This window comes from Calliphora vicina, chromosome 4 (genome assembly GCF_958450345.1).
Source record: "Calliphora vicina chromosome 4, idCalVici1.1, whole genome shotgun sequence".
Lineage (NCBI taxonomy): Eukaryota > Metazoa > Arthropoda > Insecta > Diptera > Calliphoridae > Calliphora > Calliphora vicina.
Genome location: NC_088783.1, coordinates 110383831 through 110509974, shown reverse-complemented (window position 1 = coordinate 110509974; position 126144 = coordinate 110383831). Strand labels below are relative to the sequence as shown.

Genomic DNA, 126144 nt, shown 5'->3' with positions numbered 1-126144 from the left:
GTGGATGGCAGTAGGTCTTCAACGTCACCCTTACAGGTACCAAGGGTGAATAGTGCAGGGTAACTTCCGACTAATTCCTTAAAGGTACTCCATAATGGGAACCTTAAAGCTGGAAGTGTTCAGTATTACACATCAAAGGTACCTGAAGATCCCGGCATCGGTTAAGTCTGGAGGTTCAACTCCTGCTAGCGCTCTTAAAGGCTTTCAAAAACAGACAATTAAGAAAGCTAGATCTGGGGATGATCAGCCGTCTTCATCAACTAAGAAGATGAAGAAATCTTTGAGCCTGGATGAACATTTTCAGGCAGCAGTCATTGATCGGAATGATCCTGATAGGAAGATCAGTACCGATCTACGACAGGTTGAAGGTAGGATCATAGACCAGATCGCGTTTATAGAGGCAATTCAGAGGATGTATCCTTAAAAGAGGCTGATTGGTCTAAGGGTATCTCAAGATAGTTAATTGTGGCAATAAGAATTCCTTTGAATTATTAAAGGCTTCAACTGGCAAGTTTGCCGAACTTAGTCCAAACTCAAAACTGGAAGTGTTACACACCTCTGAGTTGTCTTTAAGTCAATAGTGACAGTGTGGGTTCCACCTCCTGTAAGACCGATGGAAATCATACTGGCGATACTGGCCAAACATAACGGTAATCTCCCTACAAACCAGTGGAGCTTAGTAACCTGAATGGTGTAAAAGGAGAACAGCGGGAGGGATTTCCTTCAATTCTTGGATGGGGTGAAGGGGATGTCAATTATGGTCTTAAGCTGTGGATAACAGTAGGCCATCAACGTCACCTTCAAATTTACCAAGGGTTAAGAGTGCAGGGTAACTTCCGACTAGTTCCTTAAAGGTACTCCGTAATGCAAACCTTAAAGCTCGAATTGTTCAGAATTACACATCAAAGGTACTAAAGATTCTGGCAGCGGTGAAGTCTGGAGGTTCAACTCCTGCTAGAGCTCTTAAAGGATTCCAAAAGCAGACAATTAAGAGTCAATTCAGAGGATGTTTCCTTCAAAGGTACTGATTGGGATAAGGGTATCTCAAGATAGTTAATTGTGGCAATAAGAATTCCTTTGAATTCTTAAAGGCTTCAAATGGCAAGTTTGCCGAACTTAGTCCAAACTCAAAACTGGAAGTGTTACACGCCTCTGAGTTGCCTTTAAGGTCAATAGTGACAGTGTGGTTTCCACCTACTGTAAGACCTATGGAAACCATACTGGCGATACTGGCCAAACAGAACTGTAATCTCCTTAGCGACCATTGAGAGTTACCTCAATGGTATAAAAGGAGATTACCGGGAGGGATTTCCTTTAATTCTTGGATACGGTGAAGTGGGTTGTTAATTTTGGTCTTGACACCATAGAAGTTGCTAGTGTGCAGATAAATCGTCTCCGCTGTGAGGGAGGGAAATTCTGCAGAATTGGCAAAATTCATCATCCAATCCAAGAAGGACGAGGTCCTAATTCAAGAAGAACCTATCGTGTGCGAAGAGAAAACCAGGAGGGATTTCCTTCAATTCTTGGGGGTTGTCAATTATGGTTTCGGTACTTGAAACATGACAAGATCAAAGAAGTTGCTAGCGTGCAGATAAATTTCCAAGCAGGCGGAAGGAAACTAAGGGATGGACCAAAAAACTTTGCGTTCAATGAATGTTGTTCAATAAGGCCAAGCTCACAGAATTTCAATAAAAATAAAGGAGATCTCAAGAGGGCAAAATGGAATTTATGGTTATCATACTACAAGTCCGTTTACAACGTCAATGAGTTGTCCAGGCTCCGGTGATTTTCATACAATGACCCAAAAGTCGTAGTTTTCCAAAAAATATGTTCATTCATTTCAAACCAATAAATCTATAAAGTGAAATATTGGATTAATTGAATTCGATATACAATAAAATCTAACCCACTTTTAGTTGTAAAATTAACACCAATTATTTTTAGTAAAACTCGTTTTAATACACTTAAACTGATTCCCCTTCCATTTAAAAAAATATTATAAAGACACTTTTCTTTTCATAGTTTTTACTTGCTTTTTATCTTTAAACACAATTTATGGTGGCATACTTTTGATCATAAACAATACCTCTAAGTATACTCAAAATATACTGCCTACTTTAAGGCATTTTCTATTGATTTCTTACAAAAAAAAAAATAAAAAATTACAAACAAACATTTTACTATAATTTACTTTGATTTACTCTTGTTAAAAGAAAAATAATATTTTAAACATCTAAAAGAATTTTATACTGCAGCAAGAAAAAATAAAACAACAATAACAACCCAGCAGTATAACATGTCATTTTGACATATGACATGTCAGTCAGTGCGTTTTAAACATTTTGTTTTTCTCCCTAGCTTAACATACATATTCAGTATTTACAGCTCGCTAAATGTAAAGTAAGGAAAAAATAGCAATATAATCATGAAAATAAAATGAAATAAAAAGAAAAAAAAACTAAAACGAAACCCTCTTGGTTACAGTACAAGAAATTACATTTAATATTTAGCGCATGCTCATCATTGAACATGTGTGGAGAATGGAACTAACTAACAACTAAAGTAATTTAAAGCGAAATATACTTTACAAAAAAAAAACAGCAAAATTCACATTAAATTACAATACATTAAATGGCAAATAACTATTATGAAAAGGCAAAAAAAAAGCAGTAGTAAAATGTAAAAGAAATGAATGAAAGGAAACCCCATATAAATTTGTGTTGAGTAAATAAATTGTGTAATATTTTAATTACAGCAAAAGAAATAAATAAATAAATATTAAAAAGCAAAGAAGAAATTTCAAAGAATGTGATGTTTAATTAAGTGGTAAAGTTATTTGAAATTCAGTTTAATAACTTAATAGAAGTATTATAAAGCAAGAGTATAATATTACAAGAAATTTTAAATTTTCTAATTAACAAAGATTTACATTTACATACATTACTTTTAAATAATTCTAATAAATATATTTGGAAACAAGATATAGTAACTCGTTGCTAAATCCGGAGAATAGGGGAACGAAGTAAATATTGTGATTTATTGTACAGAATTTTGTTAAAATTTTAGAAAAGTATTACCTAGAATTGTAATATGATATAAGAAGCGACTCATTTGAAATTTACTGTTAGATAATGATGACCCCAAGTGCATAAAATGGTTAATTATCAAATTATATTTTTCTGAATATTTTTAAAAATAATATTCTAACTAAATTTCAAACAAGTATTTAGCAATTTTAAAATGCTAAAAGCATTAAAGGATTAATTATGATAAAAAATTTAAAAAAAAAATCTCTTTTCTACACCATTTACAATTGTAATTCAGATGATTCTAATTGTATTTCAGAAATTTAAAACTGAATTTCAGAAATTTAAAACTGAATTTCAGAAATTTCCAATTATACATATTTCAGATTTTTCTAATTGTATTTCAGAATATTCCAATTATATTTCAGTAGATTCCATTTGTATTTCAGAAATTTCTAATTGTATTTCAGAATTTTCCAACTTTATTTCTGAAATTTCCAATTGTATTTCAGACTTTTTAATTTATCTTTTTAAACTTTCTAAATGTATTTCTGAATTTTCAAATTGTTTTTCAGAAATTTCTATTTGGTTCTAGTTCAGATTCTATTTCATGTTCTATTTCAGGTTCTAGTTCAAGTTCAGGTTCCAGTTCAGGTTCTAGTTTAGCTTGTCTTTAAGGTTCTAGTTCAGGGATTTTGAGGATATAGTTCAGTTTCTAGTTCAGGTTCTGGTTCATGTTCTAGTTCAGATTCTAGTTTAGCTTGTACTTCAGGTTCTAGTTCAGATTTTAGTTCAGGTTATTTGAGGTTCTAGTTCAGTTTCTAGTTCAGGTTCTAGTTCGGGTTAACGTTCATGTTCTAGTTCAGGTTTTAGTTCAGGTTCTAGTTCAGATTCAAGTTCTGGTTCTAGTTCAGGTTCAATTTCAGGTTCTAGTTTAGGTTCTAGTTCAGGTTCAGGTTATAGTTTAGCTTGTACTTCAGTTTCTAGTTCAGGTTCAACTTCAGGTTCTAGGTAAGGTTTTAGTTCAGGTTCTAGTTCAGATTTAAGTTCACGTTTTAGAGCAGGTTCTAGTTCAGGTTCTTGTTCAGGTTCTAGTTCAGGTTATAGATTTGTTCTAGTTCGGGTACTAGTTTAGGTTCTAGTATAGCTTGTACTTCAGGTTCTAGTTCATATTCTAGTTCAGGTTCTAGTTCATGACCTAGTTCTGGTTTTTGTTCAAGTTCTTGTTCAGGTTCTTGTTCAAGTTCTTGTTCAGGTTCTTGTTCAGGTTCTTGTTCAGGTTCTTGTCCAGGTTCTTGTTCAGCTTCTTGTTCAGGTTCTTGTTCAGCTTCTAGTTCAGGTTCTTGTTCAAGTTCGGGTTCTAGTTCAGGTTCTAGTTTGAGTTCTAGTTCAAGTTCATCTTCCACTTCAGGTTCTAGTTCAGATTCTAGTTTTCTAGTTCGGGTTCTAGTTCAGGTTCTAGTTCAGGATCTAGTTCAGGTTTTTGTTCATGTTCTTGTTCTTGTTCAGGTTCTTGTTCAAGTTCTTGTTCAAGTTCTTGTTCAGGTTCTTCTTCAAGTTCTTGTTCAGGTTCAGCTCCTTGTTCAGGTTTTTTTTCAGGTTCTAGTTCAGGTTCTAGTTCAAGTTCGGGTTCTAGTTCAGTTTCTAGTTCGAGTTCTAGTTCAAGTTTATCTTCCACTTCAGGTTCTTGTTCAGGTTCTAGTTCAGGTTCTAGTTCAATTTCACCTTCCACTTCAGGTTCTTGTTCTTGTTCAGGTCCTTGTTCAGGTTCCTGTTCAGGTTCTTGTTCAGGTTCTTGTTAAGGTTCTTATTAAGATTCAGGTTCTTGTTCAGGTTCTTGTTCAGGTTCCTGTTCAGGTTCTTGTTCAGGTTCTTGTTCAGGTTCTTGTTCAGATTCTTGTTCAGGTTCTTGTTCAGGTTCTTGTTCAGGTTCTTGTTCAGGTTCAGGTTCTTGTTCAGGTTCAGGTTCTTGTTCAGGTTCTTGTTCTGTTCTAGTTCTGTTCTAGTTCTGTTCTAGTTCTGTTCTAGTTCTGTTCTAGTTCTGTTCTAGTTCTGTTCTAGTTCTGTTCTAGTTCTGTTCTAGTTCTGTTCTAGTTCTGTTCTAGTTCTGTTCTAGTTCTGTTCTAGTTCTGTTCTAGTTCTGTTCTAGTTCTGTTCTAGTTCTGTTCTAGTTCTGTTCTAGTTCTGTTCTAGTTCTGTTCTAGTTCTGTTCTAGTTCTGTTCTAGTTCTGTTCTAGTTCTGTTCTAGTTCTGTTCTAGTTCTGTTCTAGTTCTGTTCTAGTTCTGTTCTAGTTCTGTTCTAGTTCTGTTCTAGTTCTGTTCTAGTTCTGTTCTAGTTCTGTTCTAGTTCTGTTCTAGTTCTGTTCTAGTTCTGTTCTAGTTCTGTTCTAGTTCTGTTCTAGTTCTGTTCTAGTTCTGTTCTAGTTCTGTTCTAGTTCTGTTCTAGTTCTGTTCTAGTTCTGTTCTAGTTCTGTTCTAGTTCTGTTCTAGTTCTGTTCTAGTTCTGTTCTAGTTCTGTTCTAGTTCTGTTCTAGTTCTGTTCTAGTTCTGTTCTAGTTCTGTTCTAGTTCTGTTCTAGTTCTGTTCTAGTTCTGTTCTAGTTCTGTTCTAGTTCTGTTCTAGTTCTGTTCTAGTTCTGTTCTAGTTCTGTTCTAGTTCTGTTCTAGTTCTGTTCTAGTTCTGTTCTAGTTCTGTTCTAGTTCTGTTCTAGTTCTGTTCTAGTTCTGTTCTAGTTCTGTTCTGTTCAAGTTCTGTTCTGTTCTGTTCTAGTTCTGTTCTGTTCTGTTCTGTTCTAGTTCTGTTCTGTTCTAGTTCTGTTCTAGTTCTGTTCTAGTTCTGTTCTAGTTCTGTTCTAGTTCTGTTCTAGTTCTGTTCTAGTTCTGTTCTAGTTCTGTTTTAGTTCTGTTCTAGTTCTGTTCTAGTTCTGTTCTAGTTCTGTTCTAGTTCTGTTCTAGTTCTGTTCTAGTTCTGTTCTAGTTCTGTTCTAGTTCTGTTCTAGTTCTGTTCTAGTTCTGTTCTAGTTCTGTTCTAGTTCTGTTCTAGTTCTGTTCTAGTTCTGTTCTAGTTCTGTTCTAGTTCTGTTCTAGTTCTGTTCTAGTTCTGTTCTAGTTCTGTTCTAGTTCTGTTCTAGTTCTGTTCTAGTTCTGTTCTAGTTCTAGTTCTAGTTCTGTTCTAGTTCTAGTTCTAGTTCTGTTCTGTTCTAGTTCTGTTCTAGTTCTGTTCTAGTTCTGTTCTAGTTCTGTTCTAGTTCTGTTCTAGTTCTGTTCTAGTTCTGTTCTAGTTCTGTTCTAGTTCTGTTCTAGTTCTGTTCTAGTTCTGTTCTAGTTCTGTTCTAGTTCTGTTCTAGTTCTGTTCTAGTTCTGTTCTAGTTCTGTTCTAGTTCTGTTCTAGTTCTGTTCTAGTTCTGTTCTAGTTCTGTTCTAGTTCTGTTCTAGTTCTGTTCTAGTTCTGTTCTAGTTCTGTTCTAGTTCTGTTCTAGTTCTGTTCTAGTTCTGTTCTAGTTCTGTTCTGTTCTAGTTCTGTTCTAGTTCTGTTCTAGTTCTGTTCTAGTTCTGTTCTAGTTCTAGTTCTGTTCTAGTTCTGTTCTAGTTCTGTTCTAGTTCTGTTCTAGTTCTGTTCTAGTTCTGTTCTAGTTCTGTTCTAGTTCTGTTCTAGTTCTGTTCTAGTTCTGTTCTAGTTCTGTTCTAGTTCTGTTCTAGTTCTGTTCTAGTTCTGTTCTAGTTCTGTTCTAGTTCTGTTCTAGTTCTGTTCTAGTTCTGTTCTAGTTCTGTTCTAGTTCTGTTCTAGTTCTGTTCTAGTTCTGTTCTAGTTCTGTTCTAGTTCTGTTCTAGTTCTGTTCTAGTTCTGTTCTAGTTCTGTTCTAGTTCTGTTCTAGTTCTGTTCTAGTTCTGTTCTAGTTCTGTTCTAGTTCTGTTCTAGTTCTGTTCTAGTTCTGTTCTAGTTCTGTTCTAGTTCTGTTCTAGTTCTGTTCTAGTTCTGTTCTAGTTCTGTTCTAGTTCTGTTCTAGTTCTGTTCTAGTTCTGTTCTAGTTCTGTTCTAGTTCTGTTCTAGTTCTGTTCTAGTTCTGTTCTAGTTCTGTTCTAGTTCTGTTCTAGTTCTGTTCTAGTTCTGTTCTAGTTCTGTTCTAGTTCTGTTCTAGTTCTGTTCTAGTTCTGTTCTAGTTCTGTTCTAGTTCTGTTCTAGTTCTGTTCTAGTTCTGTTCTAGTTCTGTTCTAGTTCTGTTCTAGTTCTGTTGAAGTTAAAGGACTGCCTTATAACATCTTTAAGGTTCGAAATCATCCTAAATAAGGACATCACTGAAGATTTGTATCTAATGACCACTCACAATATTTTATCATATTATTACCTCCTTTCATTTCAAACGAATTGAGACCATAAGAAAGAGAGAGCAAAAAGATGTAAAAAAAAATCACACAATAAAATTGTGGGTGTTACAAGGAAGACATACAACAGAAGCAACAAAAAAAAAAGAATAAAAAGAAATCAAGTGCGGTTAATATTTAAGTGTATGCATGAATACAGCCAACGACAAACGAGGAAGGATAACAATTTAAGTATTTGTTAATGACAGCTGAGTGACAAGAAAATTATACATCTTCATTTATAAAGCCAGAGTGTTGTATGATAATAATGAGCTATCATTAAAATATATATATAAGAAAAGCATAAGGGAAGAAAATTTGCAATTTATTAAATTTATTTATGAGTTTATAGATTTTCTATGTAATTTATTTGTAATAAGTTTAATTCATACGACCCCTTTTTTGCTGCAAATAATAATATTAGCATTTCTTGCAAGAATTTGTATGATATTTTATTGCTTTTTGTTAAATGTAGAGGTATGTTTGTATGTATGAATTTCAGTTTTAAGTTTTCGCCAACTATTAAAACACTTGCAGCAATGTACGTCATTTTCACAAAACAATGAATCTACTATACGAAGCGTATAATATTGAAATGTGTAGAAGAACAAAAAAAATAAAAACGCAGCAATAACAAATATGTAGTACCTGGCTGTAGTAGAGAATTCTAAATTTAATAGGGTTTTTTGTTGTTTTCTTTTTTACTAGTTGTTGTCAACGTCAAACTCGTGTGAAACAATAAAATTCAATTAACTTTTCACACAATATAACAACAGAACAACAAAAAAAGGAAAGGAACTTATTACAATTTCTATAGAGCAAAATAAGCTAAAGGGTAAAATAACTGTGTAACAGCAAGAAAAATACTAATTGTGAGTGTAGTTTATGGTTAGGAAGCCTAAAAATATGCAATGGTTTTTGTTAAAGTGTTTTATAAAGAGCAAATAAACAGTAATGGTTATGAGAGAGAGGGAATAAAAAAGGGTTTCATGGAGTTTTCAAACTAAAAAGTTTTTTCAAAGAAAATTAATTTGAATGTAAGGTTAGCTAAGGAAGAAATACCTGTTGAAATGATATAGAAACTCTGTATTAGGTAAGAAAATTCCTGGAAGAAACTCCCCAAAAAAAGTTTTCCTATTAATATATTTTACTTTTAATTCAAGTTAACCATAAAGGTTTAAATAAAGTTATTTTTCCTAGAAATTTCTAGGTTTATAAAGTATTTGTATTGTTTTTCGTAACATAGTTTTAGGAAAACTTTGTCATACTCATGTTTTCTATATTATTTTTGACTTGTTTATATTCTACATAAGGAATTGTATTGATTATAAAGTTAGGAACAAGTTTTATTAGCCAAAAACATGCAATTGTTAGGTTAAGAAATCAATGAAATGAAAATAAAACCCTTAGCTTTTAAAAAATATTATTTTTGAAATATTTTCAGAGTATAAATTCTATAAATTAAAGGGAAATCAATTTTATGATATAAAATTAAAAAAAAAAACTTAGCAATAAGCTCAAGAACACAAAAATAGCAGGTTGGTAAGAGTACTGAACTGGCATTTTCCATACAAATTAAATTTTCCAACTGACAGTTGACCAAATGTCGCTATGTTGTCATCAGGCTTCTTTTTTAACTGCATAGGTACTTAATAGAGATCTCTCTCCTAAACAGCTGTTTACGATAACAAAAGTTTAGTTATTAGTTTCTTTTAAAAATTATACAATTTTCTGTACTACCTCCTAACAAAACTTTAAAAGTTGCTTTATAATATTCAAATCTTTAAAACATGTGTACCATAATTCATCCTCAAACCACTCTAATATTTTCCTAAATCTATACCTACTCCCTCTAACTTTTCAATAGGTTTATTTAAAAACCATAAATTAAAAAATTTAAATATCTATTAACTGTTTCATTTTATATTGTTAGCAACGCCAGCTAGTCTATTACCTAAAACGGAAAAGATTAATTTATTGATAAGATTAGAGAAATGGGTAAATAAAATTGCATCGCGCCATGTTGATTTAAATATTAATTTGTTAAAAAATAAATAATATGTATTATAGGGTAAACAATAACTATCGTAACGTGTGAAAACTTTATAGATAAACTACTAATTAAAAAATAACTTTTAAACTAAAATAAAAAAATCTACCCAAAAATTATAAACCAGTAGAAGTAAAACAGTATTCGCCTATAGCGAATCTTATATAGTTTGATAAAGATTGAAAAGATCTTGTGGTGAAAAAAAGAATTTTGTGTGAAAAAATTGTTTTTTATGTTGTTTTATGATTCGTTCAAAAATTCTTTGAAATGTCTATCATTAGATATCCATATTGTTGATTTCAACACACAGACAAACATTGTTATATCGCATCTGCTGTCTACTAGGATTCCGAATATAGATATTTTATGTGATTGCAAATGAAAAATGTAGAAATTAGAAATCGAGAGGACAAACTTATATAAAGTTTTGTCATGAGTGTCAAGAGATAAAATTATCAGATATACCTAGTAACCATTTATTAGGAGTCGTAATTCAGCTCTGGGTTGAGAAAGTGCTCGCGCGTCATTGCCATAATCGCTTAAGGGTAATCATGTCTTCCCTTTTCGCTGCCTTCGAGGATTGTGAGGCTTTTTGCATTGACCACATGCTTAATTTTTGGTTAAAATAAAATTAATTAATATAAATAAAAATATATTTTGTAATGCAAAACTCGTATTGAAGGACTGGTGGAGTACCAAACAAAAGTCAAATTGGATATATAACTCAAGAGTTTAGCTCAGTATAACGTTATACCCCTCGTGACCAGCCGAATAGTTCTCCCATCCCTTGCGAATGTCAAGAGATAAAATATTAAACTAAACTAACCATTTATTGCAACGTTATAACAAAATTGTTAGTGATTCAGCTCAGACAACTTTGTCCTGTCAACAAACGTCATTAATTGTTATGATAAATATCTGTCAAGTATAGAAAGGAGTAAAATACTTAATATAACAACCCTGGCTTAGTGCAATAACTCAGTTATATACAACCCTGCCAAGACAACCAATAAGAAAAGTAAAATGTAAACAAACGAAGATAATTTTAATTTCCAATTGCTTTAAAGAATAATGCATTTGTCTGTTAGGTCAACGAAATAAATTAAATAAAAACATTTTAAATATTATCGACGACTGCTAAAATTCAATATAATCGAACTAGTATTTTGCAAATAGCAATTGAAACCTAAAATCTACTAAAAGTGGTAATACGCTACAAAAAAAAATATTTAATTTCTCTATTAGGTTCTTATAAAAATAATGTAAATTTTAGCTGTTTAAATAGCAACAAAATATATTCAGCCTGCTTCAAATTTAAAAGAAAAAATAACATCCGACATAGTTCGCTAAATATTTTAGTCAAAATAAAAAGTCTACATCGGTATCAAATTGAAAAAGTTATTTATAATGTATTCCTCCATCAAAATGTAGATTTTTTTGTTAAAATTTTCATAATATTTGATATTTTGTATAAAATGTAATCAAAATCTTCCATATTATTTAAAATAAATGTCCTTGGGGCCAAATATGGCTTAAATTATACTCAACAACAATATTTTTAAAATTATCGAAATAGTTTTATACCAGTAAGGACCAAAGCCTCAAAAATTCATGCACTGGAACATTTTGTTGAAATTTGACTTTAATGCAAATGTAATTATATTTTAAACTTCAAAAACATATGGCTTAAATTTAGGTTTTCTTTTGACTGGAGAATTTTTTCTTTTGTTATAAAGTGTTACACAACTGTAATTCAATTGCTTGACTATAATTGAAAGCTTGAATTACACTTGCTTTCAACTTGAATTCCATTAAAAATTCTTATTGAGATAACTTTGCCAATAAATATTTTTAATGGAATTCAAGTTAATAGCAAGTTTAATTTATGTCTTGAATAATATAATTATTATATTTAAGATTATTTTAGATTTTAATTTGAGATTTTTTTGTTAGAAATGTAAATGAGTTTCATTTTAAACTTAGATTGTTATAAATATCTTATATTAATATATAATTTCTACATATTAAGGCTTTTGTTGCAGAATTTTATTAAAAAAAACTAATTTGTTTAATTATTACTGAAAAAACTAAGCCCTTCCTAAGCTTACTTCCCCTGATTAGAACAAATTTTTACAACAAAAAAAATGTAATTGAAATTTGCATACAAAAAAAAAAATTTTATAACAGTTAATAACCATCAGCAGCCATCTCTGTTGCACTAAGAACAATTACACAAAAAATAAGTGCATAACAGAAATGAAAAGAATTGTTTAAATCATAAAACACAAAACAAATTAACTTTCAATTAAATTTTTAACTTCTCACTAAAAAAAAATTTTCAACTAAACACAAGATCTACTAACAAATTGTAGATAGATTAAAAAAAGACCAACAGAATTTCTTAAGACGCAATAACAGCATAGGAAAAATTTTTTGGTAAAAAACGAACTAACGAAATACAGCAACGCTGGCATAATAAAAAGAAAACCTAGAAACACATTTTATACATAACAAAAAATTAGCTTATAAAATTATTATAAAACAAAAACTCTTTAATTATCTCTAAATATTAACCAATGTCCTTTAAATTTTAAAGAATATTAAACTAATTAATAGATTTTTTTTAAACAATTGTTTCAATTTTCACTTTGTTTCGTTTGCTCGATATATCTCATTTTTCTTCTAGTGTCTTTCTCTTTATTCCTTTTCCTTTCTTCTTTGCTATTGGTGACATACACTTGCTAAAAAAAAACACACAAGTGCCAAAGTCTAATTGCAACAGAGTTGTATTTTTGTTTAAGTTTATAACACATTTTCATTTAAAGCTTTATATAACTATCTCTTTCACTCCTACGAATTCACCTACTTAGTATAGAAATTTTTTTCTTTTCCTACAAAATCATACGTCTCTCTTAAAGCGTTTTTTTTCTTTCACTGTAAAAAATTTTCAAGGATATTTTTTGGCAAAAAAAAAAATTCTTATACATTCAGCATTATTAATTAAATAATTCATAGGATTTACTTAAGCTTTAACGCTCACCCACCAATACCACTTTTTTGCAATGTGTTTTTTATATAAAGACTTATTTTTGTTGTATTTTTGGCAAAAACCTGGCTTTAGATTTCATAATTTCTTTTAGTTTCCATCCGTTTGAAAATTATTTTTTTAACAATTTTTTCACACTTTTTATTACCACCACCGACGTTCAGCACTTTTTTAGTTAAACTTTTATAACAATTGCCTTATTTTACCTTACAACTTTGTCTAAATTCTAGCAATTTTTTTGTTATATTTTTTTTGCTTAATTTCAACACTATTTTTCCATTAAGACTTTTTACACCGTATACAATTTTTTAACTTTACAAATTTTAGCTATAAAAATTTTTTCACTTCTGTAATAAATTTTGTTGCTTCTTCTTCCTGGTTTTGTCAAGTTTTTCTTTTCGTTTTTTTTTATATATTATTCGATTTGTCACTTTAACGTTTGTTCGATTTTTTCTTCGATTTTTCTTTTATTCTACATTCCGTTTTTTTTAGTTTTAATAGCGGCTCTTTGTCTCACACTTTTTTACAGTATTGCTTTCTCACTCTCTTTCGTTGAGAGCTCTCTTTCAGCAATGTATATGTATTTTTTTCCTTTATATACATATACTCATCTATATGTGAAATTTTTTTTGTAGGCAGTAAAAATTGAAAAAAAGGCAGCCATCACCTTCTCGCACGTAGAAAAAAAATCTTTAGAAATTTTTCATTCTGTATGTTTCGTTAGAATAATCTTATTTTTGCGTTTGTGATTGAAAAAATCATTACCGTTTACTTTTTTGTAATCTGCGGGCTGTTGTCGTTTGTAGGCATTAATTAATTTGTTTATTTGTTATTGATTAAGCTTAGAAACACCAAATTTTCTGCAATATTTTATACTGGCGACGAACGATGGACGACGTTGTACAAAAATTATAACTTTTTTTCTTCTTTCCACTACCGCACTGGCACGCATACACTGATAGGATTTGATGTATAGGGTTGCAAAAGTATTTGGTTATAGAGTACTAAATACTGACTATTTTTGTCGGGTACTTGGTAACAAAAAGCAAATACTAAATGTTTTTAGGGGTTTTAGATATCTGTAAAATAGGCAAAATTCTGGAGACAAATATATATAGCTTGTAAAAAAGCTTTTAGCAAAATGATTTCAACAGATATCTTTCTTAATGTATAAAATAAACATTTTTTATTATTGAGTACTCACATGTTTTTTGAGTAATCAAAGTTATCTATATTTTGCATCTCTAGTTTGATGAAATACAGAATTCAGCTGAGCTTTTACCAGTGCTGCCATTTTTTTCCCTTCAAACCCGTTGAATAAAAAAAATCTGTCAAAAATCGCTTGAAAATAGAGATTTTGCGAAATTTGCAAAATTTTTTTTGTTTCTGAGATTTTTTTTTAAACAAAAAACTATTTTTTTTATTTATTTTTTTTTAATCTTGTTGAATTTAATTTGTTTTTATTATTATTATTATTGATTTTTTAAATTCATCTAGAGAAAGAGATGGTTGATTTTTTATTTATGATACGAAAAGCAATATTTTCAAATTCATACAAACCGGTCGGTGATCGAATTCAAAATATGATTTCGATCGATTTCACAATTTTTTTTTAAAATATTATTAATGTTGAGGAGTGAGTAAGTAATAAATAAGTAAGTGTAAATAAGTAAATAAAGTAATATGTCTTTAAAAAATATAAAAAAAGCCTGGGGTTAGTAATTAATTGAATGCGAATATTTATTTTACAGTGAGACAATCTTTTTTGAAATCAAATTTTTTTATAAAAATCAATTATTATTAATTAATATTAAATTAATTAATTCCATTTCAAAATATTAATTACAACATCCAGTAAGAATTAAAAATTTGATTTTTGTTTTTGTTTGTTTGTTATTTTGTAAAAAAGCTTGGTGTGGGTGGGTGTTTGTGATAAATAAAATTAATTAATAATAGTGAGTGGTGAAGGACTTGGAAGGACGACGAGACAGACAGACCTTTCAAATTCAACAACCAACGTAAAAAAAAAACTTTAAAAAAGCACATTGCATACTTTTAGGATGACGAATTTGCAATGACCTTGAAAAATTTGACATAACGGTATTTATTTGTGGTGAATTTAAAAAAAACTCACCACGATTTTTTTATTCACCACTATTTGTTATTCACCACGATTTTTATTCACCACGATTTTTATTCACCACTTTTTTTTCTCACCACAAAAAATAAAAAAAATTTTTTGTATTCCGGGGGAGATTTTTTTCCCCTGCCCGTTTTTTCCCTTCCTTCCTTCCTCCTCCCCCTCCTTCCACTGTCCGTGTCGTCTCTCTCTCTGCTGCTTTGGCGTTGTTGGTTGTTGTCTTCTTCTTTTCGTCACCGTAACTGTGTGCTCTCTGCCGCAGCACCCACCACCACCCACATTGCTTTTCCTAGAAAATCGGGTTCGTGGTTATGCGAACTTAAAAAAAAAGAATATGGGAATTTTTTTGAACAAAAATTTCGTTCGTTTTGTCAACACTAAAAAAGTGCTTCCAAATTTTTTAGTTTGCACAAAACAAACAACACAGAGTTGTTTTTTCTATCTGTTATAATAATAAATAAATAACAAGTGTCAAAATTATATTCACTTGTTTGTACTATGATAAAAAATAGTGGTGAAGGACTTGGAAGGACGACGGACGAGACAGGGAGACAAACAAACAAAAACAACCAACCACCAACCAACCTTTCAAATTCAACAACCAACGTAAAAAAAAACTTTAAAAAAAGCACATTGCATACTTTTAGGATGACGAATTTGCAAATGGACCTTGAAAAATTTGACATAACGGTATTTGTGGTGAATTTAAAAAAACTCACCACGATTTTTATTCACCACACTTTTTTTCTCAACTCACCACGATTTTTTTATTCACCACTATTTGTTATTCACCACGATTTTTATTCACCACTTTTTTTCTCAACTCACCACGATTTTTTTATTCACCACTATTTGTTATTCACCACGATTATTTTATTCACCACTATTTGTTATTCACCACGATTTTTATTCACCACACTTTTTTTCTCAACTCACCACGATTTTTTTATTCACCACTATTTGTTATTCACCACGATTTTTATTCACCACACTTTTTTTTCTCACCACAAAAAAATAAAAAAATCTTGTATGCCGGGCGAGATTTTTTCCCCTGCCCGGTTTTTCCCTTCCTTCCTTCCTCCCCCCCTCCATGCACTCTATTCTCTGTCCGTGTCTCTTCCTCTCTGCTGCTCTTTCTTCTTTCTTCTGTCTCTCTCTGTCACACCGTACTGTGTGGCCGCTCTCTGCCGCAGCATCACTAACACCCACCCACCCCACGTTGCTTTTCCTAGAAAATCGGGTTCGTGGTATTTATGCGAACTTTAAAAAAAAGAATATGGGAATTTTTTTGAACAAAAAAAAATATCGTTCGTTTTGTCAACACTAAAAAAGTGCTGCCAAATTTTTTAGTTTGCACAAACAAACACAGAGTTGTTTTTTTCTATCTGTTAATAACATTTGTCGAAATTTCACTGTTAATTTTTGACATTTTTCAAATTTGACTGGCTAAAAAAATATATGCAGCCGCCGGTGAGCGGCGGCGGTGCGGCTCGTGAAATTTATTTTTTGTTGGCTGCGCTAGCTAGTAAAAATAAAATTTTTAATGAAAAACATCCCCATACCATAATATTGCCACCGCCAAACTTTACAGTCTATTTGTGTACTTTGGATCTAATCTTATTTATTCCCTTTGGTAGAGGTAGTCTTTCTTACAAATGTTATCCCACCACTACCTCTTAAATTGTATTTGGATTCGTCGGAAAAGAGACAGTAAGTAAGTATTCATTCCTGTATCACCAGTTTAAATAATCCCTGGCAAATTGTAGACGAGCAGAACGGTTCTTTTTAGAAATGAGTGGTTTTTTCACAGGACGATAGCAACCAAGACCAGCCTCATTGCGACTAACTGTTCGGGTACTTATTTCTAATTTTAGGCTATTAACAAACAACCTCTCGAGGAGTTATTTTTGGGAATTTCTTGAACTCTCTCGCTATTAAATTATTTATTTATTTTATTTATTTATTTTTAATTATTTTTAATTATTATTATCTTGTCAAGGAGTAGTCTTACGAGGTCCTTCCACCTAAATGTTGAGTTTTTACAGAACCGGTCTCACGAAATTTCTTTATAATTATTATTTTTATTGATATTTTTTTCTTTGTTTTAAAAACCAGCTTTTAAAAATCGTTAATTATTTTTTATTATTTAAGACTTCACAAATTTAACTTTCTTTATTTAGCCATTTCGTTAACTTTGAAAAAAAGCAATTTTATTATTATGAAACTTAGAAAAAGAAATTGTGAAAAATTACCAGAATTTAAAAATAAAATAACTGTAAACAGGATCTACATCGTTCTTTTAAATATTATTTTCGTTTTATTTATTTACTTACACTTCTTTCTTGCAGAAGTTTAAAAGTTTCCATTATTTGTCAGTAGCGAAATAGTGAATATTTTTAATTTTGCAAACTCTAGGATAATTAATTATTAATAATAATAAATAAAATAAATTGATTTTCGTATTTTTTGTCCCTCACTGTGTATAATTAAACTAATTTACATGAGCTACAAAAAGTGCTGCCAAGTTTACACCAAAAATGTTAATAACATTTCTGTCAAATTTTACACAATTGAACATCAATCATCTGTAAAAAAATTCTTATCAAATTATTGTGTAAACACGGTCACAGAGCAAAATAAACTATTTGTATCCAAAAACAACAACAGCAGCAACAACAAACATACCAACCAAATGTTAGCAGATAATAAAAATTTTTGCACAACAAAAACATGACAAATTCCAGTAAATATAAATAAACAAATTTTAAAAGAATCTAACAAAAAAAACTTGAGACAAACAAACCAACTAGCTGATAAATAGATTATTACAAAATTATTAATAAAACGACACGTGTGTAATCAACATTAAACACAATACAACGACATTAATAATAGAGGAAGTTCTATAGAATATAGACAAGATTCAGTAAAAGATAAGCTGTAGTTGGTGATAGTCAGTCTCAGTCGTACAGTGTCTAGAGAATGGGTGAACATTATTTTGAAGGTGTCGAGAAATTAGTGGAAGTGTGGTTTAAGCAACCTCCTTTGGACGATGAGGCTGACTTGAGAAGAATTACCAAAGAAGTGTGGGACAAGAAATTGCAAGCGGTGAAATGTGAAATAATAAGTTTTACCAAAAACAGTGAAGTGGATGCTTATGTTTTAAGTGAGTCTAGCATGTTTGTGTCGAAAAGACGTTGGATTTTGAAAACATGTGGCACAACAACACCCTTGAACTGCTTGAAACCCTTAATGAAACTGGCAGCCGATATGGGTTTCAATGAAATTTCCGATTTCTTTTATTCACGCAAGAATTTTGCCCGGCCAGAATTGCAATTATTGCCGCATCGCATGTTCTGTGAGGAAGTTAAGTTTCTGGATTCTATTTTTGAGGGTGGCCAAACCTATTGTTTGGGACAAATCAATAAGGATTGCTGGTATCTCTATACCTTAAGTCATCCGGAGAGGGAAATTAAGGCAGATCTCTTAGAATTGCCCAAGATCGAGCAAAAACATAATTCGGATGCCGATCAAACTATTGAAATTTTAATGGAGAATCTAGATCCCATGGTAATGAATGTATTTACCAAACTTTGTTGCCAGGATGGCAAAGAGGCTACAGTGAAATCGAAAATCCATGAAATTTTACCCGATATGGAAATCGATGATTTTCTGTTCGAGCCCTGTGGCTATTCCATGAATGGCATTAATCAGCTGGGTGAATACATGACCATACACATAACACCAGAAAAGGAATTCTCCTATGTTAGTTTTGAATCGAATGTGGCTTTGGCCAATTATGCCGAGTTGATACAACGTGTTTTGCGCACATTTTTACCTTCCAAATTCATCATTACCATCTTTGCTAATAAATCTTCCGAGGCTTATGCCACCATGCGTGAACTGGAAAACACCACCTACAGCCAGTGGCAAAGAGCCGATATGCAATGCTGCAATTTTCCCTCGTACAATCTATTGTTTGCCACCTATACTGCTTGTCGTGAAAATGACTGTTAACACTAATATTTAAAATTTGTTATTGTATGTCCTTGATGTTTTTTACTTTTTAAAATTTTAAACGGAAAATTCCTCCAACTCTATATTACTCGATAAAATTTGTTAAAATATTTACTTTTTTTTTAATAATTTAGTTGTTTAATTTGTTTTTAATTAATGTTTAAGTTAATTTTAATTCATTTTAAATAGAAAAAAATGCAATAAAACCGATCAAAACAAAAAACTATGCAGAATAAATGTAACAAAACAAAAAACCAAAAAAACAGAGTTGTTTTTTTTCTACTTTAATATAACTTTTAAATAACATTAGTAAAGCAGTTAATGTTAGTTAACAGGGTTGGAAGAGAGAAATGGCTAAAAAGTTAGTAGATTTTGGAGAAATTTAACAAGTATTAAAAGATTGGCCAATTTATGGCTATTATAAAAAAATGTTTGAACTTAATCACTAGATATTGCAATATCAACCAATATAGGTAAATGAAGTAAAAATATCCATATGTACTCGTGCAATTTAATAACATTTCTTGACGATTTTTTTTAACATTTTGTAGGCACGAGCTGAGAACTTGGGGGGCCATCCCCAATTCTAGCTACGAAATCAAAAATTTACCCAAAAACACCTCAGCACTGATGAAAATATCTCCAATCTTTCTCATGCTATGGAATTATTTCCAAAATAAAAGATTCTAAACCACTGAACTACCCGAGTGACAAATATATCCACCTAGTTTTTTCTCCAGGAAAGTGGAACTGTTTTAACAACAAATAACACAACCAAAATAAAAATATTTTATAATAAAAAGTTAATTTTTTTTTCAAAAAAATTTGTTACTTATTTTTGATTTGAAATAATTGTAGTCATATTTAACTATAACATTAAGTTTTATTTAAAATTCATTAATATTTTATGTTTAAAAATTACACCATAAATAATAAATACAACAACAATTATGTATATGTTTAAAATTAAATGGAACAAAAACTAACTTAAGCTAAAAAATAGTTTTAAATATTTTTCAAATATTTTTTTAAAATTATGCAATATTTTAATAACATAAACTGATAAAGAAACAAATAATGAAATTAAACTTATATTAAACACAGATTTTGAATATTAATTTCAATAAAAATTTTAATAAAATTCATAAGCACCCTTTTTTTAATTAGGAAAGACAAATTACGCTTACAGCATCATGTTTAGAATACTGATAACATATGTATATAATATTATTTAATACGGTATTTGATTTTGATAATACTGTATCATATCGTAGGTGCGTGTACGGAAATTTTGATAAGAGTTACGTATGACGGCCAACATATGAGCAGCAGCCTCGTTGTTGTTTTTCGTGGAAACAAAACGTTGTTTCAGTAAATTTATGGTTTGTCCTCTGAAGCAGGGTAGATGAGTGTCCAACATTAGGGAGACTAAGGAAACAATGGCATCCTGATAGGGTCGTACGGCCAAAAAGGCCTGCACACACAATTCACAGAACCATTTGAAGGCGGGTGCCTCCATTTTGCCACCCATAATCATGACCATTTCATCGGTTAGTTTCATATCGGGTTCGAAGCCTATGTTACCGCCCGGTGAAGATTCGAACATGAAACCAAAATCTGGGGAATTCGTAAAAAAAGTTATTAATTTTTAATTTATTATGGGAAACAAATCAATTTTACCTATATGAATTATATGGCCATCTTTATCTATCATTATATTGCCATTGTGGCGATCCTTGATTTGCAGCAAATAACCAATTAGAGAATAGGCAGCCATTGATTTAACGAAATTGGCACGAGCAGCTTGGAATTCTCTGGAACTTTCATCGCCATATTGATGCAGGAAGTATTCGTAGAGACCGGAATCGGTTTGTCGGCCCAATTGATCGCGAGACTTGGCATTTGGCACACACTCAATGACACCGCACTGAAAAGAGCAAGAAAATATTTAAAACCATGGAAAATTCAAATTTATAGCAGTACTTGTTTACTTACTCCAGGAGCTGTAGCCACCACACGATAGGGAAACAGGAAAAGATCTAAACCAACTTGTTGGAATATGTTTTTGAATATGGTTATCACTTGCAAAGCCAACATATCCTGACGTACATCATCGCCCACCTTGAAAATGGCCGCCTGCCAGGACTCAACACCCAACGTCATTTTGGCATCTTCTTGGGAGTTCTAGAAAATATATTTTTAAATATTAATTATTCTGTCTAGTTTATAACTTTAAATAATTACCGGATTATTGGACACCTCCATGGCTCTGGTTTCCAATTCCGTTATGCCACATCTATACACCCGGAATCTGGCCAAATAGGGAGCCTTGGCTGCACTCTGCATAGGCGTACCACTGTTATAGTCAATATCCAAGACCATGGCCTCCGGATTGGAGGGTAAATAACAACCCGATTGCACTTTAATTCTACTCAAAGCCGCCAAACAGGCATTTTTACGCTCGGGACCTTTGGGATACGAACGTATTTCACCCGATACCGAGGTTATCTTGCCAAAGAAATCAAATTCACGTTCATAAAAACGTTTGGCAGCACCCGAAAAGGATGATATAATATTTAGACTCAAAGCATCCAGGACATCATACAAAAATTGATCTTTATGCAATTGATCCTCATCCATGTACATGTTGGTCTGCATATTCCAGATTAGTTGATGGGCCACAATTTGTGAGCGCTTGGAAATGTTCTTAATGAGCTCGGAGACATAGCCCATGGTGTCGTGTCTTAAGGCCTGTACCAATTGTGGAATGTAAGGTAAAACCGATTCTGCGGGATAGGAATTCAATGTTTTGACTGCGTATTGGGCTGTTAAGGGATGTGAGGGATATTGTCGAGAGAAATACGAAAGAGCTTGAATGGGATTGACGGGAGACCAGGCGAGTATGTACATTAGATCCGGACTTTCTTGTAGTAAATTCTTGGTAGTGGCCAGATATTTAAGGGCCTCGGGTATTTCGCACACTGCTATGGGATCAGCACACACTAAACGTGTTACCTCTTCTTCTATGGATTCGGCATTCTTAATGCGTGAGGGTAGGAAGACTGCCAGGGCGGGATTGTAGGTCCAGGCCAAACGGGCATAATCACGCCAGACATTTACCTTGTAGGGACGATTACGCCATTCGGTAATTTGTTCTTCGCCGGGTATGGCCAAATCAGGCATACTATTGGGATTGTACCAGGTTATTAGAAATTCTATTTCCACCGCCAATAACTCCAAAATCAAATTACGCTTTTTCATATAGTCTTTGTCGTAAGAATCCTTTTGGTAGGGCAAACGTTTGGAACGATTAGATCTCTTGGATAATGTTGAAGTAGAGTGGGGTATGGTATTATACCAGCCACCTCCAGCGCCCGCTATAGAAGAAGATCTACCCATTTCTCCGGTACTTATAAGCGAAGCAGTTTCAGGATTTTTATTCACCGTCAACATGTGATTGGGTGTTGCCGAGGGTATATCATAGTCACCCACTTCCGAGGTCACCAAATGTTTCTTTTCACTGCGCATGGTTTGCCAGAATTTCAGCAATATCAAAATGTCATCTAGTAATTGTTCTTTGCCCTGATTGGGGCAAGTGGGTGGACCGCAGAAATAGTCCAGAGCATTGCTGTAAATGCGTTCACGTAATATATTGCGGGCCAAAGATTTGGGTATAGTATTGCCCTGCAGTAAAGATAAACCACATTGCAGCAACTTAAAACGACAGCCTATGGTGGCCACTTGTCTATTTTGCTTGCTATTCTTGGCTATGGGTAGACAACGGTGCAGTAGCAGGCAAAACATTTCCACTTTATCGCGATTACAATATTTAGCAGTGTCCACCATTTCGGAGAGTAATTGCAGCCAGACGAGATGAGGTGAAATGAGTATGGGTTTGGGCACCAATCTGCAACCTTCATAGGCGGCCAAGGGACTGGTGATTTCCCCCTCCTCCGAAAACAAACCGATTTTCTTTTCAAAAGTGGTCTGCCAGGCAGAGACCATTTCCTGTATAAAGCACAACTCTAAATCTTGGCGAGCAGTCAAAACCCATTGCCAACATTCCACAGCAGTTTCCATGGCGGATTCGGTAAATAGTTCCACTTGGGAGGTGGCTAATTCATTAGAAAATTAAACATTACAGTTAATAAGACCAACATAGGCTAAACGTAGACATTGACATGGACATAGAACTTACCCACAGCATGCAAAAGTTTACGATTTATATCCGAGCATATAATCAAATAGGCCGTAGCTCTCCACAAGGCACCCCGATGTCTAGCATCACTTTTCTCCTTGCAGGCATCCCATACATCCTTGACCAAACGATCAGCCAGGCCAGCCTTCTCCTCCTCACTGAGCACAGACAAAAGGCCCGATATCTCACCAGCATATTTGCTGCGCAAACATAAAACCGACACAAATCTGGGAGTATCCGAGCGTACACAATTGGGTCGCTTACTAATGGAGGGTAAAGCATTGGGATAGAATGAATTCGTACTAACTACAGAATCAAATGCTAAAGCCAAGCCACTATGATGAGCCAATACGTGGGTGGGTATTTGATTGGGATATTCTTGCAAATGAGATTTGGTAGAACGAGGAGCCCATTTCATGGCTTCGTTGACAATGCCCTGGCAACGATCGGCAAAATCCTTCAAACGGCCTTCACGTGCAGGCAAAGAGTCCATCAATTGCAAAGTATAAGGCGTAGAAACAACTCTTAAAGTGGGGGTCTCCTCATTGGGATCCAAAGTCAAGGAAAAGGCCAGCAATTGTAAAATATCCAGCATACACCACAACACACGGCGATTCCACAATAAATGGGGAAATTTATCCACCAATTGTGACAGATATTGATCGGCTACCACTTGTATTTGTTTGTGTATATGATTGAAATACACCAACAGCAAAGTGGCCTGGGATTCCAAAACTTTTTCGCGTATTTCATCACGGGTAAACAAAACATTGCGGAATTTCTCAAAAACTTGATCAGCCACACTGGAATTAAAAATTTTAATAAATTTTGATTTTTTTATGTTAAAAAGAAACCCACCATTTCACACACTGCCATATGCCCGATTTATCCTTTTGCAAAGCCGGATCACACAAATACGTCAGAATCGGCTCCAAACTGGGCTCTTCGGCATTCTCCACACGCAACATTTCCAACCAATAAACACTCAACAAATAGGTGCATTGAGCAAAGGTCAATTTATTAATACAGGCTGATACCTCGGCTGCAGGATGCTCCAGCAACAATAATATTTGACTGCGCAATTCATTCAAACTAACCGAATCACTCTTAATGGCCGAGGTGTAATTCAGCTCACGCATATCGGACTTGTGGGTAGTTTGTGAAATCAATAGTGGCGACTTGGCTGCAATTTGCTGAACTCCCATGTACCACTCGGGTGACCAGAGACGAGCGTTTGTAAAACCCATGACCACACAGTAAACCCAAAAATCTTTGAATAGTTTGTGCAAACGCAAGCGAGGATTTTTTATGGGCGGCAGGCGTCGCAATAGCACAGCAATTACTGGTATTAGCATACCTAAATGACCGGCACTAGAGCTAGCCTTGGGCGCCCCAGGCGTGTTGTCATAGGAACGCTCTCCCTCAAGACCGATTTGTACAAAGAGTTCTAGCAATTTGCCCAACAGTTCTAATTTCTCGTCGTCACCTTGTATATTAGCCGCAATATTACCCAGAGCATTGACTACAGCATCCGAAACACTAAAGAATTGTTTGCGGTGCTCCGGATCCGAGGTATACGCCAGTGAAGCCGATTGTACGGTAACGCGTGAAAACATTTTCATGATCTCATCAAAGACATGCGTCTCACACTGAGAAATGATCATGCAGCCCAATTGATCGACAATTAGGGCGTTTTGTTCGGAGGGGACTTTGCAAAAACGTTGTATGAAAAACTGCAAAATATTTTGGGTAGTTTTGGAGGTGTCCTTCAAAGCTACGGCCACATGACCCAACATCACAATAATATTCAAGCTAACCAAGGTAGATTCTCTGCACAAATAACAATGTTAATAAATAGTTCAGTTTTTTTTTTGCTTATTTATTTAGTTCATAACTCACGATTCATGTTTTTCGGCGGTAAACAAACGATTTGAGACATTCGCCACCAAAGCGGGCACACAAAACTGATCCACTGGCTGGGCTGCTCTCAAAGCAATGCTCAAATTTTCAATGGCAGCATCTCTTAAAGCCTCAAAAGCTGCTTGACCGGTTCTTAAAGGAGCATATTTCTTACTCTCTCCAAATATATCCACCGTGGAGCGGGATTCACTGCTTTGCACCACTATTTTAAAGGGTGTCACTTCTTTCTCCTTTTTCTGCAAAGCCATCAACTGCTGCGAGTGAGCATGTAGTTTGGCCAATATTTGACTGGGATCAACTAGGAAATCTCTTAAGTAAGATATTGATGTATTAGCAATATTGGGAAATTTCTGGGCCAATTTGCCTAGACCTTCTAGGCACACCATTAGCAAAGGCATATGATCCATAACAATCTTGTGGGATAGTTGGGAGTTGAGTTTTTGCGATAGGCGACCACACAACTTGTCGGCCTCTGTAAAGTGGGAGAGCAAGAGGAAAGCAAGTACAAAAGAAATTAATTAAAAATAAAATAGAAATGTAAAAGAATTAATAAAACTGGGAGTTCTGATGTAGGCATAACAAAACATTCCAAATATGATAACAGGGGTAAAAGGGATTTTATACAATGAAAATTGAACAGAAAACAGAAGAGACAAGTTTTGGAACCTTAATGGGTTCTCCAGATAAATAAGGAAGTAATCAAGTATTTGGAAATATTTTTAGATTAAAAGTTTGTTACAATCTATAATGGTAAAAATGTATCAAAGTAATAATTTTAAAGACATTTTACAAATAGATGGAAAAATAAATTGAGACAACATTGATTTAGAAGGAAGACATAAAGAAAAATGTTTCATACCAAATCATTTTTATACGTCAACAATAACTCTTCCAAAAACGCACACGTTTTCGATATGGCTTCTATTATTCCTGGAAAATTCCTTTCGCTTTTTAGGTTTGTAAACAATCATATAACCTTTATACTTTCATACCAAAAACAATTTGCTTCACTTTTTATGTTTTATTGATTAATTTTGATATTCAGGACCTATTATGTGCCTTGGACAGTAGATTTTCTGATCAAAAAACTATATTTGGCAAAACTTCGAATCATAAATCATTCAGATTTTCCCTTAGTAACAAAATGTTGAATTTTTAACATGAAGAACTATAAGACATAAAGATTGTAACTCGGGGTACCAAAATCTGTAATTTAGTTCACCTAATCCCTGACAGAGACCAGTCAGAGACATCATAATATGCAAGTAATTGTATGATATCATTGGGTGAGTAACAATGTTCATTACATGAGGAAGACCGGAGATGAGATTCTTTCATATTACGAGAGATTCGCATTCGACACTTTGATCCCAATCTAGTCTTTCTAAACAGCAGCTCTGATAACTACAGGGTATATCCAACCAGCTTGGTTGTTGTTGTAGCAGCGTCAAAAATTTTACAATATTTAATCAAGGGGGTTCTGCATGTAGATCAAGTCCGAGGAATTGAGCTACTTCAACTGGGTGGGTCCATAAATCCACTGGACGCTGCGATCAAATGGATCCTGCAACTCTGTAGACTCAAACTGTGTGATGATGAAGTTTGGATGACTCCTCCGGTAACATCCCAGAAGGAACTGTTACGTCAACATGACGTTATGTTCGCTGACCTCATTACAACCTCATTCCCACGGCAACAGGTTCAACGTACCGGAATGACCCGAAGATCTTCGGCCATGGGCTGTCAACCCTGCAATATCTAGCTGGGTCGAATAGCTTGGTTACTGCAGAGAGTTTTGTAACAATAGATGATTAAGAAATTGGGGAAAATGAGTTTGAATCAGCCCAATTATGAATAAAAATTCCCCTGAAGTTTTTCCCCTTTTCTCATTTTTCCTATTCAAATTCAATGGGAAAAATCTCCCGGGGAACAAAATCCCACTGAATTTTTTATTCATAATTGGGCTGAATATGAATCCGTTAGAGCATTCCACTCGACTACTAACATTTTTGTGGAGCTTGCTTCTTAAAAGCATGGATCCATGGGAGGGAGAGTGATTTTTCTGCTAAATTTTGAGTAAAAATTAATACAGATTGAATGTTTAATGCAAGAGTGACCGCCAGACAATATATCATCGTCGTAAGTTCCATTTCGGAAAATGGAAGTCGTTCTGGGAAATTGTGTTTCGGAGTCTGTAGCTAATTTGAGAAGTATTCACCAAAAATGGAGCGCAATTTACTCCAAATGAAACAGTTTAGAGTTGGTAGTCTCTAGCACTGTGGTCTTCCAGAAATATAATTTTTAGAGAGATGTTATGTTCTGGATGTACTAAGATCTGGCGAAACATTTTTTTTGGATCATTTCACCACATAATAGTAAGTAATCCAATTAAGAGATCCATGAGATCTTGCTGTAGAGTTGGACCAGGATTTAGAACGTCTTTTAAATCGAACCCAGAATTTATTTTTTGTGATGTATTAAAAACTACTGCGTCTTTAGTTAGTTTATATTCAGGACGAACAACTGCGTGATGTGGCAAGTAAAAATAATACACTTCACGGAATGCAGTTTTATTTCGATATGCTGGAGAGAGTCGAATATTACATTGACCCAGGAAATACCGGTGCCAGACCAATAACCGGCGCAATAACCTCAATTTAAAGAATCCTATATTCAGAAATGTCAATCAAACCCTGCATCCATCTGGCTCCGAAGTTGGAGGAAAAAAGAAAAGAAAAACATAGAGTGGCAAGTAAATAGATCATTTGCTGCCAAGTACGGGCAGTTCGCTGCTCTTAAAGCTGAAAATATCCATCACTGAAAATATCAGATCGAAGAAATAGAAATTGAATTAAAAATAGAGTGGCAACAAAATATATCATCTGTTGCAAAGTAGGGACAGTTCGTTGCTCTTAAAAAGCTGAAAAGATCCTTCACATAAATGAGGATCGCAGAAATAAATATTACAATTACCAAACAAAAATGTTTCCTTTTGGAAGGTAACGAGAATTTTCAAGAAGTCGTTAGAGTATCAAAGCCTTTTGGAATTTTGTAAAATCTTGAAAAAATCACCTGGAAATGATTCAATAACACCATCTATGATTAAAAATCTATCGAATGTGGCAAACATTTTTTTGTCTATATTATTAAATACAATTTCAACACTAGGAGTTTTTCCGATAAATTGGAAAACCAAAGCCTTGACCATATCAACTTCGTATAGACCTACCTATTAACTCACTTCCTTGTCTATCGAAGCCATTCGAAAATATTATTACAAAATTCCATTATCAACTTATATTTAACTGACTGTAACAGCTGCTTGCAACATTAATCATGTTTATAAACATTTCTATCAGTAGAAACAAGGCGAATTTATACAAGATGAAGTCAGTCAAACAGCTGATAATTTTTTTTTCGCTTTTTGGTTCTAACAACTGTCAAAGCTTATTAACAAAATATTTATTGTTTACATAAATAAGTAAAGCCCTCACTATTCAATTATCTACACTATATTAAGTTTAAATACTTATTTGTTTAATTATTCATTTTGGTTTTTTGACATTTGTTAAGACCAATCGTTGTTTTTGTAGAACTGACACCACCTTGTATGAATTCGCCTTGAGAAGAAACTTCTACTTATCAACAATGTTGCTAACACGCTGTTATTAACATTGTGGTATGACAACATTAACTGTAAACATTTTAGTATTTCCGTTAGATTATTCATGAGACTTCTAAAAGAAGGCGCTGGGTATTTAAATAGTAACATCGAGTTGTGAGAGTGTCAGTGTATCGTAGGCCCTGTTAGAGTTAACATTAACTGTATTACCAGTGTATTCTTGTAAATGATAAAGTGGGGTTTTTTAAGTTAAACACATAAAAAGTTTAAATTTTTAAACTACTGATCGCTTTTATTTGCAACTAAAAGAATACGCTTCATTTAAAGAAAATAAACCACCATTTTTAAAAGGTAAAAACGTTACAATTTACTCCAAAGGTGTTACAAGAAATTTTAATTTACAAAAAATTTAATATTTATCTATTTGCTGATGATACCGCTATTATTACTCGCACCTAACTCCTAGTATCTAGTCAATTATATAGCTATCTCAGATGTGGTTCTCAGATATGATTGAAGAACTGGAGAATACGATTGCGATTGTTACGTTAAACATGTTACGTTCGCATTAAAGATGGAAAATTGACCAACTGTCACACTCGGTAGTCACTTAGATAAATGACTTACTTCACGTCTTCATATAGAAACAAAAAACTTTATATCATTCCAAAATCCTCTAGCCTTCACTGGTTAATCAGTGACTAATCAAAATAATGCCTTGACTATAAAGTCATGCTGTACAAAACAGTTTAAAAAACCAATCTGGACATATGGAATCCAATTAAGGGGCAGTTGCAATAGTGATCTTACACAGAGGGCCCTATTGAAAATATTTTAGGTCAATGACAGGTGGAACCATCACAGCTACTTCTAAGTACCATTAATTATGTTTAAGTTCATGAAAGTATGTACGTGAAAACTACATTTTAAAACCAAAAGCCAACCGAACCCACTTGCAAGACTTCTGACGCAGAGCCTAATCCATATAAATTGACATAAATAACTAAAAAAAATCAAAAAAAAAAAATGTCGTTAATTTTAAAATAAAATCCGTCAAATCTGGCAGCTATGGTTCCACATAGTCGTATTATTGCTTTTCATGTGTTGTTATGGTATACACACAACACTGGCAAAGGTCTTGTGTTTGTTTCTCATGTGTGAGGAGAGGTGGTGTATAGTAATTTTGTATTTACAGTGTTGTAGTGGTGCAGAATGCCGTAATTTCTATCTAAGTAGTGATGTAACATTCGAATACTTTTAAAGTACTCGACATTGAACTACTCAACGAGGAAAATAATACATTTACATACTAAACTTCTGTTTTAACATAGTTTTATAATCTTCACCATCTAGAGAAGGGTTTGTCATTACGTTAGTAATTTCCACAATATAATTTTCCGACCCTATAAAGTATATAAGTATATTATGGATCCTTATAGATAGCGGAGTCGATTAAGACATGTCCGTCTGTCTGTCCGTTTATTGAAATCCACTTTCTGAAGCCCCCAAATAGCATACATACACGATTCATACATCAATATCTCCGGAATTCTTCCGACTCGGTTGCTATTTAAAATCGAGAAAATCGGTCTACAAATGGCTGAGATATAAGGAAAAAACTGGACAAACTGCATTTTATTACCTATTTTGGACCTATATCTGGATTATTAAGTCATTAATATAGACAATATGGATATCTAATGATAGATATTTCAAAGACCTTTGCAACGACGTAGACCATATGGACCTACAATGGGTGAAAATCGGAAAAAATATTTTTAAACCCGAATTTTTTTTTTCACCAAAAGTTTTTTTTTCGATAAATATTAAAAAAAAAATTGAAAAAAACTAAAAAAAAATTTTAAATTTTTTTTAAATAATCCAATCCGGAGATCATTGTTTGGCCAATGCGTACTCAATATAAATTGAATACTATTGAGTATTCGAATACTTAATACATTTACTACATCACTAGTGTAAACGTAAGGCAGCAAACAAAATAGATTAGAAATATTGTAAATGAAAAAGGTTTGTTTGTGCTAGTCAAATGTTATAGTAGGATTATTATCACTATTGTATTTATTAAACATTTTAGTGGTTCCAAAAATGTTTAACTACTTTAGCGATGCTGAAGAAGCTTCAACCTCGAGGCAAGCTAAGAAACGTAGACGTATGTATGAAAATCACCAACAAATTTTACAATTTTAAAACTTATTTTATTTTTAAGTTGCTATAGATGAGCCGCCTATAACTTTAGCTTCTATTGCAGACTCGGACGAACATGAAATTAGCATAATAGAGCCTGAAATGATAAAACTAGAGGTCACTTATCCTGTTGACTGTAAAGCAAGTGATGAAACTAACTTATTACAGTCCAAAATAATAACAGTGGAGGTTAATGGTAATAAAAGGCTTAAGTTACAAACAAAATATTTACTAATACAGCAATAATTTCATTTTCAGAATTTGCCAAATTCAAAAAAGAAATGAGCGAGATGTTTTCACAAATTTCCAGCGACATAAAAAGCCTCAAGAGAAGCTTTACCTATGAGATAAAGAAATTGGAGGAAAAAATGGAATTTTATTTCAACAATGAAACAAATAATGCCACCTCATTATCCGATCTTAAATATTTTTTAAATCTTAATGAGCCTTTGAAAGATTTAGCATCATTTCAGGAGTTTGAACAAAAACTCAATACACAAAAAGAGTTTCTGGAAGCTTTGGTAGGTAGTTCAACTAAAAATTTTATTTCTTAATGATTAATATTTCATTTCTTTTCATAAGCGTGAGGTATTAGCCTATAAAGTTCGCACCAAATCTTTAACAGAGGCCATAAATAATTTTCTTTCGCTTTTAATGGATCCCCAGCTGCAAGTAAGATTTAGTGCTTGTGGTAAAATAAATAGAGGTGTGGTTAAGGAGAACTTTAGTTGCACCACAACTTACAATGAATTTAAAGGTATTTGTTTTTTAATTATTCAGCTTCTTTAGGTAATTTTTATTTTTGTTTTTCATAGATTATCTTTTAATACAGTTTCCATTAGAAACTGAAGCTAATATTTTATCGAAAACTAGCCGATGGTTTGCCAATTCCAAAGACAGATATGTGGGACGTAAGAGTAAAAATAGTTGAATCCTGACTATTTTATATTTATTGTAGTTTTTAAGTTACTTTAAAAGCCTTTAATAAAATGTAAATAGAATAAAAACAAGCAAAGATTAAAAAAAAAAACAAGTAAGAGAGCTATATTCGGCTGTGCCGAATCTTATATACCCTTCACCAAATTGTACTTCTAAATACAAATTTTAAATATTTTTAGGTAAACAACATTTTTTTCCAAAGTTGTTTTTTTAATTTTTTGGAAAAAAAATTTTTCGAATTGTTATTTTACATTTTTTTAAATTATAAAATTTTTTATTTTAAATTTAAATTTTTTTTTAAATTTTAAAAAAAAATGTTTTGTTTTTTAATTTTTTTTTTGGTGAAAAAAATTCGGGTTAAAAAATATTTTTTCCGATTTTGACCCATTGTAGATCCAACTTACTATGGTCTTATATAATACGTCGTTGCAAAGGTCTTTGAAATATCTATCATTAGATATCCATATTGTCTATATAATGACTTAGTAATCCAGATATAGGTCAAAAATCGAGGATGTCCTGGTTTTTTCCTTATATCTCAGCCATTTGTGAACCGATTTTCTCGATTTTAAATAGCGACCGAGCCGGAAGAATTTCGGAGATATTGATGTATGAATTGTATGTAATGAATGAGTATGTAAGTTATTTGGGGGCTTCGGAAAGTTGATTTCAACACACAGACGGACATGGCTATATCGATTCCGCTATCTATAACGATCCAAAATATATATACTTTATGGGGTCGCAAATGAAAAATGTGGAAATTACAAACGGAATGACAAACTTATATATACACTTGCCACTCATGGTGAAGGGTATAAAAACAAGTAAGAGAGCTATATTCGGCTGTGCCGAATCTTATATACCCTTTACCAAATTATACTTCAAAATACAAATTTTAAATATTTTTAGGTAAACAAAATTTTTTTTTCCAAAGTTGTTTTTTTAATTTTTTTTTCGAATTGTTATTTAAAATATTTCTTTTTAAATTTTAAAATTTTTTAAATTTTAAAATATTTTTTTTTAAATATCAAAATTTTTTAAATTTTAAATTTTTTTTTAAATTTGAAAAAATTTTTTTTGTATTTTAATTTTTTTTTTGTGAAAAAAATTCGGGTTAAAAAATATTTTTGACCCATCATAGGTCCAACTTACTATGGTCCTTTATACGTCGTTGCAAAGGTCTTTGAAATATCTATCATTAGATATCCATATTGTCTATATTAATGACTTAGTAATCCAGATATAGGTCAAAAATAGGTAAAAAATCGAGGTTGTCCTGGTTTTTTCCTTTTATTTCAGCCATTTGTTGACCGCTTTTCTCGATTTTAAATAGCAACTGAGCCGGAGAATTCCAGATATATTGATGTATGAATCGTGTATGTAGGTTATTTGGGGGCTTCGGAAAGTTGATTTCAACAGACAGATGGACGGACATGGGTTAATCGACTCCGCTATCTATATCGATCCAAAGGTGAAGGTTATAAAAAATCAGTAACCTCGAATTGTCTTTACTTTTTATATGCACAACTACTTATTTGTGAATTCAACTTTGAACTTCTGTAACTAGAAAGCAGGGAAAGTACTTTAGTCTCATTTATGGAAATTTTTCAAGATATAAATAACTTAAATTTCTTACAACCGTGTGTCTATTTTGATGCAAAATATCGTTTGACCTTTGACATTCAGTGCCTAAAGAGTAGAGAGATGAAATTTAATCTATTTGAAGAATTTTGAAGACGTATGTATGTTGATTTATATAGTGCGACCTTTGACCTTTATTGCCTAAAGAGCAGAGAGCCGACTTTTAATACTTTTTAGAAAACATTATTTTAATTTCTTAATTCGCAGCAATAAACAGCTCATGATAAATGATCAATTATATAGTGTGACCTTTGACCTTTATTGCCCAAAAAGCAGAGCCGCCCTTTATTTATTTTTTAGAACTTGTCAAGTTAAGGTCTGCGCCAATTTCCATTTTTTTTAATTTGAATTAATTTCCATTTTCGAATTAATACAATTATATGGTTTGACCTGTGACCTTCAGTAGCTAAAAATTAGATAGACGATCTTTAATACATTTTAAGAACCATTGGAGGCAGGGATATGCTAAATTCCAATTCCTAATTTGTATACCAAACCATTTGTAGGTTAAGATACCACTATTAGGCCTGTTACAGAATTCCATTCCGATCGGAAGTGGAATTAATTCCGTTTTTTGCTTCTTCAGAAAAAGTAAAACGAAAATTTCTTTCGGAATGAAACCACTTTCAATTTTCAAAGTGGTTTTGTTTTTTTCTTGTAATTATTTGTTTTTCTAAATTTTTTTATCAGTTTCTGTAGCAAAAACTTTACATTTGCTTTAATATAAAAAACGGTGTTCAAATTAAAATACAGAATTATTAAATATTTTTGGAATTAATAAATTACACGGAATCTGAAGAACATAAAACGAAATCAATTGGAATTGTATCTATGGATTGAAACCATTCCGAACAAAATGTGTGACAGGCCTGTATATCATGTGAACTTTGACCTCCAGTGCAGAGATCCGACTTTGTATACCTTTTATAGAACTTTCCTAATAGTTATATGTTAATTTCTATATCTAATATCTTTTTAGACCTTTTGAAGACAGGTCTATGCTAATTTTCATTTTCTAATTCGTATAACTAAACATTTGTCAGTTATAAGGCCATTATATAGTGTAACCTTTGACCTCCAGTTCCTAAAAAGCAGATAACCGACTTGTATACCCCTTTTTAGAACTTACAAAACCATTTGGAGACAGGCCTATGCTAAATTTTCATTATATCATGTGGCATTTAACCTCCAGTATTTAACAGCCTCCAGTATCTAACTTTTCAGAACTTTCTAGGCAGTTCTTCGCTAATTTCCATTTCTTAACTAGCACTACTAACTATTTTCATAGTGTGACAGTACTTAATCAGCCGAATTTCAATATGTTTTTAAAATCTATTTAAATTTCCAAATTAAAGTTTATTCTTCAATTGAAAGTCCAAAATTGTGGCTGACTTCATAAACGCATTTTGCAAAGCAACACTGCAATGCATAGTGTTCATAAACGCAATAGATTTTGTTTTGGCAATGTCGCAAGTTCATTATTGTATGGCAATGCGCAGCATCTGTCAAATTTGTGAACTGTTTTTATTTATGATTCTTTACAAAACATTTATGCGTTCATGAATGTCACAAAGTATTGCTTTGCCTTGTAATTACTTTGCATTACTGCGTTTATGAAGTCGGCCTGTATTTAGTACATAAGAGTACAGTTTTCTTCTGAAAATTAATGGTTCTGTATTTTATAAAGATTTATAGACAAATTATTTTGATGATTTTTTTAATAATGGAGGAGAAATTGTTTAAAGTAATATTTGAGCAGCTATAAATAATCACAGATATTTTTTACAATTTAAAACAAAAAATGCAGATTAACATTAAAAATATTTTTTTAAAAATGTACATTTGTTACTTTTTTGAAAAGTTACATTTTTAAAGGAAATTTTTTTAAAAAAGTACTTTTTTAAATTTATTTTTTAAAATGCTACTTTTTAAAAAAGATCCTTGAACTAACAAAATCATTTATTTAAAAAAGTACCTTTTATAAAAAATGTTTTAAAAAGTATATTTTCAAATTTAAAATATTTAAAATTTGTTTGTATATATTTACATTTTTAAAAGGTACTTTTTTGAAAAATTAATTTTTTAAAAAGGTACTTTTATTTTTTGAAAATAAAGGTACTTTTTTTTATAAATATTTTTTGAAAAAAATAAATCTTTTTAAAGGAAATTTTTTTAAAAAGGTACTTTTTTAAATTTAGTTTTTAAAAAGATTTTTTTTTAAGAAAGGTTCTTGAACTACCAAAATCATTTTTTAAAAAAGTACCTTTAAAAAAAATGTTTTAAAAAGTACCTTTTTAAATTTAAAATATTTAAAATTTGTTTGTATTTGTATATATTTACATTTGTAAATGGTACTTTTTTGAAAAATTAATTTTTTAAAAAGGCACTTTCTTATTAAATCATTGATAAATATTTTTGAAATGGTACGTTTTTAGAAAAAGTATTTTAAAAAGGCCATTTCTTTTTTTGAAAATAAAGGTACTTTTTTTTATAAATATTTTTTGAAAAAAAAAATCTTTTTAAATCATTGATAAATATTTTTGAAATGGTACTTTTTTAGAATAAAGTTTTTTAAAAAGGCCATTTCTTTAAAACTGTATTTTCAAAAGGGTACTTATTGGAAAACGTATTTTTAAAAGTTACTTTTTGAACAACTTACATATGTTCAAAAAGGTACTTTTTGAACACAATATTTTTGAAAAGCTACTTTTTGAACAAAATATTTTTGAAACCCTACTTTTTTTTATAAATATTTTATATTGAAGAAATATTTTTGCAAAAAATAATTATTTAAGATGTACTTTTTTTTAAAAAAAGATACTTCTTCAAAATTTATTTTTTAAAAAGTTGCTTTTTTAAATTTTATTTTTTAAAAAGTTCCTTTTTTTATACCCTTCAGCTTCGTGAGAAGGGTATATATAAGTTTGTCATTCCGTTTGTAATTTCTACATTTTTCATTTCCGACCCTATAAAGTATATATATTCTGGATCCTTATAGATAGCGGAGTCGATTAAGCCATGTCCGTCTGTCTGTCTGTCCGTCTGTCTGTCTGTCTGTCTGTTGAAATCAATTTTCTGAAGGCCCCAGATATCTCCGGGATCCAAATCTTCAACAATTCTGTCAGACATACTTTCGAGAATTTTGCTATTTAAAATCAGCAAAATCCGTCCATAAATAACGGAGATATGAGCAAAAATCCAAGACAACCTCTGAAAATTTCATCAAAAAACACAATGTATTGCATGCTTTGACAAAAAAGCAACAAAACGTATGGTTGTTGCTTTGGCGTTGTTGTTGTTTTTTATACAACTAAACGTTTGTTTGGTTGTGTGTTGGTTTTTTTGACAAAAAATCAACAAATCGTATGTTTGAATGTGCATGCTTTGCGTATCTTGTTTTTCTTTTGTGTTTTGTTTCTTTTGGCGTTGTTGTTGTTTTTTATACAATTAAACGTATGTTTGGATGTGTGTTTTTTTCATTGCCTTGCGTATTTTGTTTTTTCTTTTGGTGTTCTGTTTCGTTTGGCGTTGTTGTTGTTTTTTGTGTTCTTGATAAATTTAGGATGCTGTAAGCTGAAAGTGGGCAATGTACATACATACCTATATACTAATTATAAAAAATAATAATGCATCCACAACAAAGGTGAAGGGTATATAAGATTCGGCATAGCCGAATATAGCACTCTTACTTGTTAAATTTTATTTTTAAAAGTTGCTTTTTTAAAAATATACATATTTTTTTAAAAAAAAGTACAGTAATTTTTTTTAAAGTACCTAAACAAATTTAAAATTATTTGTTTTTTAAAGTACCTACAAAATTTTAAATTATTTTTTTTTTACAAAGATTTACATTTTTTAATTTATACTTTTTTAAAGGGTACTAATTTATGTCTAAAAAAAATATTTTTTAAAAAGTACTTTTTTAATGAAATTTTTTTAAAAGGGTACTTTTTCAAATTTATTTCTAAGATTTTTTTTAAAAAAAAGACATTATTAAAAAAGTACCTTTTTAATTACTTAAAAAGTACCTTTTCAAATTTTTTCGAAAAAGTACTACATATATTAAACAAAAGTTCAAATCAATAAGAATATACATAATAAAAGAATCACAGAAATAAAAGGATTTGAGCAGGAAAATATATAAAACAAAAGGGAAAAAGAGAAAAATTTTCAAAAATTATCAAAAACATGTAAACATTCGATAAAAAAAAGAAAAACAATAAAAATTTCAATAAAAATCCAAACAAACAAAACAAAAAAACTAAACCTTTTTGCATTAAATAAGATAAAGCATACTGCAATGAAGGTACATTGTACTCCTCATCAACTGAAAATTTGTAAAGAAAAAACAAAAAAAAGAAACATAAATTTAGTTCAAAATAAACTACTAAAAAAAAAATAAACTAAATCTACTTTAAAATATGTATATTTCATCGTATACTAACTTAAAACATCAAAAACAAAAAAACACTTAAACCACAACTTACCCGTCTCATCGCGTATGGCCCAAACCAACAAATCCACACAGGCCGCATTAGCCATGACATTAACTTTATACTTATTCACCACCGGAATACCATTCTCTTCCCTCTTCTCACGCTCTTGATCCTGTTGTTTGTTTTGCAATTCCGTTTGACCATTCAAAAACAAACGCTTAACAAATTCTTGTACATCTTTGGTGAAAGGTGCCGGCAGGTCAATTTGATGCTGTAGAATTTCACGCAACAAAGTGACCAATACTAGATTTAAGGTTTCCGAAAAACTTTTATAGCAATAACCTTTTATTTGATGCAAAGCAAAGATATCACTGGCCTGTTCGTCCAAATGTTCGAGAGTTTCTTTGGTTAGCAGTTTTTTAGCCACCGAGAAGATGGTTTGCAAATGTTGTATGGGAAATGGTGGCATTATAACGGGTTTTTGGGTTTTAGTGGGTGTATCGGAGACACGCATATTGGGAAACTGATTAAAACTGGAGCCATAGCGTGTAAAGAAATGTGTGCGTGGATCATAGGGTACCGAGAAATAGGTGTGTAGTTGGGGTTTATGTTTATTCAAATTCGCTATAACCGATATCTGACGCATACGTATTTCATTGGAATCCTGACTCAAACTACCCGACATGGAGCGCGGTATAATAGGGCGAAATTGTGTGAATGCTATACGTTCGCTAGAACTGTAGCTGCCACCCTCACGTGAATTGGGTCTTACTACGGGCATTTCTTCGCGGGGGTATATGCGACATAGCAATGGAGGATCATGGGAAGCATAGCGTCCCATAGATCTGGCCAAACCGAACAGCAAGGGTACGGTGGCCTTGCATAATATAATGGGTGGTGGAGCAGAGCTACTTTCTTTGCTGGATTTGATGATATTGGCGAGAGCACCCAAAGTTTCCACTTGATTTAATATGACTTCCTCGCGCAAATCGGGACATTTCACTACAATGTCAGAGAGTAAAGTGTTTAAGCAGAAACTGAATTTTTCGGCGGAGGGGATTCCTATAAAAAGAGAAAATATAATTAATTAATTAATAAATAAAAAAAACTGTAAACGCATACATAACAATTTAATAATAAAATTCATTTTCCTAAAATTAGCATAAATTTAATAAATTCAAAAGCTTTTGTCTTGAATTTTAATAAACCTGTGATGACTTATTGGCAAAACCGCATTAATCATCTTATACAATAACAAAAACACAAACAGAAAACTTACTATCACTTTTACTCCATTTGCCATCATCCACCCAGACAGCTTTCGGTAAACACTTGGCCAGTCTCAATAAATACGGTACAATACGATCCTCATGTTGACAGCCACTCTCCAGGAAATACAAACCCAAGGCTATAACAGCATCTTGAGAACGAGAATCTAAACAAAATACCCCGGCAGCATTTTCTTGGGGGCAATAGCGAAATAATGCTTGAACCTAAATAAAAACAAAATAAACAAACCATTACTAATAAGAATTTGCTTACAAAACCATAATAAATATTATATTATCTTTACAACAAGGTCAAATTCCAAAACATTTTACCAATTACAAACCATTTAGCAGTTGAAAAGTCAATATTTTTATTTTATTATGGCCAGAGAAGTCTCATCACAAAAACTACGCAAAATTGTTTTCTTACCTTTTCCCAGGGCGTTGGTTTTATCTGTGCCAGCACCCTTGCCAAACTTTGCACTGTCCTTTGATAGGAAAACTTGTCTGCCATTTTAGCAGACTTTATTTTGTTAAAATTTCACTTAATTTTCTTGCTATTTTCGTTGTTTTTATCGTAATTTTTAGAGATTTTCGTTCGTCAATACAAAATTTTTTTTTATAAACACCTCACTGATTCATTGTCAAAAATAAAAAGTGACGTTTACAAGGCCGTTTGTCAAACAGCTGACTGTCAAATACACTGAGAAAATGTGTGTGACAGTGTAAAATGGAGATGCCATATTGCTAAAAAGTAATTTAACGGTAATTTTTGATTTGAATTATGTTTGATTGAAGAAAAATTATGATTTAATGTCTGAAATTATAGACAAATTTTGTGTTATTAACAAATAACGGGAGTATTGTTAATTATCCAGACCGCGTAATTTGTATGGGTCAAATATAATCCGGAACACTAGATAATAAATAATATTCTGTGAAATCTTTAACATCATCTATGGACTCACAGTAAAGTAACCATGATGCCTTTTCACTCATTTGAGATCAAATTTATACTTGTTGTAGCTCACTTTATACCGCTCCCAATCACAAGATCGTCTCGTTAATTTGGCCCTATTGAACAAATTTCTCTCTCTTTTATTTCGGTCCTTGCTTCCCCATAGTCTGTGATGTGCTTTAGCGTCACACCCTAATACGAGGTTAGTGCTTATTCTTTTTGTATATGCTATTAGACTTTGCACTTCGTTTTATGGAGGATCTGTGAGGATACGGAACCTCATTGTACCAAGTCCGAAATTGACTATGACCCCATGTTCCTCAAGTTATCGATAGACATCTTATCCACTGCGAATCTGAAGTCTCTTCAGTTGTTCTCCTTGAAAACCAGGTAGGTAACCAGACTCCATTGTTTGTAGGGAGATCTTCATATTGTTTGGCAGTTCAGAGGACCGTATGACTTCAAGCTTCGGTCCCGATCCAAGATCGCCGCATTTGTTAATCGTGGCTCTCAAGAAATAACAAGATTTCTTCTTACCAAAATAAATAATTTTGACGCCTTTGGAACAGACTGCGCAATTGAAGCACACGTCCTCTGACTCGCCACTAAATGCAGCAATTTCAATAGATCCAGCCGGAGTCTTAATAACCTTCCCAGTCAAGTTCAATATTTTTTTGGACGCTTGAGTGGAAAACTTAGGCAATGTTCCATCGATTCTTTAAACTCGTTCCGAAGACATGAGTGCTTTGGTCAACATAACATTATTCGTGGTAACCGTGGCTAGCGCCCCTATACTCTATTGAGCAGGTTTTTGGGCTGATGCCATGACTACAGCAAGTTCCTTGGAAGAGGAACTAACTAGGACAGCACTGACAGGACTGTAGATTCTTTCGAATCTTGCGACTCTACCTGTGTTTCCAGAGGAGATGCCTCTCTGTATTGCCGTATACTACAAAAAATCTCTCCTGGACATTTTTGTCAAATTAGAAGCTAAGTTCTTGAGTTTTGCTCCAAAAACTATTTTAAAATGTGTTAAAATTCATGTTAAATTTGAGATTAATTTCAAATGTTTAAATTTTTAAATCATTTAAGTTTATGAGCAATTGATTTTATAGAGTACGAGCGTATTTTTATACAGTTTTGTATTTGATATATTAACGCCGTCAAAATTCGAGAGGCGGCTTGTTAGATATATAATTAATATGGCAGCACTACATGCATTTGAAGTTTAGTATTCCATTCCACATGTTTCCTTTGACAAAAGGTGGTTTTGACATTTGCAATTAATCTTTTTTTCCAACACAACGCCGAAAAATTTACAAAAGCGGCACTATTTTAACAAAATTAGTTTTTACAAAAAATAAATGATTTAATTAGATTTTGTAACATTTAAAATATATAAAAAACACAATATATTAAGCCTAAATAAAAAATCCCAGGATTTTTATAAAAAAAACGTTGATTAAAAGTTAAAACATTTTGAAGCCAACATGTCTGTTAGGGATCAAATAAAAATTGATATAGTAAGTGGACAATTTCTATATTTTTAAGATTATTTTCATGATTTAATATATTTATTATTTTTCTTTTTAGGAATGGGGCCACGAACGTTTGGTGCGTGCCCAACAAGTGGTGGAAATGCGTCCCTATGACATAGACTCTTGGTCCACATTGTTGCGTGAGGCTCAGACACGACCCGTCAACGAGGTGCGCACTTTATATGAATCTTTGGTTAATGTATTTCCCACCACGGCGCGTTATTGGAAGATTTATATAGAGCAGGAAATGAAGGGGCGTAATTTTGAAAGAGTGGAAAAGCTGTTTCAACGTTCGTTGGTGAAAATTTTAAATATTGATTTGTGGAAATTGTATTTGACCTATGTTAAGGAAACCAAGGCGGGTTTGAGTACACACAAGTGAGTAGTTTGGTTTGGGGATTGATTCTAAAGCAAGAATGGAAAACAATTTTGAAATATTTTTATAAAAATGCATTTTTTTTAGGGAAAAACTGGCCCAGGCTTATGACTTTGCTTTGGAGAAGATAGGCATGGATTTGCATTCCTTTTCTATATGGCAGGATTATATATCCTTTTTGCGCAGTGTGGAGGCAGTGGGCAGTTATGCAGAAAATCAAAAGATAACCGCTGTAAGAAGAGTGTACCAAAAGGCGGTCATTACACCTATTGTAGGCATAGAAATACTATGGAAAGATTATATAGCATTTGAGCATAATATCAATCCCATAATATCGGAAAAAATGAGCTTGGAAAGATCAAAGTAAGTTAAAATTTCTATACAAGAAAATTTGTAAAAGAAAACCAACAACTTATTTGTTATTTTCAGAGACTACATGAATGCCAGAAGAGTGGCCAAGGAATTGGAGAATATAACCAAGGGTCTCAATCGCAATTTACCCGCCATACCACCCACTTTAGCCAAAGAGGAAGTTAAACAGGTTTATTTTTTAAATTGTTTGAAAATATTTAAAGCAAAAATAATGAATTTCTTTTTTGTTTAGGTGGAACTGTGGAAAAAATTCATTGCTTTTGAAAAATCCAATCCCTTAAGAACCGAGGACACGGCTTTAATAACCCGTCGTGTTATGTTTGCCACTGAACAGTGTTTACTAGTGCTGACCCATCATCCGGCTGTTTGGCATCAAGCAGCACAATTTTTAGATCAAAGCTCTAAAGCTTTGGCTGACAAAGGAGTGCGTATAGTGTTTTTATACTTTAACATATCTCAATTTCAGTGGATTTTAATTATGAGGAATACAGACAGCCTAAAGCTGGCGGTGACAGTTAGTTTAATGAAAGTGTGCTCAATAAATTTGGAGATTTACAAATCTCTTGTTAGCTTACAAACACTAAAAAACAAATGGATCTTTTTATTTCATAAACAAAAGTGATGTTGATTTGTATTAAAGAACTTGCATTGAAAGATTTTCTGTAGAATACAACAGAAAAAAGTTATTTTATTGTCTAATTTAAATTTTATTTTGTTTTAAAAAAAATGCAATTTCTTTGATGCTTATTAAGACATCGATTTATTAATGTGTGTTTTTTCTTATTGTAGTAATTAATTGTTATAAATATTTGCATTTTCTTTATTTTGTTTAACAAATTTTAATAAATTTCTTTATTATTTCCCTTACCCCCTTTTAGGACACTCAAGCTGCCAAAATCTTTGGCGATGAATGTGCCAACATTTTGGAACGCTCCATTAATGGTGTTCTCAACAAGAATTCTTTGCTGTATTTTGCTTTCGCCGATTTCGAGGAGGGACGCATGAAATATGATAAAGTACATGCCATGTACAATAAGTTTTTATCCATACCGGATATAGATCCTACACTGGTAAGTGATCAAAGTTGGGAGAGAAAATAATTTTAATAATCAAAAAATTTAACAAATTTTTTTTTTAAAAATAATTTTTTTTTTTTAATTTTTTCAACAAAATTTTTTCACCAATATTTCTTTTTACCAATAATTAAATTTTTTTCACCCAAATTTTTTTTTAAAATGTGTTAATAATTTTTTTTAAAAATTAGTTTTCTAATTTTTTTTCCAATTTTTGCACCAAAATTTGTTTTTAAAGTTTTTTTCCAAAAATTTGTTTTCAAATTACAATTTTTGTGTTCAAAATTTTTTTTTTCAAAATTTTAATTAAATTTTTTTTTTTTTCAAAATTTTTATTAAATTTTTTTTTATCAAAAATTTAGTTTATCCAATTTTTTTTTTAACAAAATTTTTTTCACTAAAATTTTTCCACCAAATATTGTTTTTAATCAAAATCAGTTTCAACAAAATTGTTTTTTTTTGCACCAAAATTTGTTTTTAATTTTTTTTCCATAAATTTGTTTTTTAATCAAAATTAGTTTCAACAAAATTGCTCAAAATTTTAATACAATTTTATTTTCAAAATTTTTATAATTTTTTTTTTTTTAACAAAAATTGAATTTAATCCAATTTTATTCAAAATTTTAATTCCATTTTTTTTTCAAAATTTTAATTACAATTTTTTTTTTAAATTTTAATTAAAATTTTTTTTTCAAAATTTTTATTGAAATTTTTTTTTTATCAAAAATTGAGTTTATCCAATTTTTTTTTTAACAAAATTTTTTTCACTAAAATTTTTCCACCAAATATAGTTTTTTAATCAAAATCAGTTTCAACAAAATTGTTCTTTTTTTGCACCAAAATTTGTTTTTAATTTTTTTTCCAAAATTTAGTTTTTAGTTTTTTTTTTCCATAAATTTGTTTTTTAATCAAAATTAGTTTCAACAAAATTGCTCAAAATTTTAATACAATTTTTTTTTTTACCAAAATTTGAGTTTAATCCAATTTTATTCAAAATTTTAATTACAATTTTTTTTTCAAAATTTAATTACAATTTTTTTTTTCAAAATTTTAATTAAAATTTTTTTTTTTCAAAATTTTTATTAAAATTTTTTTTTATCAAAAATTGAGTTTATCCAATTTTTTTTTAACAAAATTTTTTTCACTAAAATTTTTGCACCAAATATAGTTTTTTAATCAAAATCAGTTTCAACAAAATTGTTTTTTTTTGCACCAAAATTTGTTTTTAATTTTTTTCCGAAATTTAGTTTTTAGTTTTTTTTTTCCATAAATTTGTTTTTTAATCAAAATTAGTTTCAACAAAATTGCTCAAAATTTTAATACAATTTTTTTTTTCAAAATTTTTATTAATTTTTTTTTAATTAATTTTAAAATTTTTAAAATTTTTTTTAAAATTTTTCCACCAAATATTGTTTTTTAATCAAAATTTGTTTTTAATTTTTTTTTCCAAAATTTAGTTTTGTTTTAAAAATTTGTTTCAACAAAATTGATTTTTTTTTGCACCAGAATTTGTTTTTAAATTTTTTTTCCAAAATTTTGTTTTTAGTATTTTTTTCCATAAATTTGTTTTCAACAAAAATAAAATTTTTAAACCAAAAAATTTTTCCCCAAATTTTTTTTCAAATGTTTTTTGACAAATGTTTTTTTTCAAAAATTATTTTTTAAATTAATTTTTTTTTTCAAATTTTTTTTAACAAAAATCGAGTTTAATATATTTTTTTTTAACAAAATTTTTTTTTACTATAATTTTTCCACCAAATATTATTTCAAAATTAGTTAGTTTCACCAAAAATTTCGTTTCAACAAAATAGTTTTTTTTATTGGGTTTATAACTTAAAAATGCGGTATTCACAAGAGATGTCGTACATATCTGTCATTTATTCTCACTGAAGACTCAGACCCCAACGACAAAGAAGACTTCTACTGACTTCTGCTAAAGATAATAAAAAACACTCCTAGTGGTGACATTTAACTTCTTACCGGTGATTTCAAAGGACTGGTGGGTCCAGTTAATTCAAATATTGAGTCTGTTATGGGAACTCACGGGTGTGGTTCATTACTGGATGTGCGAAATAGGCGCGTTGCAGATAGAGCATCAGACCATCATCTACATGTAGCAGAGATACGATTGAGTATATCTGCAATCCGACGACAAAAACACAATCCTTGCCAAGACCATACGACGTATCCAAATTGAAATCCATATATACTCTCGGAAAAGGGCAATCAAATGAATTTTAACTGACAGTACAACATCTTGGGCATCCTCAACCTAAGCGTAAGTGTGGATCTCAAACGCTTCTTGGCAAATTATTGAACATAAATGTGTCATTATCGTTACCCGAACAAGAGCTCCTAAATTTATTCTACAGGCCCAGTATACCAGGGGGGTTACTCCCTAATTCGATTCGAAAGGAAATCGTTTGACCCCTTTCACAATGGCCAATTTAGTTGCGCAAGTCACTTGCTCAACAACAAAACAGCATGCAAAATTTTCTTCTCTTTAACCAGACATTACCACTGGCATCTACAAACATAAGAGACTTGCTCAACAAAATTGCATAGTGTGAAAGGGGTCTTTCTAATTACAATGAATTTAGCACACAATTTCGAACAATTCCGTTGCGCAGTAACCGCCCAGTTTAGATCTCCTGGTGAAACTATGTTCGCGGCGAGACAAGCGGGAATGGATGGAAAATATGGCCACAGAACCCCAGGCATCTGCTGATTCACATCTTGGGCATCCTCAACTTAAGCATAAAGTGTGAATCTCAGACGCTACTTGGCAACTTACTGAAGATAGAAGATAACATAAAGGTGCCATTAACGTTGCCCGAACAAGAGCTTCTAAATCTATCCTACAGGCCCAGTATAACAGTTTAGATCGCCTGGTGAAACGCAGTTCGCGGCGAGAGAAGCGGGAATGGATGGTAAATATGACCACAGAAGCCCAGGCAGCTGCCGATACACATCGAAGTAGATAATTGTACAAAATTGCAAAGCAGATATCAGTGAATGCCTGTTCAACCACATATCCCCTTAAAGACACTATAGGAGGAACTGCCTCGTCCGTGGAGGGGCAACTGGCAATATGGTTCGACCCACAACTGTCGGGAAATGTCACTGTAATTCTTCACATCAAATCAGATCCGACATGAGTACGAATTGCCCAAAGGAAACCGAGATCGACAATGCTATACGTGCACTGAAGAATGTAAAGGCCCCAGGAGTAGACAACATCATTACTGAACTGCTTAAGGCTGATCCAACTCTTAGCGCTGAAATAATAAGACCTATTATCAAAGACTTTTCAAGCTGAACCAAGTGAAGGAGTGATAATTAAAATATCCAAGAAAGGAAACTTAACAGAATGCAAAAACATGATTAATAATGTGTTAGCGAATACAATTCATGCTAGACTGTCATCATCAATTTCAGTAGATCTTCGTAATGAACAAGCTGGTTTCAGAACACAACGAACTTGCATCGATCATTTAACCCTTCGTTAGTCACAATCATTTTCAATCGAGACTAGTCGCAATGTATCAAATTGAAATCAATATAAAAAAGCACTGGGGTACAACAGGGTTGTAGGTTATGTTAGATTCCCAGGTACCGTCTTGTGTACAGCTCGCGTGGGTCCATTGATTGCTCCCTTTGTGTTAACTGAGGAAGAGAAAATAAATTAAAGAAGAGAGAGAGAGAGAAGTAAAAGAAAAGGGAAGGCGATAAGTTAATTCGATAATTCGGCCTGAAGTATGCTACATCCATTTGGGAGTCTAAAGGACATTCTTATTCCAAATTCAGGAATATAGACACCTTCGCCCACTCTTACCTTTTTTGGACCCATCTGTATAGATGGATAGCCCCCATTAAAACAAGGGAGGGACCATCGTCAGATTGAAAAACCGAAGTTCCTCAGGAAAAAAGTTCCTCAGTAATCAATGAGACCAGGAAGAGATCTATAATTCCATGCATTGGATGGGATGTATCCTATCTCCTCTGTAAAAATTACATTGGACACAATTATGCAGCAATCAATGGAAGATATTGACTACGCTGATGATACATCAGCTGGCATCTGGTGTTGGCCTTCATATTAACTTCAACAAAACTAAGTTTGTACGTATCAATACAACTAATCTCTCCAAGTTCTAAGTCAACAACATAGAGCTCGTGGATGTGCAATCGTTTTGCTACTTAGGAAGTATAGGAAAAGCAAATCAGTCATTATTTGGTGCATTACAAAGAGTATGGAAGACACCACAAGTCCACCATTTGTCCTCAAGTGTTCACTCTAAAAGGACCAAATGGATCCTATCATGAGCTACTAAAATCTGGCCAGATCATCACAGGGAACCTGTACCGAACGCAACTGATTCGTTTGAAGCGAGCATTAATATTTCATCATAACAACGCTCGGCCTCATGTTGCAATACCTGTTAAAAACTATTTAGAAAGAAGTGGTTGGGAAGTTTTGCCTCACCCGCCTTACAATCCAGACCTTGCACCGTCCGACTACTCTTTGTTTCGATTTGTCTCTGGGTTACGTTTCACTTCAGAACAGAGTATCCGAAATTGGCTTGAATCGTTCTTGACCTCAAAAGATGAGCAGTTCTTTTGGCGAGGAATCCATAAGTTGTCAGAAAGATGTGAAAAAGTCATAGCAAACAATGGCTAATGCTTTGAATAAATTAATCTTGTACAAATGTTTCAAAATAAAAGCTAAACATTTGAAAAAATCCCGTATTTTTAAGTTTTACAGCCAATATTTAAAAATTTTCAAAAGAAAAGAAATCTTTTATCAAATTACTTTAACAATAAAGCCTTTTTTATCCAACATCATTTAAAAAAATAATGAAAAATACCTCTCTTCTTATCTTAGGCCTATGTCCAATACATGAAATTTGCCCGCCGTGCCGAGGGCATCAAATCAGCCCGAGCCATTTTCAAGAAAGCCCGCGAAGACATACGTTCTCGTTATCATGTCTTTGTGGCAGCCGCCCTCATGGAATACTACTGTTCCAAGGATAAAGATATAGCATTTCGTATATTCGAATTGGGTCTAAAACGTTTTGGAGGCAGTCCGGAATATGTCATGTGTTACATTGACTATTTGTCTCATCTCAATGAGGACAACAATACCCGAGTATTATTTGAACGAGTATTATCATCGGGTGGTTTAACTCCTCAACTTAGTGTAAATGTATGGAATAGATTTTTGGAATTTGTATCGAATATAGGAGATTTGTCTAGTATTGTGAAAGTGGAGAGGAGAAGAAGTGCGGTATTGGAAAATGTAAGTAAAAATTAAAGAAATTATAAAAATTTTCTAAAATAACAATAATATTTTAAAGCTTAAAGAATATGAGGGCAAAGAGACCGCCCAGCTGGTAGATCGTTATAAGTTTTTGGATTTGTATCCTTGTACCACAGTGGAATTAAGATCTATAGGTTATACAGAGGTAAGTTATTTTGTGGCTATAAAGGATACATAATATAAACCAATATTCGTTAATAGAATGTGGGCATAACCACCAATAAACTTCCTAATGGTTCGGGGGCCCCAGGAGCCCCTGCTGTTAAGGAGGAACCAGAGACAGAGCCCGCAGCCCAACTGCCTAAGCCGGATTTTGGCCAATATATACCCTTTAAACCCAAAGCGAATGCTTATCCTGGAGCCCATCCCTTGGCGGGTGGCACATTTCCTCAACCTCCAGCTTTGGCAGCCTTGTGTGCCGCTTTGCCACCACCTGTATGCTTTAGAGGACCCTTTGTTTCCATTGAAATGTTGTTTGATATATTTAATCGCATTAAACTGACAGATGGTAAGTTGTTTAAACATTTTCAAAACCATTCTTTCTTTTACAAACAAATATCTTTTTATCTCCCCATTACTTTTAGCTGCCCCTCTACCCTCCGGCGATCCTGGTTGCGATATAAAAATCTTTGATTTGGCCAAATCTGTGCACTGGATTGTGGACGAAAGCTCTTTGGCGGGCGATACTTCGGGAGGCTCAGGCGTTAAACGTCGACGCTTACTGCCGGGTGGCGATGATAGTGATGAAGAAGCTCCCGCCCCTGCCCCACCAGCAAATGATATCTATCGTTTAAGGCAACAGAAACGTTTTTCCAAATGATTTTAATTCTTTAAATCACATTAATGTAACGTAGGTTTTTGTTTATGCTTTTGGTACATATATATATATAAAATATTCCTTTTTTGATTTTTAAAAATATAAATTAAGAATATTTTTTAACAAAAATTTTACCTTTTTAAATATTACAATACAAAATTTGGTAAAACTAATAAGTATTTTTAAACGGAAAAATAAAATACATTTAAATTATAACACAAACAAAAGGCAAGACGTTTTTAAAAAGGGAGATGTAAGGACAAGCAAAGGGAATAACTGAAATCTGGTGTTGTTTTAGCAGTTCCACTGTTGTTGAGAGTTCTTTCCTAGAGAAAAACGTTCGGTGATATAGCTATCGCTGGGTTGACAATCCTTGAACGAGTGAGTAAGTTTCAGTTCGTTCCGTTGTCTGCTGCCATTATAACCGCAGAAGTGGCAGCTTGGATGTTCTATACATTAATTCTAGAATTTTCTAGAAAAATTTAAATTCAATCACTGATAGTTTCTATACTATTTAGTCCTTGTTGAGTGTCTAGATTCTTAAGATCGATAGACGATTTCTTTTGGAATTAAACCATGATATCAGTGTCGCTAGATTAGGACACAAATAATCTAGTGGATCACATAAAGATATTGAGGAAATGGTGTTCGACTATTGTCGCCTGGGCGGTTACTGCGTAACTCAGGCCGAAAACGAATATGTTCGAATTTGTGTGCTAAATACATTGTAATTCGAAACGATTTCCTTTCGAATCGAATTAGTAAACTATCTGTAATCTTATATTTTTGAGAAAAGGTCACCAAGCTTAAGTAAATATAAATATATCTCCAGATATTTGATAATACTTCAACCAGTTGGATGCACGTTTTATGGAAGTACCCCAGTTAGTACCAATTGCCCCCTTGCTGTTCCTGTTCTGAATATTCAGATTCCAGGATAATCTTTTATTTGGAATGATGCCATGATACTTTATCTCCTAGTGAAGAGAACCAGTTCTGTCTTTTGGGGGTTCACACAAAGTCCACTCGAAACACTCCACTCAGTGTATATTCCATACAGCTAGATATTGTATTCAGAAATAAATACCGCAACGTCCAGTCGCCAGTGTAAGCGACTATTTCTTTTTGATTCTTCTGCTATCCATTTCAAGGTGATAGTACACCTCCCTTCTAGGTTCCAAGATTTGCAAATTTTGGGATATTGAGGCCACCTATCGTAGCACATATGAGTCTGTTACCGAGTATCTTTTCGACTATTCGTCCCTCCATCACAAAATTTCGTCCCTCCATCACAAAAACACTTTCTATGTTGAGGAAGGCAACAAGAGAATACTCCTTATGCGGTAGCGATTCTTCAATGAAACCAACCATGTATGGGCATGTTAGGATTTAGAGATGAATTCCGTTGGAATAGTCATTCTCAAGTGTACGTCAATAACCCTCTCTAGGGTTTTGCTACAGAAACAATGCAAGACTACTCGGTCTATAATCCATTGGTTTAGTGTGAGTCGCCTTGTCGCCTTTCGGAATGAAGACGAATCTACACCTCGTCCACCATGTCGATGCTTTTAATTGCTTTTAATTCACCGGAACAGAGTTAACTCAGGGTTCCACCAAGGAGGCATATTCCTACCTCTGCGTATGGTCGCCTTACAGTCCAGGCTAGTAGCCGTTCGAAACGCTTCCGTCAATGTTCCTAGAGCTACCTCAATATCGTCCCTACTTACAATCACTCATATCACTTACACCAATATTAAAATCAATATATTGATGATCAGATAAGGAGCAGTTGTTTGGGGATAACCCAATTTGTAATCATACTATCATGCTCAGCACTCGCAAGCGTTAAGTCAAGTACTTTACATCTGTTTGAAACATTGAAGGCTGGTTCTGAACCTCTATTTACTACACAGAGAAAACAGATTCGTAGTAAGAACCGAATTTCTGGCCAATAGATTGATTCGGTTGCACGCATAGAATTTTTCGGTTCTATCAACAGAAAGTCAGTTGATAAAGAAGAATTTCGGTTGAAGTAACCAAACTTTTATTATCCCTTCTAAAATTTGTTAGCCAACGCTGTAAAATTCGATCACTGATTCTACCATTCGATTGGCAACAAATTCGGTTGCTATCACGAATCTGTGTTCTCTGTGTACTTCCAAACTACTACTAAGTTTGAAATTGAATTGGTGTATTGGTGTCTCTGCTACCCCATATAATGTGGTGCAAGTTGGCATCAGAACAGATAAATATAGGTTTTCTGGACTCATTCGATTTTTTTTCGGATGGTATCCGTTGTCATAAGCCATGTACCTTGATATCAGCCGTGAGACTGCTACTGTATCTTCATTGCTATAATCAGATATAATGAAGATATTCAAAGAGCTTCTAGCCAGAGTACAGGATCTAATTTTACCTGCGCCTTTAGCGTAATAGAGTGTAAAGCCCTTCAAATATAGTGCACAGATCTGATACTGGTGGACACGAAGTTCCTGGACCATGACCTGTAGAGGTATCGCCTTTGTTGTTGCTCGTACCAAATCCATAGTACACCTTCCCTTGCTTTTTCCTTAGCAACACCAAAGAGTCCTTGTTCAGGACAACGATCACATTTCTTGAAGATCCCCCAGCTTCCGTAACTTTCACAATATTATAATAGTGTGCTGGAAGCTGCGGGTTACATCACTGAAGAATCTTCAAGATCTCCTCCAGGCTAGATGGTTCAGCTGTAATTTTAGCTATGAATCTATACCTAGATCCCGGCCATACTTCACTCAGCGGTGCGACAGCCGTCTTAAGTAGCAACTGAGGGCGTTCATCTACACAAGATATCAACTTCACGTGACCCTGTTACCATCATCCTGTTACCAGCATCATCGCATTGCGGAGGTGTAGCTAGGTTCCCTTTGAGAACTTTTCAGAACACTCCTACCAGTTTTTGCTTCACCATATCCCTAGTCCAGAGGCAACTTGCCGCTTGCGTCACTACCACCTATTGCATTATATTTTTCACAGTCAGCCCTCCTACGACTCAGTAGCATGCAGACTAGTCTGACCCGGTATAGTCACCTGACTAGTCTGGGTTACAGTAACATTCGACTCACTGGGAAGGACGCTACCAGGCGGAGGGGGAGGGTAGTTCATGGTATCGTGCTCATTTTGTGCCCTTCTGGAATGGGTGACCCTACCAGGGACAGCAAACTCAAGTTAAACTGTCCCCTCCAGCATGGCCAGCACAGATTATCGCACTTAAGCCTCTGCATCACGTCAAGATGACTACCTATCGTTTTCTGGACATTAGGATTATTAATGACGAATTTCAGCCCGATAAAGATATTTATAAGAGGCTTATAAGCATTGGTAGGCAAAAAGAGGCATTTAATTTGTGTGCTCTTTTGGGTAAAAAATAAAATATCCACAACAACATCAAGAAACTGAATGAATTGTGCGTATTTTTACGCTCTATTACGCTCTTTTGTTCACATTCGGGTTGTTTGACGAAAATCATCGTAACCTGAACAATATGAACGCCTACCATGGCTTATAAGTATTTATGTGATCTCCGGAATTGGACCTTGTATGACTGATATTGTCAAAAATGCATCGATATTTACAAAATCTAGTTTTACTGATTTGTGTAAATTTTTGGTTCGATATTTTTTAATATTGTTACGAAATTGTACTTGAATTCAAATATAACGATTTTAACGGCTGATTTAAAGTTGCATAATGCTTTCAAATAGCAGTGCCTCTCAAACTGTAACATATCTGTGGGCATTATTAACATTAAATTAAAGCTTTGAGTTGATCATTGATCGTAAGTAAGGCAACGATGAATGTTTGCTGCGACTCGTATAATCGAATTCGAATATTCGAGTTTTGACAGTTAAAGAACATTGTAGAAAGTTCACCAGAGATGGCGTGTGTATTCGAAAGCTCTAGGCTTCGAATATACGAGCTTTGACAGTTAAAGAACATTGTGGAAAGTTCACCAGAGATGGCGGGTGTATTCGAAAGCTCTAGGCTTCGAATATACGAGTTTTGACAGTGAAAGAACAATCTAGAGTGCAGATGGCAGATGTTGCAGTCGTTAGTGAGTTTATCACAGACGCTATTGGAATAAACATCAACTGTGTGCCTTAAAGTGTGCTGTATTTTTAAGTGAATTCTTGTACCATATAAAGTGTGTCTGTATTTCTGTGAATTTATAAACGTGTATAAAAACACTAAGCGACTATTTAACCTTCGCTTTACCAATACCCACCCGGGTGACCACATCGTTTTTATTGGTTTAACATTTTTTTTTAATTTTGTTTCGATTTAAATGAAATTTATACTCACTGATCAAATTTTAGAGTTCTATAGAATTTAATAGAAACATTTTAAACTTTTTATAAGGTTTTTTCAAATTTTTAAAATTTCGTTCGTCGCATATATTTATAGAAGTGTAGTGTCACCCGGGTGGGTATTGGTAAACCATGTACATAAAAAACCTTTGGTAAAGCGAAGGTTAATTCTGTTATTGTACATCTATATATATACAAATGAAATGGTCCATGTATGTAATGTCATCACGTGAGAACGGCTGGAGCGATTTGGCTGATTTTTTTTTATTCGATTCAAAATTTTCAGGAGATGGTTTTTGAAGAAAAAAAATTAAAAAATTCCGGGTAAAACTCGGAAATTTATTATTTTGTGAGTCCAGTCAACTGTAATTAAAAAAACTCCCTAAAGTATGCAGTACAAATTTAGATATTTTGTTTGCAAATAAGAACAGGCTGGTGTATGTGGTTTGGAGAAACTTTGAAGAACTAACATTAGTAAATGCTACCGGGCGAAGTCGGGGCGATCAACTAGTTTTAAATAAATAAAGAGTTGTTACAATTTTTAAACTACTAAACGGCTTTTATTTGCAATCAAAAGTATCCAGTTTATTTAAAGGAAATAAACCAACGTTTTGAAAAGGTTAAAACGTAACAAAAAACGTTTTCGTGCAAAAAATCGACCCATCTATTCCTCGGTTGCTTCAAAAAGGCTGTTCTGATTTAAAGACGATTCTTTTTGGATATTTAGAAGACTGATTCTTTAACATTCAACATTGATGGTGTAAAAGTAAAATTCAAATTAAACAATCAGGGTATTTTTTTTTTTAAATTTTTTTTATTTAAAATAGCATTTCTTATCAAAACTACTACTATTTTTTACTTATTGCACTTTTATGTATTAACAATTGTTTCTAATAAAAAATATTAAATTACCTACTAAATATATAAAAAATAACTAAAATACTAGTTTAAGTTTAAGAAACTTTTAAGAAATTGTTTCTGATCTCTAAAGTTACTTTTAAAAATAAATTAATTTAGTAGTAAATGAAGGTTTTTTAAAATATAAATTCTAGTTTATAATTCCACTAGATTTAACCTAAATATAGAATTGTATTAAATTGTTTTAATTTTGCTAGAAATTGATTAATAGAAATAAAGAAAATTTCTTTATTTCTTATTTCTAAAATTGATTAATAGAAATAAAGAGAAACATTTGTTTATGTCAATTCTTAAACTTAACATTAAAGGCGTTTTTTGGGTAACATTTTGCTTTCGCCTTCGGAAAATGTTGCCTTTTTTATGACAGTCAACAAATGTCTAAAAATAATTATTTGGAATCCCTTCCCTTTTTATGCCGGATGATGTCTCTTTTTATGCTTATACAACCCGGCATATTGGGCAAATTTCATCTCACATTTATCGCATCCAAAACGTTTCGTATCACTGTGCAACATCATGTGCGTATAGTACGAGGAGCCCGCCACAAATGTCTTACCACAAATATCACACACCTTATCTCTGATATTTAAATGTCTCCTCTCATGACGATCCTTTTCAAAACCCGAATAGAATCTCTTGGGACAGTAATCACACTGGAAATCTTTTTTATCAAAATGCCTCTTAGCATGCTGATTCAATTTGCTGGCACTAACAAAAGACATGCCGCATTTTTCACATGTGTAAGGACACTCCTTGGTGTGGGATCTTATGTGTACTTTGAGGGAGTGAGAGGCGAAAAACTTTTTTGGACACATGTTGCATTCGTAATTTCGTATGCCCTCGTGACGCTTAACATGGTGCACCAAATTGCTGCGGCTGGTAAACTTAATGCCGCAGATATGGCAAACATTTTGCAATGCCATGTCGACACCCGGCTCCAGAGGTAATACCGAAAATGGGCCTAGTTTCACTATAGTTTTCTTTTTATGTTCCCGCTTTAGATGCCGATTGTAGTCGGTTAATTTTTTGAATTCTTTATTACATTGTTCACATATAAAGGGGTCTATGTGGGGATCGAGAAATTTAAAGGCTTCATAGAACACAAAATCGGTTTCAAACTTTTGTTGATTTCTTTCGCATTTCAAACGTTGCCTTTTGGCTGCCCGATATTGGGTTCTAAGCTCGATCAGGCGATTTTTTAAACGTTCGGTGGTTAGTTGAAGATTGTTTTCCTCTTGCAAACGGTTGCACATTAGTTCGATATTGCGCTGTTTAATGGAGTGTTTATTATAGTCGGGATGTTTAATGTCCCACAGCTGGGGCAGAGTTTCGTAGATATTAATGATTTTGAAATTGTTATCACGATGATGGACACTGCGCTGTAGTTCGTCATGGACGGCAAGCTGTAAAAATAAAGCAAAAAGAATAAGATACTACAACAAATCTATATTTTTTAATAGTATGTTTTAAAGAAAATTGATTTCTTTAGCAGATTTTAAGACTCATTCGATTTTGTTTAAAAATCAAGCTTTTTAAGAAAATCTTTTCAAAACCAATAAAGACAAAATCTGTTTGAAAACCAAACTTATTAGTTTGCTTAATAAGTTTTAAGTTATTAAACCTAAATTTTTCTTAATAATTGCAATTTTTAAATAGTAGTATTTCTACTACTATTTTTAAAATCTACTAAATTTTCCAAAAATATATATCTAATAAATTGTTTAGTTAATTTCTTGCATAAATATTGTATTATTTTACTACTTTTTCCATAAATTACCCATTTTAAATAGTAGTATTTCTACTACTTTTTTGTAATGTCTTTTACATTAATCAGAATTAAGTTTTAGCTTGTTTAAAATTAAATTTTCCTAAAAATTAGCTATTTTAAAATAGTAGTATTTTTACTACTTTTTTAAAAAAGTACTCTATCCCAAAAAAAATCAGTTTTAAAGCAAATTTAACAGTTTCCTTGATAAGTTTCATGTACCAAACATACATTTTTATAAAAATTAAAATTTCGAAATAGTAGTATTTCTACTACTTTTTTAGAAATTTGTTTTAAAACCATAAAAATCAAGATTTAGCTAATTTAAATTAGATTTTTCAATTTCATTAATAATTTTATATATCAACCACAAATTTTTCATAAAAATATTAATTTTGAAATAGTAGTATTTCTACTACTTTTTTATAATGTCTTCTAATTTATTCAGAATTAAGTTTTAGGTTGTTTAAAATTTAATTTTTCTAAAAATTACCTATTTTAAATTAGTAGTATTTTTACTACCTTTTTTAATATAGTCCAATATCCACAAAATATCTGTTTGAAAGCAAATTTAACAGTTTCCTTGATAAGTTTCAGCTGTCAAACATAAAGTTTTCATTAATTTTGCAATTTTGAAATAGTAGTATTTCTACTACTTTTTTAGAAATTTATTCTAAAACAATAAACATCAAGATTTAGCTAATTTAAACTAGATTTTTTCAATTTCCATATATTAAATACAAATTTTTGAAAACAAAATTTTAATTTTTAAATAGTAGTATTTCATTACTTTTTTGAAATGCCTTCTGACTTTTTTTTGCAATTTTGCAATCGTAGTATTTCTACTGCTTTTTTGAAATGTCTCCTAAATTATACTGAATTAAGTTTTTGGTTGTTTAAAATTAAATTTTCCTAAAAATTAACTGTTTTAAAATAGTAGAATTTATTACTACTTTTTTTAAAAAAATACTATATCACAAAGAAATCAGTTTTAAAGCAAATTTAACAGTTTCCTTGATAAGTTTCATGTACCAAACATACATTTTTATAAAAATTAAAATTTCGAAATAGTAGTATTTCTACTACTTTTTTAGAAATTTGTTTTAAAACCATAAAAATCAAGATTTAGCTAATTTAAATTAGATTTTTCAATTTCATTAATAATTTTATATATCAACCACAAATTTTTCATAAAAATATTAATTTTGAAATAGTAGTATTTCTACTACTTTTTTATAATGTCTTCTAATTTATTCAGAATTACGTTTTATGTTGTTTAAAATTTAATTTTCCTAAAAATTAACTGTTTTAAAATAGTAGTATTTTTTACTACTTTTTTTAAAAAAAGAGCTATATCCAAAAAAATTAGTATTAAAACAAATTTAACAGTTTCCTTAATAAGTTTCAGGTATCAAACATACATTTTTCATAAATATTGTAATTTTGAAATAGTAGTATTTCTACTACTTTTTTAGAAATTGCTTCCAAAGCAATAAAAATTAAGATTTAGCTAATTTCACACAAATTTTTCAAAAAATAGTAGTATTTCTACTACTTTTTTAAAATAGCAGTATTTTACTACCTTTTTTAAAAAAGCAGTTTATTAATAATATATACCCTTTTATTGGAAAATCCCACTTACCACATCATCCAAAAACTTGAAATCCTCATAAAAAGTCCACTTATTCTCCAACTCCTCGTAGTCCTTTTGTTCCGTTATCAATTTCTTATAGTACTTGGAATAGTCTGTCAACTTGCGGTGCAATGTACGCCAGGAGAATTGTTTACCCACTACCGAGTTAAATTCCATTGTGAGGGTACACCAGGCCTGTCGCCTTAAAATCCTTGAATTATAATCCAAATGATTTGGATTCCAGATTTGCGGATATTTACGATATAGTTCGATCATTTTGTGTATTTCTTGATCGGGCAAGGGTATGGTAGAGATATCAGCAGATGAGTGAAATTCAGGATCCGAGTCGTTACAGGCTGGCTGGGGGATTTCTAGGGGTTCAGGATTTAACTTCAGATCCTCAGAAAAGTCGGTACATTGAGAAGTTAAAGAGGCCTGAAAGGAGTAATTATTTTAATACCTAATAATCTTTTCAAATTTTAAATTACTTACATTTTCTAAGGAACTCTGCTCAGTTTCCTTGATCTCTGGTATCATTTTAGATATCATTTCTTCATCATTTGCTTGAGGACTTGGAACATCCAAAGTTTGATCTGTTATTACATCTGGTTGATCCAAAATAATGACATTTTCCGTTGACATATCAACAGCAGTAAAAATCTCCTCATTTATAACATTATTTTCTCCCAATTCCTCACAATTAGTGACCGAGTTAATGAACTGAAAGGAGTCAAAATCATTATTAAACAATTTCAAATATAAAATTTCCCTTTAAAAACTTACATGATCCAAAGATTGCTTGCTGAATGTATCATCATTAGTAACATTTTCCATAATTTCCTCCATTAATTGATCTTCTATATGCAAAGAATCTATAATGGGTTCAGCGGGAGTGTTGCAGGGAAATATTAACACCTCCTGGATAATGGCTTTATTATTTTCTAAAGAATCCAGGTTCAAATTAGTAACAGGATCCAAGTTCGGATTGGGGGTACAGGCCAAAGGGGTAAATGTTTGCAAAATGTCACAACTATTATCGGCTTCGGTATAATAATCCATGTTATTAATGAATATAGTAGCAGAATTCTGATAATCGGCCACATTTTCAATAGGTTTGTTTAGTACTTCATTAACCTGAAAAGAGTCTTGCTTTTCTGTATCCATAGTCTCTTTACATGTTCCTGTTTCTTTATCCTCTCCTTTTACATCATTTTCATTATCTCCTTGCAGCACATTACCATGATTTTCCTCCTCCAAATGCTCCCGGAAACCCGGTAAATTTTCAAATATTTTCCCGCAAATACGACAGCTGAAGGGATCTATATGTTTATCCAGAAATTTCATTCTCTCATAATGCCTGAAGTTAGGCTGAAATTGCGTCTGCTCCACTTGGGCATGCAAAAAGCGTATTTTCTCCAAACGATAACATTTCCTTAGAGAACGTATGCGCTTTTGCACCGCCATAGAGGACAATTTTAAACCCACCATTTTCAAAGTCTTGCTAATGTTCTCGAAAGCCTCGGCCCTCTGCTTGGCCTGACGCACTTTATATTGGCTGACATGCCACAGTAGCGGAAAATTTTGATAAACTTCCAAAATCTTTTCATTTTGTTGTTCCTGCTGCTCACGTCGCTGTTGCAAAGACTTTTGCTGCTCCAGGAACTGCATTTGTTCGTAGTAGGGGAATTTGGCAAATTCATCTAGTTCTCCCTGCAATGCAAGACGTTCTCTTTCCTGCACATAACGTTGACAGAGCGTAACCAAACGTATGCGTATTTCGGCTGTAGAGAACTGACGTTTGCAAAACTCATTCCATTGATCGGTAATCAATTGCCAGGATTTCCGACATTCTTGAGGTTCACAGAATTTGGAATGGGATTGATCCCATAGGTGGCTATGTTCCTGGTACAGTTGTATTAAATAGCTAATATGATGTTTGTTTAGTTTCTCTTTGGCTGCATAGAATTCAAAATGTTCCTCTTCTGTAATGGGGGAGAGTGGAGACAAGGGTTCACTGGGCAGGGGTGAACAGCTGTCTTTGCCGCAAGAGTAGTAGCCCTGAGAGGAAAGTTTGGCTGGGGAGGAAGGATTTGAAGAAATATAAGAATTAAGAGAGCATGTGTCTGTTTCTTCCATTAAAGGAGTGTTAATAGAGTTTTCCTCAAATTGTGGCGAAATTCTGGAGGATTGAATTAAAGTTTCCAAATCTTCGGAATGTGGAGATTTAGTTTTATTGCTTTTATTCACAAAAAAGTGAGTAACCAAAGTTTGTTTTGTAGTTTTTTCTAAAATATCCGAGGTTCCACAGGAACTTTTTCTTCTGATTCTTTTGGTAGGTGTAAGATTATCATTTAATGGAAGCATATTTGTTCGGGATGTATTTTTTCTTTTACTTGATCTTTTACTCAGTCTTGTAGACTTTTCAAGGGGAACCAAAGGGGATTTAGGCGGGCTTAATTCATCATTTTCAGCTTCACTTCCCGAATATCTAGGTTTTCTCCTTGATTGTCTAGTTTTAGGAGAGTTTTGTTGCTCAATTTCGATTTCAATTATATTCTCTTCGATAGTTAATTCTATTTCGTGGATTTCTTCTTCTTTCTCTTGGTTTAATTCTTTTGCTGGGCAATTTATGACTGAAGAAAATAAAGATTTTGGAGAATCTTCAAAATGTTCGGAGTTTTGTTGCTCAAATTCATTGTCATTTATATTCTCTTCAATATTTAGTTCTTTTTCGTGAATCTCTTCCTCTTCGTTTAATTCTTTTGCTGGCTTTTCTAATTTATTTTTAGATTTTTTATTTCTCGGGTAATTTGAATGAAGAGAAGATTTGGCAGCATCTTCCAAATGTTCCAATTCCTCTTCGCTGAACTTTCTGGACAATTTTCTTAGACTTCTTCTGGTGGTTCTTGTTTTAGAAGCCCTTGGTATTTCATTCCTTGGAGTACTGGCAAATTTTGGAAGTTTTTCTAGGTCAGGTGTTTCATTTTCATTCAATTCCGGTTGTTTCATTTCCTCTTGTTCCTCTTCTTCCAATTGCTCTTGATTTTCCGACATTTTTCTCTTGCTGTTTATAAAATTTTGAGGTTTTTTGGAATTTCCAAAGAAATTTAATTCAATTTCTTTATTATTTCTCAAATTTCTTGAAGATTTTCTAGTTTTTGTTAAATTTTGTTTAGAATTTTTATATAAATCAGGAGAATTTGGTATTTGAACGGGAATTTTATCATATTTAAATGTATTTGTTATATTTTCTTTTATTTCCTTTTCATTGTCACTTGTTATTGTTTCATTTTCACTTGTTTCAGTTTCTTTTTCTCTTAGTTCCTGTGAATCTCTGGGTTCTTTCAATTTTCCTTTATAATTTTTATTTTTTGTTTCATTTTCACTCGTTTCAGTTTCTTTTTCTCTTAGTTCCTGTGACTCTCTGGGTTCTTTCAATTTTTCTTTATAATTTTTATTTTTTGTTTCATTTTCATTTATTTCTGTTTCATTTTCTGACATTTCTTTTAAATCTTTTAACTGTTCTTTAGTTTCTTTTAAATTTCTTAAGGATTTTCTGGTTTTCTTTGCAGGCTCAACATTATTTTTAGCCTTTTCAAAATATTTTTCCCCGTTTTTACTTTCAATTTCACTGGTCTCACTTTCATTTTCACTTGTTTCATTGGTTTTTCTTTCAATATTATTAGTTTTAGAATTTTCCTCTTCACTTGTTTCATTTTCACTTAATTCTCTTGATTCTTTTGTATTCTTTAAATTTGTTTTTGATTTTTCCTTCACATTTTCAGTTTCTGTTAAAGAATTCGTTTCCATTACATTTAATTCTCTTTGACTCTCTGTTATTTCTTGTAAATACCGTAATTCTCTCTCATTCTCTGTTACTTCGTTAGAGACCTTTATTTGTTTACTTTTTCTGTTTTTAGAGGTCATATTTATGCTAAAGTCATTGTTTTTCTCAGGCTCTCTCTCAGCTACAACTTCTGCCGCCTCTGCTACCTGTTTGTTTACTTCTTCCAAACATTCTTCTTCATTAACATCTCCGCTAATTTGTATAGAGTCTATGGTATTGTCGTGTTCTATTAATACCTGTTCAAAGGGTTCTAACAATTCATCATTGTATAGAAAAACTTGGTTAGAAACTCTTTCGCTTTGTAATAAATCGTCTGGCTCAAATAAGCCACTGTCTTCGGTGGTAAATGATAAAGCATGCTCATCATTATGTTCCTCATAATGATCTTCATCGTTAACATCATCTTCTGAATCTTGCAGATCTTCATTATCATCATGATCATGATCGTTGTGTGTTTGCTCCCAATCAGTATGCCACACTTGCATATGCTGAGGAAATTCCGATAGTGGACACAAAGGATGATCTTCACATAATTTACATTCCACTGCATACAATTCTCCAGCACATAGCCAAGTAAACACTTCGCCACATTTCAAATGATCGGGCAATTGAGGCTGCTTTTGATTTTCCACAACAAATTGTTGATTGTCATGATTTAAAACACTACTCATCATGATTATTTAGTTTTTAATTTTTTTAATTTGAAAAAAGTTACAAAATTTATTTTATAGATCACTGGGTCATTGTCAGTAGTATTTTATTTTTCTTTTAAAGTAAAATCTTCTTAAATACTTTTCATTGTTCTTAAACTTATGTTGAAATTGTATACACTTCTTTTTAAATTTGGTTTTACAACAATAAATTAACCACCATCACACACAAATACAAGTTTTAATTTAATAAGTTTTTGGCTTGATCGTTTAAGCGCTGAGGTTTTGTATCTATCTTGTCATGACGTCTTCAGTGTGGCGCTCAGTTAACAACTAAATGTTAAGACAGGTATGATCAGATGTCTAACAAAGGCAGTAAAAGAGCAGCACCAGCAGCAGCAGCTTAAAGAAGTTGAATGAACGCTAAGCGTAGTGTTAAACATTGTAGCGGGTTTTTTGCTTAATAAAACGATTTTTTATTTTCTATATAAAGTTTGCTTGGAGTCCAAGTAAAATTTCTTTAGAAAATTTGCTTGGAAATCCAAGTAAAATTTCTTTAGAAAATTTGCTTGGAAATCCAAGTAAAATTTTTTTAGAAAATTTGCTTGGAAATCCAAGTAAAATTTCTGTAGAAAATTTGCTTGGAAATCCAAGTAAAATTTCTGTAGAAAATTTGCTTGGAAATCCAAGTAAAATTTCTGTATGGAATTTGCCAATTCACTTAATTGTGAATAAATTCGAAAAGAATCAATCGATATTTATGATCGATGTCTTATTTTGTTTCTATTACATGTGGCTTTGCGATAAAGTAAAAAATCAAAAACATTTTTTCCGTTTTCGATTTTTAATGATTTTTTTAAAACAAAAAAATTAGCTATTTTCACTTAAAAAATATATTTTTTCATCAATTTGTTATTATAACTCCGAAACAGCTCAGCCGATTGAAACGCAATATATGCGCGAAAATTTGCACATAGCATGGGGAAAATGTTTTCAAAATTCAATCATTCAAAAAACGAACATTAGCTACTCAATTTTATGTATATCAAACAAAAAACTAAAATTTTGTGAAAATGAGCGAATTCACTTAATTGTGAATAAATTTGAAAATAATTAATCGATATTTATGATTGATATCTTTTTTTGTTCCCATTAAATGTTGCTTTGCGATAAAGCTATAAATCTGAACAGTTTCTGCCATTTTCGATTTTTCCTGATTTTTTTTAAAACAAAAAAATTTATATTTTCACGTAAAAAATATATTTTTTGCTTCAATTTGTTATTATAACTCCGAAACTACTGAGCCGATTGAAACGCAATATATGTGTTAAAATTTGTACATATTATGAGGAAAGTGTTTCCAAAATTCAATCATTCAAAAAACGAACATTAGCTACTCAATTTTATGTATATCCAGCAAAAAACTAAAATTTTGGGAAAATGAGCGAATTCACTTAATTGCGAATAAATTCGAAAAAAAATCAATCGATATTTGTGATTGATATCTTATTTTATTCCTATTACATGTGGCTTTGCGATAAAGCTATAAATCTGAAAAATTTCTGCCATTTTCGATTTTTAATGATTTTTTTAAAACAAAAAAATTTGCTATTTTCACTTAAAAAATAATTTTTTTGCTTGAATTTGTTATTATAACTCCGAAACTACTGAGCCGATTGAAACGCAATATATAAAAGGATTAAATGTTATGTAAATCTAAACTTTTCTAAGTTTTTTTGAATAACATGGGACTAACACTTTTTGAGTTATCATTAATTATGTGGAGAAACGTCTAAAAAAATTTATAATTTTAATTAAAATTTTTTTAATAAAAACCATATTTGTAATACTGGAACCACAATACATAAAAAATGTGTAGTGGTTTAAAAAGCTTTTAAAATTTTTTCGATTTTAATTCCTTGTGTTAGATATGTCTAGAAAAATAAATTTTAAAGAAGGCAGATTTTCTTGAAATTTACTATCTTTTCTTTTTTAGGCGCTTTTTTCTTACTTAACGCTTTTCAGTTTTCCAGCCGTAGTTATCATTACTTGTTTATGTTAAATATAAAAATATTTTAAAAACTCACACACAAACCTGTAATTTATCTTGCCAACAAATGTATATAGAGGTGTTTCTGCCAAGTCAGACACAGTGAAGAGAAAACAAAAACAAAACAATAGATTCTAGTTTAAATCATAAATCAAAGAAAATCAACAACAGAGTTATTAATGGAGAGGAAGCAATAATGCTTAAGAAATTGTTTCAGTTTAAAAATATATGTATTTAGTTAATCTGCTAAAATCAAATAAATTAAACAATTTAAAAGTCAATTTTATTTATGAAAAAAAATTAAAACAACCAGCCAATTTTCTTTTAATATATCATGCTTAAAAAGGTGGTGGTTTATTTGAGAGAGCTAGAGTAATTACGAAAATAAAAAAGAGTTAAAGAAGATGTTACCTTATTTTAGTAAGTAAATATTACTATATTATTAACATTAACAACCTGTAGCTAATGAAATTTAAGGAAACAGGTTTTAAATTTTATTTTCTGCTTGCTTTAATGTTAATTTAGCCTTGTAGTGTTAAAAATACTGTAACATTGCCATGTTAAGCCTTTACATTGTTTACATTTCAGATTTCCTACAGTTTATTATTGTTTTTCTGTTAAATAACTCCTGCTATTGTTTAATACGCAATCATGCTTGCTGCCTTGTATTTGTTGTTGTTACATTTCACATGTCTCCATGTTAATTCCCTTGTGTTAACACAACAACTAACTGTCTTGTGTTTATGTTTGTCGGCTTTGTTATTGTTATTTTATTTCTTCTTCTAGTTGGCTTACTCACTACCTGTTTTCTTGTTAATCTCATATATAGGAATCTCTTTGCATTCGTCATGGTATTAGTGTATGAGTACAAACAGTGAGTAGGTAATGTTGTTGTTGCTATTTTCAGTTAATTGTAAAACAATTCAATGGAAACGGGTTGTTGTTGTTAGTTTAGATTTTTGGAGGAATCTTGTCGTTTTGTTTGTCATTGTTGTTGTTGTTTTTTTGTTTTTACTGTAAAATGCTACAATAAAATGTTTCTCTTGTTGTTTTTATTGCTTTTTTTAATTAGAATTAGTGTGAATGTGAGCAAAAGGTCAAATACAACTTATACAGTAATTGATAGGCTTAGCTGACGTGGGTGAATTTCAAATGTATTAAAATCGAATGATTTATTATAAGATTTTTTAGACAATTTCTTAAATAAAAATAATTTTTTGTGTAGAAATGCAAGACAAATATTTTTGTTAATTAAAATTGTAAGATTTTGATAAATAATTACGAAGAATTAATTATTTGTTCATTAAAAATGTAAATTTTGTTTAAAGAACAATGCACTTTATTAAAATTGTAAACAATTAAATTAATTATATGGCGGCTTAGATAAAAAATAAGTAGGAGACTGATGAATAATATTATTTTGATGTCAATAAAGGTTCTTGGTAATTCAAAAACAATAAAAAAAACCAAAATATTTTACCAACTGTGTGTCATAACTTAGTAGGAAAGTGCAGTAAAACTTGACACTTGGTAATAACGAGTTTCAAATTTCAAATAAGCAGATTTAAAATAAAATTAACCACAAAATAAATTTCTATATTCCACAATAAATGACTTATAAAGTGTTAGAACTAAAACCGGTTGCTAGATACTTGACTAGTATTGTAAGACTCCATTAGGTCTACTGCTTTGTTATGCTTGATTTTTCAATTCAAAAGATATTTAAATCTGAATTTAGAAATTTTCATGTTTAGTTTTTTTTCAATAACTTTCGTATAAGTGAAAGTAATTTTTTTTTAAAAATACTAGAAGATAAAAAATATTTTAAATAATAGTTTAAAGAAATTTTTTTTCTATTATGTTAATCTTGCTAACTGTACAAAATTACACAGGTCAACAGCAAAAAAGGCTTGAATAATCACTATATAGTTTTTATGCACCATGACTAAATTTTTCAATTCTATAGAAAGATTTTTTTAAAAAAATTTTAAAAAAAATTATAAATTTTGTTAGACTTTTCTCCACCTAAATACTCATAAATCAAAAACTGTTAGTTCGATATTATTAAAATAAACTTAGAAAGATTAACATTTCAATAACCTTTAATCCGTTTATATATAGCGTTTTAATCGGCTCAGTAGTTTCGGAGTTATAATAACAAATTGAAGCAAAAAATATATTTTTTACATGAAAATAAAAAATTTTTTTGTTTTAAAAAATTCATGAAAAATCGAAGACGGTAAAAATTTTTCAGATTTATTACTTTATCGCAAAACCACATGTAATGGGAACAAAATGGGATATTGATCGTAAAAATTGTTTGATTATTTTCCAATTTATTCACAATTAAGTGAATTCGCTCATTTTCACAAAATTTTAGTTTTTTGTTTGATATTCCATAAAATTAAGTAGTTAATGTTGTTCTTTCGATTGATTGAATTTTGAAAATGCTTTCCTTATAGTATGTATAAATTTTCACACATATATTGCGTTTCAATCGGCTCAGTCGTTTCGGAGTTATAATAACAAATTAAAGCAAAAAATATATTTTTTACATGAAAATACAAAATTTTTTTGTTTTAAAAAAATCATGAAAATTCGAAAACGTCAAAAAATTTTCAGATTTATTACTTTATCATAAAGCCTCATGTAATAGGAACAAAATGAGATACCCATCATAAAAATCAATTGATTCTTTTCGAATTTATTCACAATTAAGTGAATTCGCTCATTTTCACAAAATTTTAGTTTATTGTTTGATATACCATAAATTGAGTAGTTAATGTTGTTCTTTTGATTGATATAATTTTGAAAACACTTTCCCCATAATATGTACAAATTTTCACGCATATATTTCATTTCAATCGGCTCCGTAGTATCGGAGTTATAATAACAAATTAAAGCAAAAAATATATTTTTTACATGAAAATAAAATTTTTTTTGTTTTAAAAAAATCATGAAAAATCGAAAACGTCAAATATTTTTCAGATTTATTACTTTGTCATAAAGCCTTAGGTAATAGAAACAAAATAAAATATTGACCATAAAAATCGTTTGATTATTTTCTAATTTATTTACAATTAAGTGAATTCGCTCATTTTCACAAAAAATAGTTTTTTGTTTGATATACCATAAAATTGAGTAGTTAATGTTGTTCTTTCTATTAATTGAATTCTGAAAATGAATTCCCCACGACATGTACAAATTTTCACACATATATTGCGTTTCAATCGGCTCAGTTGTTTCGGAGTTATAATAACAAATTGAAGCAAAAAATATATTTTTTACGGGAAAATAGAAAATTTTTTTGTTTGGAAAAATCATGAAAAATCAAAAACGGCAGAAATTTTTCAGATTTATTACTTTATCGCAAAGCCACATGTAGTAGTAATAAAATGAGATATCGATCATAAAAATCGGCTCAGTAGTTTCGGAGTTATAACAAGGAATTGAAGCAAAAAATATATTTTTTTACATGAAAATAACAAAGAAGATCCAAATTTATAGAATCGCCGTCTTGACCTACATCCGTATAATAGTTGGAAACTGACCTGATGTTTTATCGCAAAATGTTTGGCCTAACTTGGCCTAAAATTGGTCATCCAGAATGCACTTACTTACTCTCAAAACCCATTAAGGGGTAAAGAAGATTTCCAATAAAACTAAATAAATTTCTAAAGTTAAATTAAAAACTTAATTTATTTCTTATTTTAATTTTTACTCCAAGTAGAATTAAGAAATGTTGTGTAAAAGATTTTCTTATATTCTTAGAATCCTGGGCCGGATTCCTTAATTACTCACATTAACTTTCTGGGACTTCTAATGAATAAAATAAGCTTTAAATTAATATTTAATTGCGTTAATACAAATGTAATTTACCTTTGGATATGGTCTTAGCATTGTAAAGGGTTTAAATCCTTTTGATTTTTTAGTTGGATGAACACATTTACCATTGTGATCCACATATTCGCAATTTAATGGTACATCTATGGTGCTACGTTTCGAAAGTTTGGAGTTTAAACATTCCACCGTTTGGAAGTGAGCAATTAAAAATGTTATTAGCAATAAGGTGAAAAGTTTCCTGAACATTTTTAACAGATATTTGCTACTACTATGAGCTGATCCGTTTATCTAGCGTTTGCAGGGAATACTGATTGGAATTCTCAATATGGAATTTGGTTTTATAGCAGTAAAAGGCAGTCATGATAGTTGAGAATCATGAGTCATAGACTGATAAATTTTGTGTTAAGTGGAATTTAAACATTTTTATTTATATGCATGAATGATGCATCAATTTTGTGTGTTTTTGGTTTTAAAAATGAAGTGATATTTTTTTCATCTTTTTAGAAAATTGTGATTCAAAAACTTTAGATATTTTTAGCCAGAAATATCTAATTAATCATTGCTTTTTGTTTGTTTTTTAAATTGATTTTACTCCAAAATAAACCATTAAATACATTTCTTTAATTGTTTAGTTCTATAAAACGTGCAGTATTTTTTAAATTTTTTTATTTTTAGCAAACAATATTTTAAATAAATCAATAAAAGTCTGTTAAATATTTCGTGGAAACAAAGCGGTGGCCTTGAGAGAGATAATTCTCTCCTTAATAAGTTGACGTTATTTTTTACGAAATCCCTCTCTCCCTCTCTCTCATTCTCTGCACAAGGGAACAGTTTATCTACACAACACATAACTCGTGGTTTATAAAAAGTAAAATGCAAATAAATATATCAAAAGATCTCTTTATGAACCCTCAAGGGACTTTAAAGCGTTAATTCTATCCAAAAATAGGACAGTTAGCTAAATCATGCTAACTATCCACTTTCTGCACTACTAAGGCACAGTAGAGTATAAAGCAGTCGCGGATTCAGCTAAAGCTTTTAGAGGGACGAAATTTTGTCCAAAGTTTTTGTTGTTAATAACTTATATGTCATTTTGAAGAGAATATATCTGTCATTTATTCTCTCTTAGTTACTGAACATTATAGTGTAAAAAACAAAGTTTTTTTTTTGCTTCGAAAATGACGAATTTTGAGTCATGTGTGGGAAGTTTTGCTTTACCTCTTTAATTTGAAAAAAAAGTTGCTCTGAAGCACATCGATTCTTCACCACAGCTAATGGTGAATGTGTTCCAGCAGTTTCAATGTTCAGAATTGGTGATTTTTACCACGGAAGACAAAGGAAGGTCAAGAATAGGAGGCATTACTCCATGAAGATTGTTGTCAAACTCAACAAGAGCTTGCAAAATCACTAGGAGCTACTAAAGCAGCAATTTCAGAACATTAGCAAGCAGCAGGATTCATCCAAAAGCAAAGAAATTGGTTACCATACGAATTGAAGAGACCTTGAAAGACGATTTTGAATGTCCGAAAGGATGCTTGAACGCTCTAAAAGAAAATCATTACTTGCTATGAAAAATGGACCCATTTCGATAACCCAAAGCGTAAGAGATCGTATGTGAAACCCGGCTAATCAGCCTAATCGACACCAAAGCCAATATCCATGGCGCTAAGGTAATTCTCTGTATTTTCTGGGAGCAAAAGCGTCCTATCTATTATGAGCTGCTGTAAACTGACCAGACCACTACAGGGAACCTATACCGAACGCAACTGATTCGTTTGAAGTGAGCATTGGCCGAAAAATGCCCAGAATATGCGGCCAAACAAGAAACCGTAATATTTCATCATGACAACGCTCGGCCACATTATGGAATACCTGTTAAAAAGCATCTAGAATGAAGTGGTTGGGATGGTTTGCCTTGCCCGCTTTAAAGTCCAGACCATGCCCCGTCCGACTACTATTTGTTTTGATTGATGCAAAACGCTCTCTTTGGAACAGAGTAGCCGATATTGACTTGATTCGTTCTTGGTCTCTAAAGAAGAGCAGTTCTTTTGGCTCGAATTCCATAAGTTAACGGAAAGATTGGAAAAGGTCAAAGCTATCAATGGCCAAGACTTTGAATAAATTTTTATTGAACAAATATTTGAAAATAAAAGTTAAAACTTTGAAAAAAAATTCGTTCTTATAAAATTCTAAGACGATTTAGGTATGGCAACGCTGAATGTTTGCTGAGACTCGTATATTCGAATTCGAATATTCAGTTTTGACAGTTAAAGAACATTGCAGAAAGTTCACCAGAGTTGGCGTGTGTATTAGAAAGTTCTAGGCTTCGAATATACGTGCTTTGACAGTTAAAGAACAATCTAGAGTGTAGATGGCAGTGTTATAAATAGTGGCAGAGGTTGCAGTCGTTAGTTTAGTTTATAAGAGACGCTATTCGAATAAACATCAACTGAGTGACTTAAAGTGTGTTGTATTTTTCAAGTGAATTCGTGTTCATTATTAAGTGTGTCTGTATTTCTGCGAATTTATAAACGTGTATAAAAAAACATTGAATGACTATTTAATTCTGTGGTTGTTGTACATTTTAAATCAATAAAGAGTTGTTACAATTTTCAAACTACTAAACGGCTTTTATTTGCAATCAAAAGTATCCGGTTTATTTAGAGGAAATAAACCAACGTTTTGAAAAGGTTAAAACGTAACAATACATTTGACACAAAATACAACTTAGAAAGGTAAATTCTCTGCGAGTTTTTAAGTTTTCCTTAATTAATTTGCCACGTAAAAAAGATAAACTAGACATGTTGTATATCAATGGATAGGGAATTTTGTCTACTTTTCTAAAATATATATAACTTTTAACAATTAATAAAAGCATGGAATACTTTTTTGAAAAATATAACAAAAATGCATTTTATTGTGTTTTTTTCAAAGATACAAATTTTTCAAATTGAAATTAAATTTTTATTTATGAATTTTTTGTAATGAAATTTCACAGTTATATAGATTTTTTAAAATGTGTATTCGGGAATCCCGCAATTTCCAAAAAATGTATTGACAAATCCCAAAAATGGGAATTTTTAGTTTCTTGGGTATAATATCCCTGCCAGGGCCGGGGTTATCGGAACCCTTTACAAAATAATTAACAACATATTTGGCCATCTGAAAAGGGTTACTATATTTTGATATCGACTATGCGATTTGAGAATTTTTGCCCTAAAGTTGAATTTTATATAAAAAATAGGCATTTTTTGAATGGACCTGATCCCGTCGCTATCAAAAATTATATATGTTTTTTTCATTTAAAGTATTTGGCATACAGTTAGCTTTTCAAAAAGTACAAATTCATTATACATCCTTTTAGAAATTTTTTAGATAACTTAAAAAGAATAAAAGTACTTTTTTCTCAAAAAAAATTTCTAAAAATCGCCTTTTTTAATTTTTTTAAATTCAAATGCATGTAACTTTGGACTCAGCCATGATTTTTAAACACTTCTTTCTTTATTTGATATATAGATCTATTGTTAATCCTATAAAAGATCCTATAAAGGATAAAATCGGGGAATATTTGGAACCGCGGTCATCAAATAACTGGAGTAGGGTGGGTAAAAATGTTGAAAATTTAATTTTCAAATGCGGATATCTCCTAAGCTATAAGAGATAATTGATAGCTATGTAGAACTATGTAATGCTCAATTAGAAGATTCTATATATGTAATTTTTTTGAAATCGGAACACAAACGAAGAAATAGTATCATTTTGAAAATTTACCATACCCGAGGTGTCCTACTTTGGGGACCCTTGGCCCAGCTCCTGGTGGGCTCATGAGGCCCAGATTCAAAACTTAAACTTGACGACACTTCCCCTTTGACCATGTGAAATTTCATTCAAATCGAAGTAAGGGTTTAGAAGTTACAGATTTATTTCCCTCTTTTTTTATTCTCATACCACTGTGTGTCGTAGCACGATATTACAATGTTTTGCAATTTAAGTATTAAAAATTTAATCACTTTTTCGACGATAACAAATGTAAGTATTGACTAGGGCAATACATAACTCATAATGATACACTAGAGCCATGGTAGGCGTTCATATTGTTCAGGTTACGATGATTTTCGTCAAACAACCCGAATGTGAACATTCAGTTTCTTGATGTTGTTGTGGATATTTTATTTTTTACCCAAAAGAGCACACAAATTAAATGCCTCTTTTTGCCTACCAATGCACTAGAGTCTTAGCTTTCTAAAACCATTTAAACTTTTAAAATCCCTTAAAATCAGAAAAAGTTAGACAAGAATTACTAAACCAACCCATAAATTAATATTAATCATACGCCTAGTTGAAAAATTTTAAATTTTTAATGAAATTCACTATTTTTCTCAGTGTTTTTTTAATACGAACCTGTTTATATTAAAGTTCTCAGTGTGATTTCTATATAAACATCCTTTTAAAGCTGTTATAAATGCTTTTGGCAAAAAGGCAGCACAACGTAATAAGTATTTTGTATTGCAAGTACAAAAGACGACAAGGCAACAGCAGCTCTAACATTAAACAGCAATGACAACAATTTACAATAGCAGCAGCAACAACAACAAAGTATTGTTATGTTGTTAAACCATTTATTATGTCTGTTTATCTAGGTTTTCCTAAACGAACAAAATGAAAAGAGCAAAAAAAAAAAAAACTATAAAAACTCGGTTAAATGTCATACACTCTTGCACTCGTTTAACAAGGATATTTATGGCGGCTACCAAAACGACAATTTAGTTTAACCCAGTGTCAGAGAGATAATTACGGAAGATACAAAAATGTTGCAGCAATACACATACATAATAACCAATGGAACTAACAACAGCAACAATTTTTAAATAGCAGTAAACACAATCATGTACGAACATGGTTTCCTTTTAAACAATATTTAAAGAATGCTTTAAATTTTGTTTTAAAATAAGAAACTAGAGTAAAATGTAAGGTTTATCAAGAGATAAAGCAAGAAACAAATTAATAAAAATGCTTTTATTCAAAGAAAAATATAGCAACCAAAAAGTTTCTCACACCCAAATTTTTTTCTATATCATAACCACTCAAATTTGGAACCCTTTCTAACCATATTTTAAAAGCCAAATTCCTTCTTCATTATTATACCAAATTTGGTTGAAATCGCTTTATTAGTTTAGCAGTTTTCTATGTATTTCTCTTAGTACCACAATCTGGACCACTGTGCGTATGATTAATATTAATTTAGAGGTTGTTTTCGAAATTTACTCATAACTTTTTAAGTTTATCGCGGATTTTAGAAATTTAAAAAGAGTTATAGAAATAAAACATCAAAGAATAAACACAAATGATATAAAATGCTAGTCTTTGAACAAAATTTCTAAGAAAATTTAATTTAAACTGAATTTTTCATCAACAAAATTAATAAATTTAAAAATATTTTCTGTTTTTATTTAAAAATGTCAAGTATTTTGTAGAATTTTACAGCAATACACATAATAGATGTTTGAAATGCACTTATTTATTTAAAAAGTAAATTTAATTCCACTAAAATCTAAAATAAATTCAACTAATTAGAGAGTGACTTATTCCAGACATTATCGTAAACTTTTAGCTTTATTAACAAAACAAATTGTTCTTTAAAGTCATGTATACATCGAGTCTAGCATCTCTAGTAAATTTAAATTCTTAAACACATTTCTACAATTTCTCTAAGTAAACAACTCTTTTAACACATTTTAAATCAGTATATTAAAAGTTTTTAAAATCCATTTACATTAAACTCAGTGTCATTTTCAATACAAAATATCTCATGGAAATTGCAAGCAAACATACTTATTTCGATACACACATAGTATCTTTTAAACACTTCAACTCTAATGGTTGAGTGTTAGAGCAAAGACTGACACTAACTGAGATAAACATCACTATTAAACTAAGAAGAGGAAAAAATTGGAAAAAAGGGAAAAAATAAATAGTTACACAGAAGAAGCAGACAAGTATTTGCAACAATAAAATGTAAACAACACAAGAGAAAACTGTTCTAGTCTTGTTCAAGTTCTGTTCTAGTTCTGTTCTAGTTCTGTTCTAGTTCTGTTCTAGTTCTGTTCTAGTTCTGTTCTAGTTCTGTTCTAGTTCTGTTCTAGTTCTGTTCTAGTTCTGTTCTAGTTCTGTTCTAGTTCTGTTCTAGTTTTGTTCTAGTTCTGTTCTAGTTCTGTTCTAGTTCTGTTCTAGTTCTGTTCTAGTTCTGTTCTAGTTCTGTTCTAGTTCTGTTCTAGTTCTGTTCTAGTTCTGTTCTAGTTCTGTTCTAGTTCTGTTCTAGTTCTGTTCTAGTTCTGTTCTAGTTCTGTTCTAGTTCTGTTCTAGTTCTGTTTTAGTTCTGTTCTAGTTCTGTTCTAGTTCTGTTCTAGTTCTGTTCTAGTTCTGTTCTAGTTCTGTTCTAGTTCTATTCCAGTTAATTTCAAGTTCATCTATTTAGTTCACTTTAAATTCGTTTGTTATCATTTTTATCTCATTTGCATTTTTATTTTCCTCTTCATGCTCGTTAGTTTTCATTATATTTTAAGGCTAATTTAAGATGCAACTTTCTTTCCTTTTTCAACTAGTTCTCTAACAGAAGTACATTAAAAGCAGGACACTAGAAAACAAATAAATTTTATAAAATGTAAATTAGTTTGTAGTACAAAGAGTTTACTAAAATGCACTACAATAAAATGGCCTTGAAGAAATGAGAACATCTTCTTAAAAATATGTTTTGCAAAAGTTTTCACAAGAGTTTTAAATTTAAGTTTGTTTAAATTTGCTGTACTTGGAAAAACGAGTACTTTAAACATTAAAGGGTGATAAATAAGAAAGATGACTTTAAAATGTTAAAGATTAATAACTAAAATATTGTTGGATTAAATTTGGTTGATGTAAAATCAAATTCATAGAAATTTCCTTAACTAACTTTAATTGTAAGTCTTTAAAATGTAATATTCTTCTATGCTTCACACTACAATAATTCAATTTGTTTAAATATGACGCAGGAATTTTCTCCGGTATCTCTTGCTTCTGTTGCGCTTCCGTTTCAGTTTCATATTAGTTTGCAAAAAAGTTGTAGAAAACTATTCAAATTCCAACATATTGTTTGCTATTGTAAAATCCTCAGACACATGTCCTCTCTAACACTCTTAGCATTCCTTGTAGTTTTTCATATCCTGTTTCTTGCATGCCACAATAGTGCATGTGACAGATATTTGGATTAAACGGATTTTCTTCTCACAACTTTTTTTGCTGAATCCACAGATTGGATACGACATGTTTGAGAAATATGTAAAAAAAAGTAATAAAACGATAACCTAGGTATTTATTTTTTTGCACTCACGTTCTTTTATAGAAATCAATTGTTGAATAATATTCTCTAGATAGTTAACAAGTACAAATATTTGTACAAATGTCTGCTCTAAAATACCAGAACCGTTGAGCAAAAAAAGTGGAAAAAAGGAAACAAAATTTGCTGATAAAACCCAGCAAATTTGTTTAACTGTAAACAGATTCATTGTTTAAAAAGGACAACTTAAGCTAAATGAAAAATTTTAGTAACAAAAGCTTGATTATTAAAATATGTCTGTACAAATATAGAATGTCTTAAGAAAACTTAAAAGGTTTGTAATAATTTCGTTAATTATGGAGTGAATGGGATCAATAAGAAATTTAAAGTCAATTTTGAAAATATGAACATAATTTCGAACATCTTTAAAGTACCAGAAAGTATTTATTATTTCTCAGGAGCATGAAAGTGTTAAAAAAGTGAGTATCAGAATCTTAATTTTCGAATTATAGTTTTTCGAACATGGAATTTCTTAAGCAAAATTAAATATTTTTAAATAATTTTTTTAATTAAGAATCGTTTAACACAAAAAACTACTTTTGCTAACAAAATTCAACTTTTTTAAACAAGTTCGAAAATTCGAACATAATTTCGAAAGTCCAAAATGCAAGGAAATTAAATATTTTTGCTCCAGAGCATGAAAATTATAATATTTTTTAAAATCAATAGCCTAAATATTCGAAATTTAAGCAAAATATTTGATTTTTTGTCATTTTCGAAATTTCGAACATATTTTCGAACTTCTTTAAAGTACCTGAAATCAATTTATTGTTACTCAGCAGCATGAAACTGTTCAACATTTTAGTGTCAGATTCATAATTTTCAAATTATGGTGTTTCGAACATGGAATTTCTGGAGAAAAATTAAATATTTTTAAATAATTTTGTTAATTAAAAATCGTTAAACACAAAAAACTACTTTGGCTAATAAAATTCAACTTTTTTAAACAAGTTCGAAAATTCGAACATAATTTCGAAAGTCTCAAAAATGCATGAAAATTAGGTATTTTTGCTCCAGAGCATGAAAATTATAACATTTTTTAAAATCAATAGCTCAAATTTTCGAAATTTAAGTAAATCATCTGCTGTTTTGTCAAATTCAAAATTTCGAACATATTTTCGAACTTCTTTGAAGTTGTTGAAAGCAATTTATTTTTACTCAGGCACATGAAACTGTTCATAATTTTAGTATCATATTCTTAATTTTAGAATTATGGTGTTTCGAACATGGAATTTCTTTAGAATAATTTAATTTTATTTCATAAATTTAATAATTACAAGAACTATAAACGAAAATATTACGTTTTGAAGCCAAATACCTGATTTTTAGACATGTTCGAAAATTCGAACTTAATTTCGAAATTTCAAAATGTATAAGAAAATTATGAATAATTACATTTGATTATGAAAAATATAAAATTTTGTCAATCAGAAGATTCATAAAAGAAATATAGCTTTTCGAACAAGGAATTTCTAAAGAAAAATTTAAAATTTCTTAATAATTTTATTAATTACAAAACATATTACATGAAATACTAATTTATAAGGCAGGTTTGGAACATTTTTCTTTAAGAACTTGAAATTTGTTTAAAAAAATTAAAACTTTTCAACTTGTTGGGTATATTTGAATAACATTTCGCTGTATTAGAAAATAATTCACTGCTGTTCAAAAGCATGAAAAGATTAAACTTTTTGCAAAAAAAGCATAATTTTCCCATTAGAGATTTACGAACTTAGAATTTACAATGACTTTTCTGAGAATTTCAAAAATTCGAACTTATTTTCGAACATTTATAAATTAACCCAAAATGTTGCATTGTTCTTACAGATTCAATAAATAATAACAAATTAAGGGTTTATTTAAAATTATTTTTATATAAAAAAATCGAGCTCTTTTTCTTGATTAAAAGCTTATTGGCGAAATTATTAGCAAATTTAGAATCAGAAATATGAGTGATCATTGATAGAGCTCCTTTTCTTGATTAAACTCTTATTGGCCACGTTATTAACGAATTTAGATATTTTAAGTTTTTATTAAAAAAAATCGATTTTTTGTCAGAAATATGAGTGATCACAGATCGAACTCATTTTCTTGATTAAACGCTTATTAACCAAGTTATCAGCGAATTTAGATATTTTGAGTTTTTATATAAAAAAATCAATTTTTGGTCAGAAATATGAGTGATCACAGATCGAGCTGCTTTTCTTGATTAAACGCTTATTGACCAATTTATTAGCGAATTTAGATATTTTGAATTTTTATATAAAAAATCGAGAATTTCAAGTTCAGGCGTGTAAAACACAGGTTTTTTATATTGTAAAATTTTATATTTTTCTCATGAAATTCGTCCATCGGTAACATTGATTTTAATTAGTTCACGTTACCTCCAATGCACTGTATTTTGTTGTTGTATTTTGTTATTTATATAGACTAATGTTGCTTTTCGATTTAACATTTCGTAAGAAAATCTTAAATTTTGTTCATAAAACCTGGAATTTCATGCTAAAAATTAAATCGTTTCTCTATTTTGTTTTTCTTACTAACTTTATATTGCAAAGAAATACTTTCGTCAGCATGAAATAACAATTTGGGGCATATTCGAAAATTCGAGCATATTTGGAATTGTATCAGAAAATGTTTGTATATTCCTGCATATTATAAAAATAATGAAATTTTTAGAGTTACAGGTAATTTTAATGAATTTTCGATATTCGAACATAGAATTTTTCATGAAAAAAATTTAATTTGCTTAATTTTGTGTAATTCACTAAACCAAAATTCTTAAAATCTACTCTAAAACTTATGTTCGTAAATTCGAATTCATTTTCGAACTTTAAAAATCCTGTAGAAATGATCGATTTTTGTTTCCAAATCCATAAAATAACAATTTTTTAATATTTAAATTTATATTTAGCAAAATTTCCATAGTCGAACTTAAAATTTCTGTAAAAAACTTTTGCACATCAAAATTCTTTACTTAAATCTTTCACTGGGTAAGGCAGACCATCCTGGCAGCATTGATGTCTGCTGCAATATTGTTAAAAATCCAGCATTCCTTGGAGTTCGTAAAAAATAAAGCAATATTTATATTATTTTATAGCTGTAAAGGACATTCAATTGAATTTAATATAATTGAAATGTAATTTGATGAAAATAATCATGGTATCTGTTTAACAATACCCAGAGAGTGTGTGTTTGGTGTAGAACACTTCAACAGGGAGTTAAACTTTTGGAAAATTTTCAAATAAACTTAAGGGAAGTGGAATGTAAACAAGTCACAAGATAAAAGTAATAAATAAATATTTATTTAAGCAAACAAGTGTAACATTAATGCAAGAAAAACAAATAAAAATAGAAAATAAAGTAAAAAGCGACAGGTCATAGGTTAGAGACAACAGGAGAAACCAGTCATGGTTCCTAGATATATCAGAGAATGTGTACAAATATATAACTTAAATTGTGGCTATTTCTTAATAAAACTGACATTATTTAAACCAACCAAACACGTACTATTTTCTTTTCCACAACAATTCACCCTAATTAACCAAACTGGGAACCAAAAGTCCCCTGAACAAATTGATTTTCTGAATAATAATCCATCCTAACAACTCCTGCTCTTTGGCCTTAAGCTTTTGTACCAGCAAACTGTCAACAGAATCTTTCACTGCTGATCCCTTTGAGCAACAAAGCAACACAATAAAACTCACGTACAACTCATTAGTAATCGCTCTAAGAGTTGAGACAAGTGCCAGAATTTGGCAACACATTGAAAACTACTTGCAGCAAATGAGAATGAACATGATATTTTTCTTGTTCATGTAGAATTTTGAGAACAAATTCACAAATTCATTTAATACTCAGCAAATGTGCGAATATCAATATTTTAGTTGTGCAAAATATATTTTTATATTTTCCGAATTTTTTGCAATTTTCTTTTTTGGGGCAAAGTTTTAGTTTTTACACTTGTCACCACTAATTAAATTCCATAAACAACGTCTGAGTCCGTTTGCAATTTTTAGTTATTTTGTGTGTGCAGTTTGCTTTTTTATGTTTGAAAACAAAAATCATTTTGTAGTTGCAATAAATTGGAATAGAGTGGCCAGCTAATAATTCTCTTATTCCTTCACAATTCTAATATTATTTTAGTGGAGTTCTAGTACAGTTCATAGGAGCACTATAGATATCAACCTCATTAGCAATGCTCAGCACGCCTACCTCAAGTGCAAGTCTTTGGACAGTGCGCTGCATGAGGTTGTAGGTAGCATTTGAGCACGGAGTATTTTAGCTGCGTTTTTGGATATAGAGGGAGCCTTTAATAACATTAGGATAGAGGCAATAAGAGAATCGTTAGTTGAACTCGGCTTTAAGGACTTCCTGGTAAGTTGGATAGTTTCGATGCTTTTCAGCAGGATTATCAAGTCAAGCCTAGGGGATGATAGTATTAGAAGCCAGGTTACCAGTTACACCTTAGAGTGTTGTATTATCTTCCCTGTTATGGTTACTAGCGGTGAACTCTATTCGGTATTTGCCTATGCTGGCGACGTTGTGATTCTGATCAAAGGAAAGTTTCTTTCGACAATTAGCGAAATCATGAAGGCGGCGCTAGGCGACCTCTCAACCTGGGCCAACACAAAAGGGCTGAGTGTAAACCCAAAGAAAACATAGGTAGTACTCTATACCAGGAAATATAGGTTAGGGAGCTTTAATTTGCCGGAAATAGACGGCGTTGAGCTGACTTTATCAAAGGGAGCGAAGTATTTATTTGTTCCTTGATAACAAATTCTCATGGAAGAAGAATACTCAGAAAAAGCTTAAAAGGGGTCTCAATGCCTACTACACCTGCAGGAACTCTATTGGTAAGAATTGGGACTACGATCAGGCATGGTAAACTAGATTTACAATTCGGTTGTAAGACCCATTATTACTTATGATTGGCACTGAGAAAATGTAGTTATAGGAAGATGCTCAGTAAAGTTCAGAGATGTGCTTCCATTGGCAAAACTCATGCCATTGGTAGCACACCTCAGGCAGCATTGGGTATAATCCTTAACTTACTGGTAATTGAGGACTATTTATGTGACAAGTGTGGCGGGTAGGAAATTGCTTTGACTCTTAGACTCTTCTCTGGTAAGACCAAAGCGGCTAGGACCAGGGATGTTAAATGAAGATTTCAATTTTGTACCACCCTCCAAAAAAAATTGTACTTTTTGGACCTTCGCGGTACCATATTTTTTTTGGTTTATTAAAACATAAAAAAAGTACATAAAAATTCAATTGTACACAAAAAACAAAACTTAACATTAACATAGATTAAATTAGCTACTACCGACCAAAAACTACAAATGTTTTAATTTTTTACTGACTTCAGCTGAAGCTCTAAATTGATTACACAAGGCAACAAAATCGGAAAAAAATTTAGAGGCTTTTTAAACCACTACAAAATTTTGATGTATTGTGGTCCAGTAGTACAAATATGGTCCAAATTTTAAATTTTATGTAGAGGATTTTTTAAAAAAAAATGTTTTAGTAAAATTGAGCTTTTTATACTTTTCTCCACATAAGTAATGATAACTCAAGAACGGTTACTCCGATATTATTAAAATAAACTTAAAAAAATTTAAATATACATAACCTATATTCCGTTTAATCGGCTAAGTAGTTTCGGATTTATAATAACAAACTGAAACAAAAATGTATTTTTTACGTGAAAATAATAACAAAACAAATGTAAAATTTCCACTCAAAGTTTCGATTTTTCATGAATTTTTTAAAACAAAAAAATTTGATATTTTCATGTAAAAAATATATTGTTTGCTTCAATTTGTCATTATAACTCCGAAACTACTGAGCCGATAAACGCAATATATAAACGGATTAAAGGTTATGTGAGGAAACGTCTATCAAAATTTTGTAATTTTACTTAACAATTTTAAAAAAAAATTTCTCCATAGAATTGAAAAATTTTACCATTTTTGTACTTAGGTCAAATCTATAAAGTGGTTGTTCACGTCTTTTTTGCTGTTGACCTGTGTTATTGATTGAAACAAAATTTGCAATTCCCATTCGGGAACATTTTTACTAATAGATGTACAATACTACTTGAAATAACATTTCCAGGAGTAAATTTATGGAACCAATTAACACTTCGTTATTAAGGTTGATTTTATATAAAATTGTTTGTAATTTTCTTTAATTTCTTTAACAATATCAATATTGATATTCTGTTTACAAATTGCTTGTGGTTTTTGTAAAAGTTGTTTATATAAAATATTTTAAATTGTACCAAATGAGACGCGGTAGTACCACGGTACTTTAGAAGGTCAAAATGTACCAAAAAAAGTACAATTGTACCAACTTTAACATCCCTGGCTAGGACACACGAACATTTTGTACGAGGTAGGTATAATTGGTCAGGCTAGCATCCCTACTGGGATTTCAGACCATATTGTAAGACTTTATACTTCGGTATTTCACATCCAATTGTGTTTCCCAGTGGGGACGATTGGGTATGATTTAAACAGCTGTTTGAAGGGGGTGCAGTTTTCACTGATAAATCCAAAATAGAATTTGGCACTAGAGCCGGAGTTTATGTAGAAGATAAGGACATCAAAGTGTCACACAGACTCCCAGACGAATGCAGCGTCTTCCAGGCAGGGACGGGGGGCTTAAAACTCCTATATGACACTATTATAGGTTGATTTTCGAAAGATTCCGGAACTCTACGAACCAATACTGGTGTAGTAGGATGGATTGCAGGATGTCCAGGAAAAGTTGAATGCAAACCAGAATACTAATTGGGTTGGTTAGGAAAAGTCTCAGGTTCTTAGTAGGAATGATAACCGAGCACTGCTCAATTGGAGTATTCACTTGTAAATGGGATATTCGTGCACAGGACTTCTGTAGATTGTGCGAGGATATTGAGAAACTAGAAACAGTGGGACATATTCTGTCTAACTTTCCTAGACTACAGGGTCTTAGGCAAAAATGGCTAGGGGAAAAATTTCATAACGAACTGGGGTATATAGCTAGATATGTTCTAGGGAATCTATTATGCTTTAGCTCTGGAATAGGCTGGCTATTTTTAGGTAACTAGACTATGTGAATCCCAGGCTATACTTATATCCTGTCCTTCTTCTTCGTTCTAGTTCAGTTCTAGTTCAGTTCTAGTTCAGTTCTAGTTCAGTTCTAGTTCAGTTCTAGTTCAGTTCTAGTTCAGTTCTAGTTCAGTTCTAGTTCAGTTCTAGTTCAGTTCTAGTTCAGTTCTAGTTCAGTTCTAGTTCAGTTCTAGTTCAGTTCTAGTTCAGTTCTAGTTCAGTTCTAGTTCAGTTCTAGTTCAGTTCTAGTTCAGTTCTAGTTCAGTTCTAGTTCAGTTCTAGTTCAGTTCTAGTTCAGTTCTAGTTCAGTTCTAGTTCAGTTCTAGTTCAGTTCTAGTTCAGTTCTAGTTCAGTTCTAGTTCAGTTCTAGTTCAGTTCTAGTTCAGTTCTAGTTCAGTTCTAGTTCAGTTCTAGTTCAGTTCTAGTTCAGTTCTAGTTCAGTTCTAGTTCAGTTCTAGTTCAGTTCTAGTTCAGTTCTAGTTCAGTTCTAGTTCAGTTCTAGTTCAGTTCTAGTTCAGTTCTAGTTCAGTTCTAGTTCAGTTCTAGTTCAGTTCTAGTTCAGTTCTAGTTCAGTTCTAGTTCAGTTCTAGTTCAGTTCTAGTTCAGTTCTAGTTCAGTTCTAGTTCAGTTCTAGTTCAGTTCTAGTTCAGTTCTAGTTCAGTTCTAGTTCAGTTCTAGTTCAGTTCTAGTTCAGTTCTAGTTCAGTTCTAGTTCAGTTCTAGTTCAGTTCTAGTTCAGTTCTAGTTCAGTTCTAGTTCAGTTCTAGTTCAGTTCTAGTTCAGTTCTAGTTCAGTTCTAGTTCAGTTCTAGTTCAGTTCTAGTTCAGTTCTAGTTCAGTTCTAGTTCAGTTCTAGTTCAGATCTAGTTCAGTTCTAGTTCAGTTCTAGTTCAGTTCTAGTTCAGTTCTAGTTCTAGTTCAGTTCTAGTTCAGTTCTAGTTCAGTTCTAGTTCAGTTCTAGTTCAGTTCTAGTTCAGTTCTAGTTCAGTTCTAGTTCAGTTCTAGTTCAGTTCTAGTTCAGTTCTAGTTCTAGTTCAGTTCTAGTTCAGTTCTAGTTCAGTTCTAGTTCAGTTCTAGTTCAGTTCTAGTTCAGTTCTAGTTCAGTTCTAGTTCAGTTCTAGTTCAGTTCTAGTTCAGTTCTAGTTCAGTTCTAGTTCAGTTCTAGTTCAGTTCTAGTTCAGTTATAGTTCAGTTCTAGTTCAGTTCTAGTTCAGTTCTAGTTCAGTTCTAGTTCAGTTCTAGTTCAGTTCTAGTTCAGTTCTAGTTCAGTTCTAGTTCAGTTCTAGTTCAGTTCTAGTTCAGTTCTAGTTCAGTTCTAGTTCAGTCCTAGTTCAGTTCTAGTTCAGTTCAGTTCTAGTTCAGTTCTAGTTCAGTCCTAGTTCAGTTCTAGTTCAGTTCTAGTTCAGTTCTAGTTCAGTTCTAGTTCAGTTCCAGTTCAGTTCTAGTTCCGTTCTAGTTCAGTCCTAGTTCAGTTCTAGTTCAGTTCAGTTCTAGTTCAGTTCTAGTTCAGTCCTAGTTCAGTTCTAGTTCAGTTCTAGTTCAGTTCTAGTTCAGTTCTAGTTCAGTTCCAGTTCAGTTCCAGTTCAGTTCTAGTTCAGTTCTAGTTCAGTTCTAGTTCAGTTCTAGTTCAGTTCTAGTTCAGTCCTAGTTCAGTTCTAGTTCAGTTCTAGTTCAGTTCTAGTTCAGTTCTAGTTCAGTTCTAGTTCAGTTCTAGTTCAGTCCTAGTTCAGTTCTAGTTCAGTTCTAGTTCAGTTCTAGTTCAGTTCTAGTTCAGTTCCAGTTCAGTTCTAGTTCAGTTCTAGTTCAGTTCTAGTTCAGTTCTAGTTCAGTTCTAGTTCAGTTCTAGTTCAGTCCTAGTTCAGTCCTAGTTCAGTTCTAGTTCAGTTCTAGTTCAGTTCTAGTTCAGTTCTAGTTTAGTTCTAGTTCAGTTCTAGTTCAGTTCTAGTTCAGTTCTAGTTCAGTTCTAGTTCAGTTCTAGTTCAGTTCCAGTTCAGTTCCAGTTCAGTTCTAGTTCAGTTCTAGTTCAGTTCTAGTTCAGTTCTAGTTCAGTTTTGGTTTGAATTGGTCCAAGTTATGGTCACCTTATTATTGTTGAGCAAACTTCTCCCATTCAAATGCATGTGGGTTGTGTTGCCCTGCATTATTTATAAAAGAAAACTTTTGGTCAATTTGTATTAGTGCATGCATGTTTGTGCATGCATAAGTAATCTCTGTTATAAACGCTGAATACCAGACAATATGTCTCTTGCAACAAAAACACAAATGGTTGTCACATTTTTTGTTGAAAAGTATTGTTATTGTTTGCCTGCACATTTAAATTTTTTTTGTACGAAACTTTTCCATTCATTTTTATGTGTGTGTGTTAGCTTTTTTATTTGTTGTTGTTGTTGTTTACTAATACCATTGTCCTCAATTTTGGTTAAAGGATTGAGGTTGTTTTTCTGCCTCTCATTTTTTTCCTCCTGTTGATGGCAGAAAAATACCAAATGTGGTTGACAACTACTCGAATAATACATGCAGGCATAAATGAATAAATGAATATGTATGTAAGTATTTCTGTGAATATGTGTGTCAACTTGCATGTTGTTGGTGAAAATGCTGCTGTACTTGCATGCAAGTGTATGTAAACATGATTTCTACATATGCATGAGCCTGAGTCTGTATAAAAGTGTTTGTGCAGTATAATTATGGTTGTGTTGTGAAAATGTTGCGGGTTTTTCTTCTGTTGCATTAAAACGACAACAATAATAAAGATGAAAATCACAGTTTGATTAAAAAATAAGTTTTAAAACCAATTTTTTCACTACAAAGTTGTGGTTGTTTGCAACTACAACAAATAATTTTATTATTTTATACTATTTTCTGTTTTCAATGTAAATTTTTTGCTTTTGAGTCTGTGTAAATGATAGTTTTAATTAAAAATGTCATGTAGAGTGTTACAAAAAACGCCATGAAAATTTAAATAAAATTTAACAAAATCCTTAAACATAGAGAAATTCCTTTTCTTATTTCTATTAAACCGTTTTATCTTATGAAATCTTTAATTTCGCTATTTCCACATTATTTGCTAAAACTTTTATTACATTGTCAATTTAGCTGGATTTACCAAAGCTTCATTTAAGTTGATAAATCTAACAATTGTATCAAATTATCTAATATATTTATTTTTTATCTCCCCCACTTAACTTTAAGCTTTAACATTATTAACAATTGGTTTTCCTTGTAACAAATATCAAAACTATCACGCAAAAAACTGAAAAGAGCAACATAAATAAAACGTAAACCCATCAATAACAAACTTTTCATTATTTTTTATATATTTTTTAATCTGAAATTTAACCGCTCATTGTCCTGTTATCATCAATTTTCATTTCCTTTCCAGCTGGCTATCATCTCATTTTTCTTCGGCAACCTCGCGTTTTTGTATAAGGCTGCCATTATAAGAAAAATCCTTGGTTAAACCCCCAAATGTGTCCTTTTTGTGTGTTTGAATGCGTGCTGCTTTATTTGTCCTTATAGTTTAAATCCTTAAGAAAAAGTTTGTAATGCTACAAGAAAATTAAGTTTCATTTATATACATACATTCAAGGAAGGATGTCTTTACAATTCAGAATTATTTTTGGGAATCATTTTATTACGTTAATTAGGATATTAACAGTTCACTATTCACTATATTTTACTATTGAAAGCTGCTAGATATAGAACAGAACTAGAACTGAACTAGAACTAAACTAGAACTGAACTAGAACTGAACTAGAACTGAACTAGAACTGAACTAGAACTGAACTAGAATTGAACTAGAACTGAACTAGAACTGAACTAGAACTGAACTAGAACTGAACTAGAACTGAACTAGAACTGAACTAGAACTGAACTAGAACTGAACTAGAACTGAACTAGAACTGAACTAGAACTGAACTAGAACTGAACTAGAACTGAACTAGAACTGAACTAGAACTGAACTAGAACTGAACTAGAACTGAACTAGAACTGAACTAGAACTGAACTAGAACTGAACTAGAACTGAACTAGAACTGAACTAGAACTGAACTAGAACTGAACTAGAACTGAACTAGAACTGAACTAGAACTGAACTAGAACTGAACTAGAACTGAACTAGAACTGAACTAGAACTGAACTAGAACTGAACTAGAACTGAACTAGAACTGAACTAGAACTGAACTAGAACTGAACTAGAACTGAACTAGAACTGAACTAGAACTGAACTAGAACTGAACTAGAACTGAACTAGAACTGAACTAGAACTGAACTAGAACTGAACTAGAACTGAACTAGAACTGAACTAGAACTGAACTAGAACTGAACTAGAACTGAACTAGAACTGAACTAGAACTGAACTAGAACTGAACTAGAACTGAACTAGAACTGAACTAGAACTGAACTAGAACTGAACTAGAACTGAACTAGAACTGAACTAGAACTGAACTAGAACTCAAATAGAACTGAACTAGAACTGAACTAGAACTGAACTAGAACTGAACTAGAACTGAACTAGAACTGAACTAGAACTGAACTAGAACTGAACTAGAACTAGAACTGAACTAGAACTGAACTAGAACTGAACTAGAATGAAGAAGAAGAAGGACAGGATATAAGTATAGTCTGGGATTCACATAGTCTAGTTACTTAAAAGTAGTCAGCCTATTCCATTGATAAAGAATAATAGATTTCATAGATCATAGCTAGCTTGTCACCCAATTAATCATGGAATCTTTCCGCTATCCATTTTTGCCTGAGACCCTGTAGTCTAGGACAGTTACACAGAATATGTTCCACTGTTTCTAGTTCCTCAATATCCCCGCACAACCTACAGAAGTTCTGTGCGCCTATAACCCATTTACCAATGAAGACTCCAATTGTGCAGTGCCCAGTTATCATTCATACTAAAGTCCTGAGAATTTTCTCAACCAACCCAATTAGTATTCTGGTTGCCTTTGCATCCAACTTTGGCCTAATAGCCCTGGACGCCCTGCAATCCAGCCTACTACACCAGGATTGCTTCGTAGAGTCCCGGAATCTTTCGAAAATCAACCTATAATAGTGGCATACAGGAGGTTTAACCTCCCCGTCTCTGTCTGGAAGACGCTGCATTCGTTTGGGAGTCTGTATGATACTTTGATGTCCTCATATACTACAAAAACTCCGGCTCCCGTCCCACATTCCATTTTGGATCCATGAGTTAAAATTACACCCCTTCAAACAGCTGTTCAGATCTTACACACTTGTCTCTACTTGGAAACACAGTTGGAGGTAAAATACCGAAGTCTAAAGTCGTTACTCTATGGTCTGAAATCCCAGTAGGGATGCTAGCTTGACCAATTAGACTTACCTCGTATAAAATTTTCGTGTGTCCTACCCGCTTTGGTCTTACCAGAGAAGATTCAAAGAGTCTAACCGTCACACTTCCCACATATTCCTCAATTGGCAGTAAGTTAAGGATTATATCCAAAGCTGTCTGAGGTGTGCTACAAATGGCATTATTTATGCCAATGAAACCACATCTCTGAACTTTACTGAGTATCTTCCTATAACTACATTTTCTCGGTGCCTCCCTCCAAACCGTGCAACAATAAGTAATAATGGATCTTACAACCGAAGTGTAAATCTAGTTTACCATGCCTGGTCTCAGTCCCAGTTCTTAACAATAGAGTTCCTGCAGTTGTATTAGGTATTGAGACCCCTTTAAAGACTTTCCTGAATATTCTTCTTCAATGAGAATTTGTCATCAAGGGAGGTCCCTAAATACTTAGCTCCCCATGATAAAGTCAGCTCAACGCAGTCTATTTCCGGCAAATTAAAACTCCCTACCATATATTTCCTGGTAAAAGGAACTAAATCTGTTTTCTTTATGTTTACACCCAATCCCTTTGCCTTTGAACAGATTTACAGGTCGCCTAGCCTTGCCTGCATGATTTCGCTGATTGTCGAAAGAAACTTTATTTTGATCAGAATCAGAACGTCGTCCGCATAGGCAACTATCCTCCTACCCTTTAATTCAAAGATCTTGAGAATAGAGTTCACCGCTAGTAACCATAACAGGGGAGACAATACTCCACCCTGCGGAGTACCCCTGGTAACCCCTCTTCTAATCCTATCATCCCCTAGGCTTGAGTTGATAATCCTGCTGAAAAGCATCGAAACTATCCAACTCACCAGGAAGTCCTTAAAGCCGAGTTCAACTAACGATTCTCTTATTGCCTCTATCCTAATATTATTAAAGGCTCCCTCTATATCCAAAAACGCAGCTAAAATACTCCGTGCTCAATGCTACCTACAACCTCATGCAGCGCACTGTCCAAAGACTTGCACTTGAGGTAGACATGCTGAGCATTGCTAATGAGGTTGATATGTATAGTGCTCCTAAGAACTGAACTAGAACTTTACTAAAATAATATTAGAATGGTGAAGGAATAAGAGAATTATTAGCTGGCCACTCTATTCCAATTTATTGCAACTACAAAATGATTTTTGTTTTCAAACATAAAACAGCAAACTGCACACACAAAATAACTAAAAATTGCAAAAGGACTCAGACGTTGTTTATGGAATTTAATTAGTGGTGACAAGTGTAAAAACTAAAACTTTGCCCCAAAAAAGAAAATTACAAAAAATTCAGAAAATATAAAAATATATTTTCACAACTAAAATATTGATATTCGCACATTTGCTGAGTATTAAATCAATTTGTGAATTTGTTCTCAAAATTCCACATGAACCAGAAAAATATCATGTTCATTCCCATTTGCTGCAAATTGTTTTCAATGTTTTGCCAAATTTTGGCACTTGTCTCAACTCTTAGAGCGATTACTAATGAGATGTACGTGAGTTTGATGCAGAGTTTTATTGTGTTGCTTTGTTGTTCCTTAGATTTTGGTCAAAGGGATCAGCAGTGAAAGATTCTGTTGACAGTTTGCTGGTACAAAAGCTTAAGGCCAAAGAGCAAGAGTTGTTGGGGTGAATAAGGATTATGAAAATAAATTTGTTAAGGGGACTTTTGGTTCCCAGTTTGGTTAATTAGGGAGAATTGTTGTGGAAAAGAAAATAGTACGTGTTTGTTGGTTTAAATAATGTCAGTTTTATTAAGAAATAGCCACAATTTAAGTTTTATATTTCTACACAATCTCTGATATCTTTGAATCTCATGACTGTTTTCTCTTGTTGTCTCTAACCTATGACCTGTCGCTTTTTACTTTATTTTCTATTTTTATTTATTTTTCTTGCATTAATGTTACACTTGTTTGCTTAAATAAATATTTATTTATTACTTTTATCTTGTGACTTGTTTATTTTCCACTTCTCTTAAGTATATTTGAAAATTTTCCAAAAGTTTAACTCCCTGTTGAAGTGTTCTATACCAAACATACACTCTCTGGGTATTGTTAAACAGATACCATGATTATTTTCATCAAATTACATTTCAATTATATTAAATTCAATTGAATGTCCTTTACAGCTATAAAATAATATAAATATTGCTTTATTTTTTACGAACTCCAAGGAATGCTGGATTTTTAACAATATTGCAGCAGACATCAATGCTGCCAGGATGGTCTGCCTTACCCAGTGAAAGATTTAAGTAAAGAATTTTGTTGTGCAAAAGTTTTTTACAGAAATTCTAAGTTCGAATATGGAAATGTTGCTAAATATAAATTTAAATATTAAAAAGTTCTTATGGGAACAAAAATTAGTCAATTCTACAGGATTTTTTAAAGTTCGAAAATGAATTCGAATTTTCGAACATAAGTTTTAAAGTAGATTTTAAGCATTTTTGTTTAGTTAGTTACACAAAATTAAACAAATTAAATTTTTTTCATGAAAAATTCTATGAAAAAATACATAAAATTCATTAAAATTCCCTGTAATTCTAAAAATTTTATTATTTTTATAATATGCTGGAATATACAAACATTTTCTGATACAATTTGGATGTTCGAAAATATGATCGAATTTTCGAACATGCCCCAAAATGTTATTTCATGCTGACGAAAGTATTTCTTTGCATTATAAATATAGTAAGTAAAACAAAATAGAGAAACGATTTAATTTTTAGCATGAAATTCCAGGTTTGAGGAACAAAATTTAAGATTTTCTTACGAAATGTTAAATCGAAAAGCAACATTAGTCTATATAAATAACAAAATACAACAACAAAATACAGTGCATTGGAGGTAACGTGAACTAATTATATCCAAGGGGGGTTCATGTTAGCGATTGTCGAATTTCATGAGAAAAATATAAAATTTTACAATATAAACCTGTGTTTTACACGCCTGAACTTGAAATTCTCGATTTTTTATATAAAAATTCAAAATATCTAAATTCGCTAATAAATTGGCCAATAAGCGTTTAATCAAGAAAAGGTGCTCGATCTGTGTCACTCATATTTCTGACCAAAAATCGATTTTTTTATATAAAAACTCAAATTATCTAAATTCGCTAATAACTTGGTCAATAAGCGTTTAATCAAGCTCTGTGATAATTTCTGACCAAAAATTGATTTTTTTATATAAAAACTCAAAATATCTAAATTCGCTAAAAACTTGGTTAATAAGCGTTTAATCAAGAAAATGAGCTCGATCTATGATCACTCATATTTCTGACCAAAAATAGATTTTTTTATATAAAAACTAAAAAGATCTAAATTCGCTAATAACTTGGCCAATAAGCGTTTAATCAAGAAAAAGAGCTCGATCAGTGATCACTCATATTTCTGTCTAAAAATCGATTTTTTATATAAAAATAATTTTAAATAAACCCTTAATTTGTTATTATTTATTGAATCTATAAGAACAATGCAACATTTTGGGTTAATTTATAAATGTACGAAAAAAAGTACGAATTTTTGAAATTCTCAGAAAAGTCTTTGTAAATTCAAAGTTCGTAAATCTCTAATGGGAAAATTATGCTTTTTTTGCAAAAAGTTTAATCTTTTCATGCCTTTGAACAGCAGTGAATTATTTTCTAATACAGCGAAATGTTATTCAAATATACCCAACAAGTTGAACAGTTTTAATTTTTTTAATCAAATTTTAAGTTCCTAAAGAAAAATGTTCCAAACCTGCCTTATAAATTAGTATTTCATGTAATATGTTTTGTAATTAATAAAATTTTGAAGAAATTTTTAATTTTTCTTTAGAAATTCCTTGCTCGAAATGCTATATTTCTTTTATGAATCTTCTGATTGACAAAATTTTATATTTTTCATAATCAATAGAAATAATTCATTGTTTTCTCATACTTTTTGGAATTTCGAAATTAAGTTCGAATTTTCGAACATGTCTAAAAATCAGGTATTTGGTTTCAAAACGTAATATTTGCATTTCTACGCTTTGTAATTATTAAATTTATGAAATAAAATTAAATTATTCTAAAGAAATTCCATGTTCGAAACACCATAATTCGAAAATTAAGAATCTGATACTAAAATGTTGAACAGTTTCATGCTCCTGAGTAAAAATAAATTGCTTTCAGCAACTTTAAAGAAGTTCGAAAATATGTTCGAAATTTCGAACTTGACAAAACAGCAGATAATTTGCTTAAATTTCGAATATTTAGGCTATTGATTTTAAAAAATGTTATAATTTTCATACTCTGGAGCAAAAATACTTAATTTTCTTGCATTTTGGAGACTTTCGAAATTATGTTCGAATTTTCGAACTGGTTTAAAAAAGTTGAATTTTGTTAGCAAATTTAGTTTTTTGTGTTTAACGATTCTTAATTAACAAAATTATTTAAAAATATTTAATTTTTCTCAAGAACTTCAATGTTCGAAACACCATAATTCGAAAATTAAGATTCTAATACTAAAATGTTGAACGGTTTCATGCTTCTGAGTAACAATAAATTGCTTTCAGCAACTTTAAAGAAGTTCGAAAATATGTTATAATTTTCGAACTTGACTAAAACATCAGATATTTGGCTTCAATTTGGAAAATTGCTTATAGTTTTTATGCTCTGGAGCAAAAATACTTAATTTCCTTGCATTTTGGAGACTTTCGAAATTATGTTCGAATTTTCGAACTTCTTTAAAAAAGTTGAATTTTGTTAGCAAAAGTAGTTTTTTGTGTTTAATGATTCTGAATTAACAAAATTATTTAAAAATATTTAATTTTTCTCAAGAACTTCCATGTTCGAAAAGCTATAATTCGAAAATAAAGATTCTAATACTAAAATGTTGAACAGTTTCATGCTCCTGAGTAACAATAAATTGCTTTCGGGTACTTTAAAAAAGTTCGAAAATATTTTCGAAATTTCGAACTTAACTAAAAATCATATATTTTGCTTCAATTTGGAAATTTTTTTATCATTTTCATGCTCTGGAGCAAAAATACTTAATTTTCTTGCATTCTGGAGACTTTCGAAATTATGTTCGAAATTTCGAACTTGAATAAAAAAGTTAAATTTTGTTAGCAAAAGTAGTTTTTTGTGTTTAATGATTCTTAATTAACAAAATTATTTAAAAATATTTAAATGTTCTCAAGAAATTTCATGTTCGAAACACCATAATTCGAAAATTAAGAATCTGATACTAAAATCTTGGACAGTTTCATGCTTCTGAGTAACAATAAATTGCTTTCGGGTACTTTAAAGAAGTTCGAAAATATGTTCTAATTTTCGAACTTGACTAAAAATCATATATTTTGCTTCAATTTGGAAAATTGTTTATCATTTTCATGCTCTGGAGCAAAAATCTTGCATTTCTTGCATTTTGGAGACTTTCGAAATTATGTTCGAATTTTCGAACTTGTTTAAAAAAGTGGAATTTTGATAGGAAAAGTAGTTTTTCGTGTTTAGCGATTCTTAATTAACAAAATTATTTAAAAATATTTAATTTTGCTCAAGAAATTCCATGTTCGAAAAACTATAATTCGAAAATTAAGATTCTGATACTAACTTTTTTAACACTTTCATGCTCTTGAGTAATAATAAATTACTTTCTGGTACTTTAAAGATGTTCATATTTCAATAATCAAGCTTTTGTTACTAAAAATTTTCATTTAGCTTAAGTTGTCCCTTTTAAACAACGAATCTGTTTAGAGTTAAACAAATTTGCTGGGTTTTATCAGCAAATTTTGTTTTCTTTTTTATCACTTTTTTTGCTCAACGGTTCTGGTATTTTAGAGCAGACATTTGTGCAAATATTTGTACTTGTTAACTATCGAGAGAATATTATTCAACAATTGATTTCTATAAAAGAACGTGAGTGCAAAAAAATAAATACCTAGGTTATCGTTTTATTACTTTTTTACATACATATTTCTCAAATATGTCGTATCCAATCTGTGGATTCAGCAAAAAAAGTTGTGAGAAGAAAATCCGTTTAATCCAAATATCTGTCACATGCACTATTGTGGTATGCAAGAAACAGGATATGAAAAACTACAAGGAATGCTAAGAGTGTTAGAGAGGACATGTGTCTGAGGATTTTACAATAGCAAACAATATGTTGGAATTTGAATAGTTTTCTACAACTTTTTTGCAAACTAATATGAAACTGAAACGGAAGCGCAACAGAAGCAAGAGATAACGGAGAAAATTCCTTCGTCATATTTAAACAAATTGAATTATTGTAGTGTGAAGCATAGAAAAATATTACATTTTAAAGACTTACAGTTAAAGTTAGTTAAGGAAATTTCTATGAATTTGATTTTACATCAACCAAATTTAATCCAACAATATTTTAGTTTTAAATCTTTAACATATTAAAGTCATCTTTCTTATTTATCATTCTTTAATGTTTAAAGTACTAGTACTTCCAAGTACAGCAATTTTAAACAAACTTAAATTTAAATATCTTGTGAAAACTTTTGCAAAACACATTTTTAAGTAGATGTTCTCATTTATTCAAGGCCATTTTATTGTAGTGCATTTTAGTAAACTCTATATACTACAAACTAATTTACATTTTATAAAATTTATTTGTTTTCTAGTGTCCTGCTTTTAATGTACTTCTGTTAGAGAACTAGTTGAAAAAGGAAAGAAAGTTGCATCTTAAATTAGCCTTAAAATATAATGAAAACTAACGAGCATGAAATGCAAAATAAAAATGCAAATGAGATAAAGATGATAACAAACGAATATAAAGTGTACTAAATAGATGAACTTGAAATAAACCAGAACTAGAACAGAACTAGAACAGAACTAGAACAGAACTAGAACAGAACTAGAACAGAACTAGAAGAGAACTAGAACAGAACTAGAACAGAACTAGAACAGAACTAGAACAGAACTAGAACAGAACTAGAACAGAACTAGAACAGAACTAGAACAGAACTAGAACAGAACTAGAACAGAACTAGAACAGAACTAGAACAGAACTAGAACAGAACTAGAACAGAACTAGAACAGAACTAGAACAGAACTAGAACAGAACTAGAACAGAACTAGAACAGAACTAGAACAGAACTAGAACAGAACTAGAACAGAACTAGAACAGAACTAGAACAGAACTAGAACAGAACTAGAACAGAACTAGAACAGAACTAGAACAGAACTAGAACAGAACTAGAACAGAACTAGAACAGAACTAGAACAGAACTAGAACAGAACTAGAACAGAACTAGAACAGAACTAGAACAGAACTAGAACAGAACTAGAACAGAACTAGAACAGAACTAGAACAGAACTAGAACAGAACAGAACTAGAACTAGAACTAGAACAGAACTAGAACAGAACTAGAACAGAACTAGAACAGAACTAGAACAGAACTAGAACAGAACTAGAACAGAACTAGAACAGAACTAGAACAGAACTAGAACAGAACTAGAACAGAACTAGAACAGAACTAGAACAGAACTAGAACAGAACTAGAACAGAACTAGAACAGAACTAGAACAGAACTAGAACAGAACTAGAACAGAACTAGAACAGAACTAGAACAGAACTAGAACAGAACTAGAACAGAACTAGAACAGAACTAGAACAGAACTAGAACAGAACTAGAACAGAACTAGAACAGAACTAGAACAGAACTAGAACAGAACTAGAACAGAACTAGAACAGAACTAGAACAGAACTAGAACAGAACTAGAACAGAACTAGAACAGAACTAGAACAGAACTAGAACAGAACAGAACTAGAACAGAACTAGAAAAGAACTAGAACAGAACTAGAACAGAACTAGAACAGAACTAGAACAGAACTAGAACAGAACTAGAACAGAACTAGAACAGAACTAGAACAGAACTAGAACAGAACTAGAACAGAACTAGAACAGAACTAGAACAGAACTAGAACAGAACTAGAACAGAACTAGAACAGAACTAGAATAAGACTACATTTGAATTAGCTCTTAAATTTAAATTTGATGGCGAATCTTTGTATCATTTTAGAATATCTTTTGTTTTTCTATACTTTTTTGTGACTTTTTTTTTGGGTTTTTATTTTATTTATTCTTAAAAACCCTAGAAAACCAACTAGTTTATTCTTAGTTTTAAGCCTTAAAGAATTGTTATATGAATATGCCAAGTACCCAGAGCTTTTCGTAGTTTCTAGTTAAGATTCTCTTGAATTTTATGTAGAATAGTACTTAAGTGTTTTTGTGTTGTAAAATGAAAAAGAATAAAGAAAACGAAAAGTTACTTAAATAAGATTTACTTACAAATTAAAGTAGGTTAAGAAACTTATAAAAACAACAGAACTGTAACAAGCAACAGTATCTTAAATTCTGAATAAACACAACTACAATAATAATGGCAACAAAATAAGGTAAGAAGTTGAAATACATGCAACAGCTTAAGGTGAACTTTTGTAATAAGATAAATATCTAGAGACTTAGACAAGACATGAAAGGCAACAAAGAGGGTTTTTCTTTTAAAATGTTAAGTTTTTCTGTAGCTTTTAAATTGTTAAAGAAAAAGTTGGAATAAGTAGCTTGTAAAGGAGAAATTATAATTTTAAGAGATTTGTTGTACGGGACGTATGATTAATATTAATTTAGAGGTTATGTTACAAAAGTGTGTAGTTGCTAAACTAGTAAAGATTTTAGAAAGATTTCAAAACTAAATAAAAGCTAAGAGTTCTGTCTACAACATTGCCATAGCCAAAACTTTAAACAAAATATTCTAAATTCCTTCTCTACAATATTTAAATAAATTGCTAGACTTTTATTTTACAACTAATATTTCGTTGACTTTAGATTTCCTAAAATAGAAGAGCAAAAACTAAAATTTTGTTATTAAATTATATGGTTGAGTTAATTTTTTGTATTTATTCAGGCATAACACAGCTGTGTAGATGCAAAACTTTACATTGAACGTTCGAAATTTATTACTCATACCGGTATGCATGTGTAGAAATTTGATGGCCTGGACAAGTTGCATACATTTGAGCGCTTCACTGCATACCAAGAACATATACAAATACACTCAACCATTTACCTGAACATACTCCAGAGATTTATCAAGCATGCAGGGAAAATAAGAGAAAATATAAAAAAAAAATTCTAGAAGAATAAAAACATTTTGCCAAACACTTGCTAAATTTATATTTGAAGCATTTTTTATTTCAATTTTGGTAATAAACACTTCAAAATAGTGTTGATGTGCCTGGCGTGTGTATAATTTCTATATTTTGGCAGCTGCCATGTGGTGTAAACAACTCTATTAGCAAACTGACAGTGTTGATGGTTCAGTGAAGCCAATATAAGCAAATAACTTTTAGTTTGAGATAGAGGAAAATATTTATATATTTTTTAGTGATGTTAGTAGAAAACTAAATTTTTACTACATCCATATCATTTTATAGCATTTACAAGGAAAACTCATTTAAAATTAGATGTGATAACAAGCCTAAGTGCAGGCAACATATTTGTAAAACTATTGGGGCAGAAAGTAGTTAGAAAAAGATTGTTAAAACAAGCATATGTGAGAAGGATAATCATAAAATTTATAAATGAATTGAGGGAAATTTTAAAAATAAAGTATTTAATAAACAAAAGTTTAGAATAATATAGTTAGGTTGAAGGAAAAAATACAATAAAATACTAATTTATTCGATTTTTAATGTGTTAGAAAAAATTTAATTTTCGAAAATTTTTCTTAAATCGATGAAATTCGAAATTTTTTCCTGCAAATGACATATTTTGTATTAATTTTATGTCAAACTTGCAGCTTTAGCTTTCTTATGCCTTTGAAATTTTAAAAATCCATACTTAATTGCCCAAGTTATGAGCGATTTTCTAACCTAACCTCATAATTAATATTAATCATACGTCTGGTATGACAAAAATGTTTCTTTATTAAATAACTATGGCAATTATGGAGGGATTTTGAAAATTTTTAAGGATTCTTAAAGTTAAGGTATTGAGCTTTAAACGCTTGTTTTAAAGTTTAAAATACTTATTTAAACTAAATATAAAAATTTAAATTATTGAAAGTTAAAAAAAAAATTAATTATTTAATTATAATAGATTTTTTTGGGAAATTTTAAAAACAAAATATTTTAATATTGAAAAGTTTAAGAAAATATATTTTGGTTGAAGAATAAAATACAACAAAGTACTAATTATAAGTTTTTTAATGTGTTAATTTTCATCTAAATTTTCTTAAATCTATGAAATTCGAAATTTTTTCCTGCAAATGACATATTTTTTATTCATTTTGTAATAAACTTGAAGCTTTAGCTTTCTTATGCCTTTGAAATTTTAAAAATCCATACTTAATTGCTCAACTTATGAGCAATTTTCTAACCTAACCTCATAATTAATATTAATCATACGTCTAGTATGACAACAATGTTTCTTTTGGGCATAACTATGGCAATTATCCAGGGATTTTGAATATTTTAATGGATTCTTAAAGTTAAGACCATGAGCTATAAACTCTTGTTTTAAAATTGTAACAAATTATGGTAACTAGATATAAAAATTTAAATTTTTGAAAATTAAAAAAAAAAATTATAATAATAGATTTTTTTATAGCACATGAAACATTCAGTAATTTTTATTATTTAAATTTAGAAATTAAAGTTTTCGGTTATAAATGCCATTAACATTTAAACAAATATATCAACAATTGCCCAGTTATGAACAATTTTACTAGGTAACAATAAATAAATATTAATTATACGTCTAGTATGACAGACATTTTTCTTTTGTTAATAACTAAAGCAATTATGCAGGGATTATGAAATTTTTAATGGATTCTTAAAGTTAAGGCCATAGGCTCTGAACTTTTATTATAAAGTTTAAACAAATTTTGCTAATTAAATATAAAAATTTAAATTTTTGAAAATTATTTTTTTTTTAAATTATGAAATTTTAAAATTATTTTTTTTATAGCATATAAAATATTCTGGAAATTTTATTATTAAAAACTAACAATTACAGCTTTCAGTTTTAAATTGCATTAAAATTTAAAACAATATATCAACAATTGCCCATCTATGAACAACTTTACTAGGTTACCCTAAATAAATATTAATCATACGTCTAGTATAACAAAAATGTTTCTTTTGTAAATAACTAAAGCAATTATGCAGGTATTTTTAAAATTGTAATAGTTTTTTAATGTTAAGGCCATGAGATGTAAACTCTTGTTATAAATTTTAAATAAGTTATAATGTTGCAAAATAAAAATTTGTATGTAAAAAAATTTTAAATTATAAAAAAATATTAAAATAATCTAATAGATTTTTTGTTATATTGATATTATTATTGTTATATTTATATTGATATTAAAAGCTTATTTTTTCATGTTTTAAATGCCGTTAAAATTTTAAAAATATGTGAAGAAATGCCATAGTTGTGGACAATTAAAATAGCTACCCCTAAATAAATATTAATCATACGTCTAGTATGGCAAAAATTTTTAAAATTTTAATAGATTTTTAAAGTTAATAACATATGCTACAATTTATTATTACAAAGGCTAAATAAATTCTAATGTTTCAATATAAAAACTTTTTTAAAAATTAAAAAATTTGTTTCAAAAATTATGGAATAAAATTTAATTAAATATATTCCACATTTTGTAAATTTTGACATTGAAAATTAACAGCTGATAGTGAAGAGTTTTATATGAAGTAAACAATTTAAAAATATGTCAGCAATTGCCCAAGTTATGGACAATTTAACTAGCAACTTAATCTTAAATAAATATTAATCATACATCTGGTATATTAACAAATTTCCTTTGGTTTTTAGAGATGCATACTTCTAAAACATTTTAATTTGAGGGTAAGAGTTATAATCGGACGTCATAAAAGTTATATAAATGTATTGATTCAATTTTTTTTTAAATATTTAAAATAATCAACTTTTTTTATAACATATGTATGGAATAGTTTTAATTTTTTGGCTGGTTTTTAAACCTTGAAGTCTTAGCTTTTAAAACCAGTACAAATTTTAAAAATCTTTGTAGGATTGCCTGAGTTATAAGCAATTTTCCAAACTCACATCTGAATTAATATTAATCATACGTATAGTAGTACAAAATTTACTTTAAAGCCTTGTTAATGATTTTCTAAGCTGCATTTGCTGAATTTTATTAAGCTAAATCATAAATGGAAGCAAATACTATTTATAATAATGAATATTTTTTTAAATTTGAATTTTAATTAACGATTAAAGAAAGATTAATATAACAGGAAATTTATAAGATTTTTTTTATTTTAAAATTTAGTTTATTTTAAATGTTCAAGGACATTTACTTTTTAAATCCCAATTAAATATAGGTTTTTCATTACAAATATATAATGTCTCCATAGAAAAGAATATAAAAACAATCCATTTGTCTTTAGTCTAATGCAAAGAAATAAAAAAGTTTTGAAATATTTAATAGCTCATTATATTAAATGAAAGTTTTCTCAATTACTCAGTATTATTTTCTGTTTTAATCTTTATAAAGTCTGTAACATAGAAATGTGGCTTACAAGAGTTATTTTTGCTCACATATCTTAAATTGTCATCTCTTCAGTTCTCTTTAGTTTGTGTCATTTATAAAACTGTTGTAATTAATGGCAAATTAAAATCAAATCAACCCTGTTGGCACCAAATGTGCCAACACTTGGCTTAAATCGTTTTAAATGCAATTTTCTTATATAGAGAAAAGGAAATGACAAACATTTCTATCTTCAATATGCTCACATTTCTTATTGGTTTTACCTCTCACACGTTTAGCTTTTCTTTTTATTGGCAGGTGTTAATGAGTTTCTGGCAATAGGAAAAAGGAAAACATTTTAATGAATTTAGCAAGGAGAAAATAATTAAATGACATTCTACTGGAAATTAAAGAAAATTTAATAGAAATTTAAAATTTTAGCAATTTTCAATTAAATTTTCAATTTCCAAAAGATAACAGAGGAAATATTAAACAGCGATGAATGATAAACATTATGATAAGCAAATTCTCTAGTGTTAAAGTAATTAAAACTGCTTTAAAAAGTAGTTTTTTTTCTTGCCTTTATCTAGAACTTAAGTTAAACTAAAATTTGTCATACTAGACGTATGATTAATATTAATTGATAGGTTATGTTGGAAAATTGCCTATAAGTAATGCAATTGTGCTGATATTTTAAAACTGTTAATGGAATCTTGAAGCTTAGATTTTCAGCTATCAGTATGATTTAGAAGTTATTGTTAATTAGGTTCTTTAGTTGCAAAATTTTCAAAGTTTGTTTGTAATTTTTTTTAGATTTCCTGAGATTTTAATCTTTCTTTCAACTTTAATTAAGACTAAGTTTGAAACAATTCCCTCCTTGTTTTAAATGTCATTTATTTCCATTTCAAATAAAATTCTTCAAAATAGAAATATAATTTAGTTTTTAAATTTTTATAAAATTAATTTTTATATTGAAACAATATAATTTGTTTAACCGTTATAATAACAGATTGTAGCTTATGGTTTTAATTACCTAAATCCATTATAATTTTTAAAATCCCTGCAAAAATGTCCCAGTTATTTAGAAAAGAAACATTGTTGTCATATTAGACGTATGATTAATATTTATTTAGGGTTTCCTAGTGAAATTGTTCATAACTGGGTAATTGTTTATATATTTTTATAAAATTTTAATGGCATTTAAAACTGAAAGCTTTAATTAGTAATTCCTAATATTAAAAATTTACACAATATTTAATGTGCAATAAAAATCTATTATTATAATACCATAATTAATTTTTTATTTTTTTTAATTTTCAAAAATTAAAATTTTTATATTTAATTAATATAATTTATTTTAAATTTGAAATAAGAGATTATAGCTCATAGCCTTAGCTTTAAAAATCCATTAAAATTTTCGAAATCCCTGAATGATTCCCATAGTTATTTACAAAAGAAATATTATTGGCATACTAGACGTATGATTAATATTAATTATGAGGTTAGGTTAGAAAATTGCTCATAACTTGGGCAATTATGTATGGATTTTTAAAATTTCAATGCCATAAGAAAGCTAAAGCTTCAAGTTTATTGTAAAATTCATACAAAATATGTCATTGGCAAGAACAAATTTCGAATTTCATGGATATAAGAAAATTTTCTTAAATTAAAGTTTTTTGTAACACATTAAAAATCAAATAATTAGTATTTTATTGTATTTTATTGTATTTTATCTTTCGAAATATAGAATTTTCATTAAATATTTGTATATTTTATTAATTTGTTTTTAAAATATCCCTCAATTCATCTATAAATTTTATATTATCCTTCCCACATATGCTTGTTTTAACAAGCTATTTAAAACTCTCTTTGCTTTAACCACTTTCTGCTGCAATAGTTTATTAAATATGTTGCCTGCACTTAGGCTTGTTATTACATCTAATTTTAAATAGGTTTTCCTTGTAAATGCTATAAAATGATATGAATGTAGTGAAAATTTAGTTTTCTACTAACATCACCACGAAATATATATTTTCCTCTATCTCAAACTAAAAGTTATTGGCTTCACTGAACCATCAACACTGTCAGTATTCTAATAGAGTTGTTTACACCATATGACAGCTGCCAAAATATAAAAATTATACACACGCCGGGCACATCAACACTATGTTGATGTAAAAATATTTTAAATTATTTGTCTCTCTTTTATTTCACAGACTTTTTGGATACCTTTTCTTTTGATAATGGAATACATTTTTGTTGGAATATAAAATTTATTTTAATTGTTTAAATATTTTGTAGAACTTTAAAATTCTTAAACAATTCCATTTGTGTTAGAAGTAGTTCAATTCTAATTGCAGTTCATTTTACTTGCTCAAATGTTATTTTCTTTTATAAAATATTCTGTTGTTAATGGAATCTAAGTAGTAGTAGCTAAAGTGCAAGTAGCATTTATTTCTTTTTTAGGTTCAATTTATTGGTTTGGCATTTTCGGTTAAAGTGAATGTGAGAAAACACTTAAGAAAAGAACAGTCTTTGTAATGGAAAAAACAAAAGAAAGGAAACTAACATACATGAAATTAAGAGTATTCAATTAATTTAAATTACACTAAAGTTAAAAATAATAGAAACAAAATTCCTTTAGTCTAAATTGTTCATGTAATTTAAAATTTTCAAAACTAAGACAATAAAATAATAAGAAATTTGTAATAAATTAATATAGCCCGGGGTCTTAGCTTTTATGTGCCTTTAAAATTTAAGAAATTGGTCAATTATTTTCTTAGTTACACACAAAATAATCATTTTTGTTCTACAGTGCGTATGATTGATATTAATTGGGGGATTGTGTTATAAAATTTGCTGTAACTTGGGACATAAAGCACGGATTTTAATAATTTTAATGTTATTTAAAAGCTAAGACTCCAGGCTTGTAACTAAGTTTGTGAAGAATTCATTCATTCAACGTTGTATAAAAAAATAATTAGTTTTTGGAAATGGTTTGAGGAATTTGAAAATTTTCTTATACAGAGAAATAATATAACAAAGAATTCATTTAATAGGCTTATAACTCGAGGTCTTAGCATGCAAGTTCCTTTAAAATTTTGGAAATCTGTCCATAATTACCTTAGTTATAACCAAAAGTAACTGTTTTGTCATACTAGGCGTATGAGTAATATTAATTTAGAGGTAAAGTTGAAAAATTGTTTATATCTAGGGCAGTTATGCATAGATTTTTAAAATCTTAATGAAATATGAAAGCTAAGACATATAAATTTCAATATGGGCAATAAATTTTCTAGAAAAAATATTTTTTTAAATAAAAATACAAAATTTTCTATAAATTATTTTTTTAATTTCACAATAAAAATACCATTTCTTAAAAAAACTTAAACCTCCAATTCTAAAATTGTTTATAACATTGAAATTCTTAATATCTTTGTATAATTATAAAAGTTTTACACAAAATAAAATATTTTGCTACACCAGACGTATGATTAATATTAATTAAGAGGTTATATTATAAACATATCAATAAATCAGACAATTATTGTTGGATTTTTAAATTTTAAATGGCACTTGAAAGCCAATATTTCGTTTTAAGTAATTTATGAACAAAAATAAATTAATTCTTTAAATTTAATGGAAAAAATTTACAATTTTTAAAAAAAATTTTATATTGAATAAACTTTTTTATATCTATTTCTACTGTGAATAAATTTTGTAACAATTTCGGGAGATTTTCTATCGCTAAGCAAAGATTAGGCTCTTGTGTATGTGTAATTTCTTTAAATTTATCCAAGAATTTAAGAAAAACCTTTAACATCAGCTATAAATATAAATTTGTTATACCAGACGTATGATTAATATTAATTTAGAGGTTATGTTACATATTTAAGCATTATTCATAAAATTGTTGCTGGATTTTTAAATTCTATATGGTATTTGAAAGTCAATACTTTAAGTTAACTAATTTATTAATAAAATTTTTAGAAATCTTTTTATATAATAGAAAAAATTTCCAATTTGTAAAAAATTTTTTTTTATTTAATTAATCTCTGCTTAGAATTAATTTAATAAAAATTTCAACAGATTTTCTGTATTTTATGGTAGAGATTATACTTCTCTTTATGTTTCAGATTTTCAGATTTCTTCAAGATCCTAAAGCGTGTTTAAAATCACTATTAAAGTAAAATTGGTTATACCAGACGTATGATTAATATTAATTAAGAGGTTATGTTATAAATTCAAGCATAAATCAGTAAATGGTTATTGGATTTTTAAATTTTAAATGCTCTTTGGAAGTCAATACTTGAGGTTAATAAATTTGTAAACAAAATTAAAATAATTATTTTTAATTATTGGGAAAAATTTCCAATTTCTACAAAAAAATATTTTTTTTTAGGGAATTAATCTCTAATAGGAACTGATTTATTAAAAATGTCTTGAGACTTACTATCTTTTATGGTTGATTTGACTTCTATTTATGTTTTAGGTTCCTAATTTGTTCAAAATTTTAAAAGAAAGTCATTAAAATAGCTTTAATATAAAATTGGTTATACTAGACGTATGATTAATATTAATTAAGAGGTTATGTTACAAATTTAAGCATAACTCACAAAAGTTTTAATGGATTTTTAAAATTTAAAAGCTATTTAAAAGCCAAGACTTGTGGTTACAATTTGTATTAAATTTAAATACTTTATCGATTATATTTATTCAAAAAAAATCTGTAATTTCAAAAATTCGAGAAAATTTTTCTATACCCATTTTATTGTTCTTAACTGTTTTTAAGATTTAATTGTGTTTTCAAACCAGGCGTGTTTTTGTTACACTGAAGTAGAGTATAAATAACATATAATATGGTTTACCTGGCTTCTGCAACCTTGCAATGAGAATATAAAATTTCTGGTTTTATTTTCCCAAAGAGGTGCTGATGCAATATTTCCTTACAACTGAAATTCTTTCTTTTTTGTTTCATTTTCCTTAACATGCTACCTGTATTTAAAAGTTAATAAATTTATCGGAAAACAAAAAGGAACATAGAGTTAAATGAAAATGTTTTATAAAGGATGTGAGAGCTTTATTTGAAAGAAAATAAATTTTCTAGCATTTTCATTTAACAGGTGTTGATGAAATTTATATGCATGGGTTGTTGGATAAAGTATAAATGTGTAATAAAATCTCTTGACTAAAACATGAAATCTTTATTTCACTGTAAATTTTATGAAATTTTTCTAGATTTTGACTTGTTTGGTGGATATTTATTTTAAAACGCTGCCAAAAATTTGTCTTAAAGCCAATTTTTCTTATGTCTTCCTTTTCAGATTTTGCTCTGATTCATATCGATGTTATTGTCACACTGAGCTTGCCATATTTTACAAATGCTCAAGTAACCCCTGAAGCTTAACGGGTTTTAAATTGGTTGTAGAGTTTCCTTTTATGTGGTATTGAATGAAATAAGAAGGAATTTATTACAAAATAATAAAGATAAAGAAAAATATTGAGGTGAATTTTTAAATGGAAGACAAATCTGACTTAAATTTGTCAATTATTAAGATATTATTTATAAATTTTAAAGCATTTCATTACACTGATATGTTTTTTTTTTATATAAAAAATTTTAATTTTTTTATTGACTATAAATTTCTACAAAAAGTTTGTGTTTTTTTGTAGTTTATTATTTTAAATACAAGATTTTGTTTTGTTTTAAAATTTAAGTTAATAATTTTCTTCCAAAAATTTAAGGAAATTGTATAAATTTAGTTTTGAAAATTTTTGTAACCGGTACGTATGATTAATATTAATTAAATAGTTATTTTATATAATTGTCTATATTTTGAAAAATAATGGATATATTTTTTAAATGATAGTAAAATTTAAAAGTTCACTGCTCAATTTATACAACTAATTTCCTAATTACTTGTTTCAAAGTTGTTTTATTAATTTTTCATGCATTGAAAGTAGAATACATAGAAAAGGTTTTTAACAATTTTAACTGAATATAGAATTCAAGACTTTAGTTTTGTAATTTTTAATATAAATGTTTCATTTAAGATTTAGTGCACTACCAAATTAGTTTTGGAAAATTGTTGAAGAAATTTTAAAAATTTTTCATTTAGAAAAATAAAATAACAATAATTTTGTTTAACTAACTTATAACTCGTGATCTTAGCATTAGAATTTTATTAAAATTTTCGAAATCTCCCCATAATTGTGATAATTATACATAAAATTACCTTTTTTTCATACCAGGCGTATGATTAATATTATTTAAGAGGTTATGTTACAAGTTTAAGCGTAACTCAGAAAATTATTGTTGGATTTTAAAATTTTTAATAGCCTTTGAAAGCCAATAATTGAGGTTAATAAAGTTATAAACAAAAATTAAACAATTATTTTCATTTAATAGAAAAAATTTTCAATGTAAAAAAAAAAAATTTTGTTAGTGAATTAATCTCTACTGCGAACTGATTTACTAAAAATTTCGCGGGATTTACTGCCTCTTTAAGTAGATTTGACTTCTTTTAATGTTTTAGATTCTCAATTTTTTCATAATTGCAAAAATAAGTCATTAAAATTAAATTTTACATAAAATTGGTTATACTAGACGTATGATTAATATTAATTAAGAGGTTATGTTACAAATTTTTGCATAACTCAGAAAATTATTGTTGGATTTTAAAATTTTAAATAGCCTTTGAAAGCCAATACTTGAGGTTAATAATCTTATAAACAAAAATTAAACAATTATTTTCAATTAATAGAAAAAAATTTAAATATCTAAAAAAAATATTTTTGTTAGTAAATTAATCTCTACTGCGAACTGATTTACTAAAAATTTCGCTGGATTTACTGCCACTTTAAGTAGATTTGACTTCTCTTAATGTTTTAGATTTCCAATTTTTTCATAATTGCAAAAATAAATCATTAAAATCTAATTTAAAAATAAAATTGGTTATACTGGACGTATGATTAATATTAATTAAGAGGTTATGTTACAAATTTCAGCATAAATCAGAAAATTATTGTTGGATTTTAAAATTTTAAATAGCTTTTGAAAGCCAGTACTTGAGGTTAATAAAGTTATAAACAAAAATTAAACAATTATTTTCATTTAATAGAAAAAATTTTCAATTTCTAAAAAAAATATTTTTGTTAGTGAATAAATCTCTACTGCGAACTGATTTACCAAAAATTTCGCGGGATTTACTGCCTCTTTAAGTAGATTTGACTTCTCTTAATGTTTTAGATTTTAAATTTTTTCATAATTGCAAATATAAGTCATTAAAATAAAATTTTACATAAAATTGGTTATACTAGACGTATGATTAATATTGATTAATTTAATGTTACAAATCTAATCATATCTCATTAAATTCTTATAGGATTTTTAAATTATAAGTGGTTTTAAATGCCAAAATTTTTAGTTATGTACAACAAAACTTAAAAAATTCTGTACTTTTTTAAAGAAAAATATTCAATTTCTAAAAAATATTTTTTTTTAATGAAATTTATGACAAATTAATTAATTTAATAATAATTTTGGGAGATTTGCTGGCTCTTGGGATGGATTTTACTTTCCTATATGTCTTTGGTGTCGAAATTTCTTCAAAATTCCTCAAAGAAACTTTAAAATCATCATTAATATTAAATGTGTCATATCTGGCGTATGATTAATATTAATTCGGAGGTTATGTTACAAATTTAAGCATAACTCAGGAAATTGTTATTGGATTTTTTAATTTTAAATGGAATTTGAAAGCCAATGCTTTAACTAATTTTTCAATACAAATTAAACAATTCTTATCATTTATTAAAAAAATTTCTAATTTCCAAAAAAAAAAATTATTTATTTTTAGAAAATTTATGTCTAATAAGAATTAATTTAATAAAAATAACTGCAGATTTACTGTTTATAAGGGCAGATTTTACTTCTCTGTACATTTTAATTTTCCACTTTTTTCAAAATTCGAAAAAAGTAATAAACTCAACAAAAAATAAAATTTTCCGTAATAGACGTATGATTAATATTAATTTAGATGGGGTCTTGAAAATATGGCCATAACTCAGGCAATTGTTGTTGGATTTTTAAATTTTAAATGCTATTTGAAAGCCAATACTTTAGTTTAACTAATTTGTCAACAAAAATTAAACAATTCTTTGCATTTATTAGAAAAAATTTTTAATTTCCAAAGAAATTTATTTAATTATAATAAATTTATGTCTAACGTGATAAATTTAATTAAAAGGAATGCAGAATTACTGTCCGTGGGGATAGATTTTACTTTTGTTTAAGTTTTAGATTGCCAAGTTTATTAAAAATTGTAAAAAAAAATTTGCCATACTAGACGTATGATTATTATTAATTTGGAGGTTATGTTACAAATTTAAGGATAACTCAAAAAATTGTTGTTGGATTTTTAAATTTTAAACGATATTTTAATGCCATTATTTTAAGTTAACTAATTTTTCAACAAAACTTATTAATTCTTATCAGTTAAAAAAAAATTTACAATTTCTAAAAAAAAATCTTTTTTATAATTGATTTATATCTACTAAGAATTAATTTAATAAAAATTATTGCAGATTTACTAGTAGATTTTACTTCTATTTACATTTTGGTTTTCTAAGTTTTTTTTAAAAACAGCAAAAAAACCTTAAAATCATGTTTAAAATTAAATTTGCCATACTAGACGTATGATTAATATTAATTAAGACATGATTTTGTAAATAAGGCCATAACTCAGGCAATTTTTGTTGTATCTGTAGATTTTAAAAGGTATTTGAAAGCCAATACTTTAAGTTAATGAAATAAGGAAAATAATTTCATCTTTACATCTTTATTTTATTCAGAATAAAATTTTAAATTTAACAAAGTTTTCAACTTAATAATTTAGCAGTTTAAGATTTCATTTCTTGTCTTTTCGCCACTTAATTACTGTACATATTTTTCTTTCAATTTTCTTTTTTACAATTTAATGTTATCCTTTTTTAAGTGTCCTTTCATTTCCCATAAATTTCGATTTATTGTATCACGATATTAAATGGGAATTTAAACCAACCTTCTGCTATACTTAATTTTGTTTCTTTATATTGGTTGGTTTGTTACGATAGCGAGGGCGTTATAAATTTTTTATTGGAAATCCAATTGCCTTTACTGTACTGTTCCATATACATATTATTGACAACATTTTACCAACTGCATGGCAACATATTGGGACAAGGAATGCGTGGTGTTTGGTGGTGGCGTTGGTTCACTCATAAATTAGTCAACCTGCAACAATATTCATTGGGGAGCCATAAAAGTATATGTCCAGTTTTTAAAACCAATATATTGTAATTTAAAATATATGTACATATAGAAACCTTTGTAACATGTTGGTTAAAAGACAAAGACAGTGGAGCAAAGTAACAGGAAATCTTATAATTAGAAACTAGAAATCAAGGAATTTTATTTTAAAGTCATTTGTTTAGGCAAGAAAATTCTGCACTTAATCTTGTAAATAGTTTGGTTTATTTATATTTTTCTAAATTATTGGTTTCATCCCACTGTCTTATATATTGGGCCAACGAGTGTAATACTTTAAATTTCATTTCCCTTCCAGAAATTTTGTGTCAGTTTAATTTAGCTGACTATGGCTGCATGTTCATGTCCAATGTTTAACAGGATTAATATAACAACAACGTTATTGAGTCCATGTAACCCAGAGAGTGCCAATATTGTCAATATTTATTGTCTGCCAACATGGAAGGTTGTGTCTTTTTCACAACCATTGAAACAAACTCATAAATTTAAACATGAAATTGGGGAAAAAAGAAACATCAGCGAACACAGAAAAAGAGATAAAATAAATTAACTAAATAATTGTTTAATTAAACGGGGGAAATGTAAAAACCAAATATATAATACGAAGATGTTTATACATTAAATTCAAAGTTTTTAAAAGACCTTTTTATGGCAGGAGGACCTGCCATTTCTAAGCAAAGATTTTGCTTCAATACATGTTTTATTTTTCCAAATTTCTTTCAAATTCCCTAAAAAAAACTTTAAAATCTCCATTAACCGTAAATTTGTAATACCAGACGTATGATTAATATTAATTATGAGGTTATGTTCCGAATTTAAGTGTAACTCAGAAAATTGTTAATGGATTTTTAAAATTTTAAATGCAGTTTGAAAGCCAATACTTCAATTTAACTAATTAATAAACAAACATTAAACAATTCTCTTTATTTATTAGAAAAAATTACGAGTTTCTCAAAAAATTTTATTTTTAAAAAACATTTTTATATTAGTTTATACTTTGAATTAATTTGAAAACTATTTCGGTTGACTTGCTATCTCTGAGGAAAGATGTTGCTGCTACGTAGTTTTATTTTTAACAAATTTCTTAAAAGTAAATTTATAATACAAGACGTATGATTAATATTAATTAAGAGGTTTTGTTACAATTTTAAGCATAACTCAGAAAATTGTTAATGGATTTTTAAAATTTTAAATGCAGTTTGAAAGTTATTACTTAAATTAAACTAAATAATAAACAAACATTAAACAATTCTCTTTCTTTATTACAAAAAATTACAAGTTTGTCAAAAAATTTTATTTTTATAAAATATTTTTATATTAGTTTATACTTTGAATTAAATTAAAAACTATTTCAGTTGACTTACCATCTCTAAGGAAAGATTTTGCTTCTATGTAGTTTTTTTTTCCAAATTTATTCAAAATTCCTCAAAAAACCTTTAAAATCTGCATTAACAGTAAATTTGTAATACTAGACGTATGATTAATATTAATTATGAGGTTATGTTCCGAATTTAAGTGTAACTCAAATGGATTTTTAAAATTCAAATGCAGTTTGAAAGCCAATACTTCTAGTTAACTAATTAATAAACAATCATTAAACAATTCTCTTTATTTCTTAGAAAAAATACAAGTTTCTCAAAAAATTTTATTTAAAAAAAAAAATTTTATATTAGTTTATACTTTGAATTAATTTAAAAACTATTTCAGTTGACTTACCATCTCTAAGGAAAGATTTTGCTTCTATGTAGTTTTATTTTTACCAAATTTCTTAAAAATTCCCTAAAAAAAAGGTTAAATAGTATTACAAAAAAAAACAGTAAATTTGTAATACTAGACGTATGATTAATATTAATTATGAGGTTGTGTTACAATTTTAAGCATAACTCAGAAAATTGTTGTTGGATTTTTAAAATTTCAATGCTATTTGAAAGCCAATTGTTTAAGTTAACTATTTTATATTCAACTTATTTTAAAATTAGTTTTAAGCCTTAGTTTTTAGTGGAATAAATGGAATTGAAATAGTCATAAACATTTTACACTTATCGATAGTAAGTAATTTAGGAGCCCAAAATAATGATTTAAATCCAATCTTCGCTAAATTTTTTACGTAGGAATAGAAACAGAATACTTTAAAATAATATAATGTTACCAGGTATTTACCATCAAACAAGTGGAATGAAACAAAATAAATTTCTTCACAATAATTGAGATTTTTAAGCAAAAATTAAGACGTTGAAACATGATTTAAAAAATATTTTAAATGGAACAAAAATCTTTAAAATAACGTAAACTAATCGTAAACAATTTAACTCTATAAATATTTAACATGGAACAAATGGAATGACACACAATTAGTTTTTAAAGCATAATTTTTGTAATGTTGTTGTCAAAAAAGCTTTAAAATTATTTTTAAATAGAAATTTGTTAAGTGAAACAAATGGAATTGAAACAAAATCCCTAAAAATAAAATAAATTCACTGCAATGACAATAAATTACACAAATCAAGGGAATCAATTTCTTTTTAAGTAGAAATATTTGAAGTGGAACAAGTGGAATGAAATGAAAATTAATTTTTAAAGCATAATTTTTGTAATTTTAATAACAATAGCATTTCTTAAAGGCAACAAAGTCTATAAAACTTATTTTAAACATAAATTTGTTAAATGGAACAAATGGAATTGAGACAAAATTCGTTATACTAACTTAAATACACTGTGTGGAACAAGTGGAATTGAAACAAAATTTAGCTTGGCAACAAAATTTTTGGGATTTCAGTGTAAATAGGATTTATAGAAATTAAAAAAGGCTTTAAAATTAATTTTTAAACGTAAATATGTTAAATGAAAGAAATGGAATCGAAACAGAATTCCTTAATATACATCAATATACTATAATTAAAGTAAATTACATAAAACAATGAAAACAAATCCATTTAAAGTAAAAATATATAAAGTGGAACAAGTGGAATTGAAACAAAATTTGTGTTAACATTGTAATTTTTTATAATGAAATTTCTAGAAAGCAATTTAGTGTTTAAAACAAATTTTAAACAAAAAATTGTTAAAGGAAACGAATTGAATTGAAACAAAATTCTTTAAAACAACTTAACATAAGTAAATGCACTGTAATTAGAAACAAAGATAAGAAATCCCTTGTTAAGTACAACAAGTGGACTTGAAACAAAATAGATGAATGTTTTTTTAAAAAAAGGAATGTATACATTTTTTTTTAATGAAACAAGTGGAATTAAAACAAAGTGACCTTAAAATCATGAAGAATCATTAGTGAAGTTTCATAAGCCATTTAAAACATAGTAAACACAATTTAAAACCCATTTTTAAGAAATCTTTAAAATGGAACAAAAGGAATTGAAACAAAAATTCAAAATTTATAAATTTTTGAAGTTTATTTTGACAAAAACATCGATACGAGCAAAAAATATTAAGAAATATAGGAGATTTTAAAATGGAACAATTGGAATTGGAACAAAAACAATTCAATCATGATTTATTTTAAAAATAATATGGAATAATAAATTCAAATTATAAAGAAATTAGTAAAGTTCTTCAAATGGAACAAGTGGATTGGAAAAAAAACTTAAAACAATAATTTTGAATGATATTCTTAATAAAACAAACCATGTTAAGTGATTCGATGACAAACTATATGAAAAAAGTTTAAAATGGAACAAATGGAATTGAAATAAATTAAATTATAATTAGAGAAGTCAAGATTAGGTATTATTAGAAATTTGAGAAAGGAACAGATGAAATTGATATGAAATATCTGGTAAAGTTGATACTTGTTTAATTACGTGTATAAGAGAACCAGAGAAGTGTTTAATGTTTAAATTTCATAAATGGAATAATTGCAATTAACACAAAAATGAGCAAGAATCATGATCGTCAGATCATTTATTTAATTTAAATAATTTAAAACAGCAAATATAATCATATTCTGATATTGCTGATAGATTACACAGTGCAACAGTGAAAAAAACACACGATCATGACAGTATAGATTCGACTCTACTACCAAAGTGTAGTAAAACCCTATACTCAGTTTGCCCATTTTGGTGACCGATTTTTTTTTATGGGCCCCCAAAGTTTCTGAAAATCAGTGGGGCCTCTAAAAAAGGTGTCATCAGGTTTTGGTTAACAGCTAATTCAGACTTTGTGCTACGGCTTAACTTTATATGGCAATAATATAGCTAAGAGTCCGCCAAATAAATTTTGTTAAAATTTGTTTCCAAAAAATAGCTTTTTCGTGCACTTTTGTTGAAAAAATATAGGAAGAAAATTTTTTTTTTTTACTTTTTTTAGAATAACTTCCAGGGACTCCTAATTTTTCAATAACAATATCCCGCAAAGTTGTAGCTACGGTAAATTTGAGTAACTCTCGTGAACATATCAATGCAATCCGAACATACCTAGGTATTCTAAATAGCTGTCAAAAATCACTTTGTAGCTTAAAATTTGTAGTTTTTTACTAATTTTTGACTCTAAAACAATAATTTTTTTGTTAAAAATGTATGTTCGAGTGTATATTCTCTATTGTGCTGGAATAACGAAGAATGGGCAAATCATTATCGGTATGATCCGGGCGCATAACTTTATCCAATCTTGATCATGCAAGACCGGCTTGATGCAAGATATGAAAAAACTTTAAAATTTTTGAAAGTGGGCAAGGTTTGTGGAACTTCTGAAGTGTAAATATAAGCTTTTTATATAAGTTTTTGATATCGGTGGAAACCTTATGACTTAAAGATTGACATTTTAGTGAAATGAATAATTTTGTGACGTCATTTACCTTAAAAACTAATAATATTTTAAAATGGTGATTTTCCATCAAGAAAAATAAAAACTTTGAATTAATGTAAAATTTGAACAGTTACAGACATCACAATAAAATTTGGAAGTAATATAGATCTAAATATTCGTAAGTCAATGGCATCACTAATGTTGCCATTCTTTGTTTTTAAACACCGAAATTCCTGAAACGGCGAAAATTTGTTCCAAAAACTAAGTTTTTTTTAGAAAATAGCCCACTTTGACGTTATTTACAGCATGATAGTAAAAACGTTCTGTATGTATATAAACAACATATGGGGCTATACAAATGTGATGAGCTTTTGAGGGTCGGTGTTTTGCGTTTTTAGAATTTTTTACTCAAACCTAATTTTTTTTTTTCAAAATTGCCCAAGTTTGGATAGGGCTGGGGGGTACAATGTCCGCTTAAGTTAGTCAAATTTTACCTTATATGTTTTTGCATTAAGTTCTCTTTCCAGATCATAAAAAAATTTATATAGTCCCGAAGAAAATTAGTTTTTTATAAAAGAAAAAATATGGGGACTTTTTTGGGAAAAAACTTAAAAAACACACGCATACAAAGTTGAAATATATAAAAAGATGCTTCAACTTTGGATGCGTGTAACTTTTTATAGGGACGAAATAATTGTTATCAGATTTGTTTTATTTTCTTTAGAATTTTATCGCAAATATACGTCATATATAAAAAAACAAATTTCGACCTTTCGTAGGCCCATCAAATTTAAAATACGAAAAAAAGATCGGGCAAAATTTAAAAAAATATTAAACCCAAATATCTCTTGAACTAAAAGAGATAACTACAGATAAAATCATATTTTTTGTAGACCTTCTCAAGGTCTATCTATATTTGAAATTGCAGCTCATTCGGATCATAAATGACTTTTTGGTAATTTTTTTATAAATGTGTGACATTGAAGGTCCACCCACTGATCCCCATTCCGAACACCTCAGCCGAGTAAATAATACAGCACAACATAGAAGTGTGGACTTGATAATACTATTTTTACAAAAAAATCTTTGTTTTAGCGTCAAAAAATAGGAAAAACGAAAATTGTTAAGGTACAAAGTGATCTTTATGTGCTATGTAGAGTGACTAGACACATTCAGAATGCATTGATATGTTCACAAGAGTTATTCAAATTTACCGTAGCTACAACTTTGCGAGATATTGTTATTGAAAAATTAGGAGTCCCTGGAAGTTATTCTAAAAAAAGTAAAAAAAAAAAATTTTCTTCCTATATTTTTTCAACAAAAGTGCACGAAAAAGCTATTTTTTGGAAACAAATTTTAACAAAATTTATTTGGCGGACTCTTAGCTATATTATTGCCATATAAAGTTAAGCCGTAGCACAAAGTCTGAATTAGCTGTTAACCAAAACCTGATGACACCTTTTTTAGAGGCCCCACTGATTTTCAGAAACTTTGGGGGCCCATAAAAAAAAATCGGTCACCAAAATGGGCAAACTGAGTATAGGGTTGTACTACCCTTTGGTAGTAGAGTCGAACCTATACTGTCATGATCTTGTGTTTTTCCAAAAGTCTCCATTTGTTGCATAGTGTTATTAAACAAATAGCAGCAACGGAGCATAACACAAAATAGTTTAAGAGAAAGGGAGAACATATTTTAAGAGAGCTATTTAAAAGTGAGTTAATATATTGATTATATTCTGATCAAAACATAGATAGTCATCAGTTATGCTTCAAATTCTACAATCGCTATTGTTTTACCAATTATCTAATCTGCACTTGCTTTTTAAAAAAATTATAATTAAGAGCACACAATTAAATATCAAAAGCTCTTTTTTAAACTATTTCAAATAACAGCTAAAAAATCAGAGAGCCAGTGCTAAGCAATCTTAAGACTACCAAAATGTATTTCTTTTTCAAATACCATCGATCAGTTGGATTTTTAAAGGCTTGACATACGTTCATTTAAATTGTTTAAACGGAAATAATAACAAAATTTGATCACCAAATAAATAATTTTAATAAAACACACGCTAAACATGAAGCTAAACTCAAGCTTCTTGGCCATATTTATGGCATTGAGCTGTATGTTTGCCTTACAAACTGAGGCGGCACGAATTTTGGGTTTATTTCCCTCCCCCTCTAAGTCTCATCTGCTTATACACTGTTCCATTGCTGATACCTTAGCCGAGGCGGGTCATGAAGTCACAGTCATCTCCACCGTACCCAATTTGTATAAGAAAGCCAAATACAATTTCATTCACGTCAAGGGAGCCATGTACGATAATAAGTTTGCCAACGATATGGTCAATAAACCAGCACCAGCTTATGTGAAATTCTATCACACCATGTCCTCAGCCATGGCTATGGCCAACAACACCCTAAATCATCCCACTATGAAGGAGTTCTTGGGCAATCACAAAGCAGGCGATTTTGATGTTATAATTATGGGCTATTTTATGAATGATTTTATGTTGGGCATTGCAGCTCAATTCCAATGTCCGGTAATCATGTCATTTATGGTGCAGCCCATCTTCCCCATCAATAATATGATTGGAAATCCATTGGAGGCTTCATATGTGCCCACATTGTTTAGTGGTTTCAAACAGCCCATGGATTTTTGGAGTAGATTGCAGAATATGTTCACCATAGCCGTGGAGGAGGGCTTTTTAATGAACTTTTTAAAGTGGAATATGGAGAAATTGTATAGGTAAGTGGCAAGACAAAAGGGGGTCAATAGACCCCTGCACATGCTAGTTTAGTAACCCATATAAGTGAAGTAGATAAGATTTTAAAACTGATTAGATTTTAAAAACTTTCCTAATGAACAAACAAAACTAAAATAGAAAACAAATGTTTGGTAATAATTAATAATAATTGGAATTAGTTGATAACAAATATTTTCAATATGAAGAAAATATCATTTAAACTTGTCATAACACTAAATGGACATAAATACAGTGAGTGTTAAATGCAGACTATGACTAGACTATGACTAGACTATGACTAGACTATGACTAGACTATGACTAGACTATGACTAGACTATGACTAGACTATGACTAGACTATGACTAGACTATGACTAGACTATGACTAGACTATGACTAGACTATGACTAGACTATGACTAGACTATGACTAGACTATGACTAGACTATGACTAGACTATGACTAGACTATGACTAGACTATGACTAGACTATGACTAGACTATGACTAGACTATGACTAGACTATGACTAGACTATGACTAGACTATGACTAGACTATGACTAGACTATGACTAGACTATGACTAGACTATGACTAGACTATGACTAGACTATGACTAGACTATGACTAGACTATGACTAGACTATGACTAGACTATGACTAGACTATGACTAGACTATGACTAGACTATGACTAGACTATGACTAGACTATGACTAGACTATGACTAGACTATGACTAGACTATGACTAGACTATGACTAGACTATGACTAGACTATGACTAGACTATGACTAGACTATGACTAGACTATGACTAGACTATGACTAGACTATGACTAGACTATGACTAGACTATGACTAGACTATGACTAGACTATGACTAGACTATGACTAGACTATGACTAGACTATGACTAGACTATGACTAGACTATGACTAGACTATGACTAGACTATGACTAGACTATGACTAGACTATGACTAGACTATGACTAGACTATGACTAGACTATGACTAGACTATGACTAGACTATGACTAGACTATGACTAGACTATGACTAGACTATGACTAGACTATGACTAGACTATGACTAGACTATGACTAGACTATGACTAGACTATGACTAGACTATGACTAGACTATGACTAGACTATGACTAGACTATGACTAGACTATGACTAGACTATGACTAGACTATGACTAGACTATGACTAGACTATGACTAGACTATGACTAGACTATGACTAGACTATGACTAGACTATGACTAGACTATGACTAGACTATGACTAGACTATGACTAGACTATGACTAGACTATGACTAGACTATGACTAGACTATGACTAGACTATGACTAGACTATGACTAGACTATGACTAGACTATGACTAGACTATGACTAGACTATGACTAGACTATGACTAGACTATGACTAGACTATGACTAGACTATGACTAGACTATGACTAGACTATGACTAGACTATGACTAGACTATGACTAGACTATGACTAGACTATGACTAGACTATGACTAGACTATGACTAGACTATGACTAGACTATGACTAGACTATGACTAGACTATGACTAGACTATGACTAGACTATGACTAGACTATGACTAGACTATGACTAGACTATGACTAGACTATGACTAGACTATGACTAGACTATGACTAGACTATGACTAGACTATGACTAGACTATGACTAGACTATGACTAGACTATGACTAGACTATGACTAGACTATGACTAGACTATGACTAGACTATGACTAGACTATGACTAGACTATGACTAGACTATGACTAGACTATGACTAGACTATGACTAGACTATGACTAGACTATGACTAGACTATGACTAGACTATGACTAGACTATGACTAGACTATGACTAGACTATGACTAGACTATGACTAGACTATGACTAGACTATGACTAGACTATGACTAGACTATGACTAGACTATGACTAGACTATGACTAGACTATGACTAGACTATGACTAGACTATGACTAGACTATGACTAGACTATGACTAGACTATGACTAGACTATGACTAGACTATGACTAGACTATGACTAGACTATGACTAGACTATGACTAGACTATGACTAGACTATGACTAGACTATGACTAGACTATGACTAGACTATGACTAGACTATGACTAGACTATGACTAGACTATGACTAGACTATGACTAGACTATGACTAGACTATGACTAGACTATGACTAGACTATGACTAGACTATGACTAGACTATGACTAGACTATGACTAGACTATGACTAGACTATGACTAGACTATGACTAGACTATGACTAGACTATGACTAGACTATGACTAGACTATGACTAGACTATGACTAGACTATGACTAGACTATGACTAGACTATGACTAGACTATGACTAGACTATGACTAGACTATGACTAGACTATGACTAGACTATGACTAGACTATGACTAGACTATGACTAGACTATGACTAGACTATGACTAGACTATGACTAGACTATGACTAGACTATGACTAGACTATGACTAGACTATGACTAGACTATGACTAGACTATGACTAGACTATGACTAGACTATGACTAGACTATGACTAGACTATGACTAGACTATGACTAGACTATGACTAGACTATGACTAGACTATGACTAGACTATGACTAGACTATGACTAGACTATGACTAGACTGTGACTATGAAATTGTTATTCAAACTAGAAATGACACCACAAACTAATAATACTTCTACTATGTGAATAGGGTACTTGGTATTCATAAACTAATAGAGATAATAAACTAGCTACTTCAGCAATACTCTTCAATTTAATGCATAGTATACTTAAACACTGATAAGAATTACTCTTTAATTGTTTGTATTAAAAATATAAACAGAGAATGAATTTATTGTTTGTATATAAAAAAGATAACAAACTATTATTATTAAAGAAGAGCGAAGCTGCGTATTTAACAACTAAATTAATAAGCAATGCAATTGCCTGATATCAGTAGTAGTTCGAAGCGGTGCCATAGCAAACACTGCTTCATATTCGTTTTAAAAAGCGGAAAGTTAATTAAAATAAATAAGAAATAATATAATAATAAGCAATTAATATTATCAAAGTGCTGCATCATGAAAACCAGCCTTATTTATATGCTAATGGGCTTAGCCTGTTCTGTGGTTATGCAATCCCAAGCAGCTCGCATACTGGGAGTGTTTCCCTCACCCTCCAAATCTCATGTGTTAATACATTGTGCCGTAGCAGATGCCCTGGCCGAGGCGGGCCATGAAGTGACCGTTATTTCCTCCGTGCCCAATATGTTTAAGAAAGCAAAATACAAGTTTATGCATGTGGAAGCCGCCATGTTCGATAGTAATTTTGCTCAGGAAATGTTAAATAAACCAGCTTCGATTTATAGAAAATTCAATGGAATTATCTCGCATGTCATTGATATGGCCAATGATACTTTCAATCAGCCCAAAATATTGGATTTCTTGCATAATCATAAGGCGGGCGATTTTGATGCTGTTATTTTGGGTTATTTTATGAATGATTTTATGCTGGGCTTTGGGGCTCATTTTCAGTGTCCCATAATTTTATCGTTTATGGTGCAGCCAATTTTTCCTATTAACAAAATGATTGGCAATCCTTTGGAGGCCTCATATGTACCGACTTTGTATAGTGGCTTTAAACAGCCCATGGATTTTGTGAGCAGAGTTAAGAATTTGTTGGCTAATGGTTTTGAGCAGCTGGTTTTGGGGAATCTAATGCAAAGGAAGCTGGATAGGATGTATGGGTAAGTGAGAAGTGCAGGTTTTATAATTGTAAATAGTAAAAAGTACCATAAAATCCCAGTTGTGGTATGCCACTAGCTCAAGTTCATATAAGCTTTATTTCATGTTTTAAATAAAATGTAATTTCCCGTTTTTACCCCCTTTTTGGTACCTTTTTTATCCCCATTGCGGTATTAAAATTTTATTAAAATAAATTTCTGTATCGTGAAGAGTAAAATATTCATATGTCTATGTCAATTTATAGAAAAAAAATATTTTATGGAAAAAAGTACCTAAAATAAACTCAATTTTTATCCCTTAAATATTCGAATTTCCAAAAAGTACCAAATTTGTGTTTGTTATTTTGTTTAATATGTAAAGAATACGATATAAAATTTGTTTCTCTGTTTATTGGTTTAAAAGATACATAGGTTACAAAAAAAGTACCAAAATACAGTTTTTACCCGTTTTCTCCCCTAATATATTGGAATTTCGCGTGGATCGTTTTAAGGAGGGAGTTCAGTCGAAGTTTATTAAGGATTATTTAAAGACCTATTACACAGGTCAACAGCAAAAAAGGCTTAACTAACAAATATATAGATTTGATGCATCATGATAATGAGCGAATTCACTTAATTGTGAATAAATTCAAAAATAATCCAACGATTTTTATTAGCGATAATTCATTTTGTTCCTATTACATGTGGCTTTGCGACAAAGCAATAAGTCTGAACAATTTCTAACATTTTCGATTTTTCATGATTTTTTTAAATAAATTTTTTTTTATTTTCATGTAAAAAATTTTTTTTTTTTGCTTCAATTTGTTAGTATAACTCCGAAACTACTAAGTCGATTGAAAGATAATATATATATGAAAATTTGTACATAGAATAGGGAAAATGTTTTCAGAATTCAATCAATCGAAAGAAGAACATTAACTACTCAAATGTATGTATATCAAACAAAAAACATTAAATTTTGTGAAAATGAGCGAATTCACTTAATTGTGAATAAATTGGAAAAGAATTAATCGATTTTTATTAGCGATATCATATTTTATTCCCATTACTTGTGGCTTTGCGATAAAGCAATAAATTTGAATAATTTCTGCTGTTTTCGATTTTTTATGATTTTTTTAAAATAAAAAAATTTTTATTTTCATGTAAAAAATATATTTTTTGCTTGAATTTGTTATTATAACTTCGAAACTACTGAGCCGATGGAAATACAATATATATACGGATTAAAGGCTGTGTAAATCTCAACTTTTCCAAGTTTATTTTAATAACAGCGGACTAACCGTTTTTGAGTTATCATTAATTATTTGGGGAAACATCTAACAAAATTTAGAATTTTACTTAATTTTTTTTTTTTTAAATTTTATCATTTTTGTACTTATTCAAGCCATTTTTGCTGTTGATCTGTGTTATTGAATATTACTTAATACTTTTTGCTTTTTTCCTCCAAAAATATTAAGAGATCATTACTGAACTTAAGAACATCTGTTATAATAATGAGAGGAATAAATGAATTCTTATCAAAGAAATTAAAGTTCTGTGTTATCAGTCGCCAGACTGAAACAGCATTTACTGCAAATAAGCATAATGATGACAGGATTTTTTATCAGTCTTTGTTTAATTCCCATTAAAGCAGCAACAATAATTTTCCATAACTAAAATGCATATTTTAATTGTGGCCACAATTATCAGCATTATAAGCTTAACACAATCGGCTCGAATTTTGGGTGTGTTTCCCTCACCCTTTAAGTCACATCTCATCATACATTCTTCCATAGCAGAGACTCTAGCAGCAGCTGGTCATAATGTTACCATTATGGGATCGTTTCCTAATATTTTACCTCAAGCCAAATATAAATATATACACTTGGAGGGCAAACAATTGGATGCAGACTTTGTTCAAAAAACGATAGAGAAAACTGAATCTTTATATAAAAAGTTTAATAATATGATTGGTGTGGCCATGAGCACAGCTAATAGCAGCTTAAATCATAAAAAAATGAAAGATTTTTTAAGCACTCATAAGGCTGGAGACTTTGATGTCTTGATTTTGGGTTATTTTATGAATGATTTCTTATTGGGTTTGGGTGCTCACTTTCAGTGTCCCATTATTATATCGTTTATGGTAAGACCCATATTTTCCATAAATACTATGGTGGGAAATCCAGAGCAGCCTTCATATGTGCCTACACTGTTTGCAAATCTGAAACAGCCCCTGGATTTTGGGGATAGAGTGAGAAATTATTTGGCCAATTTTGTTGAGCACAATTTTATTGAGAGTTATATGAGAAAGAGAATGCAGGAATTGTATGGGTAAGTTGGAAAAGGTTTAATAAATTTAAGAAATTTATCAAAAATTAAAAATTTTTGGAATCAGTGTTGGCTATTGATAAATATTTGTTGTTATTTTAAGAGTATTTCTTATCAAATTAGACAAGAGAGATTATTTTTTATCAGCATTTGAAAGTAGAACATTGATAGTATTTAGAAAATTTTTGATCAGTCTTCAGCTAACACTCACCAGCTAAAGAGTGTTTTGTTTTTTAAATACCAACTAATCTATTAAGTAGTTCATAGCAAAAATGAATATTAATTTTGCTACAAAACTTATAAGCTGCCTAAGCCTTTTAAGCCTCACACAGGCGGCACGTATTTTGGGTGTCTTTCCCTCACCCTCCAAATCTCATCTCATAATACACTCATCAATAGCAGAGACTTTAGCTGCAGCCGGACATAATGTCACCGTCATTGCTGTATTTCCCAATATATTGCCGCAAGCCAAATACAATTACATACAACTAGAGACAACTAAAATTGATGGCTCTTTTGCCCAGTCATTGGTGGACAAACCTCAGCCGTTTTATAAGAAATTCAATAGTTTAATTAATATGGTGACAGCAAGTGCCAATCAAACCATGCAACATCCCAAGATGCTAGAGTTTTTAAACAATCACCAGGCTGGTGATTTTGATGTTGTGATTCTGGGTTATTTTATGAATGACTTTATGCTGGGCTTGGGTGCTCACTTTCAATGTCCCATTATCATGTCATTTATGATACGGCCGATATTTGCAATTAATTCAATGGTGGGTAATCCAGAGCTGCCTTCATATGTGCCTACTGTGTTTGATAATCTGAAACAGCCCATGAATTTCGGGGAAAGAGTGAAAAATTATGTATTAACTTTTGTGGAAAATAATGTTATGGGCAGGTATATGGATGGGAAGACGCGGGAGTTGTATGGGTGAGTAAGGAAGAATTCCTATATTTACATTTTAATAAATCAAAGAGTGTGTGAGATCTGTTCTGGTTCTGTTCTAGTTCTGTTCTAGTTCTGTTCTAGTTCTGTTCTAGTTCTGTTCTAGTTCTGTTCTAGTTCTGTTCTAGTTCTGTTCTAGTTCTGTTCTAGTTCTGTTCTAGTTCTGTTCTAGTTCTGTTCTAGTTCTGTTCTAGTTCTGTTCTAGTTCTGTTCTAGTTCTGTTCTAGTTCTGTTCTAGTTCTGTTCTAGTTCTGTTCTAGTTCTGTTCTAGTTCTGTTCTAGTTCTGTTCTAGTTCTGTTCTAGTTCTGTTCTAGTTCTGTTCTAGTTCTGTTCTAGTTCTGTTCTAGTTCTGTTCTAGTTCTGTTCTAGTTCTGTTCTAGTTCTGTTCTAGTTCTGTTCTAGTTCTGTTCTAGTTCTGTTCTAGTTCTGTTCTAGTTCTGTTCTAGTTCTGTTCTAGTTCTGTTCTAGTTCTGTTCTAGTTCTGTTCTAGTTCTGTTCTAGTTCTGTTCTAGTTCTGTTCTAGTTCTGTTCTAGTTCTGTTCTAGTTCTGTTCTGTTCTAGTTCTGTTCTAGTTCTGTTCTAGTTCTGTTCTAGTTCTGTTCTAGTTCTGTTCTAGTTCTGTTCTAGTTCTGTTCTAGTTCTGTTCTAGTTCTGTTCTAGTTCTGTTCTAGTTCTGTTCTAGTTCTGTTCTAGTTCTGTTCTAGTTCTGTTCTAGTTCTGTTCTAGTTCTGTTCTAGTTCTGTTCTAGTTCTGTTCTAGTTCTGTTCTAGTTCTGTTCTAGTTCTGTTCTAGTTCTGTTCTAGTTCTGTTCTAGTTCTGTTCTAGTTCTGTTCTAGTTCTGTTCTAGTTCTGTTCTAGTTCTGTTCTAGTTCTGTTCTAGTTCTGTTCTAGTTCTGTTCTAGTTCTGTTCTAGTTCTGTTCTAGTTCTGTTCTAGTTCTGTTCTAGTTCTGTTCTAGTTCTGTTCTAGTTCTGTTCTAGTTCTGTTCTAGTTCTGTTCTAGTTCTGTTCATTCTCTTTTGAACTAACCCAAATATCGTGCCTTTCAATTTCTGAATTGTAAAATGAGGCCCTTTAGTTGAGATGAAAGGGAAATGGTGTTCGTTATCGGTCTTTTTGGTTATTTTTGGATGATAATTAATGTAGTGTCCAGCTGTGATTGTATATTTGTGTCAACAAAAAACTTTCTACCTGTGATTACCAGCAATAAAACAGATATTTATCTTCAAATGTTTAAAATTTTTATCAGCACACCTACTTATGGTCAACTACCTGCAGGTACTAGTTAGTTCAATGTTTCTTTTCTCCTTAAAAACTCATCCCTTTATCCAAGTGAACTAATGAAGTTCATTATCTCATTATGTTTGTAGATACATTTGCCTGCACAGCCAGCTAAACCCAAGATATTTTACAGCCTGTTTTCAAAACAAGATTAAAGGAAAACTACAAATTGCCACTTACATTTGTAAATAATTGACCAGCATTCAGTCTTATTTCGCGCTGCTTAACAAACGTTTGTGTAATTTTGTGTCTTTCCGATTAAAGAAATAGCTAAAGTAGTTTTCCAGTTTCTGAATCATGTTAAGGCGTTT

General features: G+C 30.5%; 6 protein-coding genes across 9 annotated transcripts in view; 3 read left to right on the top strand and 3 right to left on the bottom strand.

Moving 5' to 3' along the window:
• Positions 1-4452: 4452 nt before the first annotated feature.
• LOC135958676 (protein TsetseEP-like) lies at positions 4453-7381 on the bottom strand. Its single transcript, XM_065509566.1, has 2 exons — positions 7372-7381; positions 4453-4820 (listed from the first exon to the last, which is right to left on the bottom strand). Exons 1-2 carry the CDS (start codon positions 7379-7381, stop codon positions 4453-4455), a joined length of 378 nt encoding a protein of 125 aa, XP_065365638.1.
• A 9898-nt stretch (positions 7382-17279) lies between these two features.
• On the top strand, positions 17280-18903 carry SamDC (S-adenosylmethionine decarboxylase). Its single transcript, XM_065509681.1, has one exon. The coding sequence runs from the start codon at positions 17606-17608 to the stop codon at positions 18638-18640; it is 1035 nt and encodes a 344-aa protein (XP_065365753.1). The 5' UTR covers positions 17280-17605; the 3' UTR covers positions 18641-18903.
• A 597-nt stretch (positions 18904-19500) lies between these two features.
• Positions 19501-39509, bottom strand: Pi4KIIIalpha (phosphatidylinositol 4-kinase III alpha). Its single transcript, XM_065509159.1, has 10 exons — positions 39303-39509; positions 38884-39097; positions 37656-38666; positions 24738-25230; positions 23697-24668; positions 22839-23641; positions 20885-22755; positions 20636-20824; positions 20321-20567; positions 19501-20257 (listed from the first exon to the last, which is right to left on the bottom strand). The coding sequence occupies exons 1-10, from the start codon at positions 39384-39386 to the stop codon at positions 19872-19874; spliced, it is 6270 nt and encodes a 2089-aa protein (XP_065365231.1). The 5' UTR covers positions 39387-39509; the 3' UTR covers positions 19501-19871.
• A 1703-nt stretch (positions 39510-41212) lies between these two features.
• On the top strand, positions 41213-49553 carry su(f) (cleavage stimulation factor subunit su(f)). The gene is made up of 10 exons (XM_065508763.1): positions 41213-41353; positions 41424-41746; positions 41832-42107; positions 42174-42285; positions 42349-42540; positions 42995-43186; positions 48075-48488; positions 48547-48654; positions 48711-49017; positions 49094-49553. The coding sequence occupies exons 1-10, from the start codon at positions 41321-41323 to the stop codon at positions 49327-49329; spliced, it is 2193 nt and encodes a 730-aa protein (XP_065364835.1). The 5' UTR covers positions 41213-41320; the 3' UTR covers positions 49330-49553.
• A 5447-nt stretch (positions 49554-55000) lies between these two features.
• Positions 55001-62509, bottom strand: LOC135958675 (uncharacterized). The gene is made up of 4 exons (XM_065509565.1): positions 58772-62509; positions 58481-58708; positions 57998-58423; positions 55001-55993 (listed from the first exon to the last, which is right to left on the bottom strand). Exons 1-4 carry the CDS (start codon positions 62507-62509, stop codon positions 55001-55003), a joined length of 5385 nt encoding a protein of 1794 aa, XP_065365637.1.
• Positions 62510-116738: 54229 nt separating this feature from the next.
• Positions 116739-126144, top strand: part of LOC135957456 (UDP-glycosyltransferase UGT5-like) — a 16569-nt gene continuing 7163 nt past the window's right edge. The window contains exon 1 of one of the 4 annotated variants that reach the window (XM_065508200.1): positions 116739-117494. In XM_065508200.1, coding sequence (XP_065364272.1) covers positions 116824-117494 — 671 coding nt within the window. In that variant the 5' untranslated portion in view covers positions 116739-116823. Of the gene's footprint in view, positions 117495-120518; positions 121301-122921; positions 123608-123825; positions 124539-126144 lie in introns of those variants that run through there. The other 3 variants (XM_065508201.1, XM_065508204.1, XM_065508203.1) reach the window with 3 other exon arrangements.

Excerpts from the sequence above, each read along its gene's own strand:
- LOC135958675 (XM_065509565.1), bottom strand. The coding sequence starts at position 62,509 with ATGATGAGTAGTGTTTTAAATCATGACAATCAACAATTTGTTGTGGAA. Across the intron at positions 58,709-58,771 it reads GCAAGCAATCTTTGGATCAT|TTCATTAACTCGGTCACTAA; the intron begins GTAAGTTTTTAA and ends GACTCCTTTCAG. Across the intron at positions 58,424-58,480 it reads AGCAGAGTTCCTTAGAAAAT|GCCTCTTTAACTTCTCAATG; the intron begins GTAAGTAATTTA and ends TACTCCTTTCAG.
- Pi4KIIIalpha (XM_065509159.1), bottom strand. The coding sequence starts at position 39,386 with ATGGCAGACAAGTTTTCCTATCAAAGGACAGTGCAAAGTTTGGCAAGG. Across the intron at positions 39,098-39,302 it reads AACCAACGCCCTGGGAAAAG|GTTCAAGCATTATTTCGCTA; the intron begins GTAAGAAAACAA and ends GTTTTTATTTAG. Across the intron at positions 22,756-22,838 it reads TAAACTTTTGCATGCTGTGG|CCACCTCCCAAGTGGAACTA; the intron begins GTAAGTTCTATG and ends CTAATGAATTAG.
- SamDC (XM_065509681.1), top strand. The coding sequence starts at position 17,606 with ATGGGTGAACATTATTTTGAAGGTGTCGAGAAATTAGTGGAAGTGTGG.